A 144,179-nucleotide genomic window follows, 5' to 3' on the forward strand; every position below is an offset into this window, starting at 1 on the left:
AGTCTGGTATTGGAACCGGTCTGAGCCAGCTTGGCTCCTGCAGCCTGCACCCACGATTGGACATAGTGTCACCCCAGGATGGTGAGATTCATTTGGCCGGCAAATGGGCTGGAAATGAGTTTCCTTTTTGAACATTTATGTTTTAAATTGCAGTTTTATAAAATGGTGCACTTGCGTGGCGCTCAAATGAATTATTCTTACCCCTATTATTATTATCTTTAAACTAAGCCTGTGAAAATATAGTATCCACATGGAGTTTTAGTAAACCTTGGCTTTTATGTTGCCCATTCATAAAATTTCATATTTCACTCACCAAGGGTCCATCTTATGTTCAGGACTGTGAGGTAGAGACAAAAGCAAAGCATTACATAACATTCCAGATATCAATTATTAACCGAATAATTTATCCCCATGTCTTACATCAAAAACAGCAATGTACTGTGCTTGTAAAATGCCTGAGGCTCCTTTTTATGATATTAAGAACTGCAGCAGAAATCTGAGATACAAAGGTTAGCCCATTGAAATTTGACATTATAACCCAAATCCTTGGCACTGCACATGCATAGGAACACTGAGAGACAGAATAACACTGTAGGCTGTGACTCAGAAAAAAAAAAACTGATTCATCTTAACGCTTCGCTGAAACTAAAAATGAGTTTATGCCACAGCTCAGTGCTGGTGCCTGTGCAAATGAATATTTTATGGCTGGCTGGACAGCCATCGTTGAAAGCACCGCTAGATTATCTACATGGAAATGGTAATCTGGACAGTTTGTGTTTACACAGCCAGATATATGTGTGGAATATCTGTTGCTTTATAGAAATAACAGTTATGATATTGCATGTATTTGCTAATGATCATTTTATTTGCAACTCACTTTTGGATCACAGAGTAAGTGAGCTAGGTGGGATAATTGCAGGCTGGGATTGATGTTTGAAATTTGTCAAGTGTAACACTCCAACTCCATTGGAATCCTGAAATATTTTTTTATTTTAAGCTTGTGGCTGAAGACTGCATTAATAACGCAAATCAGTCCAGGAAATACAGAAGGGCACCTCAACGACGAAGCAAATCATCATTGCATTTGCAAAAGGAACTTCTGGATTGAAGCTGACATGCTTATGTCATTTAATGGCTCTTTAAAAACAACCCTATCATTTACAATTATTTGTGGGAAACAATATGGTGAGATTGTTCTCATTACTGTATTAATTTCATACCTTTGTCTGGTGCCTGAATCGCTCATTTTTGTGATGCTCATCTCATCTTCCCACTCATAGAATGAGTCACGGAAAAACAGCAGAATGGAAAGTAATTAAGGGCTTGGAAAGCTATAATTACTAAATTAAACTATTCTGAATATGGTACGGACCATGGTAAAGTGCTGGTGTTGGACACCGCTCTCCCTATACGTAACCTACTGGTAACACTTTACATGAAGTTCCGGCTATACCTGTGTAGTTAAGTAGTAACTAATTTGGTAAGAGAGGCTATTACTGAGTAACTCCAACATGGAACATCAGTTAATGGTGTTCTTAATTACGCACGCAAGACAAGGCCAGCCATTTTATAGCTCTATAAAATAAAATCATTCAATTTTATTCACATGTGTAATTAAGATTACCACTAACTGTCGCTCCATGGTACGTGGGAGTCACTCAATAATAACCTCTTGTTACCAAAATCAGTTACAATTTACCTACACAGGTATAGCTGCAATTTAATGTAAAGTGTTACCGACCTACCTATCTACTTTAGACTCAGCTCTTTTCTTTTTCCATTCTTATTCTCTCTTTTTCTCCCACCTGCTCTCCTCAGATGGGTGTAATCTGCACACATTCAGAATGTGTTCTCTGGGCCTAGGTTAGCGTAGTTCACTGGAACCAGTGCTTTAGCGCTGTTGCATCTGTACCCGCCTGGTCTGGGGATGTTCTTAGCCATGTCAGTCATTATGGCTCATATTAATCAGGTTAACGCGCTTAATGTTCACTTAAACTCTAAGTCTCTCCAGCTAAGGGCACCTGCTAAACAAATGCGTTGATGAAAAGTAATGAATGACGACAATCTAAAAGAAGTGGTTCTGTGTGAATTGGAGGAATGGGTTGCCCTGAAATGGGCACCATATTGTGGATCTGTCAAAGCAAAGGGACTAAGCAGACGCTACTGTGCGTAACATCACACTGAGGAAAAATTGTACAAAACATCTTTATCATCACTATTCGAGTTTCGTCGGGAGAAACGCATATGATCTAGTCACGCTAAGCACAGGCCTGTTCTTTTCACTCATTCCCTTCATGCCCAGCCAGATTCATAGCGGCTGTTGACGGCTGCCCCTGGATTGCAAGCTCCTGCGAGCTTCCTGCTCGGACTCTCTGCTTTCCTGCAGTGCGTTTGGAGGGGGCGCTAATGCCCGATTAGCATCTTCGGCAGGACGTTTCCAGTCTTCTAAATGAGCTCAGCTAGCCTCCAGGTTTGGCTCGCTCCCATGCTCAGTACCAAGGAGAAGCTCTGATCAAAAGGACAGCTGACTTGATCAATCAAAATGAGGGTGTTTGGTTCCCTGGTCTCTTCCCGGTTCTGTGGGCAATGCCGGTTCCTTAAATAGCACTCTCCCTCTCTCCCTGGCAGCTTTTTAAGACCTAATTTCTCACAGTGTTAACTCACTGATTGTAGGTAACAGATTGAGTTTCCTGAAGAAGAGCACAAGAAGAAAAATGTAGAAAAATTTCTCCCAGACAGACTCTGATGACAGTGAAATGTTTTCTTTAAAGTAATGGAATAAGCTTGACTGGTAACATAATTTATTCTGAACCACACGTATTATTAGTCAAGCTAGAAATTGGGGTTCTATTTAAATGTCAGCAGTTTTTAGTTTATAGGAATGCACTCCATTTTACAGTAAAACAGCACATTGGAGTAAGAATAAGGTTAAAATACATTTCTGGTTGCTCTTAATTTAAGTTTGTTATTAGAAAAACATTTTGTGTTCTAGGTATTAACGTTCATGTCGAATGCTATTGTATTCATTAGCTGTAGGAAGGAAGTGTCACTTCGGTAAAAGGAGAAAACATTTCTCCTTTTAAATTCACTGAGGAAGGAGGACTGTCCTTATTTGAGATTGTGTGTGAGAGAGAAATGTATTTCGTGTCACACTTTGAGCCATAAAGAAGGCATTTCCATGGGGTCAAGGAGAGTGTCGCTGTGAAAAAGTGCCTCTCTCGTGCTGGCAGAGGGGCCTCTGCAGTGGAGCTTATTATTGGGTGAGATTGTTCATCTCTGCTTCTGTGGAGTCAGCATGGGATGCGTGCGTCTCCCCGCTCAATTGAGATCTCACACATCTGTCCGTGCACCTGAAGGGGAACTGCGGCCCTGACCGGGGAGCAGTCTGGAGTCCTCCCGCTGTGATTTACTATTCACTGCGTACACACTGCAGGTGGCCCGTGTTCGCAATTACCCCACAACGCTGGTGTGTGAGTGTGTGTGTGAGAGAGAGAGAGAGAGGTGTGTGTGTGTGTGTGTGTGTGTGAGAGAGAGAGAGGGGGAGTGTGTATGTGTGTGTGTGAGAGAGAGAGAGAGAGTGTGTGTGTGGAGAGAGAGAGAGAGAGAGAGAGAGAGTGTGTGTGTGTGGAGAGAGAGAGAGTGTGTGTGTGTTGTGTGTGTGTGTGTAGAGAAAGTGTGTGGGTGGGAGAGAGAGAGAGAGAGTGTGTGTGTGTGTGTGTGAGAGAAAGTGTGTGTGTGTGTGCGACAGAGAGTAAGTGTGTGTGTGTGTCCGTGTGAGAGAGAGAGAGTGTGTGTGTGTGAAAGAGAGAGAGAGAGTGTGTGTGTGTATGTGTGTGTGTGTGAGAGAGAGAAAGTGTGTGTGTGTGTGTGCAAGAGAGAGTACGTGTGTGTGTCTGTGTGAGAGAGAGAGAGAGAGTGTGTGTGCGTGTGAGGGAGGGAGAGAGAGAGTTTGTGTGAGAGAGAGAGAGAGAGATAGAGAATGTGTGTGTGTGAGAGAGTACGTGTGTGTGTGAGAGCGAAAGACCGTTTCTAAAACAAAATGGAGAGAAGCAGGCCACGTTAAACATTATCGTTATTTATTTAGAAGAAATAATTTATTTTTCGTAGCAACATACAAGGCCATTTGGTTGTGATCATTTTTAAAAGCCTATTGCAAGGCCAACAAGCAGAAACATTGAAGTACAAGCTGAGAAACAGGGCAAAATGAAACATAGCAGTGATCATTCAATATACATGTAGTTAGTGTAAAACAATTATGCTTAGCAGTGATATATATCACTGCCTGCAAATACCGTCTAACTGAGATTTACTGGAACAGCATTCCCTTCTGTCACTGTGTTCATATCGTAATGATGGTAATCCGTTAGATATGATCCTGCATCACAATAACATGGTCATGTGACTAAAAACAATCTACAACTCCCACATTAAGCTATTGGACTTTATTCGAAGATCAAAGAATCATTAGGTAGGATTGCTTCGGAAGATCACTTGCTTAGTCAGTGTACTGTACTGTTTGCGTAAGGTACTGTAAATAACATTTGGGTACTGTCTGCATTTTGATAATTATTTTAATACAGTGGGGATGGAAGTCTGAGGAAATCCTGGTTGTTTTCTTTATTTTTGAATGAATAATGCAATTATGATACACCAATTACACTTCTTATTGAAGAATACATTATTGAGAGTTAGGGGAGCTGATTAGAATGGCATTCCCAGCACAGTCACCGGACCTGAACCCAATCGAACATCTGTGGGAGCAGCTGAAGAGGGAAAAGGCCAGACATCAAGTAGCATCAGCAGATGATCCATGGGAGGTGTTGAGAAAGTGCTGGGGTGAATTTGAAGATGAGGTGTGCAGTGTTGAGAAAGTTTTGGAGTGAAATGGAAGATGAGGTGCTGCATAAAATGGTGGAATCGATACCAAGCAGAGTTACAGCAGTAATCAAGGAGAAAGGTGGACACACCAAGTACTTTTTTTTTTACCTTCAATGAATACCTACAAACATACTACGAAATAATATTATGAAAAGAATGTATCCTTGAATAAGAAGTATAAACAGAGTACCATAATTGTATTGGCCCTGGATAAATAATGAAAACAATCAGCTTTTGGTAGTGTCCTCAGACTTTTGGTCTCCACTGTACTTACAGAGAATACATGTATATGATCTGTATACATGGATAACAGTTTAGTATTTTGAAATGTTTTGTGTGTTGCGCTAAAAATAAAATGGAATTATAGCCTGGAATGAGCTGAAACCTGGAACACAAAAGTCTTGCTGAAGCCTTTGGGCCACATCAGTCCACATACTTTAGGTTTTATTTACAATTGTTAACATTTTATTTATGCTGTTTATCAGGAAGCAAAGACCTGATGGACTTTGGGGTGCGTTAATGGAAGTTATTTCTGACATATGTGAGGTCTACACAAATGTTTTTGATGGTTTTGACTGGATTGTGCAGTTGAGTGGAGCTGTTCATTCAGTCCATTCAAAATGGCTTGAATTGTTATTCCGAAAGATACTATTTAATGTTTGTCAGGCTAGCAATGGCATACAGTGTTCCTTAAAACATCGAGTAGACTCAGCTAGAAATAATGAAGATTAAATCTATGATAGGTTCCTGCTGTGAGTGGCATTATATTATGTGATCGTTACCAGGCCATTAACATAAGAGCACTTTCTTCTTTTTTTAAATGCAGGCTCTCCAACAAATTGGACCTTGTAGTAAATTATGTGGAACTATTTTTAGCATAATTATTGCAAGAAATTATGCGAGAATTGTAATTTGATGCTTGGAAATGTGCTCCATTGTCACTGATTTTTTTTTGCCAGTCAACAGTGGTGATAACAATCAATCAATAAATAAATATTTCACAGAAGAGTAAATAAAAAGTGAGCTTGCCCACTACAAGTCCCATGACTAGAGACCTATCTGCATGCATGACTAAAGAGATCAATCAATCAATCAATTTAATTTTACTTATATAGTGCATTTCACAGCAATTGTCACAATATGCTTCACAGACAACCCTGGCCTAGACCCCGAACAGGAGCAAGCCTAAGGCAACAGCGGCAAGGAAAAGCTCCCTGTGGCAGATGGGAAGAAACCTCGGAAGGAACCAGGCTCAAGGGGGAAACCCATCCTCCTCTGGTCGGCTCAGGGAGATGCCCTCGCTGTTTCATTTTTCACTGGGAAATTCAATGACCCAGAATGAGAATGAGCAACAACAGGAAGCCCAGTCACCAGTAGGTCCACAGAGTGCCGGTACACCAGAAGCACCGGGTCCAACCATTCTAACCAGACAAATGACGAGATTCGGCCTCCCTCTCCGGCTGCAAATCCTCTATGTCCCTCCCGGGAATTCCGTGAAGTACATTTGTCGCACATCCTTCCTGTCCCGTTAGACGCAGACCGACGTGGGCGCGGGGAGGGAGGGGGATTATTTACGGTCCCGTCCTGCGGTTTTCTCCCCCGCCCCGTCCCTCAGACGTGCCGGAATGGGCCGAGGGGGAGTTTGGGCGGGAGATTTATCGCGGCTGCTGAAGTCCGGCTGCTGGATCATGAGCAGCAGCAGACAGAGGCGTCTCGTTTCACACGCAGACGGTCTGCGACGGGCCCGTGGCTCTGCTGGGCGAGGGCAGAGCCGAGGCTGTGAACACAGAAGTGTGCTCGGAGCGGAGACAGAGACAGAGCTGCACCTGTCCTGCACCGAGAGGGGAGCCCTTCCGAAAACCTGCAGCAGGGACATGGTGCTTAACACCTCTGTTCAGGTATGGGTATGTATTAAACAAACACACACTCACACACACACACACACACACATGCACACATGTGGACACACACACACACATACACATGCACACACATGCATACACACACACACACGTACACACTCATGCACACACACACACACACACACACATGCCCACACACACATACACAAGCACATGCACACTCACACACACACACACATACACACGCACACACATACCTACATACACACATACACAAGCACACACACACACACACACATGCTCACACACACAAGCACACGCACACATGTACACACTCACTCATACACACGTACACACAAACGCACACACCCACACAAACAGATTATTTTTAATTGCCTAAATAAAGGAAACACTTAAGGGAAAGCAGGTGTCTTCATACAGGTGTGGTTCCAGAGGTAATTAAGAAATGAACATCCCAGCATGCTCATGGTTGTGTATGAGCTGGGCATGCCCAGTTGGTTGTTATTTTCGGTGACCATAGAAGAAGACTTTGAAAGCGGGGTGGTTGAGGGGCACATTTAGCTGGAGGTTCAGTGATGCGGACAGCTGAACTGGCAGATTTTTTCATGATGAACAGTGGCAAAGGAGATGTTGGTGGGCAAATTTGGGGGAAATACATCATCAGCTAGGTGCCAATGTGGCTGAAAATGCTCCTTGACCATGATGCCTGTGCATTGGTTTCAGATGCAAGTGCTACGAACAGAAGAGCAACTATATTTGTCTGCAAATATCAATGTTGGACGTGAGTTGGTAGTTTCACCAAGAACAGTCCATCCAGAACTTCAAACAGGAGGACGCTAAGGTTACCTGTATGTATGCACATATGTGGCGGCAGTGTAGCACATATGGAACTGGGCTTGTAACCGAAAGGTCATAGGTTTGATTCCTGGATAGGACACTGCCGTTGTATCCTTGAGCAATGTACTTTAAATGAATTGCTTCAGTATATATCCAGCTGTATAAATGGATGCTATGTAAAAAGTTGTGTAAGTCGCTCTGGATAAGAGCGTCTGCTAAATGCTGTAATGTGTGTATGCATACACAGTGCAGATAATATATTCAGCAGGTGGCGAGCACTGTTTTCCAGAGTGAAATATAGTAAAGCCTATCAAAGAGAAATATCAAAAATACATATTTAATGCATATCACAGGAGCTTAGGACAGCAAACAGTGATCAAAAAGACCTAGCACCTAGCTGGAAAAATGGCTGGAAAACCACAGCCAATTGAGCCCTCGCTTTTGATGATAAATTTGTCCAAGGCCACGATGATGGAGACGATCGGCATAGAGCAACAGCTCCTCAGCCCAAGCCTAGAGGATGACGTCACACATGTTAAAGGAGTGTTAGGGGAGGAGCTGGGTACCGGCCTTTGTGATGTACACATCAAGACAGCTAATCATAACGCCCGCCCACTCAAGGGAAGATTCCAACACTCTCGCTCATTTTGAGTAACGGAGGGTTTGCAACTTGTTTCTCCTTTCTGGGTGCTCAGTACATTTACTAAACGCTGTGTATGTTCTGCGGACACAGGGGGATAGTTAAACAGCGGTGTGCGGTGCTGCCGGTGTAATCCATCAGCAGAATTCATTTTCTCTCTGAATAATGGGCGCTGCCAGCATTTCCGTGCCGGTATTTCTACATCTGTTATTATCAGGCCGACCGATACAGATCTCTCGTTCTCATTAATCTGGTGCATCTCCGAAAACCGGGCTTCTCCAAAGTCAGCGACTATCAGAAGCGAATGATGAAATTAGTGATGTCTTCGCTGTGTTTTCTAACAGAAAGCAGGAAATAAAAAAAGGCTTTTTGATTTTTTTAATTAGTTTCGAGATGAGGATTTTGGCTGCCAGGTGGCTCATTGTGAGGGAGGTCTTTGAGGACCGCGGGCCTTTGTTTGGACGGCGGAAAGGGGAGAGGCGACGAGCCAGCGAACGGGCGGGGTGACCGCGGAGGTGCGGAGCCTCGCTGCCCGCCCCCCCCTCCCCAACCCCCCACCGCCGCACTGCCGCACCTGTGCCCTGTGAAATGACAGCAGCCTGGAGCCTCGACAAAACTGGGTCCTGCTGGGAGTTCTTTCCCCAAAAACAGCCACAATTTCCGAGGGCAAGGGGGGGGGGTGAAGCGGCCTGCGAACAGTCAGGCTTCCGTCCAATCCCAACCCCTCCACCCCCTGCCCCCCGCCCCGTCAGCAGGGGAGCGCCAGAGGCCGTCGGAAGCTTTGGAAACGCGGCAGCCGTTTACAGCGGGGGCCAGAGCCGTGACCTTTCCCGCTCGTCGTTGGGGGGGGGGGGGGCGGTGCTCCGCTCACGCCAAAACAATGACCCCCCTCCCCCCCCCCCTTTTTCAGCTGGGATTTACAGTCCAGACAGCCAGCTGTCAGCATGTCAGCCTACGCACTCCAGCACCTCGTAAATACCATGACAGGCTCGAGATCATTAAAAAGTGTAGCTTTCATTTTTAGCAGTTTTTAAACATTTATCAGTCCGTGATTTTGATTTATAAATGATAGCATGCCCAAACTAAAAATCAGATGTATATCATTGAAGAGTGTCTGTGCGTGTGTGTGTGTGTGTGTGTGTGTGTGTGTGTGCGTGTGTACTGACGGGTGACAAATTAAAGGAAAAACCTGAATAAATGAGTGGAGAAACATAACGAATGCAGATGCTGCCATACCGGTGTACTGCATGATACAATTAAGCAATTAACATCCTATCATGCTCCCTGGGATGTATAAAAATCCTGAGTAGGCCCAGTTCACCTCGATTTTGGATCAAGATGGCAAGAGGAAAAAAAAAAGTGAATTTTATAGAGGGATCATTACTGGGGCACGGATGGCAGGAGCAGGACCTGGTTAGTGTTTCAATAGGAACAATGACTAGAGTGACATCTGCATTTAGATCTGTGGGAAACACATTTATAAATACGGTCGGAAATTGTAGTCGAAAACGCATGTACGATGACCGTGATGCTTGTGCATTAGTGCGATATGTAAGGAAAAAGCTCAGCTCTTTCTCAGGTGACAAAGAATGTCAATGCAGGATGTGATCAGACTTTGTCAGCAAGAACAGACCATTGACAACTAAACAGAGAGGGATATTATAGTAGGGTTTCAGTGCATAAACCCCTCATTACAAAGACAAATGCGCATTTACGAGTTTAGTGGTGCAAATACCATAACTGGACAAGTGCATGTGTGGCATACACCAAGAGAACGGTACAGGCCTGAATGTCCTATGATGAAACATTTCTGTCCTGAAGGGAGTGGTTTCTTCCGGGATAACAATGCCCCCATCCACAGGGCATGAATGGTTTGATGAGAATGAGAATGATGTGAATCATATGCTTTGGCCTTGAGACACTAGATCTCAACCTAATTGAACACCTATGGGAGATTTTGGACCGACGTGTTAAGGCCAATTCATGGTCCAGACGTAGCATACACGGACCGGACTCCGCTGGGGTCCGCACGGTCAAAATGACGAAATAGCGGACCTCAGCGTACAGCCGCCTGGGCAGGTCCGTGCGAAGCTCAATTTTTGTGACCGCGCGTACCTAGCGTACGCGTACCGGTGTCACAGAAATCATGGCTCGGTATGAAACTGTTTCACATTGACGTGCATTTCATGTGGCACCGGAAACACGCGGTGATGTCTCTGTGCGGAATACACAAAACAGACATGGAGTCGACATTTGAAGAGAGACTGGCTGAAGAGATGAGAAGGTACAGGCACCTATACGATTCGTCCAAACGGGATTATAAAGATTTTCAGAGGAACAACAATTCATGGAGAGAAATAAGCACAACGCTAGGCAAGGACAAGGCCATGTTGTTTACAGTCTAACCTCCGGGGGAAAAGGAAGACGACGCGCAAAGATTGTGGGAAATGTAGGGCTTTGGTATGCGGTGGTACGACTGGAGTATGAAAGGGCGAACGACTGCGGACTGTCCGTCCGCACAGCGTATGCGCCCTGCACTTATAGACTATGTAAAAGCTTTTAGACAGTGCTCTCCACCACCACCGTCAAAACACCAAACAACAAAATATCTTCTTGGAAGAATGATGTTCCAACTCCCCTGTAGAGTTCCAGAAACTTGTAGAATCTATGCCAAGGTTCATTGAAGTTGTGTTGGTGGCTTGTAGTGACCCAAAACCTTACTAAGACACTTTATGTTGGTTTTTCCTTTAATGTGTCACCCGTATATATATGAATAAATCACTGTCCAAATTTAGCATTGTATATGTAAAGCAGAATATAAAATTCAAATATAAAAAGTAGAACTGCAGAGAAATAAATTGGGTCCCAAGCCATTTATTATTTCTTTTATAGCTGACACAGAAGTGCAGCTACTATTATTATCCTTGCATCCCAAACTCTGCTGTACTGATGTCTAACTGTTCATTTTCATGGTATAATTTTCTTTATTGTGGAACATATCTCCACATTTGTTCTCATCAGTAGGTCCAGATGCAGTATTGCTTAATTATATCCTTGTTCTTTTACGGTCTCTCTTCCAGGACATTTGCAACGAAATGAAATATGTATGACTCTGTCAGTACCGGTTGTACTGTCACAGAAAGACATTTTACAAACATGATATTGCAAGCCTGAGAAATGCTCGGTACAAAATGCCCAAATCATTTGTTTGCTTTTGCATTTTCTTTGTTTTGTTTTCTTATTTATTGGTTTCTAATGCATGGAAAGTATTGCTATTCTCCCTGGGATCTTTCTCTGTTACTCTCTTCCTCCTGACTTCTAAACAGCATCTCCTTTGCATAAAAAGCCACATACTGTTAAGAGATTTGGTGCAGGAGGTAAGTGGTTCCCACACATGTAGTGGATTTTTTTTCCTGTCATGCATAAAATCCTCTTTTGCTTTCAACTTTTGTTTTAGAATGCTCTTCTTGATATTCTGATTGACTGAATTATTAATACTGTTAATACTGAACTGTTAACAGTATTAATAACTAATACTGCAAAACTATGTAGGCAAAGCACCGGTTTTTCCACAGGAAGGCTAACTCACCCCTCCCAGACCGCCCCCCCAAAAAATATATATATATTTTTGAACTTCATTTTTGACTGTTCTCTTGTCCCATTTCTGAATAGTAAATGCTTAAACACTTTCCATGTAGGCGTGGTCTAGACCTCATGAATAAGGAATGAGGTCACTTTTCATGCAGCAGTGTTCTTACCTGTAATTGGCCCCAGACTGACTGTTGACACTGAACATATATCATTTTAACCAGAGAAATATACATTTGTGCTAAAGCACTCCTGCACATATAATATGTACAGTTTTATCTGAAATGTGCTGATTCTTTTTATACGCGATTGTGAATGTCACGATTACTGCTTGGAGATTGCCAATAAAGACTGGCACTGGCATTTTAGTTCATTTGGATAAAATGCATTGCATGAATGTCTGGAATGTTTTAAATTTTGCACTATCCCTGATAAATAAGTAAATAAATAAATGGAAGCGCACACATAATGTATTATATAAGTTGTCACAGAGCAATTTGAGTTTAACGCACACTGGCAGAGAGAAAACAAGAACCAACAAGGAAAAAAAAAAGAAATTTGGAGAATGAAATCGAGAAAGTTGTGTCTTGGCTGGAACAATTTTCAATATAAATGTTCAATTTGACAGGAGGCAGACAGCTGCTTTTCAGACAGGGTTTTCTGACAGTGAATCTCGCGATCTATCCAAAGGTTTATCAAGTCTCCAGTTTTAGAGAAATGATGTCTGTAGTCTCAAAGTTTTAGGGGGAATATGTACCAGTTAGCAGTAATCATATGCCTGGCTTATTGCCCTGAGTGTAGGACTGTACTCTTTATGGTGATTCTTCCTGATCTTCTACGCTGCATTAAATACTTCCTGTCCGTGCAGGAGTATTTACCCGACAAGCAGTGAACAGGCTGTACAAAGGAACACATTTGCTCATTTCTGGTAGTCTGGCTGAACTCTAAACTCGCAGTGGATACCACAAGTCGATTTTCCCCAGAAATGCAATGTCAAAATTCAACTGGCGAAGGGTTGGTGGACAGTTATTATTACCAAAATGTTGTCTTTTTTTGATAATAGCGAACACCGAGATCGAAGCGAAGGAGATTAGACTAAGAATCGGGCGCAGCTGCTGTCCGTGGAACAGTCACTCTTGCTTCCTGTGATGCGGGTCTGAGTCGCAGAAACGCACAGGCTGGGCACGGTGATGGCCATTACCGCCGTGCGTCCTGACAACGCGAAAATGACAGCTAGCATCCGGGATGTTCTGTTCTGAAAGATGCAGCATTCACCATTTTAATGATAATTCTCCGCTGGTGAGTCTATTGTGTAACCAGGGATGAATTTGACAGGCTTTTTGTGTGAGTTGTTCCCAATTATTTCATAGCAAGTCCCACTTTTTACAAACAGTGTGAGCCCGGCAGCAGTTCTGGCTTCGTAAGGGTGTTAACATTAAACTGACTCCGATTCGACTGCGAGAGGCATTTCTATCCCCCGCTGTTTTAGCAAAGAGGGGTCCGCCAACAAACCAGAGACGTAAGGAGGAAATGGGTTCCTTACCTGCCACAGTAATTCATCCGAAAAAACTCTCGACAGACGATAAAGAAAATGAGCCAAATTTAATTTTGATTTAGATACGATTAAATCTGCCATTCTTGTCTGTTTCCAATTTTCCTTATAAGTGAGCGATTACTTATGCCGTGCGGATCAATTTCAAATTCTGAAACGGAACCTCCATTTTGTCGGGCGCGAATAGTGCAGTTAGAGCGCGCTATGATTAGCCATACTGAGTCAGAAAGATCGAGCTTTTTAAGGCCGTCACCGTGGCGACAAATCTGAAATTGTCCCCACGCAGAACCCTACAGAAAACTGGGATCGGATTTCCGAAGAGGCTCCAGGAAGGTGTGCAGGTTTCATAACAGAGGAATAAACATGAGGCGCTGAATTGTTATTTTCGGCCGTATGCCACTTTAAATGGGGTAGAAGACTGCAAGCGTGGTATTTGGTCCTCCAACATCAGGATGCTTTTTAAGGGAAATATGAGAGATTTTGTGGATTCTGGGGTGGCACTGAGGAGTACACACTGCATATATACATCATTAATATTTCATATTTATGTAACTTACATCATTGTTAATTGGCAACCATTATATTGATAAGAATCCAATATTAAGAACTAAACATACTTATATTGACTGTAAAGGTAACTCCGTGAATGGCTTCAGACTGCATTCTGTGGGGTTACTATGGTATGTATTAAGCATCAGCGACTGTACGAGAAATCAATTGCACTGCAATATCAAATTATATCAGTCTAATCATTTCCATCAGCCCGTATGTGTGGAATTAATTGTATTACTAGGCTCTGAGCTGTTGGGTCCAGGTTCTTCATGATGTCACGAAGGACCTGACGTAATGGCCAATAAATGCTTTAGTCTCATTGCATATCTCCTCCCATAGTTTGTGGCAAATAAATGTAGTCGCTCTCACGAAAACAGCACTCTTAATGTCTGAGTGAATCACGCCTTTGCCATAGAGAATCGTTGTCCGCATTATCAATTTAGATATTGGACAGAATATTCTGCTGTCCTCACAGGCTCATTTGTATGAATTAGCAGACAGCGAACAACCCCAATAAAGTTCCAGGCTTGTAAAATAAAGTTCAGGTACTTTACTGGCAAGATCCTCTCTTGTAAAACTGCACAGAAATACCTGAAATAAAGTTTGTTGCAAACTTGCATTGTTTGTTTGTTTGTTTCTCTTTTTTTATTTCTTTTGTATATCTATGCTTACAACAATATATCAGAATTGGCATATTATTACTAGCATTCAAAAAGACCAACCATGTTTGGGAGATTGTAAGAACAATACATTTTCTAATTTCTCTAGATTAATACGCATTACACAATAAATAATTGATTTGTTAAATCTAACAATCAGCTCATTAATAAATTGATTAATAAATCATACTACTTACAGCCATATATCCCTCAAAGCTAACGAAGAAAGAAAAGCTGAGATATTAACATCAATCTTCTCATCTTAAAAATGAAACTATTTAATGGTCTCATCACGAAGCATCTTGTAATAAACTTAGCATCAATGAAACTACATAATGTTCTTATCAAGTGTTTTTCATAACCTTAGGCGACTAAAACAAGCAATATACTAATGTTAACCATGAGAGGAAGCCAGCTGCCTATGAATAGGCAGAACATTCACCTTGAAGGTTTATTTGTGCCTAAGCATGCACTGGAAAATATTCTCTAATATTGAGAAGTTGGGTGTAGACTAGTGCTAATTGCTTTCCTTTATGAAGTAGGCTACAGTAGGCTATATGTACGGGCTCATATTTCCTGTTCTTCAGAAATCGCGGACGGAGTCACAGAACCTGAATTAAAAGGCGGAAGATCTTTGTGTAAATTTTACAAATTTCATTTGGTGCTGTTGCACCGGGGATACCGTTTCCGTACGTACTAAGTATGATGTGCGTTTGTTTAGCCACACGTGCTTGTTTACTTGTGGGAGGGACCGTTTGGGAGGAGTTCAGAGGGGAGGTGGGGTGGCGGGGGCACTCCCGACCACGCCCATACAATCCTGAGGCTTTTATAAATACAGATTTCATGCCTGATTGGAAACAATTGTTATTATAGTTATTGACATTACTTTTAATAGATATTCGGTGGATGTGTAATGGATAGTCTGTGATAATTCATGCTTATTGCAACTATTTTCAACCACTTTACAATCACTTTAACAACTTTTAAAAATATATATAAGTCTCATAGTATGGTTGTACATCGGAACAAACTGTAGTTTGTTGTATATGTATACACTGTGCGCCCGATCCCTTACGGTGCTCCCACGAGACCACCAGGACGGCGAGCATCGACACGGGGCCTGAAAGTCGTGAGTGGGTGCTACCAAACCACAGTCTAGACATTCAGGACCCTGGACAGCACCAGGCAGACCAACTGAGGTGACACCAGGCAGCACCATGGACAGGGCTGCAGCAGAGGGAAGGTAGGTGGAATTTTCCACTCTGCAGCACACCTGAAGCTGCTGGATGGATTGGCTGCCGCCGCCCACCTGAAGCTGCTTGCACTGACGAGCATGCAGGCTTTTTAGACCAGCACAAACCCAGGAATGGCAGAGTTGCTGGGGCTTCCTACGGAGCTACGCCGGGTGACTCTCCACACCTGGACCTGAGACTGTAAGCGGCCGTGGGCCAACTCTCGTAAAGTAGAGGAATAGTTGTGACAAACTGAAAAGAGTAAAGTGTAAAGAATAACAGTGATTCCAGTGGACCGTGTGACAGGGGGCAACAACAGGAACAGCTCAGAGCTTGAGCTGTGGAAAGATTGGAGTGCTACCTCACTTGGGAGGGAGGCCTTCTCCCCTACACCCCCTTGGAGACTGGAGGATCACCAGCCGGCGCCCGGAGCAAGGAGCCGGACCCGGATCTGACTGACCAGGACCTATTCTCCCCCCCCCCCCAACCTGTGTGCTTCTCGTTTCTCTCCAGAAGGACGTGTGAATACCTGGAGTGGAGCACCGATACCCCAACCGGGAAGACGCTTTAGTTGTTTTTGGCTCCCCCTACCCCTACCCCCACTCATTATGACGATTAAAAGTACTTTTTGTTAACCTCTACCTCAGACTCACTGATCTGGTTCTTCTGGACTTCCGTCACTCAACCCCCCGTTGGCTGAGAGAGGTCACAACACATACAAGTTATACTATTCTATTTATATAATAGATTTTATGAATATGATTCAAATTTCCTTATATTGTTTTCTTTATATATGTTCCACGGGGCTTTAGTCAGAGACATGACATGAAGACTTTCTGCCTGATTTTAATTTTTTTTTAAATACTGTGATACTGACTATGACTGTGTAAAGGAACAAACCCCATTTATGTCAAGAAACTGTACTGTGCAAGTGTGTAAGTACCTAATGATAAAATAACAAGTCATGTGATCACGTGGCTTTCACACTGGCAATATGAGAGAGGGGGACTGCCGGTGGCAAAATCCATCTGTGTTTTTCCATTACCTTAAACCGGAGTGTATAAAGTACCACCCCACAGAGCAATTACAGACCCCATTAAACCACACTGCTCAAACGGAGGAAATAAAAGTTGCAGCTCAAGCTCAAACATGTAGCTTGTCTTGACCTGTGACTCAGTGTGCTTCAGGCCCTGATCGCTGCTGTGACAAAACCGTAGAACCGTCATTACACCATTACAGAGATTAGTGCATCAGGGCATTGCATATTTACTCATCATTATACAGCACAACAGGCACAGCTGGGAACCACTTGTTTCTGTAAGTCTGAGAACGCAGTGAGAGATTGTCCATGCCCTAAATATGTCATGGACAACATCTGACATTCGCTAAGAATGTTTCTTGGCAAAATAAAACATTCAAGACAATGTGATATCGGTTCCCATATTTGAAGGGTTGGATGATGCAACAGTATTTAATAGACTATATCCTTACTGTATTCATTGATTTATTTGACAGGCATGTATCTGTCATTTGGTTCATCAGTATGTAAACGCAATGTCTATAATGTTCATTTAAAATAACGGTACGGTTTAAAACTGGCAAGTAGCAGACTGATTTTCAAATAAAAAGACTGTTGTGAAGTCACTGACATGCACAGAAGGGATGACCTTGGTGGTCCAATGGCACTTCTGAAGAACTCTGCTGAGAATAGCCCCCGGGGCTGATTAGATCAATAGGTCCCAACCCAACTGTGCCACTTTGCAATAAATTGCTTGGAAGAGGGGAAAAAAAGTGCAGAACACGCTATAGCTCAAGCTCTGTTTCCTTATGGAAAAAAAGGGGCTTATATGGGTTGCTTTCATAAGCAGACTGGATTTGTCCACTTTTAAGCAAAGGGCATTTTTGTAAAAACTACTGTGAAGGCTTCTTACAAGTAAGGTCAATAGGCTAAAATAAAATATCTTTTCACAAAGGAGATGAATTTTTCATGATTGAAACCAGGCAGTTCTTGATGTAAAAAGAGACAGGGCTGTACTCTGCACTGAGGCACACTTTCAGGATGATAAATAAAATATCGCTCCGACATGGGTATGATTAGGCAACAAAAAGAAAAGCCGTCTGGATTTCTCCAGTGATGCTGTGAAGAGAAAAATTGATTTCTTTGTGAATTAAATAAAGAGGCGACAGTTTCTTTGAACAAATTGCTCATTAGCTGGGGCGGCCAACCCTTTTTACTCTTCCAGAGAGTCAAAATTTTTCTGACACCCAAAAACATAACACAAAGGAACCTGCTCTAAAAAAACAAAATGAAGAAATAATCTATTTGTCCCTTGCGATTTTCTTCAGTCAGACACTAAGTGAATTAATTAAAATAATGAAATATTCTGAATGGATTGCTGTATTTTGGAAGATAGGCTTGCTGTGTAATTGATGTTGTTATGCTCAGATTGCTTGGGCATCATACAGTTCTTTCACTAATCCATCACTTTCATAGCACTGGCTATGCAAATGCTGAAAGCCTTCTGTCGGTCTTAGTTTGTGGAATAAAATAGTTATTTTTTTCAAGTTTCTCTCTGTTTACTCATTTATGTGCATAACTAATAAATAAATAAACATATCCCCCTGCCTTAAATGGGCATTCATATTCAGTGGCGATAGTGAAATGTGAAACTGGAGCTCAAATTTTTGTGTTGCTTCAACACATGCATTATAAATCCACTAGGTTATTAGAAACTTCTTTGAATATATAAAATACTCTTCTTCACACATTTAAACTGTCTGGGCCAATCAAAAAAAAAACTAAAACTGAAAGAGCAAAAAATGAATAAATAAACTAGTAAATTTGAATATCTACTAATATTCCAGTCAAAGTTGACAGGATAAAGCACCACTCCATTTTGTTGGAGAGCTTCCAATAAGCCTGGTTTTCTTAGTTGTATCTTACAAATATTTTTCATATTATGTTTCATCTCACAAACCATTAGTAATAGGCATACTTTTATGTAAAAAAATAATATTTTAATACATCTGTCTTCAGTACTGAGTACATTTATTTTATCATTTCAATATATTTTCATTGAGCCTTTTGATTAGATTTTACCTTTGAAATCCAACAATAACTAATATTTTATCGATTGCAGGATATAAATGAATAAGCTACAATCATGGACCTTTTATCGTGGAAATGGAATGTTTTGCTACTTCTGCATTTCATTAGCTTTAAAACGGCAGTTTTTTAACGTGTAAAAAAAATAAATAAAAATGAAGACACAGTAAAGGTGATTATTCTTCCCCCTGGGTTCCCTAAGGACGAGCGCGGGTCGGGAATCATTAAACGGCTTCGCCCGCCACAAACCAGACATTGATTGGTTGAATAAAACGTCGCCGTAAATCTAGGTTGAATAAAATGGCGCCATAAATCTAGTGTATAAAAGTTTAGATTTCTCAGCTTTCCGGCTTACGTTGGCGCTGCAGATACCAGATCTAGTGCTCTGGGGTTTAGTCTTCCCTGTGTTCACAAAACCCTCATTTGGACAGCTTAAGACTCACAGTCGCGCCCCAGCCAATCACAGTGAGAGAGGGGAGCTGGGGAAGAGCACAGAGGCTCAGCGGTGACAGAATAATGCGGAATTTAGGTTATTCTTAAATTGGAATCTGTGTGCACACTTGTACTCCGGGCTTCCAAAGTTTGTGACTTGAAACGTGACTCTTTCGCCGTCCATCAACGCACACTCTCCGTGATTGAACAGGCAGGCGTAAGTGGTTAGTTACACACAGAGGATTATAATGTGAGGCTTAGAAACATTTAGTAAATGACAAGCCGGGACAGTGTTACAAATTAGGCAATCAGGAAAACAAATGTACACAACTAAAGCCAATTACTCGGGTGACCTTTCCGGGCCCCGGGCTGGTCTGATCTCGCTGGTAGCGCTTGGCGCTCGACTAATCTCAATCCCTTTACGGCGAATCAGAATCAGCTGCGCAGCTACAATCCCAGCCCGCTGTTCAAAAAGCGCAGGAGATGCGTTACGCTTAACGGTAAGCAGCTGCCTTTCAGCATCGCCCTTCATCATTTCAGACGTTAAATAATGAGCTCGCTGCCATAACCGTTATTAATGAAGTACTGTTTTATGTGGACATATTTGTGTCCTAAACATGCTGAGGATGTTGTTTATCAGCTGGCTCTGAATATGGCAGACTTCAAATCCCATGATGCTGTGCTCTGAGTCAGCAGTGGTTAATGAGGTAAAAGCAGATGAAGCATGAGGTCGTACCATAGTGATACTTTGTGCTCTCATGCCTGTGGCCTGCGATGCCATTGGACGCGTGTCTCTGACATCACGACTGAGCAGCTGGAGAACGGCAGAATGAAGACGAGCAACAGCGCATGATTCGACAGAGCACTTGACCGACTAAGCTCCGCCCTCAAACCGGCGGAAGATGTTTCTACTTTGAGACGGTCCTACGAACAAATTTAAAGAAGAAGGGAAAGATGGTAAAATTTGGGTTCAAATAAATAAAATTTGTTTGTGACTGTGAATCCCTTACTGCCTGGTTTACATAGTTTCTGAGATTAAGATGTTGATCCATAGAGGGCGGTGGCCATACCTAAGACAGAATGACTATAATAATTTAATTTGGCTATGCTATGCTATACGGTTTTATAGAGCTTCGGTAGTGCACATTATAATCACTTTGACAGTAATATGGAAGGTTGAGTGGATGGGGTTATGTAGCTGAAGGAAACGACAGAAATATATCATTTATCATTTATTATTCAGACAAGCAAGACAGGCTTGGTTGGATCCCATCAGTCAACTGCAGATTTTGTTTACAAAATCTTATCATTGTTCCAACAGAATGTCATTTAAAAATTCTCCCGCTATAATACAGTTTAAATGAACTTTAGGACTACTGAGCGTTACGAATATGTCACATTTTTTCTTCTGATTTGAAACAGGGAACATTACCGCCAAAATATGTCACAAAAACAAACTCGCAGAGGGATACAAGGGAAAGGGGGGAAATTCATCTTTAAGGACTTTTTCTGTTAGCTTTAATGCTTGCAGACAGCTAAAGCAAACCTGATACAGATCAGGGAGCCTTGTTCCTAATGCAGGTTCACTAAGGAATGTCTCTTGCCACTTGTCGTGGGGTTGGCCAGACAGGTTCACATCGTTCATCTACAATTACCTCAAGTAATTAAGGTCTTGGGCATAGAGTTAGGCACGTAAAATAAGGGGGTGTGGCTTAGTGGTTAAGTGTTTAAGATCTTGTTACCACTATGTTACTGGTTTCATTTCATGGTAGCCAGCTGTAGATACTTGGACTAAAAAGTTTTATAGATATATTGTAGTGTGAATCGATTATGTAAAAGAAGGTTGGTACAATGGCAGCCGTATAAAGGTGTAAATATGCAGCGGTGTACTATAATGGTTAGGCAAGCGGCTGTAACTCAGGCTTGCAGTTTTGATTCCGTTGTGCCCTTGAGCGAGGCACTTCTTCACCCTGCTGCAGTAAAATACTCTGCTGTGTAAATGGGTTTTATGCAAAAATATGCTCTGTGTCAGTTGCTCTAGGTAACAACATCTGCTAAATACTGAAATGTAATGTAACGTAACTGAACAAACAAGACATGAAGCAATGTTTATATATACATTGATCAATGAAAATATGTTAAATGATCATTTCTTTTCTGATTGTTCATTATTAAGCTTTCCATCAATCAAATCAAATCAAATTTATGGTCCCCACACACCAAAAAATAAAAATAATAACTTTCTAGAATATGACTCGCAAAAAATTTTTTTCAGAATAAAAGGCATCTTTAAAAATGTCATTCAAAGTTAGTGTCACAAGACTTTTTCCTCAAATTTTCTTTTCAAAGTACTATTTAAAATGAAAGCTGTCTTTTCCTTGTAAATGTGAAAGTTCTTCCAGGAGTGATTCAATCAATATTACATATATTACATTCCTCAGGTTTCCTTAAAAAATAAATAAATGGTAAAAACATAAAAATTAATTAATGCTTTGTGCCCTTAAATGTCAGGAGGAGGCTGAATCGGATCGGTATTTCAGTACGAATGACTGGAGCCACCCAAGGCTACGCGGGACCAAGTCCAAAGTCAGATCAGGAAGTGCAGACCTGACCACTCAGAGTTCCTCTCGAGCCACGGCCTCAATAGCCTGTTTTCTGGCACGCTCCAGACATCTCTATTCTTCATCTCTACTCTATTATTCATCTCTGTTCTTCCTGAATGATGCGTTTTGACTTTGCATTCAGTTGGCCCATTGTGACCGGATCCAAATAGACTTGTACAACAGACCCGGGGTGGTGTAATTATTAAATGCAGCCAGAAGGATGTCATGGCTGCCCTTCTGATGAGTAGCGAGGTTCATCAAAAACTCTGCCCGTGCTTTGCATCTGGTAGCAGAGCGAAGGTTTTTATACCAGCTATCGACTGACAAAATGCCTCCGTCTCATTGGTCCGTGTTTAAATCCATACGTCTTTCTCGTTTCACTGACTGTAAGCTGTCCGTCCGAGTAATTATTCGCTTTTATTGACATTAAGGAGCATTACTGAACCCATTGCGGGAGAGTAATAATGGCTATCTAGTGTTGACCCTGGAACAGACATGTTTCCCAACACTGCCTTTCCTTCAAATGGCTCTCATTTCTGATAGATCAGAGAAAAGAAAGACCAGTAGAACCAGATGAGAGGAATTAAGTGGACTAGACAGAAACAAGGACAATTACCCATTGATTTCCCATTGGCTGCCAAGCATTAAGATCTGCTATGTTTAAAAGGCTTCCTTCTGCAGCATGTCTAAGTACTTGCCTGTTTTCTTTGGAAGCCCTGAGAGACAAGGTGAAATTTAATTTCAATTTTTTTTTTTTTCGGTCCTTCTTGGATAAGTTGGATAAATGGGAAATTTGACAATTACACAAAAGCAATAATGGTTTAAAACTTCAGACTGGGTAGGGTTTCCCTCTGCAGTTATAATGGATAATGTACAGTATTGATGCAAAAAGGGAGTAAGTTTTTGCCCTTTTACATTATGTGGGTACACAAGTTTGTTGGCAGGAGAGGCTTGTTTCAGAGCTGGGGTGTCAAACTGCTGTCCTGGAGGGCGTCAGTGTCTGCTGGTTTTTGGAACGAGTGATTATTGTAAGTCATTGATTGGCTAAAGAGTCCGCACACCTCGTTCTCAAGGCCTCAACTGGCTGCTGATTGAAAGGAACCCACAAAAACTGTACCTGCGGACGCTGCAGACCCTCCAGGGCCGGAGATTGATACCTCTGTTTTAGAATATTGCTTTTGACAAGTCTCAACCATTTGCAGTCTCTGGCATTAATCCAAGCACAAACACATTTAGGCTATGTTTAATAAAGATACAGAGAACGCTTACCACTGGAATGGCACAGAATATAAAAGAACTCATTAAATAAATGATGTGCATTCCATTTTGCATAGCTCCAAAACATTTACAAATAATTGTGGCACCACACGGTAGTACAACTGCTGTTGTTTGTGTCACCGTGAACGTGGTAGACAGTAGGTTTCAGTAAAACACACTCCTGCAAATTGGAGGGAAATATGTATCTTTCTGTTCATTCCCAACCGCAACGAACAGTGTCATGACAAATTTGCATTATGATTTGGTGAGCTGTAAGTGGGAACTTAACCCAGCCATACAGAATTTCAGCAGGACTCCACTGCTCGTTGACCCATCTTTCGGACGATACCTTGTGTAGAAAGACTTGTGTGTTGATGCACACAGTATGCTACTTACGTCTCGTGTTTATGATATATATCTACTTGCACAATGAAACATATTTTTGGTTAAAGATTTACTGCGCATATACTTACCATAAACATTATCGTTATTGCATAAGCCGCAAAACATTTTTGAAGTCGTAAATTCCTTTTTATGTTTTTAAGGATTACAATCGTGTATTATATTGCGCGTCACATTAAAACAGACAGTCATTTGCCCGGCTAGTTTCCCTGGACAATGAATTATGCGCTGCCACCACCGGAAACAGCACTGAGCGTTGGTTTCTCATTTCTGCGCTGTAGTAGCACAAATGAGCTTCAGAACAACTTCTCTACTCCCGTCACGATAAAATCATCTCGAATGATGAAGTGACAGAAAGCGACCTTCTTTCTCTCCAGAACAGGTTCAAAGCGCAGATAATATGGTTGGGAAATTAGCAACGTAGCAGCAATTTACTCATAAAAAGACTTCATATGACAAAGAAAGCAGGATTATAGAGCCTCAGGTGAGAGGAAACCAGTGGGCTGGTTACTGTGAGCGCAGAATATTAACCAAGCCACAGAGCCAGGAGCGGGAAATGCGAAAAAGATCAGCCTCTCAAATTAGTCCCCAGTTACAGATCCATAAAACACGCTTTATTATTATTATTTTTACTGTATGCACATTTCTACACAGGAAAATGAAAAAAAAAGATTGTCCAACATTGCAACAGTAACCATGGGAGGGGTGGCATCCCATTGATAGGTCAATTGTTTTTGAGCTGTACTCCTAAACAATAAATGCTGATCTGTCATATTTTAATTCTGTGGCATATACTGATATTCCAGCATATTAACACTTACCTGCAGTTTGCTGGACGAATTAAAAACAACCTGATTGAAAAGGTGCTTTTGATTTGGATTCTGCGACAGGATTTTATGCAACAGACTCTGGAGAAGTTAAAATTGAGCCTTATTATTCTCTTGACCAAGAACCTGCCCTTTTGTTCTCCAACGTGGGTTTAAAATAATGTGTTACAAAGAACGAAGCGAACGGAACAAGGTGTGATTTCACGCCTCGGTTTTACCCAGAAAACCTGGAGACAAGCGCAGGTTTTTAAATGTGAGTCAGACCTCGGGTCTGGCCTTGAATGATCACTTGTTATGCTGGTCTGGGCTCAAAATGTGCTCACCTTTTCCGTTTTTACTTTTACTGATTTAACTTTTTAATTGAGTACTGATCTGGACTTGACATCAGTTTAGAGTCATCTGCTATAAAAAAAAAAAAATTTTAAGTATAGTCGTGTTCATGTTCCTATTTTAGAATGATAAAAATAAACATTCCCCTCTTTAAAATATACATGTTTTTTTTTTCTCAGATTGTTTATACCGGGTTAGGAGGGGAATTAGGAGATATCAAATCCAAATTGGCAGTTAGGGAACTGCTCAATCCACCCTGATTAAATTAGCAGAGCTAAATGGCATTTCAGGCTTTTAGCAGATGCCCTTATCCAGAGCAGCTTACACAGCTTGCATTCTTTGTGTACACGATCCATTACTGCCGGTGGAGTCCATATACAGCTGGATGTTTACTGGAAAATTCAGTTCAGTGCAGCATTCAAGGGCACACAGGCAGTGTCTCGCCTGGGAGTCGAGGCCACAACCCTGCGGTCGCAAGCCAGCTGCTTTAGCCATTGTGCGACACAGCGCTCAGAACCAGCACCATCATACGCAATGATCCAGAGGGACTAGGTCTGAGAAAAACACTTTACGGGGCTTGATAAATGAATTATTCTGCGCCCACAAAGTTATGAAGTTAATCATTATCAGTGCATGCATGCAGGCACTAAAATTTACCATAGCCGTGTATAAAGATGTCAATTGATTCTATAGCTGTTTTACACACAGGCTGGAAGTGGCTCGTTACTGGCTGCTAAAACGTTAAAAGGCAAAGTCTGAGAGGACTGACCTTTGTGTTTTGTGTGTACCACAAAAGGCAAGCGAGGAAGGTAAAGTAAGCATTTTTGCTTTGTTTCTACTGAATGTATAACAAGTACACAGCAAAATGTCCCATGTAGAACAGACTCACACTAATTATTTTACTGTGTATGTGAGGAGTGATGACATTGCCCTCAACCCTAAATTCAGAACTCATTTCACCCCTCAAAATGGTCTGATACGAGTATCCTAAATCTAAGTCTACTTTATGTTCAAGTGGCTAGTGTGAATAGAGCAAAGGCTATTGATCGACTTTAAATGTCTCAAATATAAATTGTAAGTACTTCTGCGGTCTGGGCTAAGAAAATGCTTTCCGTTGCTCGAGACGCAGGCAAGGTAAAATATTGAATTTAGCAGGGAGCGTGGGCTGCCAAACCCTTTTCAGTGCTACACAAAAGAAAGGTTCACATCTTTAAAAAAAACAGTTCAGTGAAGTACAGTATATTTCACCCCCCGTGTCTGGGTTCTGTCTAAAGTCTGATTATTGAGGAGAATTTTTCTGAAGACTGTTAACCACAGACACATTTTTCTTGAGATGTGAAAGAATGGAGATTTATTTATATTGATATTATTCATGCTGAACTACTGAATACAGCTAGGTTTGAACTGCAGAGGACGTTCAGGGATTTTGAGTATTGGAGAGGACTTTCAGGGATTTCTAGAAGACCATATAGAAAGTTACTTCAAGGGCCACATGCTCCAGCGACTGCCGTGACACAAATGCTTTTTGAAAACGGATGTTCAGGTAGATAATTATTTTCAAACAAGTAAGTTCTGTACAATTTGTCGGTTGTCTGACAGCGGTAAATCAAGTGCACGTCAGCAGAGACAAAGTGCGTGTAAGGCCAAACAGAGGGTTTCTGAATAAAAGAGAGCTTGATAAAAAATGACACGTTTCAGATAAGAAGAAATAAAGGTGAAGCTCTCGGCTAACATCTATTACCCCTCACGCTGACCCACAAATAAACTGCTTATAGAGACGGATCGCTATTTACGGCGCCGTCTTCTTGTTTTTCAAGAGTGTACGAGGGTAATAAACCGAGCCCTGTACGCTTGTATTTGTTACAGTGAGCAGAGCAAGAGCGGCGGCTGCTAGAGGTTAACCGAGCTCGCTGTAATGGAGAAGAGAAAAGTTTGAAAAGTGACTATGCTGCCCCCTATGGGTACGTGTACACCCTGGTCTCTGCATTAGTCCACAACCATGCCTGCATCCACATATTCTAACAGAAATTATTTTCAATTCAATTCAGTCAGAGGTAATTATATATATATATATGTTTGACTGTGCTAATTACTGAAATCTTATGAGGTCCATGCCCTTGATTTGCAGCCAGATATTGAAAGTAATTTCTGTCCAGGTATAATTTTAGACTTAGAAATTTTGGCATTCAATGACTGTCAATTCTTACACCACCAAGGTGCATATTATGCAGAACAGGTTGTTAAGTTTGCGCTGCAACCTCAGTTTACACGATGACAACTACAACACACACAGATCCAGCAAAAATAAAAATGACACTTCTGGCAGTTTGTTTAGTGTAGCAATTTTGTGTTTGTAGCTATGCAGACTCAATTTATTTTTCAGTTTAAAACATCAAACTAAACAACCTGAAATAATGCTGCATATTTTTTTCTTTAAACATAGATTTGGATTTGTTTCCCCTTTGTGTTGAGTTAAATTCCTGATTTGAAATTAAACCAAACACATCAATGTAACATGTTTATTACTGTTGCGACTAAGATGCATCAGAAAATCTTATGACTCGCGTTGCATCCACCATTCTGTCAGTCAGAGTAGCTAAAGAGCTATGCAGCGTGCTGTATATACAGCATGTACAGAGCCAACTGTATATACAGCATGTACAGAGCTTACTGTATATACAGCATGTACAGAGCCAACTGTATATACAGCATGTACAGAGCCAACTGTATATACAGCATGTACAGAGCCAACTGTATATACAGCATGTACAGAGCCAACTGTATATACAGCATGTACAGAGCTTACTGTATATACAGCATGTACAGAGCCAACTGTATATACAGCATGTACAGAGCCAACTGTATATACAGCATGTACAGAGCTTACTGTATATACAGCATGTACAGAGCCAACTGTATATACAGCATGTACAGAGCTTACTGTATATACAGCATGTACAGAGCTTACTGTATATACAGTGTGTACAGAGCCAACTGTATATACAGCATGTACAGAGCCAACTGTATATACAGCATGTACAGAGCTTACTGTATATACAGCATGTACAGAGCTTACTGTATATACAGCATGTACAGAGCCAACTGTATATACAGCATGTACAGAGCTTACTGTATATACAGCATGTACAGAGCTTACTGTATATACAGCATGTACAGAGCCAACTGTATATACAGCATGTACAGAGCCAACTGTATATACAGCATGTACAGAGCTTACTGTATATACAGCATGTACACATTTAGTGCTGTTCTAATTTAAGACATGCATGATTTTTTAATGATGTGAATTTAGCCATTCATATTTTAACTATACCTAATGTAAGACTGTATTAATATTATTGTATTTATCTTGTACTATACAGCACTTTAAGTGAAATTGCTTAATGAGATTATTATTATCGCCATTTCACTCAAAATTATCAAGCCCCTTACTATCCCATTCCATTCTTACATTCTCATTGAACAAATTCAGTGGCAAGTAGGTAGGCTACAATTTTGTATCAACATGTTCTGTCTATAATTACCGCTTTTAAAGAACGTGCTCAGGGTTGTAGTGGAGGCTAAACGCATGTACACGCCGTTGATCCACCTTTTTAAAACGAGGCGGAGCGTTTACTTGATCTTTTTTCCGTTTAAGAGCGTCGATCAAAGGCATCAGTAGGCTAGTCTATAGCCTACGCAAAGCGAAATCTACCTTTTTGTTATAAACGACCCTAGTCGAACAAGAGGCGAACAAAAACACGCTGTCTTTCTAGTTCGAACGTTGCGGTGTGACCCAACTGTTCGAAAGCAGTTTGTAGGCTACGCAGGTATATTGCTAATCTTTAAAGAGTGTCAGCTTGTTTTTACACCGCGGCGTGAACTGGCCACTCAAAGGTGGATCCTGTCGATGCTCCAGCCGTGTCCGGCAGGGTGGAACATGTAGCCTACCAAGAGTTTACCCACCTTTTAAACCACTGCAGCACTTAGCATAATACAAGTATGAAACAGACACGGGGAATGGGAATACTGCAGGCCGACATCACAAAAAGAGTTTCACTGGTGTCCTCAGACTAATGATGTGCGGCAGCAGCCTTCCTGCAGCGGCCCAAACATCTGTACCGCGGAGGGATTTAAAGCGCGAGCTCAAAACAATGAAGCCGAGCATATGGCGCCGGCTGTAATCTTTTATTAATACGCCGCAGGCTCCCGATTGACAACCCGGGACAGGTGATGCCCTAAATCGCGGCTTGAAAGGGAGGAGCATAAAGTGGGCGAAAAGTCTTCTGAGGGTTCCAGCCTGGTCTTATTTTTGGGTGACCGCGCGGTCGGCATTGCGCGTGGCCGCGGCAGCTTCGCGCCCGCGGATGTTCCGCTGTTCCGCGATCCTGTTCTGCGGTTCAGTCCCTCTTCACTGCGCTGCATGCGAGAAGAAGAGCTTGTTGCAGATCGACGGGGCCACCGAACGCACCGAATGCGTTAAGGCGAGGGACTCTTTTTGACCACCAGCTGCGCCAGCCAGCAGTTGGACTCGAGCCTCATGAATAAGTCAACACCACGCTGTCATTTGTCTGAAATGTGTGCGTAGCTCCACATCAAGGGAATCGCACGCAGCGCTCTGCGCAGAATGCGGCTTCGCGTTTATGTTCCCCTTTCGGTTTGTTTTTGCAGCACGAGAGAGCGTCATCCCGTAAGATGGAGTGGGATCTGTGAAACGTCTTTGCGAAATATATCAAAGCCAACGCCAAGACATCAAAAATCAGGTTGTAGCTAATTTGGCGGTTTCTCCCTGGAATTGTTCCAGCCGAAATGCTTTCAAATGAGCACTCGTTAGAAGTTTTTGAAATATGTCAGACAAATCAATAATTATTATGAAAGGCAGTGATTCAGTGAGCACCCCGACTGATTCAACATTACTTTAAAACGGGCAATTTAATTATATTTTTTTTACTCATTTAAGATAATGTTTCGTGCAAAATAGCACACACGCACACCAAGAGGAACTTTTGAATAATATAATCCCACTGAGATTTACTGTTGAAGTCACAAGGGAAAGTATTCTAAAGCCATTATTGTGTGAACAGGTGTTATACCGATGATTTATTCTGCAGTGAATCAAGGAACAGACTCTGTTTATGAAAATGATCTCATAAGCATCTGAAAATAATTTTACTCATTACCTTTATACTGAATAATTTGTAGGAAGACTGGAATCTAAATTGTAGTTCAGTCATTATAAACTATCCCTATAATTAAAAATCTCCATAGCAGTGGGCCTAATGTAGTAACAGTTTGCTGGTAATTGTTTATCAGGTTTAACAGTACCATGCATTTGCAATGAGACAATAATTTAGTGCTTGTAATCATCCATACAAAGTCATAACAAAATAACCCACACATTGTTGCACAGTTATTGGTACAAAATAAATAAATATTATATATATTTATATATATATATCTGCGGCTTTGCAAAAACTGACATAATTTGCTGTTCGTATGTCTTTGACACAACGCAGATGTGTTTGTGCTTGTATTAACACCAGACTTAGAAAAAGGCTGAAATGTCAAAAGTGACACTCTAAAATAGGCTGGAAAAAAAGTTTTGTGCTAGAAAATTCCCTGAGTATCACTGCGTAGGTCGCTGTCCTCAGACGCCTGTGCTGCAGTGTGCGTTGTAGCTAACAGCAATGGCACTGTTGCCCTGTTTCTGTCAGGGTACTAACAGGAAACCATCTGTGGAGGTGCAGTATGTATGTTATAGGCCCAACACCACTTCAGATCTCTTATGAAATCCGTTGGATTCAATAGTCAAATGAGGATATAAGATATGTGTTATGATATCATAAATGATCATCCACTCCCATTGTTAATTACTGCATACTGAAGCTTGGATGACAAAACCATTTAGCAAAACCAAATAAGATAAGATATACTTTTTATTGAACCCCGTGGGGTAATTTGTCCTCTGCATTTGACCCATCCTAGTTACTTTGAAGCAGTGGTGGTTCCCCCTTGCAAAATACAGAGAAAGGGGTAATGTGTGATCTTGTTGTCTGAGAGGATCATGAGTGAGAGTCTGCAGGGTAAATCCCCCATACAAAATGCTTCTTTAATTCACAAACTCATCACCTAATATGATCCATATTCAGTGGCTATGAAGTTTCATATGAAGTTTCCCCCAGAATCAGTACACAATGACAGCCAAAACCCTTACAGAAGAGAGCGCTGGATTTACGGAGGCAAACTGAGTGTTGTATAATTATTATAAAAATCTATTTTAGGGGCGGTTCTTGGGTAGATCTTCTATTTACCCACATGCAATCATATACATGCTATGTGTTTGGAATTGCATATAATTAATATATATATATATATATATATATATATATACAGACATATTCTACATACCTATAAAATGTAAATATACAATTATAAACACAGTGTGCATTAGCTTACATTAAAAATACAGCATTTGCATCATAATTATTCTGTAATAGAAAAAAAAAAAAAAAAAAAAAAACAGCAGTTGAAAGAAAACCATAATCCACAACTAAGCTCTTATGGAAATGTAAAATAAGTGCAATTACTCTCTGATGAACTGTGAGAGACTAAATAAAAATGCTGAAAGTGTATTTGACATGCTCGCGCCGTCGGTGGAATTTAACAGCACGGAGTAGCGGATATGGCGCCTCGTAAATGCCACTTCCTCCACGGAAAATGCGCGTGAAACACGGGCTGTCAGAACTCTCGGTTAAATCCGTAACAGCGCGGTGACAAAATTACTCCGCCGACCCCAGCTCCCTAGTGCTCTCGCTGTTTAATAAGAGAGGACCTTAAACCGGGGTCCTTGCAAATCAGCCAGCCCTGTCCTATGCCAGAGGAGCGTAAACAAATTAGCAGCTGTGCTAACTACTGACACTGTACACTAATAAGTCAGTCATGAATGGATATTGCTCTATGCAAATGAGCTAATCATATTCATGCTTATGATAAAATTGATAATAATAATAACTGCAAAAGGATAGGATGTGCCCCTTCTGTAGAAAATCATTAGTACAGCACATAGTATGACTTTTGTATTTTAACATGCATCATTCTGCGTAAATGTCTATATACATTGGTTTACATTAATGTTGGTTAATATACATGTTATTGTCATTATTCACATGTACTAGCCTACTCTCTGGCCTCTTACTGGTTTAAAAGGCCACAAATAACACTGCAAGCTGACATTTATAACATATATCCAGTCTGGAGTTATTTTGGAATTACTTGGTGTTCCATAAACAGTATAGCAATTTAATCAAATCCTGTTTTCATAGAGAAATTTTGCATGCTGTTGCTATGGTAAGTTTAATTGATGATGATCAAATTGAGCAGAAGGGTGATATCAGCCACTCCTGCAGGTGTTGTTTAATCTCAAGATCCCCCACTTAACTAAACCTAGTGCAACATAACATAGCATAGAATAGCATAGTATAACATAGCATAGCATAGCATAATATAACATAACATTGCTTAACAAATAACATAATGTAACATAACAGAGCATAGAATAGTATAGCATAATACAACATAACATTGCTTCACATAGAATAGCATAGCATAACATAACATAGCATAGAGTAGCATAGCATAATAACAAATAACATTGCTTAACATAGAACACCATAGCATAACAAATAACATAATATAACATAACATAGCATAGAATAACATAACATAATATAACATAGCATAGCATAGCATAGCATAGCATAATATAACATAACATTGCTTAACATAGAATAGCATAGCATAACATAACATAGCATGGAATAGCATAGCATAATAACAAATAACATTGCTTAACATAGAATAGTATAACATAGCATGGTATAGCATAATAACGTAATGAAACACAAATGCAACGGAACATAATGAATCTCTTGTAGTTCACTTTGTTAATCTCTTTCATGAATTAAAAGTTCTCAATCAAATTCTTACCCTAAGTCTCCTTTACTTAGATTGAAGGGGCTAAGCATCCTAAGTCCTTCCTCATATCTTTCAAACCAGGAACAAATTTTCAGCACCGCTATATCTTTTGTAGAGCCTCTAAGTGTGCTCTGAAAATGGCATTATATAACATAACTTCTTTGGATTTATACTCAGTACTTTTGGCTACTGTATATATTCCAGCATTTTGTTGGCCTTTTTTACTGCTTCAGCACAATGCTTAGAACCTGAAAGGCTTTGATCAACTGTTACTCCCTAGTCTTTTTAAAATTGAGCACATTCCAATTTTGTTCCTCCCTTAAAGTAGAACTGCATTATATTTTTATCTCCCACATGTACAACTTTACAATTAGCTATATTAACTTAAAATTTCCAGGTTTCAGCCCACTTCTGGATTCTATTTAAATCTTCGTGGATTACTTTAGTAGATTCAAACTGTCAGCTAAACCTCCTAGTGTCATCTGTAAATTTAACTAATGTGCTTTCGTTGTCCCTGTCAAGGTCATTTATGTAAATGAGGAAGAGCAGTGGTCCCAGGACCAATCCTTGTGGGACTCCACTTCCCACAGTACCCTGCTCAGATAAGATACCTGTTCTGGTCCTACCCTGTAGCTCGTTCTGAAACCCACTTTGAAATATTGTAATTACTACTGTCTGAATTTTGAGAATGAGTCTCTCATGTCGTACTTTATCATACTTTTTTGGAAGTCTAAATATATAATATCATGAGCCCTGCTACAATCAAAACACTTTTCCTCAAAGAATGCCAAAAGGGCATTTGCTTGGTTTGTGAAATATTGTGTCCCGGTGGCCATACAAATTGAATTTTCATGTTGAATCACTAAAACACTTGAGAGAAGGGCACAACGATATCTGTGTGAATAATCTTAACCGCTATTTTCGTCATGCTGCCTAGTTCGCCAACTTTTACACGGGACAGTGAAGGATTCTGTATGATGCTCGACCAATGAAGCTCAAGATCTGTCACCACATGGCCCTCTCACTTCCAGCTAACTCTGAGCTTGTTATGAGATTTCTGAGTGCTTTCCCACCATGTATGCATTCATGCAACAAAACAAAAAAAAAACTGAATAATGCATTAAAATGGCAGGACAGGAGACTACAGGATGGGAGTGATGAAATTGAGCAGTTTCCATGGCAATGGCTCCAAGCAACATCGCTCATCACATGGCTCAGAACTCCTGTAAAGTCCAGGTCTGCGGTGGCAGCTCGATTGGCCCTTCTGTTATGAAACTGGCCAACCTGGAATTGAACTCAATTGAAATTGTTATCAATTTAAATTAATAACCAGATGGCATGGAATTGAATTAAAGACCAATCGCCACAAATAAAGTATTACTGCAAACGTAACGAAAAACCGAAGGGGTCGTTGAGTAGAATGTCCTACTAATGCGTCTCAGTTTGTTGAGGTGCCACTCAAACTGGTGCAGAATCCTGACCGCGTCAGCACTGGCTGCGTGTTTTCATTTCGTTATTTTTTTTAAGTGGGACCGTTCGCGTCTCCTCGTGCTGCCGCGGCTCCTCTGGCCGATCTGCGCCGCCGGAGTACTCCTCCCCCGCGATTACCGTGCGCTCCTCGGGCGACTTGAGGGGGGAAAGAAGTGGCGGTTTTGCGGCTCACACATCTGAGGATAGCGATCGCTCGTCGGCGCTCTCACGAATTGATAGCGCAAGCCGCAGCTGTGGGATGGCCGTCATTACTGCTATCTGCGGTTCAGAAGAGCGGTATCAGGACACTGCCGGCTGCTGAAAAGACCATGCAATCCACGGCGAGGGCGATGAGGAGGAGGCGCTCTCTGTTGCTTTCCACATAAAACAGCCTTTTGAAAAGATGATAGATAAACTCAGAGGCCGCACTAGGCTTTACGAGAGAAGAAGACCCTTAAGGTTTAAATCAAAGGATAGGCGAAAGCAATAAAAAACTTTTTTTTAATATTTCCCGCCGTGTTATGAATCGTAATGCTATGCCTGGACCTTTTCAAATGCCCGTATTTGATAGTGCATTACAGTTCGCCAAATAGGCTGTTTCAAAGACACCCCGATGAGCTTTGTGACCGAATCTCTTCATTTCTAATTAGCAGCTGAGTCAAGCCAGTATGTATAAGGTTGATTATTTGTGTATGAGTAGTGGCAGATTTATTCAGACTCACTACTTAATATAAAATATAAAAATATATTCCAACAGCTACAAAATTGTGTGCGTGTATGTGCGTGTGTGTGAGAGAGAAAAGGAGAGTGAGAGAGAGAGAGCATCACCCTAGCATGGTTTCAATGATCATCCTACCAAGTACAGTAATGTTAAGTCTAATGGTTGGAAAAGTGTACCTGAAAATCCTGACAGTGTCAAACTCTGATATAGAGCTGCAAAAATAAGCAACTTTAAGGCCAAGTTGTATTTATTTATAGAGTTGTAATTATTCCTGCCTCTCGCCCAGTGCATGCTGGGATAGGCTCCAGCACCCCCTGCGGCCCTACTCAGGTTAAGCGGATGTAGATAATGGATGGATGGATCTCTGTAATTACTATTGCATATCTGTACACTGTGGTTGATATTGAATATTTAAATGTACAGTGAGCAAGTACACTTCTAGCTTACACAAGCCTGGGATTGCGTGTCAGGTGTGGGTTATGATTCACGATGGCTGTGGCTAACTTTTGAGCTGTGATTTATTTAGAGAAATGCATTCCAAGTGACACATATGAAGGAGAGTTTTCCTTAGCTGAGTGTAAGCTGGGATATATCTGGGGACATGGTTAGAATGAGAAGCTGAGGCAGCTGCATTTCCTTCGGTGAATCCGTGACACAAATCTACCAGTGTCACAAGCAATCAGCGTATGCAAGATGTCTAAGCTCTCATAGTCCCAGATCGGTTTCAGACATGGAGATTACTTTCCTCCCATCCTGATAGCTTGAACCACAGCCGCCCCAGGACTTTTGGGGCCCTTCCGAAACTTCTGCTTGGAAACCAATGCTGCTGCTGGGGCCTTCGGCAAGAAAACGGGGCCCTGAGCGAGAGGGTGGGCCCCTGGGCGAAAAGGTGGGACTCTGGGCAAGAAGGTGGGGACCTGGGCAAGAAGGCAGTACTCTGGGCGAGAAGGTTGGGCCCTGGGGGAGAAGGTGGGGCCCTGTGTGAGAAGGCGGGACTCTGGGAGAGAAGGCGGGACCCTGGGTGAGAGGGCGGGACTCTGGGTGAGAAGGCGGGACACTGGGAGAGAAGGCGGGGGTCTTAGGTGAGAAGGCAGGGCCCTGGGTGAGAAGGCAGGACTCTGGGTGAGAGGGCGGGACTCTGTGTGAGAAGGCGGGACTCTGGGTGAGAAGGCGGGACTCTGGGAGAGAAGGTGGGGCTCTGGGAGAGAAGGTGGGGCCCTGGGTGAGAAGGCAGGGCCCTGGGTGAGAAGGCAGGACTCTGGGTGAGAAGGCGGGACCCTGGGTAAGAGGGCGGGACTCTGGGTGAGAGGGCGGGACTCTGGGTGAGAAGGCGGGGCCTAGGTGAGATGGCGGGGGGCCTAGGCGCATTGCCTGATCTGCCTGGTGGGAGGGACGGCTCTGCCCCGCATAAACTACTGGCCTGAAAGTTAAATTAGCAAGTGCAAATGGGGATGGAGACACTGCACAGATAAAATTGGCTGGTTTAACTGTACTTTACAGAAACTGTGAATGAATGGTTTAAATAGCCTGCTTATAACATACACGTACACATAGTACCACAGCATTACACATGATTTAGTTTTGGGGGGAAAAAAACATGCTTGCTGATGTTTCTATTCCGCAAACTGCTGAATCCAATAACTCTCCAGGGAAAGATGCAGCTAAATTCTTTCTTCAGGGAAATTGTCTTTAATTACTTAATCGAGAGCATCTTTACCGCATTGTTTTTTGGTTTCTTTAAACATGTCTGCCGCTTTCCATGGAATACCTACTCCTGATCCTTCTTGATGTTTTATTCTTATCTATGACATGTTCTCTGGTCTCCATAATGAATTAATAATTAGATAATTAAGATATTAGAATTCTGAAGCAGGACTGAGAATGGGAACTGAGGATTATGAGGGATCTAATATTTTTTAAGTAGTTGGGAAAAACTGAATATGTTAATATTTCCTAGACTGGTTATTGTCTAATTAAGAATTTCTCAATTCATCTTTGTGATTGGGGGGGAGGGGTTTAAATATCATACATCAGCTGTCTGAAATGGTTAAAACTAGCAACACTTATTTTTTTAATACTGTGACCAAATGCATTTAATTATGCACTCAATTATAAAATTATTTAGTGAGTACTCTGGTACCAGGAGCTATCCTTTGACCTAAGAGCCAATCTGAGTCCAGGGCCCCTGCTTTGTGAAATACCCCTACAGGACTTGAATACAGGTCGTGGATTTGTACACTTAAGATATTGCAAATGACATATTTTGTGATCTAGTATCCATCTTTGAAGACAACTCAAGATAGCATGGACCAACAAGACGGCACAACCGATTCAGTGTGCAATATGTCCTCCTCCCCCTCCTCATCTTCCTCCACCTCCTCCTCCTTCCACATTACAGAGTCAGCAGAAATGACAGTTGTGAGAGGATACAGGGGTGGCGATAACTCAAAATTTCTAGATGTTTCTTCAACCGCTTTGGCAACTTGCTGTTTAATGCCCCAAATTGTGGCAATCCTTTTTATGAATGATCCTCATAGTGCCTCCATAAGAACTTCATAGCCATTCATAAGCACTATATAATGCCCTCTTAAGCACCTCAACGGCCTTGATAGATGCTCATGTCAATAACTTAAAATAGGGGTATGGGTTTTATCACTTTTTATATTTGTATGTCATGGTAATCCATGGTGAAATGACACACCGTAGAGTATGCCTATTCTCATTTATTAAAATAAGCACTTACAATTGTTTATGTAGCACTTATGAAGCCGCTTTGTTGTGATTCTAAAGGAGTTATCTCTTTTTGAGTACTATTTATTAAAAGCGTTAAACAATTTCTTTTCTCACTAGAGCAGATTTAATGAACAAACACCTCCAGGCTGCTTCACATAATAAAGTCTTCTGAGAAATAGGTAAGGTATTGCTTAATAAATGTTCCCCTAACTTATCTGCACTGCAAATAAACTTTGCCAGTTTCAGGAAAGAAATACAGCTACTTTTTTTTCCCATGAAATCAACTTTAACTGGTCAAAGTTAAAGCATTTAGAGTTACCCAGAAAGATGTCTCATCAATATCCTCCTGAATTCCCTCTAATTCACATCATACTGAAGTGTAATTTCTTCTGTAGCACCTGTAATGTATTATAGGAGCTATGTAAATGAGTGGTGGAAGGTAATTAAAATTAAGGCTCTGGCAGAGAATCAGGTAATAAAAGGTTTAGTAACAGGATGCCTTCAGTATTTGATTAAAGAGAGCTCCATAACGTCTGGGACAAAGACATTTTAAAAAATCTATTTGGCTCTGTACTTCACAATTCTGGAATTGTATTAAAACAATTCACACGTGGTTAAAGTGCAGATTCTCAGCTTTTATTAAAGGGTATTTTTTTTACACATTTTGGTTTCTCAGTGTAGAAATTACAGAACCTTTTTTTAAACGTTTGAGGCCTTTTGGACCCCACACACCTCCTCTATTTTTATGTTTTATGCAACACTTACAAATAATCCAGATTATGCAAGACAAAAACAAGAGTTTTCCACACCTCAAGTCAGCACACCTTATGGTGAGCCTGCCTAGTGCAACTTTGGTAAAATACTTGTCCTTCAGAATGCTATTTTGAGTACAACCTTATGACACTTTCAATGCATTAGAGCTGCCTGCACTTTAATATTAAATGCAGGTTCACACGGCGCCATGGTGGTGCACACAGCCACAGCACATACAGCCATGACCCATCATAGCTCAGCCGAGCCACTCTCTATGCAGGAAGCAGAAATAAAGGACAGTACTCCCAAGAGAAATCAAACTACTCAATAAAACCTTATTTTATTTTATTTTGAAAAAAAGTTGATTTATTTATTTATTTTAGGCGTTACTTGGTAGAACAAATATGTGTCCGCTATACACGCAGAACATATGGGGGTCATTCCTATGTTCCCAGAGTCCTATGTTCCCCAGATTTATATGGCACATAATGGGAACATGACAAAGAGTCCTATGTTCCCCAGCTCTACATATGTGCTCCCCAGGGTCCTATGTTCCCCAGCTCTACATATGTGCTCTCCCAGGGTCCTATGTTCCCCAGCTCTACATATGTGCTCTCCCAGGGTCCTATGTCCCGCTCTACATATGTGCTCTCCCAGGGTCCTATGTTCCCCAGCTCTACATATGTGCTCTCCCAGGGTCCTGTGTTCCCCAGCTCTACATATGTGCTCTCCCAGGGTCCTATGTTCCCCAGCTCTATATAATCAAATAAAATGATAACCATTGGTTTTGTTGTGTTTATATAGCTGTTTTGAAGCCTTGTTCTAATAAAAAAGAACTGGATAATATTTATGAAATATTTTAACTTCAAACGGGTCAATTTTGACCCGAACACAATAGGAGGGTTAATGTGTGTTAACAGAATATTGAACCAGGGAACATAGGACCCTGGGAACATAGGACCCAGGGAACATAGGACCCTTGGAACATAGGATCCAGGGAACATAGGACCCTTGGAACATAGGATCTTGGGAACTTAGGACCCTTGGAACATAGGATCTTGGGAACTTAGGACCCTGGGAACATAGGACCCTGGGAACATAGGACCCAGGGAACATAGGACCCTGGGAACATAGGACCCTGGGAACATAGATACGCTCCCAACATGTTACTTGACATAGCTGAATTCGCTGTCTTGTGTTACATACTTGAAAGAGAAGATCTCTGAAACTGCATGACTTTTTTTAAGAAGCTGATGGAGTCCCAGAAGGCTTTGCGGAGGTCACATCTGTCATCGCTTCATAAAAGATTGGGAAACGTGTTTAGCTTCAAAAAGCACCACTTTCTCGCCAGCTATCAAAAAGGATCTTTCCTCATCATGCATTATGCATTCATATGGGCCAATAATGGCTTTTTTGATGTGTTGTCTGTGTACACGAATCCCAAGCCGAGCTCAGACAAAATGCAAAGCAAGTAGATTGGCAGAGACTTCTTCGGTTGATTTATTCCGTGATTTCTGTTCCAGGATAAAAGCTGAAAGATGCTACAGGTGATTTCTCCACTTTCAGAAGATCCGACTCCAACAGAAGGCAAGAAATACTGAAGAGGCCTGGAAGAGGAAGAACCGTTGGAACATCTGAGGATGGTGCAATCACGTGATCATCTCCTCACCACCTTTTTTTGTGCTTAAATTAAAATTGGCCCTGATTTTCAAGACTTATACAAGTATACAAGTTTTGTTTTTGTAATGGCATAGATACCCGTTGTAATTATACTTGTACTTGTATATATCTTTCCCCCCCAGTCAACTGAATGCACCTCAGAATCTTCAAGTATACGACACCACATCTATTTCCGGCTTAATTCACTACTTATAATATTTTCTAAGCAAATAAAAAGTTGCGTAAGCAGTGATTCCACAGACTTATGAAACTGCAGTGCCTAAAAGCAGGTCAGCTCATCTCATCTACTAAATCATTTAGGCATTTAAAAATATTGCACAATGTGTTATTTGCACGCTTATAAATATTTATGTAGTGTGCAATCATTCACATGAAACCCTATGGGACGTGTCCATGATATATCTTCAGAGCTGCTCGTGAGAATATACTATAATTGTTGCGCATTTGGCAATGGTAACGCTTCCTATTGCTGACTAATTTGATGTTGACTTATTTTGTTTTGGACTTGTTCCTTCTGAGAGCTGTGAAGTCCGTCAAAACATTTCTCTCATTTTATAGAACTGAACTGGCTTTTCTCCTCCTCACTAGATGGCAGTATCATCAAGCATTTCGCAAGAACTGGACCATTTTAGTTTATTTATTTTCTGAATACAGCTGCTAATCACTGTTAAATGTTCCCACCTCGGTTCTGTCAACCGATTGGCGTCTTAGGAGTGCTGAGTGATCGTGTCTGCTGTAACCATGTCAAAGAAAGAGTTTTGGGACCTTCGAACAGTTTATCTTTTGCAGTTAAAAATGTAGAATAAGCAAGAATTGGCCATGTGGTCAAATGAAAGAGGAGCAGACAGGACAGTTAAAGAGAATCAACGAGACCCTCAGACACTGGCTGCGATGTTCTTTCCTCGTCAAATCACAACTCAGTTTGTTCCCACATAACACTAATGCGCCGCACGATTAATGTGGGACGTCTGTTATTGTTGGGTTGCGATGCACTGCGTTGTCTCTTAACGATATGCTTAAAGACCCTGTTCAATCTTGAATTTAAAGCATTCATTGATCCACACCATAAAGGTGTACACTTTTTCATTATTATTATTTATAAACAGAAAAATAAGGACATTTCATTTTGGTGTAAAGCAAGCCAGGGAATGTATATACTCAGGCGCTGGAGTTCTGGAATGGCGTGTTCATTCTGTGTGCAGAACGAACTTTGGTCAGCTGACTGGAGTGAGATTTAGCTACCTTGTGTATGGATAGCCACTTCAAGTTCACTTCTGATTGGCAGCCTACCAAACGATTACACCACTGAAAAATGGTCTCCAAATGACAGCACCAAATCCACCTGGAGGGGGCAGTATAAGTACAGTTAATATCAGGATTAAAAGCCTCATTTAAAAAGTCGTCTTTAGTTACTTTAATAACTCATTTATTTGTTCCATAAATTAACCAAATAAACACGCTTAACAGTATGATAAATTATTCACTGAAAAACTCTTCAAAATAAAAAAATAAAATTGCCTTCATATCTTAGTATTTGTCTGGTTCATTATGTAGGATATAATAACTATTAACAATTGTATTCTGGCCATCCAGGGTCTTTAACCAAAGTTTGTTTCAGTACATTACAAGCTATACACACCCATATAAAATTGAAAAATGTTTCATGTTTCCATGAAGAAGGTCAAACTGTTTAATGACATTGTTATATCTGTGTAGGAGGTAAAGGACTGACACAGACATCCCATGTTCAATTCAGGGTATTCAGCTTTGTGCTTTTTTTCATGAAAGAAGAACTGTCATTAATTTCATAATGACATGAGGTTAAAAAAAAAACACCTGTCATTTTCTGTTTTATTTTATGTATGGTCCCCATACAGTTCCGTTAATAAAACAAAAACATGCATAGGTTTTAGTTATGGCAAGATAAACTCCATCTTATGGAGAAAAATAGTAATATTTGCATTGTCACAGTGACGACTGGCTTTATTTATTTCTTTATTTATTTATTTTGCACTTGAGAGCAAGGATACTACTGTGGTCTTTATTTGCAAAAAAAGCTTACATCACGTAGGGTTGGGGTTTACACTTCGATTTTATTAATGTTTTCTGCTTTATCTGTGTTGTGTTTCCCCGGTATTGTGAATACACAATATCCTACACTGCTTGATAATGCTCAAACTCACAGAACACTCAGCATGTCTTCCAAATGCCTTCATGAAGCTTCCTGACACTAGGATTCTGCATTACAGTCAGTTCCTCTACTTTGCCTTGTTCAAGACCTAGGCCTGCTTAGCTGATATATGCGCGCTCATTTTCAGCGCAGTCCGTAAGTATTAGGACAGTGACACAACTTATGCAGTTTTGGCTGTACTCCAGGACATTGGATCTGAAATGAAACAATGCATATGAGGTTGAAATGCAGACTGTCAGCTTTAATTTATGGGTATTTACATCCATACCGGATAAACCATGTAGATATGGCGGCCCGCGTTGATCTTCGCTGTATTTCTGCTGTTGGTGAACATCACAGTCCCTCGTATTTGAAACAGAAAGTTCCACAGAGACAGCCGCATAGTGTGGTTTGGGTACTAGTGATGAATTACACTATTACAGGTTAAAATCTTAAGTGGAGCTCATGTTGTCGTTTCCCTTTAACTGTGTCCTTAACCTGAATTCCTCCAGTAAAGATGGTACTTGTATAATAAAATTTCAGATTTTTTTTTTTTGGTGAAAACGTCCGTGAATAATGTCCTATTTTGTAGGGCAGTTGTATAAATGGGTGTATCTCCTTTGGTCTTAATGTCCCTTTCCTACTTCAAGGGCTGCAGATAAGTTGAGTTGATACATTTCAAGGGGAAACTGCTGCGGAGTTGCTGAAAATACACCTCACTGCACTAGTTTCTTTAGCAGTTGTGAACATAATTTATATTAAAACCCAGCAAGCAAGCAACACTTCTTAAGCTGTATTGTGACATGGCGACGAATTATTATTATTAGGCTGTATATACAATGGGTGAAGCATATGGTGACTTTAACCACAAAAGACCAATCTGATTTATAAGAAATCCATTCGGTTAAATTGCTATGAATACAATAAACAATGAACATAAAATTCAAACGGCAAATACTTTAATGGCATAATAATATAACAATTCCGGCCGTGATTTACGCAGTCTGGTACTGTGAGTCACAGACACCACACTGTCCGTAAGCTTCTAGGAGAAACTGCCAAATTGTGTTCTCCCCGTGTTCTCATTGAAACCAAGAAGAGGGAAGGCAGTAACTACTTCCTGCAAAATAGTGGCGTTAAAGCCATACACACAAGCAACAAGCCGAGCTGCGGGTGCATTAGGCTGGGACTGAATGAAAGCGCCTATTCCCCCTCAAATTTATCCACAACTTCAGGTGAAGAATTTCGGTAAGAATAACCATGAACATTAATTACTTGTGATTGTAGGCTTGTGTCTAGTTATCGATGTTTGCAAAGATCATGTTGCGTTGTTCGGTCCACACGAGCATGGACGCATTGCTATCTAAGCTAGCTGAATAGCCAAGCAACTAGAAATCTGGCTGGATAATCGTATGGATGATTTAGCTTGCTGGCTAGCTGGATAAACTGAAGTTGCGCAAACGAGAGCAGAATTGTATTTTATGAAATAAAGAAGTATAATTGTCTCGTTTTAGGTAGACCTCTTTAACTTTGCTGTTAATTTTCATGTGCACAAATCTGTAAGTCATTGGGTAGCTATGCAATAGCGTCTTCTAAATTAATATGGTTTGAAAAGCAAAAACTAACGTTAGATCTAGGCTATATCACATGCTAGCCTTTGCTAGATAAATTGGTCACAGTGAAGTATCTTAACTTGCTAGCCAGCGTGAACTTGTCAAGTGCAAGATGATGAACACCATTACAGACTCGTCAGCCAGCGCCAGGTAGCTAACGATACTTTTTACTTGGAAATTGACTTAAAATACTGATGGGGTTGATCAGTGTGGTGTCTACGGCCAGGTAGTCTCTTGGGTTTATCCATTTGATAGGCAGGTACTTTAGCTATCATTATCAACAAGCTAGTCGCATTATCTTGCGTTATACTCCTGGGAGTGTTCATTTAATAATGTTATCTTTTCAGATAACTAGACGGAAGCTGGCCATTAAAATTGTTATCCTGCACAGTAAATAATGCGGCTGCACATGGCTAACGTTAACTTGCTATGGTAGCTAGCTTGCGACCACAGTACACCCCTCCCATCCTTCATTACCTATTCATTTTGACACTAAGTTATAGCCATTCGGGTCTAATAGCCTCGTAAATATTTTAGTAATATCGATTGAAACCCTTTCACAGTGATGGTTAAGTCGGTGAATCATTAATGGAGTAATTGGCCGCCTGTCTCGTGCTTTCACCTGGGTTGAGTTCAGTTTTATTCCGCCTGCTGAGCCTCCGTACTGCAGTGACAGTGTTCGTTTGTGCAGAGTTTGTGCTGGGTAAAACGGGCCAGCTGCAGTCGCTTGTGTCTGTGTGCATGCACACGCACATGTTTTAATGGACCCTTCACTTCACATATCAAAGACGTTAAACATTTTGGCTGTAGCACATTTCCAGTTTGTCCCTCTGAAGAAAATCTCCACCAGATTTCCAGATTCTGCTTCGAGTCCTGGTAATAAAACTTGAACCAGCCGCATGTTCAATGTTAAAGACCGCTCTGTCGCTTAAGGTTGCAGATGTCAGAAATTAAACTGCAGAATGTATAAATCATTCAAACTCATCCCACTAATCCCATGGTTTAAATTTGGAAAATGACTCCCTTTCTAAGTGTCTTGAACACAATGGCATTTCCATTGTCTCTTCAGTTTTCCAGAACTGTATGTTATGTTGGGATATCTAGTCATGAAAATTCAACATGACATCCTTTGTAAAGGAAAAGCTGGCAGTCTCAAGTACTGCTGGATTGTAATTTTTTAAAATCAGTTTTGAAACAAGACTCTTTCGTTTTTGGTTGAAGGGGTGTGAGCTGTACTGACAAATGCAACTTTTAAAGTTTGAATGTGGGGAGCATGAACACAGTTTGTAGACCTGTCTGTGGCTGAAGGATGCTTTTGAATTTGGCTCTTTTTTAAATGAAAGCTGCTAATTTATTTAACCTTAGTTTATAAAGATGTCCCTTGGGGTAGTTTCTGGTGAAATTGCGGTATCATTCTTACTACTCAATTACACAGGCACTTCTTTAGCACTGTATATCACTGCATGTGATTATCATATTTTTAAAAGCTGGCTACTTTTGACTTAAATGGGCTCATTAGAATCTATTCATCTTCCACTGTTTCTCCTATCCTTATCTGATTTTCACATGGCATTTAGTGATTGGTGGTTACAATTTGTTGTCATAGCTCCAACTCCGTAACACAGACTAAACATTTTGAGTGCAGGTCAGCTGATCGAGGTCTTGTGACGCTCCATAATGGTGGCTAAAGTGAGTTATTCCATCATCACTGCCACCACCCACAGTCCTCCTCTGGACATTCGGGTTCCTTGGTGTTGGAGCAGTAAACCGTGATTTCTGGGCAGGAGAAATGTACAGTGTGTCTCTTGCGGGTGAAACACTGTCTCCTGGTTATGTAAATCACTCAGAGTTTTACCCTGGGATTTGCATATGCTCCCTCTTCCTTGGGGTACTGTATTTTCAGTTTCATTTGAATAAAAGTTATTGGTCTGTGTTATGTGTAGCTAATTGTGGCTGGGCTCTGTAGGGATTACTGGCATGTGACATAGTCAAGCTGATAAAGGCTTAGGAAATCTGACTGCACTTCTAATTCTAATGTAGTTAGCAAAAATTAAAAAAAATTAATCCCCTCTCCCCCATCAGACTTTAGCTAAAGACAGCATATGAAGTCCGCTAACAGTACCTTGTCTCCAACCAGGTATTTTAACATTTTTAAATGAGTGGTTAGTCAAATGCCGAACTGAACAGTGTGTAATGATTTGATGTCTAGTGTCTATGGAAGATGGGGAACGCGTTTTAGAAGATGAGCCGTCTCACTCAAATCTATCTAAGGAATGTGGAATAATAGGCTAACTGCTCTGCTGCCGGTCCGCTCCAGAAGTGATTAAGAGAGTCCCAGCAGCTGAGGGTTTGCATAGAGCCTTTTGTTTGCAGACTTTATGCAGTTAGAAAAGTGATTAGAAAAGAGGTGAGTTTGTCTGACATGCTGTCTTCAGGCATGTCTGGCTTTTTTTATCACATGCTTCCTGGTTTTTGGTCATTGATATTGGTTGTAAATTAAACAGCATTGTACTGAAGTTTATGTGGTCATTGTGCTTATATGCTCGTACTGCTGTGCTTCTTTGTTTCTTGGACTGTCCTACGTCAAGAATAGCCCATATTACCCATAATCAAGTGAGGGTGGCGGCTGCATGTCTGCTCAAGGTCTTTTGGTACAATAATTCAGGATTTCACAAGTAAAAAATAGATTTTTACTGATATGCCTCAGTATGTAGTGGCTTGCCCCCGCCATCGTGTTCCTGTAGCGGCTTGGCCAGTTACGTTTCAGAATGAAGAATCCTTGAGTTCGCCGGTGGTCGAGTGCTCACTGAAACCCTTTAGCTGTCTAAAAGGGCTGTGCAGTCACTGATCCCCAGTTTCGAGTGGTGAGTCTTTGTCGGGATGGATCTTCTCCCGTCCTTAAAGTAGCGCTCATCCCAAATCTCACAGTATGATATAGCCTACTGCACCTCATCTGTCCCAATAGATCTGCCCTACTGCACCTCATCTGTCCCAATAGATCTGCCCTACTGCACCTCATCTGTCCCAATAGATCTGCCCTACTGCACCTCATCTGTCCCAATAGATCTGCCCTACTGCACCTCATCTGTCCCAATAGATCTGCCCTACTGCACCTCATCTGTCCCAATAGATCTGCCCTACTGCACCTCATCTGTCCCAATAGATCTGCCCTACTGCACCTCATCTGTCCCAATAGATCTGCCCTACTGCACCTCATCTGTCCCAATAGATCTGCCCTACTGCACCTCATCTGTCCCAATAGATCTGCCCTACTGCACCTCATCTGTCCCAATAGATCTGCCCTACTGCACCTCATCTGTCCCAATAGATCTGCCCTACTGCACCTCATCTGTCCCAATAGATCTGCCCTACTGCACCTCATCTGTCCCAATAGATCTGCCCTACTGCACCTCATCTGTCCCAATAGATCTGCAGGCTTAAGCTCCCTGCAGGAGCCTATTGCTGAGGACAAGCTTGCTGGGGTTCTGGGGCTGGTGTACACCCACAGTTAGCTCATGTGGTTCTTTGTTATGGCAGCGTTTCAGTTTGTGTAGCGTCCCCAGGGAGCATGCTCACTGTCTGGATGAACAGTTTTCCATAAGCTGTGCTGCACCATTTTCCATATTTTTATTGTTTTTTTTTTTTTTTCTGCTGGCACGCATTCTGTTCATCTTCTTGTATTGGATAGGCCTAGACGCATTCCTGAATGTATGTCCGCTTCTCATTTTATCACTGTCTGGAAATGGTTCTGTTTGAACGTTAGGCATGTCCATTCACACCTGCGGGCTATTTAAACAAAACAGCGGCTCCAAATGCTCAATACGAGTATCCAAACACTGGAGTGGAAAAAGCAGGCTTCTGATTGGCAGATCATTCTTTGTGTACATTTCTTGTTTGTGTGTGTGCGCATTTGTGTGTTTTATGAATTGCATTTTTCCCTGGCTGAAAATCTTGCTGATGAAAATGAGGTGAATTATTGTATGTTTAGTTCAGGGCTGTCCATTACAGAGCTGGCCATAGCAGGTTTTAGCACTGTGCATAGTATGTTCAGTTCAGGGCTGTGCATTACAGAGAAGGCCATAGCAGGTTTTAGCACTGTGCATAGTATGTTTAGTTCAGGGCTGTGCATTACAGAGCTGGCCATAGCAGGTTTTAGCACTGTGCATTACAGAGAAGGCCATAGCAGGTTTTAGCACTGTGCATAGTATGTTCAGTTCAGGGCTGTCCAGTACAGAGCAGGCCATAGCAGGTTTTAGCACTGTGCATAGTATGTTCAGTTCAGGGCTGTGCATTACAGAGCAGGCCATAGCAGATTTTAGCACTATGCATAGTATGTTTAGTTCAGGGCTGTCCAGTACAGAGAAGGCCATAGCAGATTTTAGCCCCGTGCAGCACCTGATGTTCCAGCGCGCGCGTGTCTGCTGGGCGTGACCCCTGACTCTGAGCCGCAGCTGTGGGTGCGGGCGTGGCACCGTGCGGGCAGCGCATGGCGAGTGCCCCGAGGCGATCCGGAAACGCTGTTATTATCTCCTCCGTTGCACAACTTCCTGGGTGGAGGAATCCGAGAGGAACTCATCCACTCTGCCCGGCCGCTCGGAAAATGCCCCACACAGCACTTCCTGTTTATCGACAGATTTCACAGGTAGTTACTATGAAATCATAAATACAGAGTTTTACTACAGCACCTCTGTGATCAGGTGTGTGTGTGTGTGTGTGTGTGTGTATGTGTGTGTTTCTCTCTCACTGTCCCTCCCTCTCAGACACACACACACACACACACAAGCGAACACAGACACACACACACAAGTGCATACTTTCTTTGAGTAAAAAAGATAACATGATGACATTGGAGGCGTTTCACAAGCTGTGAGTTGTGTTGTGCAGCAGTACTGCACAGTAATATCCTGCATGTAGAAATGTGGCAGATTTTGAAAAAAAGAAACTCATTAATTGCAGCACTGTTGCTGAAAGACCTTCTGTTGTCTCTCAGAAAACGGGCGGCTGTAAGTTTCAGAAGAAGTACCGAACCCTCTGGTACACCAAAGATGATGGCAATTGGGCCACTGGCCTTTTCGGACTGTGATTTACAGTATGACTTTGGGAAACGTAAAGAGCAAGTTTAACTGGACTGTTGTACCGTGATCCCCACACAGGGTACGCGTTGGCGTTTGGCTACAGAAAACGTCCCTTTTTCGTCATAAACAGAAACGCGGTGTATTCATGCGTCTTATTGGAATGCGTTTGGTGCATTATTGTTTATTTTAAGATCATAAGAAAGTTTGTTGGGTAAAATCAGCCCATCTACGCACATCATTTAGCTTATGGCCACGTGCACTCTGTGATTTTATAATGACTGCTTCTGTCTTTCCGAGGATGCGGCTCTTTGACCGAGTGAAATGACAGTCGCTGCAAGCCTGCTAGTTTTTGCATGCTTGAGCTGAATCCGGCCATGTAGATGTCCCGGTCGGCCTAGAACATGACGAGTTGATCATTGCACAAAGGGCTGAATTAATGCCGTGTTGGCGGATGGCGTTTGCCATGTGGACACCAGGTCTGAGGTTTAGCGTAATTTGCTTGCATTGCTTTGCCGTGTTGTTTCATTATGAAAGCCTCATGGCGCATTTTGCATTGCTTTGAAAGCAGTAGCCGCATACTGTACTGTCAATGTTGTAGGTGACTGGAGGCATTTTGCTGTATTGTCAATACAAACCAGTTGAACTGCTTTTGGCAGACTTTGCAGTTCAGACATAATTAATAGTACATAATTCTGAGTACTATTAATGTTCTTTTTCTGTTCAGATTTAAGTACAGTTTAAAGATGTCCTTTATGAATACTTTCAATATATTTTTCACTATAGAACAGACACTGTTGAAGTCGTATTTATAATGCAATAGTTAAAATGCCTTCCCTGTGAACCATTTCAGAAAACAGATGATGATTGGATAGTTGCCCAATGTAGGCTAATTGAAGCCTTCAACAATTGAAGTGTTTTTTTGATTCCAGTGAGAATAGATTACTTGCAATTCCTTGCAACATGGTAACTTAGTTAGCTGTTATGCACACATGATGGTCATATTAAAGCTGTTTTTGTGTTTTACTGTAGTTATGAAGATTGAATGGTTTTTGAGGTTTGTTTTTCTTAAACTGTTCACTGTTTCTGGGGTACCAGCATACATTTTTAGAGTATATTTTGTTTAGACTTTGCTGAAAGATTTTTTTTTTTAAAAAATCAGAGCCTTATCTAAAGAAATTTGGTAAGACCAGCTATTGATCAAGATTTTAAGTTTTGCAAATTTTTTTTCACGGGTAAACAGCTACAGCTATTGACAAGATTAGGCAGGTAAGCTTGTTTAAAAAACGTGATTTTCCTGGTTCGCTGGAGAGTCACGAAGAGTGAAGATGTAGGCTAGTTTTCCAGATGGAAAGATTATAATGGTATCTCGCAGAGAGAAAATATGCATTGATTTAGATTTTAGATATGTCGCCATGGCAAACTGAATTTTGAAAGTGTTACGGCACCAAGATTACAACCTCTCACAGCCTCTCTCTGTTTGCACAGTTCCATTCTTCGCAGTAATTTGATTACACCTGTGAAAATGGCTGATACTTTTTCTTCTCCACTTCCTCCTTGTCCAGCCATCGCGTCGGGGCCAGTAAACCCGCGGCTATTATCACGCCTCGCCGGTGACTCAACGAAGTAGACTGCTGTGTCGAGACACGCTAAATGTGTCGAGTTCTTTGTCAGATACTGTGGCAAGGTGTAGCTGTGCTAACATTGGTTGCTGTTATCTGGACTAACTTGGGCTGCTCCCCGAATGTTAAATTCTTCCTCCTTGAGATTAAATAGCCTACCTGTTGGTGTATCTTGCTGTTGGTTCTCCATTGATATCAGTGCATGCCTCACGCTCAGGAATTGTCATGAAATGTTTTCTGCAGACTCTTAAGGTCTTTTGAAATTACTGCTAGCTAATAACTGAGGTTATGGAGCAATTTAGCCAAGCTAATAAAATATTGTCTTTAACAAGATTATCGTAAATTAGCCTATATTTTACGTGTGTTGGTCTAATGCCGAAAGCACTTTGAATGTAGTAATGTAGTCCTTGAGTTTCTCTATTGATATGACACAGAAATAAAATTTTTGAGCGTTTTATCAGTCTTACAGTTGAACCGCGGTGTCAGTTGGAAAGCGAGAATTTATCTTACCCAGTTGTGTTTTTGCTAATGTGTTTAGCTAACATTTCATAATCAATGTCCCAGATTTATTTAAATCCCTGCTCTGATGTCGCACTGAAAATCCCAGGTTACTGAAGGGAACTCTGAGCCGTTTGTAATCTGCATATTCCCTGCATATGACCTTTAAGGTCACCCTGATCATGGCTCGAGGGTAAAGCAAGTCGTTTAATAATTGGTGAGTCCAGGGACATTTATTCTTGATTATCTCAGAAATGTCATTTTAAAGACGGGATATAGGCCAAGGTTTAAGGTTTAAAGGACAGTCGCACCAACATCCACGAGGAAGAACAGTTCTGTGAGTCGAGCCAAAACGCTGAAATATTGCGCTGTTCCTCACATGCCGAAAATCTGGAGCGAAATAAAAAAAGAGCACGAAAATAAACGTGAAAAAAGCGACTAAAGAATTTGAGGACATTGAAAAGGAGCACGTTATCAGCAGCTGCTGCAGGTGTGCCTTAAATATCACTGACTGAACGTGTCAAAAAACCAAGACGTATTTTTGCACAATAATGTCTGTCCTGGCCGTTGCCCAGCCCCAGTGGCGTTGTGGTTTGTCTGCGTCACGAACGTCCCGCTGAACTGGAAATAGGGTCGTTGGGGCGCACCACGATCCCCACGCAGACCGAGGTCTCCTATCTCCTCCATCTGTGGCTCGTTTAATCGTCCTTAATAAATCAGGCTAGTTTTAGATATTATCTCGTGGAATCTGAGGCATGGAAACGAGCCACGCGTGTTTTCTTTCGGAATAATGAATAGCTGTTCGTTTTAATGTCGTAACAGCCCGGATCTAATGAGGACGTACCCTAAAAGTCCCTTGGAATGTGGACCGAAGTTTTCGCCCTCCGAGGGCAGTAAATTATTTTAAGATGTTGCAATAGCTCTTTGCAAATGAACTGTGTTCATCGGCATTCAAATGTAAAATGAACATTTGGGGCACAGTTTCTCCTCAGAAAACGTGTGTGTGTGTGAAAAGTCAAGTTCTGAAAAAACATGGTAGGCATTGGTGAATAATCATCACAAAGCTTTTAGAAGTAGTATGGCACTGAAAATTCAAAATCTGAAGACAGTCTGTCACAAAATTATGTAATTAGTTTGTATCCAAATTACAGTGTAAATTGAAATATTCCAAAAAGCTTTAGGGGTAGAACTATGCAGAGGTACTTGACAATTCTCACCTGCAAGTTCAGAGTTCCGTAACACAGTCAGGATACACGGGTTGCAGAGGTCGAAGGACAGAGTGCAAGGGTCAAGTTCCCAGACGTCCCTGACCCTGCTTTCCAGAAATAAGACTGGTTTGCTCAAAAGTGTGTCTGCACTAACGGCAGCCTCATCTACACGACATCACAGGGAGGATTGTGTGCGGACGCACTGTGTAATGACCTCAGTGTTTCAGAATGCAGAAAAGCACAGCTAGCCTTGAGAAATTAATCCGCAAAACAAGGAAAAGTGCTGTGGAAAATCTGCATAGAGCTGAAAATTCATACTTGGGTGTTGCTGTTTTGAACATCTGCAAGTCATTAATGATTCATGGTGATGAATTAAAATTTTCACCAGGACAGGGCTTTATTCAGACAGGTCGAAAGCAGAGGGTAAAGAATGTCGCAGACTATGGGCTGCTGGAGGGTTTTGAAGGCAGGAATAAGTAGAGAGATGGGGCTGAAATTTGACATGATTCAGGGATCTTGATTGGGTTTCCTGATTAATGATCATAACAATATGTTTCAGTTTTATAACTGAAAGGAAGCGTCCCGAAATGAAGAAACATAAATGTGCAGAGGTAAGAGGAGGTCATGGAAGAGTGCTGTAGACACGGACTCTTCTGGCAGCCAGCAAGGAACTCATCATATTCACAGAGGGGTTCACGGCCTACAGACAAGACAGTACAAGCGCAGGTCAGCGGAATATAATGTAGAAGCTGTCAGTTTGATTTAAAGGATTCAAAACATCATTGTCCTTACCAGTCATCGTCTCCAAGGGGGTGAGACGAGCTCGAGCGAGAAGGCTGGGGCTCTCAAAATGCCACGGCCTGAAAATTATTCATCTGGAAATAGCATCTCGACCCAACGAGAAGGAGCCCGGAGGAGAGGCCGTGAATCTGCCGGGGACGACAGGCCGCAGATACCAACGCGAGGCGTCTTAACTGCAAGCGGTACCGTGCCGACGGGGATTCTGGGTACTTGACATTTAAACAGGAGCAGGCAGACAATGGGAGAGATTGATGCGCATAATGAAGCTGATGAAGCCGGAGTTTGGATCGTCGGGAACGGGGAGAGAGGTCGTGAAGAGCCGAAATCAGGGACGGAAAGACTGGACTGAAAAGAGGAGCTTGAGGTTGTGGTGGGAGCTGGAAGATGAATCGCTCCTCTCAGATTGAGCAGATACTCCTGTCCAGAGCACCTTACTCAGATGACATTTTCACACACAGTCCATTCATACAGCTAGAAATGAGCTGAATTAGTTTAGCTGAAGTAGCTTGCTGAAATTTGCTTGAGTAGCTTCACCCCAGCAAAGAACCAAACCCACAACCTCTACAAGTTACAAACCCACTTACCTAACCAGTATACTGCTCTGAAGAATACATTTTGCCAATTTTATAAGAAATATAGCCTTCCATTTCTTTTGAGACTGTCAGTATACACAGAGCAGCCATTGAGTCACCAGGTTTTTTTTTACCCCTCCTTAATGAAATTCTACCATTATTTACAGACCACTATTATCTTCACTACAGGTAAAGAACTGTAGAAATCCTGCCAAGTTACAGTGCTCTCGTAGGTCTAATCTCTTCTGGTGAGTAGGATGCTGGAATATCATAATTATGCAGAATGTAGAGCAGCCTGTTTATTCTAATAAACATCCTGTCATTTATTGGAGGGTGAAAGAGGGTTAAGCATTTAAAAAGGGGATTAAAACGGCAGTGAGCACTGCTTCATGGGTGTGCCCGTGCACTGCTCGGCCCATGGTAATAAGTCACTGAAACGACCGAATAATTGATTTCCATTCCAGCTGCCTTTCATGAGCAATTTACGTCAATTAGTTGACCTGATCTTCACACGCCAGCAGCACTTTACAAACCATAATTACACAATTTCTTAAAATGCGTTTTTTTTTTTTTTTTTGTTTTTTTTAATGTTATTGAATTTGTGTTGGACTTTAGGAGAACCTTTTTTTTTGAATGTCAGTTACTTTCGTTAAGTAAGTTGGAAAGTAGTAGATGCATTTACTATAAATGTACAGACTACCATCAACGAAGTTGCTATGAGCTGTCGCTGTTAACAGGGAAGAGGCAGACGAGGATGTGTGTGAAAGTTATTTTTTGTTTTTTCTTGGCTCAGCAATAACTGCTATTAGCTGGCGAGCCTGACGACGCCCCCTGCCAGATATTTATATTTCCCCCATTTCCAAATCCTGTGTTCTGCTGAGTTTAGCAGATAGGAGGGTGGAGAAGCGCGGTCCGTGGGTGAATATCGCGGTGCGCGCGGTGTTAGCGTGCTAGCGTGTCGCTGCAGCGCTGGAGCTGACTCAGTGCTGCGTCGCTGGGGGAGGGAGGGAGGGAGGGGAGGCTTGGCCCGCCTCAGCTCAAACGCATGCTAATGCGCGGGTTTGTGCGAGCGCCGAGCGCCGCTTAATCCTGCCTGTGCTGCTCGTAGTCCGCCCGGTCGGGGGGGGGGGGGTTTTAAACCCCCGTACTGAGTTTGGTTAAAGCCCCCCAGAAGGGAGGGTTGGGGGGGTCGGGGGGGTCGGGAGAGGGGGGCAGTACTGGAGTTTTTGTGAGTGAAAGCGCTGGGGTTGGAGGCCCGGGCGGGGGAGGGGCGCTGTCCGTCAGGTGGAAGGCTGCCAGGCCTCTCCGTGCCCCGCCCCCTCCTGCTGTCGCTAAGCTAAAAGCGGCTAACAAAATGCGTGACTCGCCGAATACACCACATTCAGGTTTGAGGCGAGACCTCCACCCCTATAGCCCCGTTATACACATTATACACTGCGACCCTGCCCCCCTCCCGCCCCCCCTTTCCAGTCCTCCCCGCGCCTCACAGAACGAGCCGTAAAAAGTTCAGAGGCAAAAAAAAAAGAAGAGAAGAAGAAGAACAAAAGGCACTGAGCCAGAAAAAGAGGGGAAAAGTTGTGGCTCTTACGGCTGTCCCTGCGTGCGCCCGCTGAATGCTAATAGGCACGTCCGCGCTCCGCCCCCTTCTGAAAAGACCCCGGCCTCAGCACCCGCTCTCTCCCCACTCCCCCCGTCCCGTCCCGGGATCCCGCTCCATCCGACAGAGACACACCCGCGGCTCGCTGCCGTTCCCCCTGCCCTTGGGCTGCCCGTAGCAGTTGCTTAGCGCTATGTAAGCCAGGGAGCTACCTGGACTGGTGATTTTTATTTTTATTTTTATTTTTCCTCACACAGGGCAGGTGAGAAGAATATCTTGGTTCCTGGTTGCTGAGAGGAATATCTTTTCCAGGTCAGTTCTGTCATACGTTCAGCGGTGAGAATGTATCTCAACGCTTTTTGTTATTTTGGATACTGTTCAGTTACTCGTACACTGCTTTGCTTGCTTTGAGTTTCTGTTTGCAGGTTTTTTTATTTGAGTTGATTTGTTGCTCAGCCTCTGTAGAATCTGGCCCATGTCACTCCCTGGCGTGCTCATTGCATTTCATACATTTTTTGTTGTCTGCTTCTGAACTGAGACAATTTTCATACTGAAAGCAGTGAAATAATATTCTGGCCAGAATCATTCCGGGGTCCTATAATTAAAAAAAAAAAAAAAAAAAAAAAAGTGAGCAAAAGATATTGATCCATGGTCCCGATTTTGGTGCTTCAGCTGTTTTGTCCCGGCAGAAAAGTTTGTCTTTTGCTTCATTTTGTGTGGTGCCTTAATTGGTCATGATGGATTGTGCATGGATCAAAGATTTTCAGACGTCAGAAGTAAAGAAGTCAGTCAGTGTCGCTGACCTATAGCAGCTCCACCTTACCGCCAACATCACTCTCACCAAGACAGAGAGAGGGAGAGTGAGAGAGAGAGCAACAGAGAGGAGGAATGAGAGAGGGAGAGCAAGCAAGAGGGAAGTTGGGAGAGAGAGAGGGCGAGAGAGAGGAGTGAAATAGGGAGCGCAAGTAAGAGGGAGGGAAGGAGATAGAGGGGGAGTAGGGGATAGAGGGAGAAGGGGGGGGGAGAGAGGGAGTCTTTTTCAGACCTACTCTTACCTCAGAGCCATGCAGGTCACACCCCTCTGTGCCTCTGCACAGAGCCAAGTTTATAGAGAAGCTGCACATTTTTCAGTTTATTGTGTTGGCTGTTGTGAAACTGCATTGTCAGAGGTCTTTCCAAACAGGGTGCTTGCATTTCCTGTTGTTTTCCAAGTGCTGAAGATGACACTGGAGACGGACATTGTGACATTTTTTGTTTGTTTTTTGTTTTGTTTTTTTGGTTTAAGATCTGTGATTTTAATTTTTATTTATTTACTTAGAGACTCCTTGTCCCAGGTAGCAATGTGCAGAAGCCCCTCCCTTTGCATATTCCTTGCCATGCTGCAGGGCCAGATACCTGCGGATGAAACTGCAGCAGGTGGGGGAGGCGTGGTAAATTACACAGCCCTGCAGTGACTCTGTGTGCACGTTTTTAAACGCCATTTCTGCCTGAGCAGGAAGTGGATTGTTTAAATAGAGCTTTTGGGCCCTTGGTGTAACGGCTTCTTATGTTCCTTCTGCGGTTTAATGCGTTGTAGCTATGCGGTATGGACACACCCGTTTGTGCTTGCACTTTAAGGCTTAGCGGTAGCTCTCGGCTCGCTGCGATGTGCCTTTGTCTCTTTTTGCGCTCGATAATTTGCGTAATAACACCGCTGGAAGGTGCTTTTAAAGTGCGTCTGACAGTGTGATGTCACCACTCTGGCAGGTCAGGTGACTTCAGCCATTGTGCTGACTGAAATGAAGATAAATCTTCGGACAAAACTTTTCCTCACTGGGTAGCAGGTACTTGGCCACTGATTGCACATTCAGTCCATATTTCATTTACTTATTGCGCTCACATTTAAAATGAAATTTACCTTTTGTGTCACAAGTGAAATGATTACTAGTGGTTGGACAATCATAGTGAATTGTGGAATTGCATTGATATCAGTTAAAGGATAACACTACTAATTTTCGTTTTTTCAGTAACGTCAAAATATCCTATAAAAATACCAAAATAGAAACATTTTCTATCCAACTTTCAGCACTTTTTAACATTTTTCCACCCCATGACCAGTGTAATCTTTACCTATTTTTTTAGTTGATGGGTTACAATTTTTTTGCAGTCATTTATATTGTAAAAATTACTTAACAAAAGAAAAATATAGATCCATATGTTTAAGGCTATAGCTTTACTCTACATCCCACTAGTAAAAACAATTTAACATCCAAAAACAGACTAACCCTTGTCCTAACCCTTTCCCAACCTTCTAATCACGAATCAAATCTCTCCTCAACCCCAATACCATTTTCCTTGCCCTAACCCTAATTTGAACCCTAAAACCTAATTCTAGCCCTAGCAGTCATCTGAAATGTATATATTTTAAATTTTTAAATGGATGAAAAACAGTATTATTCATACAGAGGGGAGGAATCAATTGGCTATATTAGATTACATTAGTTTGTCTTCAGGTGGTTTTTCAGCTTTTCAGAGTGAATTGTTGATGACTTGTGCGTTCCTGACGCAAGGTTACTCTGGCATGCAGCGCGTAGCTGAAACCGAAGCTCCAGTTTGGCGTGTTGCGCGTCCTATAAAAGCTTGAGCTGTGTGCTTTCTCTCCGCATCTCCAGGCGAAGCGTAAATCACTCGGACATCCTGTTTCCAGAGCGCACACAGACCGGGGGAACGGCTGCTTCACCCCGCTCTCTGAGCCCAAACCCAGGGCATCACTCAAACGTGTACGGGCTCTACCCTGAGAACCATCAAACCGCCTCCTGTGTGATCCTCACAGTTTTATGAGGCTTGCCCTGTTGGGGAAGTTCGGAGGGGGGCGGGGGGGGGGCTTGTCAGTTTGGTTAAAGGTTTCAATGCTTCGTGAAATCCACAAAATGACAGAAAGACTAGAGAAAGAATAATACCAGTATGTTAAGAAAAATTAGGTCACTTTTCGAAAATTTTGGGCTGTTGGGGGAGATGGGGGAGGGTACATTAATTTGCAGTCTAATTCTAGTATGTTTTGTTTTGTAATTGGCAGAGCTCTGTCCAAAAACTCAAAATATGAATATTTCATTGGTCTATTTTCAGTCTGTTAAAGTGCAGTGCACTTTATCGCTTGTGCTGAAAAACTCGAAAGAAGTAGAGAGGACATTCAGTCAGATTGCTGCTACAGTCCTCTTTAGCTTTGAGTATAAAATGCAATAAATATGTTTAGATGTGATTTATGGAAGTGCATATCTTTCCCCGTGTACGAAGGAGATTAATTGTCAGTTAGATTTAACACTCCCTCGAGGTGTATCCTGGTTACGTAATGACCAATGTTGTTAATCACCCGGACGGAACGGTAATGGAAGAGGGCGACGTTTATGAATTGTTTTGAAATTTTAGCCTCCGTACCTCTGTGTGATCGAGCTGTACCGAGTGCAGTCCTGACATCGGGGAAAGGAAATCGGCTCCAGTGTGTTATTAAATGTTTCAAGATGTCTGTTGCACTCTCAAAATGAAATATTTTCTGGCTGTGGAATGTGGTTTTCTTTTCAGCATTGAAGAAATTTTACCACAGGAAATGGTGGCCGGTATGCCTTTAAATAAGATAATAATGTCTTAATACTGCATCTGTGCATAGTGATTCTGGCCTCTCATAGTGCTTCATAGTGACTCTGGCCTCTCATAGTGCTTCATAGTGACTCTGGCCTCTCATAGTGCTTCATAGTGACTCTGGCATCTCATAGTGCTTCGTAGTGACTCTGGTCTCTCATAGTGACTCTGGGCTCTCATAGTGCATCATAGTGACTCTGGCCTCTCATAGTGCTTCATAGTGACTGGCCTCTCATAGTGCTTCATAGTGACTCTGGCCTCTCATAGTGCTTCATAGTGACTCTGGCCTCTCATAGTGCTTCATAGTGACGCTGGTCTCTCATAGTGACTCTGGGCTCTCATAGTGCATCATAGTGACTCTGGCCTCTCAGTGCTTCATAGTGACTCTGGCCTCTCATAGTGCTTCATAGTGACTCTGGCCTCTCATAGTGTTTCATAGTGACTCTGGCATCTCATAGTGCTTCATAGTGACTCTGGTCTCTCATAGTGACTCTGGGCTCTCATAGTGCATCATAGTGACTGTGGGCTCTCGTAGTGCATCATAGTGACTCTGGCCTCTCATAGTGCTTCATAGTGACTGGCCTCTCATAGTGCTTCATAGTGACTCTGGCCTCTCATAGTGCTTCATAGTGACTCTGGCCTCTCATAGTGCTTCATAGTGACGCTGGTCTCTCATAGTGACTCTGGGCTCTCATAGTGCATCATAGTGACTCTGGCCTCTCAGTGCTTCATAGTGACTCTGGCCTCTCATAGTGCTTCATAGTGACTCTGGCCTCTCATAGTGCTTCATAGTGACTCTGGCATCTCATAGTGCTTCATAGTGACTCTGGTCTCTCATAGTGACTCTGGGCTCTCATAGTGCATCATAGTGACTCTGGCATCTCATAGTGCTTCATAGTGACACTGGTCTCTCATAGTGACTCTGGGCTCGTAGTGCATCATAGTGACTCTGGCCTCTCATAGTGCTTCATAGTGACTCTGGCCTCTCATAGTGCTTCATAGTGACTCTGGCCTCTCATAGTGCTTCATAGTGACGCTGGTCTCTCATAGTGACTCTGGGCTCTCATAGTGCATCATAGTGACTCTGGCCTCTCAGTGCTTCATAGTGACTCTGGCCTCTCATAGTGCTTCATAGTGACTCTGGCCTCTCATAGTGCTTCATAGTGACTCTGGCATCTCATAGTGCTTCATAGTGACTCTGGTCTCTCATAGTGACTCTGGGCTCTCATAGTGCATCATAGTGACTCTGGGCTCTCGTAGTGCATCATAAGCCGCGTTTCCACCAAAATTACCCGGAACTTTCAGTCCCAGGAACTACGTTACCAGGAACTAAAAGGTTCCTTCAGCCAATGGTTGTCTGCGTTTCCACCGGGGTCTAAAGTACCGCGAAGATTAGGCAAATTAGCCCACTGACGTTGTCGTCGGTCCATCTGTCATATGATTTCTTCTGTAATCCCATATTACCACCGAAGTAGCCTACATTATTTTCTAATAACCGGGACAGCCCGGAGGGGTTTATTCCACTTATATACAACGGGTTACCAACAATGACTATATATGGTTGCTTTTGTATTTATTGATTTTCATATATCCTCTCAAACACATTCATTAACAGCAGAAAACATGCACACGTTGTAAACAATTTGCTGTTTTATTACTTTCTCGTCGTCAATTCCATATAGGCTAATCGCAAAATGACAAGAATAGAACGAAAACTCGGACTTGCGTGAAAATGTAAATTAGTAGTGGTACAGCCACCGTTTGCTTTCCTTCGAAGTTACTGCTAGCCGAGCAGCGAAGTGTGCCCTCCAGATGCGAACCATGCACCATAAATGAGTCCATAGTCTTCCTGGTCTTTTCGTGGAATTGAAAAATGGCAGTAAAATTGAGTAAAATTACGGCAGTCTGAAAAGCTAAAGGGAAGATTACTAGAATTAACCTGTTATTTTACCCGGATAAAAAGTGCGGAAGGTGATTTCCAGTTTGCTTGTACTGTATCACCAATGTTAATTATGCAGAACTACCGCATACCTCACATAACTGTATCAAACGTTTTGAGTCAATTACAACGGGCTAACAAAGAAAATCCGGAAGAAAATATTCAGCAACCGAATTAATCCGTTTGAATGTTTTGGTAGCCTACGTAATATGCTGCCCCAGCACGAATGCTTAGCATTTTATAAAACGAATACTAAAGCAAGAAAAGAACAGAAGAGCACACGTTATAATTCCAAGACGTTGACAGGCTATAACCAAAAGTAGGCTACTGCGCCGCATAACATACAAGTTTGATTTGTTATTATGAAAATAAATTGGTTTGCCGCTGCATATTTTCAAACATGGCGGGTAATGGCGGAAAATAAATACAACACAAATGCTACGAGTACTCGACCAATCAGAAATGTTCAGCGCTGCAAGCTCCACCCAAAAGGTTCCTGTACTTTCGGAAAGTACTACCCCCCGAGCAGGAACGTTTTGGGGGGTAAAACAAAGCCCCCAGAACTAAATTTAGACCCTAGTTCCTGCGGTGGAAACGCACTGAGTTCCTCAAAAGGTTCCTAGTTCCGGGGTATAGTTCCTGCGGTGGAAACGCTTCTATAGTGACTCTGGCCTCTCATAGTGCTTCATAGTGACTGGCCTCTCATAGTGCTTCATAGTGACTCTGGCCTCTCATAGTGCTTCATAGTGACTCTGGGCTCTCATAGTGCATCATAGTGACTCTGGCCTCTCAGTGCTTCATAGTGACTCTGGCCTCTCATAGTGCTTCATAGTGACTCTGGCCTCTCATAGTGCTTCATAGTGACTCTGGCATCTCATAGTGCTTCATAGTGACTCTGGTCTCTCATAGTGACTCTGGGCTCTCATAGTGCATCATAGTGACTCTGGCCTCTCATAGTGCTTCATAGTGACTCTGGCCTCTCATAGTGCTTCATAGTGACTCTGGTCTCTCACAGTGACTCTGGGCTCTCATAGTGACTCTGGGCTCTCATAGTGCTTCATAGTGACTCTGGCATCTCATAGTGCTTCATAGTGACTGGCCTCTCATAGTGCTTCATAGTGACTCTGGCCTCTCATAGTGCTTCATAGTGACTCTGGCCTCTCATAGTGCTTCATAGTGACACTGGTCTCTCATAGTGACTCTGGCCTCTCATAGTGCATCATAGTGACTCTGGCCTCTCGTAGTGCTTCATAGTGACTCTGGCCTCTCATAGTGCTCCATAGTGACTCTGGTCTCTCATAGTGCTTCATAGTGACTCTGGCCTCTCATAGTGCTTCGTAGTGACTCTGGTCTCTCATAGTGACTCTGGGCTCTCATAGTGCATCATAGTGACTCTGGCCTCTCATAGTGCTTCATAGTGACTCTGGCCTCTCATAGTGCTTCATAGTGACTCTGGTCTCTCATAGTGACTCTGGTCTCTCACAGTGACTCTGGGCTCTCATAGTGACTCTGGCATCTCATAGTGCTTCATAGTGACTCTGGTCTCTCATAGTGACTCTGGGCTCTCATAGTGCATCATAGTGACTCTGGCATCTCATAGTGCTTCATAGTGACTCTGGTCTCTCATAGTGACTCTGGGCTCTCGTAGTGCATCATAGTGACTCTGGCCTCTCATAGTGCTTCATAGTGACTCTGGCCTCTCATAGTGCTTCATAGTGACTCTGGCCTCTCATAGTGCTTCATAGTGACGCTGGTCTCTCATAGTGACTCTGGGCTCTCATAGTGCATCATAGTGACTCTGGCCTCTCAGTGCTTCATAGTGACTCTGGCCTCTCATAGTGCTTCATAGTGACTCTGGCCTCTCATAGTGCTTCATAGTGACTCTGGCATCTCATAGTGCTTCATAGTGACTCTGGTCTCTCATAGTGACTCTGGGCTCTCATAGTGCATCATAGTGACTCTGGGCTCTCGTAGTGCATCATAAGCCGCGTTTCCACCAAAATTACCCGGAACTTTCAGTCCCAGGAACTACGTTACCAGGAACTAAAAGGTTCCTTCAGCCAATGGTTGTCTGCGTTTCCACCGGGGTCTAAAGTACCGCGAAGATTAGGCAAATTAGCCCACTGACGTTGTCGTCGGTCCATCTCTCATAGTGCTTCATAGTGACTCTGGTCTCTCACAGTGACTCTGGGCTCTCATAGTGACTCTGGGCTCTCATAGTGACTCTGGTCTCCCATAGTGACTCTGGTCTCTCATAGTGACTCTGGGCTCTCATATTGCATCATAGTGACTCTGGCCTCTCATAGTGCTTCATAGTGACTCTGGCCTCTCATAGTGACTCTGGTCTCTCACAGTGACTCTGGTCTCCCATAGTGACTCTGGTCTCTCATAGTGACTCTGGTCTCTCATAGTGCTTCATAGTGACTCTGGTCTCTCATAGTGCTTCATAGTGACTCTGATCTCTCATAGTGCTTCACAATGACTCTGGTCTCTCATAGTGCTTCATAGTGACTCTGATCTCTCATAGTGCTTCATAGTGACTCTGGTCTCTCATAGTGCTTCATAGTGACTCTGGTCTCTCATAGTGCTTCATAGTGACTCTGGTCTCTCATAGTGCTTCATAGTGACTGTGGTCTCTCATAGTGCTTCATAGTGAGCCTGGTCTCTCATAGTGCATCATAGTGACTCTGGTCTCTCATAGTGACTCTGGGCTCTCATAGTGCATCATAGTGACTCTGGTCTCTCATAGTGACTCTGGTCTCCCAAAGTGACTCTGGTCTCTCATAGTGCTTCATAGTGACTGTGGTCTCTCATAGTGCTTCATAGTGACTTTGATCTCTCATAGTGCTTCATAGTGAGTCTGGTCTCTCATAATGCATCATAGTGACTCTGGTCTCTCATAGTGACTCTGGTCTCCCAAAGTAACTCTGGTCTCTCATAGTGCATCATAGTGACTCTGGGCTCTCATAGTGACTCTGGTCTCCCAAAGTGACTCTGGTCTCTCATAGTGCTTCATAGTGACTCTGGTTTCTGATAGCGACTCTGGTCTCTCATAGTGGTTCATAGTGACTCTGGTCTCTCATAGTGCTTCATAGTGACTCTGGTCTCTCATAGTGCTTCATAGTGACTCTGGTCTCTCGTATTGCATTCTAACGACTCTGGGCACTCATGTTAAAACTCTAATTCCCAGGCACATGTACAGAATATGTGATGATATACAGCTGTTGATCCAAGTATGTGACACTGCCTCTCATTTTGATATCTTTATTTCTCAGATATTGCTATCTTAACTTGTGGGCTAAACTAAATTATATCATGCTGTACATGTTTTTTTCATCAAGTTGTTGGTATTCTTGACTCGGTGTCATGGTTGTGATGAAATACATTGTGCACAATCAGCATTGTTTTATTCATTTTTATTTTACCCGGTGTAGCTGGTTTGCTAGCGATCCATCCCAGCTCCTAATCTGGCTGTGTCCAGCGGGCATTGAAATCCACACGAGACAAAGAGGGGTGCTGGGCCCGGAGTTCGGGCTCATTTACACAACAATGCTCTCATGGTTTTTATTTTTTTAACCCTCTTTAATTGTTTGGCCAGGTTCTGGCCACGATGATGTCACCAAACGGCATCATTTCCAGCTGCTGAAGTCACCAGCAGCTGCATTCACTTAATTTCCCTCTCTGGAAGAACAACAGCATTCGCAGTTTGAGTTTTTGACCGCGGGTGTTGAAATGTGTCCGTGATCCGAACCATTTCATTTTTACCCTGCGAGAATCAATCGCCTGGCCACTACGCAGTGGATTAATAAGAGACTTCGGACGGACGTAACCCTCTGTGTAGGATAAGTTGGAAAACACTCCATTTTACATGATATATCAGCTTAGTGAAGTGACTGGATAATGCTCTTTTAAAGGAAGCCAAATGGGTTGTGGCAAGGCTTTAAAAACAACTTAAGACTGGAATGAAACGAAAACAGTCCATTTCTGTAGAGTGATGCAGGCCTTTTATGTAAAGCTTTGAAAAGATCCACATTTGACACATAACCTAAGACCTGACTCAAAGCTAAACCAAGACATTTTCTAAGTAGTTTGCCTTTCATCTGTAATGCTTAATCAGCTGCGTGTGTGTGCCTGTTTGTGTTAGTAGGTATGTTTTGTGTGCGTGTGTGCGTGTGTGTGTGTGTCGATCTGCATTTATACATTAATGACAAAAAAGCTTAAGTGATTTAGTAGGTCAGTGGGATTTTGCAGTCTTTATGTTATTGGGACTGAGTAATTAAGTTGTGTTGGTGGAGAAGTTCTGATTGTGTAACATCAACAGCAGATGAGGTGATGATGACTGGGTCTTTCTATAACACTCTTACCCGGATGGATGGGATAGAGGTCAACTTGGTCTGACTTGTTCTCCACCCTCCAGGGCCAAAACACCGGCAGAGAAGTTTAAAAATCTTATTAATCACCTCCAGCCTATTAATCATTAGCCAGAGACCACACCCCTCAGTCTTGATCCATGTCAGTGACTACACGCCTCAGTCTGCAACCTTTCCAAAGACGACGCCCATCCATTCTGCCAATCAAGCCAGAGACCGCACCTTTCTGTCCATTCCAGCACACATACCACCCTGTACCCTTCTCATGGCTAACTGCTGAAGCTAAGCAGCCATACCACCCTGTACCCTTCTCATGGGGAACTGCTGAAGCTAAGCAGCCATACCACCCTGTACCCTTCTCATGGGAACTAGCCCTGACAGCACTGTAAGCAGCCCATACCACCCTGTACCCTTCTCATAGCTAACTGCTAAAACTAAGCAGCCATACCACCCTGTACCCTTCTCATGGGGAACTGCTGAAGCTAAGCAGCCATACCACCCTCTACCCTTCTCATGGCTAACTGCTGAAGCTAAGCAGCCATACCACCCTGTACCCTTCTCATGGCTAACTGCTGAAGCTAAGCAGCCACTCCACCCTGTACCCTTCTCATACTGAAGCTAAGCAGCCGCTAACTGCTGAAGCTAAGCAGCCGCACCACCCTGTACCTTTCTCATGGCTAACTGCTGAAGCTAAGCAGCCATACCACCCTGTACCCTTCTCATGGCTAACTGCTTAAGCTAAGCAGCCATACCACCCTGTACCCTTCTCATAGCTAACTGCTGAAGCTAAGCAGCCACACTACCCTGTACCCTTCTCATGGCTAACTGCTGAAGCTAAGCAACCATACCACCCTGTACCTTTCTCATGGCTAACTGCTGAAGCTATGCTGGGTGGGGCTTTGTCAGTACCTGTACAAAGCATCCTATAGACTACATCTTCCTGTTGAAGGGGCACTGATGTGGCATAGGCTACTGATTAGGTACTAGTACATCCAGAAGACATTATATTAGCCTAATTTAAATTGCCTATTAAATTGGCTATACAATCTGAAAGATGGTTTCATTTTTTCATTTTCAGTATGAACTCGCTATTCAGCCCTACCATTATTTCACTGTAAGTTGTAAGCTCGCTTGCACTCAAAAACCCAAAAGCCCAGCCCTTATTGTACCATATTGTGGGGAAAACATACAGACAGTGTTGAATGAAGGACATTTTCTTTTCCTCAAATATATTTTTTCAGAAAGTACATGTTCTTGGCACAGGACGTATAGGGAAGCAGTGTTTAGGGTCTGCTCCGTTTGCTTTGATGTCAGTCCTGTTTGCTCGGAGCTCGTGATGGTCGTGTCATTTGCACTTCCTGTCAGAGATGTGTGACATTTGAGATGTGTGCTATCCAGCGACAGGTCTGCGAAGCTGCAGCTTGAGTGGAACACAAGGAAAAGGACACAGGAAGTAGGATAGCGCTCGAGTTGTCCAGGCCTTGTCACTTCCTGGATAACAATAGATATTCCATTTCCTCCTCCATGACTCTTTACCCACGACCCAAGTGCACTCTGGGTGATGACATCACTGTGAAACAACAGGATTTGGAGCAAACAGAGTTTGTTTGTGCCCGTTTGGGTCTTTCATTCACTCAGTACACTGAATGTGATTAATGATAATAATAATAATAATAATAATTAATTAATGTATTGAATTTGTATAACTTCCCTTGGCTTTCCTGTTGTTAATATAGCTGCGTAACGATAGGTTAGCTTTGTGGTGGTGTACTTTTGTATACAGTAAGAGTACTGTATAATTGCTGATTGGTTGGATTGACAGGACACTTATGGATTATAAATATGACTTTTGTGCCTTCTTGGTGATATCAAACCTTTGTATTCTGGAGACTTTTTTGTTTTCCTTTTCTTAGAGAGTAAGAGTGTGATCCTTAGTGTTTTTGTATGTAGAAACATTTCGTTACAATGTGTCCGTTGAGGAGGATTGAAGTCATTGGGATACACTGTGTGTGAATCAAGGGTAAATGGTCAATCTTCATGGTCCTGGAGTGGCTTATTCTGAAGAATTTATCCATCCTGTCCATCCCTACATTATAGTACCCGATGGTGTTAATATATAGTGTAAATGTTGTACTGTAGGTGGTCAGTACCACATGTTTAAATTTTGTTTTGATGCTTCCCAGGTACACTTTTATCAGACCTAAGGAACACCTGAACGAAAATACCACAAATTTATTTTATGAACACTCATATACATGAGACTTTTAAATGACTAAAATGTGTTATAACTGCACATAAGGAATTGTGGATATGGAGAGATATAAGCTGAGTACACAGAACACCGTGGAACCCCAGGCGTGCAGTTGCAGGAGAATATCTGCACGGGTCCATTTTGGGGAAACCAGGTGAGCAACGGAAAGAACTGTGCTGAACTGCGAATTTCTGTTTACATGGCAGAAGAGCAGCACTCACGCGGAGCCTGATTGACCACAGCCTGGACTAGCCTATCACATTTAAAACCATGTCACATGATGCTTAATAAACGACACTTTTCCGATAAAGAGTAAACAAACTAAATGATTTTAAGGGCGAGCGTGAAACCGAGCGAGAATAAAGAAGTGAAAAGCGCGGTTAACCCAGCCCTGCTCTGTATGGACGAGAGACCGCCAGTCATTTCCGCTGCCTCTCCGCCGGTGAGCTCTTTCTGCACCGCGTTACGCGGCATTGATCCGGCAGACGCCCCGACCCAGAGCGACGCACAGGACTGCATTAGGCACCGGTGCACGGAGCGTGGAGAGGGCTAAATGCTAAATCGGGGGGGGGCGGCGGCTCGAACTCCGCCGGGTGCTAATGTTAGCGTGGCGTTGCGTTTTCCAGATGACTGCTCCCAACCACCTGCGGGACCACGCCCGCTGATCGGCTCCGGGGGTGGGGGGGCGGGGGGGATATTGGTTTCAGAGCCACACTGGCTGTTGTTTTTCCAGCGTTGTCATTTCCTCTGCAGATGTTCCCAGCTAAGGGAAAGCATAACAAATCGCGGCATAAGCAGAATGAGTTTTCAGACCCGACCGGTCATCCGGCGTGTTCGGCTCTATCAAAATGGCACCGACAATATTATCGCGCCCTCGGGATTCCTCCAGTTTTCTGTTGTTTTTGAAAACAGGAGTAGGCTACGTGTTACCGGCCCCGAGCATAACTGTGGCTTTTGATAAGCGCAGTTTGTTTCGTCTGAGCGAGGGGACGACACAGCCTCTGAGTTGCCTAAGTGCTGCAAAGCTGTCAAATACTTGGACAGGATCCCACTTAAAACTTGGCCTCAGTCTCCGGTTTCGTTCAGAATCTTTAAACTTCGTCGTCTTCAAGCTAAGACGTACGAGTTGGAACGCCGCACGGTGCTGTACAGCGTGTGCTTTTAGAAGCCTGCGGACGAACACCGTCTTCATAACGGTTGAGCACGACCCCCAGCGGGAGTTTTATTTCACGGTCTGTTTGACGCGTCTCTCCGTTTTAGGTACACGTTCTTTCATGTCTGAAAAATGCACCCGATGATCCCGGACTAGCGTTCGCAGTTTGCCGAGTCGGGAGTGGCAGGTACCACAGTGATAATCGTTTCCACTCCGGGCACCTGGCCGAATCGCTGCCTGTTCTTTCTCCAAATGCATCATTCCGCATTACGGCCCGGGAGTCATTCTGCGGCATTCACCTGCGTTTAAACGCAAGACAATGTCGGCCTCGAAATAAAGAATTTTGAACCAAGGTTAGCCAGACAGCATAGAGAGATGCAGCACATCCAGCAAAATAAAGGAATGAAAAATGTTTTTAAAGCATTTAAATCACTGTAGAATATTGAGAACGCCTTTGCTCTGTTTTGAGCGAAAAGGAGAAAGGCTTGTGTTGAAATTCCTGCTGAAGAGATCCGTTGCTCCGTTTCATTTGCACGGTCGCGTTGGGTCGTCTCTAGCGGCTCTGCAGATAAGCAGCTTTCCACGCGCAGTTTAAAAGCGCCGCGCGAGGGGAAATGAAGGAAGGAATAAAAGGCGCTTTGCGCAACCCGTGCTCCCCGGCGCCATGTTTTGTTAATCATGAACTCGCAAATTTAATGACCGTGCCTCGGGGCATCGTTTACGGGCTGGAGCCCTTATATGACTGCTTTTCTGTCTGTCTGCTTGTCTGTGTCTGTCTGTCTGTTTGTCTGTCTGTCTGTCTCACTGTCTGTCTGTAGGGCTGTGCAGTTGTAATCTAGCTCGGTCATAGATGATTTGATGAGCCACACCTCCGCCCTTGCTGATCGGTCTGTGTGTCATTGGCCTTCATACGCTGTTAAAGGAGAGGTGGCTGCTGTGGCTTCCAGAGCCTTCACTGTACCTGGTACAGTAACTGTGCTTCTCATTAAGGCTCTTCACTGTACCTGGTACAGTAACTGTGCTTCTCATTAAGGCTCTTCTCTGTACCTGGTACAGTAACTGTGCTTCTCATTAAGGCTCTTCTCTGTACCTGGTACAGTGACTGTGCTTCTCATTAAGGCTCTTCACTGTACCTGGTACAGTGACTGTGCTTCTCATTAAGGCTCTTCTCTGTACCTGGTACAGTGACTGTGCTTCTCATTAAGGCTCTTCTCTGTACCTGGTACAGTGACTGTGCTTCTCATTAAGGCTCTTCACTGTGCCTGGTACAGTAACTGTGCTTATCATTAAGGCTCTTCACTGTGCCTGGTACAGTAACTGTGCTTATCATTAAGGCTCTTCACTGTTCCTGGTACAGTAACTGCAGAGGAACAGCCAGCCTCTGTGCTTCTCATTATGGCTCTTCAGCTCTATGTCTCCATAGCTGGAGGTCAGTAATTGTTTAGTGAATCATACGGGCATGGATAGGACTTAATGCAGCATGTTGTCCTGTTTGCTATGAGCTTAGAAAGCAAGTTGTTCTGGTGGTCAGGAAATTCCTTGAAATTTCTAGTTAGAGTGCCGCGATGAGGTTGGTTGAAACTTAGACCCCCCCCCCCCCCCCCCCAGCATGCTAAATGCACCCCTGCCATAGCAGCAGAAAATTGGGGTCACTCTGAACAGAGGACCAGATAATAAGATGCGATGGGGGGTAGAGATTAGCAAAGGCCACCGGCCAAGAGGCCCAGACACAGCCTGAGGGAGAAACCCGCTTTGAAAAGAATACCACCACATGGGCATTACTCTATCACTGCACCTTTCTCAATAAGACTGATAAAAACCCGCTTTCCAAAGGAATACCACCACATGGGCATTACTCTATCACTGCACCTTTCTCAAGAGAAATATTGCGAAAATGACATCCTGGCACATTTTGTCAGAGCATTAGAATGAGCAGTTTTGAGTAGATTTAGTGCAGTGTGTTAATTTTATTAATAAACGTCTGCTGAATTTGTGTAAATGCTATGATCGACACTGCTTTGGATCATCTGAAGTGTCCCTGGCTGGATGGTGCTGTGATCCTTAGGAAAGCCGTGTATTGGAGCAGGAACCGACTGGTTTCTGATTTTTGCCCGACAGGAAGTCTGGTTTGTTTAATAGCCTCCCACGGTGCGTGTCTCTTTCATGGACGGTAAATTCTGTGCCGGTTCTCGCTGTGTGGAAATATCAGACTCATCCCACCCGCGGCCCACTCTCTGGTGAGAATGATCTCAAAAGCAGAAAGTGCGAAGGGGGAGGAGTTACTTCAGTCTCGCACACCGAGAACCAGCATGAGCTGGTCTCTGTCCATTTAACACTGAGTCACTCAGCACTGCATCCTTAAATAATCCCAGTATTCAGGCGTGGTGGTATTCCAGTAGTCTGTAGTGGCCTTGTAGCTCCCACAGAATCCACTTAGGCTGGATGTTAAGATTATAGACAGAGCTATGGAATGTAAATGGATGTCCAAGGCTCTTTTGTCACATGACTGAAGGAGCCTATCCTGTCCTTAGCATTACATAGATCTAGCATTGCAGGTGTACATAGATGTAGCATTGCAGGTGTAAATAGATCTAGCATTGCAGGTTTACTTAGATCTAGCATTGCAGGTGTAAATAGATCTAGCATTGCAGGTGTAAATAGATCTAGCATTGCAGGTGTAAATAGACCTAGCATTGCAGGTGTAAATAGATCTAGCATTGCAGGTGTAAATAGATCTAGCATTGCAGGTTTACATAGATGTAGCATTGCAGGTGTAAATAGATCTAGCATTGCAGGTGTAAATAGATCTAGCATTGCAGGTGTAAATAGATCTAGCATTGCAGGTTTACATAGATGTAGCATTGCAGGTGTAAATAGATCTAGCATTGCAGGTGTAAATAGATCTAGCATTGCAGGTTTACATAGATGTAGCATTGCAGGTGTAAATAGATCTAGCATTGCAGGTGTAAATAGATCTAGCATTGCAGGTTTACATAGATGTAGCATTGCAGGTGTAAATAGATCTAGCATTGCAGGTGTAAATAGATCTAGCATTGCAGGTTTACATACATCTAGCATTGCAGGTGTACAAGCATTTCTAATGGAGAAGCGGCTAAATGCTGCAGGACTGTAGACTGCCAAAGAAGAGAGCTGCCTTTGGGGGGAGGGTGGGTCTCAGTCGGCATGGCAACCCTGCCTGAGCACACACTAGTAGCGACTGGTCAGTTTCCAGTCAGCTAGAAAAGCTACTGTACGCCTGTCGTTTATTAGTTTGAGTTAGATGGCTCTCCACAAAGTGCTCAGGAAGACAGGAGAGGGGAAATCAGAATGTGTCTATCAGTCAAGCCTGAATTTCTCCCGCCGTCGGTTGTGCGCCAACTTGGAAAGCCGTTGGCTGACCTTCGGACGTGATGGAAGGTGAGCCAAGAGGAGAGCATATATCCTCTTTAAAAGCTGCGGGCATCATCCTCAGTTTCAGTTTAAGATGTTTCTCTTTTTTTATTCTTATTTTTGTGATGAATAGAAAGGGCAGTTTTGCCATTGTGTCAGACAGCATTGTTGTCAGTAGCAGTTGAGGGCAGCTCTTCTGCGAGTCCCAGGTTTAGGTCTGTAATCCTCCTTTAACACTCTCCCACGCATGGAAACGGCCACCTTTCCAAAGGCGGCCGAGCTCCCCCCTTCCCCATTGGCCCACGAGGAAACGGACGGGCGGGGCCAAGACGTCGGGGGCGCCCGGGGGCCGAGTGAACTTTGACCCCGTGTACTAACGGCAGAGATAACTCGTGCGAGGCTGGCGGGTGGCGGCGAGTAGGGCGGGACAGGTTCTCTTGCGGGGGGGGGGGGGGGGTGGAGGCTGCGCGGGAGATGAGCTGGAGCTGGAGCCGCGGGACCAAACGGCAGTCAGGTGTTTTTTGCGGGAGTCTGATCCCAGCGACGGAGGCTCTGGAAACTCCGCCCGCGAGGTGGGCGTGACGGCATCGCTTCAACGAGCGCAGCGGTTCATCTCTCCTTCGCGTGTCTGTGAGCTGTGAATCACTACCGCTTCTGAAGGCCTGGATTTACATGGGCTGAGCTGTGGTGCAGATCTCTATCTGCTCTCCCTGCCAGGAGAGGTGAGTGTTTGATTTTTTCATTGCGACTCTGAGGTAGGGACGGCCAGCGGTTGGGAGTGGCTCATTTCACAGTGAGGAAGGGACGATCATGTTCTGTTCATAACTTACCTGCTTAGAAAAATAGGTCTTGCAGTTTTCCCTTTCAATATAGTGAGACTTTTTTTATTTTTAGTGTTCATTTTCTGATTTTTGTATGACATGCCATGTGTTACCATGGATTGTGGTCAAATTTGTTTTACTGTTGTGGAAAGAACAAGAGGTATTTTGTATGTTTTCTTTTTCTCCTGTCATGTAATGCAATTATAGTTCATAAATCTGTCATGCATAGTGGCCCTTACTGTCACAAACAGTGATTTCTGATTGAACTGCTGATTGAATTGGGTGCCAGCTGGTATGAATATGACGTTTATCTGGAGGTCTTGGAGTATTAGGACAGTGTGTGTGTGCATGCATACATACATACATCAATCATATTACATCAGGATTACCACCATCCCCACTCCCTGTTTGGATCATACTCTGCTACACCTTTAATCACCCTGAAATGGTTAGGTCTCTCTCTCTTTCTCTCTCTCTCTCTCTTTCTCTCTCTCTCTCTCTCTCTCCCTCTTCTTTCTCTCTCTCTCCTTCTCTCCATCTCCCTCTCTCTCCCTCTTTCCCTCTGTCTCTCTCCCTCTTCCTGTCTCCCTTTCTCACCCTCTCTTCATCTCCCTCTGTCTCTCTCCCTTTCCCTCTGTCTCCCTCCCTCCCTCTCACTCTCTCCCTTTCCCTCCATCTCTCCCTCTCCCTGTCTCCCTCCCTCTCCCTCCCTGAAGAGGGGAGAGTGAGCGTCTTGGCTCAGCGCCAGGGCCCAGCGGAGGGACAGGACTTCCTGTCAGGAAGTGCACTTTCTCCATTTATCATCTGGCGGAGAGCAGCGCTGGCGAGCACTTCCTGTGTGAGCGGCCGGTGTCTGGGCCGTGGCCATCGTGTGAAAGCCTCCTGCCTCTGCTCTCCTGTGCCCCTCTCCCAGCCGGCCGGCCCGCCTGTCCGGATCAAATGAGCCGGTGTTTGCCTCTGAGCTCGTAACGAGGCAGTTTGTAGCCAGTGTTACATCTGGCCCCGGGACACTCGCGGGGGAAGGAACTTGGAAGAGGAACGGTCCGTGAATTTGTTCTCAACGTATAACCCTCTAGTCTTGAACCAGTTTAATTTGAAAAACGACTAGAATCCTTTTTTCGTGTTCTTTTTTGACAGCAGTTAATCACAGGAGTAATGCTTCAGGCTTAAGTCCAGGCTATTTTACTCAATAGATCACGCAAATTTGTGCACACGTACAGTTTCTACCTCTGCGCAATTAGTTTTAGACGGCAGTGTATAATTAGATTTGAAAATGTGTTCGTTGTGAATCAGACGCATCCCTTGTCGGGCTTCCAGTGTCCTCTAAGGGGTACCTGGTACCTCACGTTTCTGGGCCGTATCGAGGCCCATTGTATGCCATTTGGCAGCCGTCTGACTTGTGCAAATGTTTACACACGCGCAGTTTAAAAACGCCGTTCTACCACTGAGCTGTGAAAGGGGGAAAAAAAAAAAACGACTGGCAAACATACAGGTAGAAAAGAAGAAATAAATGTGTTTGAACAAGGGATTCTGTGTGACGGGTAAACGGCTTAACTTTGACAGGTAAATGGCTTAACCGATGAAAAGATGCAACGTTTCTCAACGCATCCCTTGTTTATGTGGGCTCCTTGTTGCGAAGGAAGTGTTGCTTCACGTTATGTGTCACGTTCTGAATTAAAATCTGTGAGTTTGCGGGTGAATTGGTGAGAATTACTTTTGCTCTGATGGACTGCTCTGTCTGCTGGAAAAACAACATGTGTGTTTGTTGAAAAAAAGTAAAAAATCCAGTATACCCACATTTTAGGAAGATACAGTAGACCCTCAGTAGATTTGCAAATTATGTCTCTGGTCAATTAAACAGGGCATGAACCAGGGATAATATTTTCTATAATATATTATCATTCCTGGTATGAACCTGGAAGTAACATAAGCAATCATGCCTTTACAGTCTCCTTATTATAGCCACAATACATATGCTCTTTTTTATCATCAGTGATTGATTAATCATTAACCAGAGTCATTGATTAATTACGCATTAAAGAGGAACAAGTCACTCATTCCATTGATTGAAAAAAAAAAAAAAAATTAATAAACTTTTTATTATAATCTTTAATTTAAGTTGTGCACAATCATTTTTTACACTGGGAAGTGTTTATCGCCCTAAAACCTTCGTTGTATTGCCACACCCACTTATTGCCATTGTAGGCCCTTGGCTTTTTAACAGGTTGTATAACACAGTAGAACTAGACTATAAGCTGCACAAGCCTGTTACATGCATTACTTTCCAAAATTATGCTCTCAAATATGGCTAACTCAAAGCTTATCAATCAGCCTGCATGTTTATTCAATTAAGCACAATCAGTAATTGTGTTTTAAAACAGAACTGAACGACTTTTCTTATGAATTTTCTTTCTCCATCCTGTAATTTTTGTATCTTAGTGTTCCCATCCCAATTTAGAATACGTTTCCAAATATTGAATTGGAATTCATGGGGAAAAGTTGTGATTTGACCCTAGTCTCTCCGAGATTGCTGTTGGTTGTGTAGTTTGCAGAGAGAGCAGTCTGTATATTGAAGTCTATATACAGCAGTACCACAGCGCATTATCACAATGGGACAGCGAGCCAAGTCATCTGTTATTGCTGTGTGCGGTGCCTGAAAGGGGAATTATGCCAGAGAAAGATGTTATTTATTATTTAGGACCTCAGCATCATTATGTAACGGCGCTGAAAGGAGCGGTCTCTTTAGATCTCCTCACCTAATTAATCAAAGATATAAAATTTTCAGTGTGATCATTTCTACAGAACACATAATTGCTATGTGGATGTATTAAGCTGTTGAGCTAATAAGTGAAAGGTGCGTGTGTGTGAATAATGACACAATGTGTGTGTGTGTGTGTGTGTGTGTGAATAATGACACAATGTGTGTGTGTGTGTGTGTGAATAATGACACAATGTGTGTGTGTGTGTGTGTGTGTGTGTGGTGGTGAATAATGACACAATGTGTGTGTGTGTGTGTGTGTGTGTGTGGTGTGTGTGCGTGGTGTGATGACACTGTGTGTGTGTGTGTGTGTGTGTGTGTGTGTGTGTGCGTGTGTGCGTGTGTGTGAATAATGACACTGTGTGTGTGTGTGTGCGTGTGTGTGTGTGTGTGTGTGTGTGTGTGTGTGCGCGTGTGTGTGTGTGCGCGCGTAGTAATTGGGTGTTTCAGTAATAAGTGTGTTATATTACCATAATAGATCATAGTTTTTATTCCGTGACACAGGCTAGCACTCTAGGGATGCGGGGAGAAGAACTGCAACGTAGCCGTGGCAAGGCTAGGCTATCCAGTACTGATCCGTAAGTTTCACAGCTCAGACCATAATCATCTTTTCACACTGCGGTATGTCAGGTTAATATGGGTCAACCTGTTCTGTCTCAGTGGTAACATTAATTCTAATAAGGGTAAGACCACCGTGCACCATGCAATAAATGCACATTGGTCTGTATGCTGCAAACTGCATGCTTGTTTTTTTGCAGTTTTCAACTTGGCCCAATATTTCTGACATGTTTTATGTTTGTGCAGACTGGGGTGTGGAGGATTTTAGGTGGGAAGTTGACGGTGCCATCCAGTCCCACGCAGTACGGTTAGGAAATCAGTAGGACCTGTTTCCAAAGACTGCTGTCCACTCAGAGTCTGCTTTGTACAGGCATCTGCAGCCTGTTTAGGAGACCAGCTAAGAGTGTGCCAGTGATGACATCAGTCTGTTTTTCATTCACATTAATACGGGCTTGAGTCTGTGCCTCTGATATCGATACATTGTGTTTTTCAATTTGAATGAGCTGAACCACCAGAAAAGCAAGCAAATACTTTCTGCGGATATTCTAGAGCAGGCATGTCAAACTCAGTTTGGCTCTGGGGCCGGATCCAGACTTTCTGTTCTCGGGTGGGCCGGATCAGTAAAAGAATGTCAACTCCAAATATTTAGCTTTGTTTTTCAGTACTATGCTTTATCATTCAGCCTACATTTGTAGCCTACCCTACATATTATAATCACGGATGACAAGGGATCTTTTCTAAGCACAACACATTTATTCACCAACAATGGAAAAAAAAAATGATTTCATGTTAGGCGGTGAATGTGTTAACAACTGGTTTATTTTAACAGTTAAGTGAATTCAGTTTTACACCTGAACCAACTCACCACACTAAACAAACTCAAGTGGGAGCTATGAAAAAAATATTTTCGCCTTAATTGTCATACTGCTTTGAAATAAATAAAAAAAGAAATACAAAATAAAAGTTATAGCCGTGCATGGGCAATAAGATTAGACTACATCAGATCAAACTACTAGGCTGGGCCTACTGAAGCTGAGAATATACTGCACAATATTAATTGTCTTTAATATGAAACCAGATTAATCTTATTTTTAATGATCTGTATTCATGAGTGCAAACAAATTTCGTGTCATCACACTTTTTTTCTCTCTTACTGCACTCCTGCAGTCTACTTGCTGCTGCTGGCTCCTGAAACTTGGGATCTTTTTGCCTTCACAAGTGTATCGATATTAGGTGTCAAATCCTGAGTAGCAGCACATTTAACAATGTCATTCAAGTGTTTATTTGTTAACCTTGAGCGCTGCTTTGTTTTATTATTGTTCATTACGGAGAACACCTGTTCACAAAGATAAGTAGTCCCAAACATGGATAGGACCTTTGCAGCCATGGCTGTTATTTTGGGGTAACCTGGCACGAGATATTGATAAAACGTATCCAATCCCACGGACCCAAATTTATCCTTCATAGCGGAATCGCACTGCAAGTCAATAAGCTCGAGTTGAATGTCAGCTGGCATATCAGAAGGCTTCACTGTAAATGGCGAGCGAAAAAAGCCAAATTTGTTCTCAAGTTCACTGAATACCTGAAACCTCTGCTCAAACTCTCGCAGCAAATCTGTTATGTTGTCTTTATATTTTTCCAAATCATTATCGGGACGGTCTGGTGCCTCCGGACGCACAGCTGTGAGACAAGAGAAATGCGCGGTGTCACCGTTGGATAGCTGCGTCTCCCACAGTGACAGTTTCATCTTGAACGCACTTATGCTGTCGTAATATTGAGTGACAACTCTGTTACGGCCCTGCAATGTAGTGTTAAGTGTATTCAAGTGTTGTGTAATATCAACCATAAACGCAAGATCCTGCACCCATTCCTTGCATTTAAGTTCCTTTACTGGGCGTCCCTTCTTCTCCATGAACTGTCTAATTTCCCCTCGTAGCTCAAAGAAGCACTCCGTGTCCACTTTTCTTTTTTTTGACAGTGCCATTTTGGGAAGGGTGTGTTGACCGATAACTTGTTTAGTAGTGGTGAATTGTGAAGCAAGATTGCCGGTTTATTTTTAGTACTAACTCGTGTCAATGCCGCATGCTGGACGTGAGCTCTTTTACACATTTACTGCCCTCCCGCGGCCGGAGGGAGCATTTGGTTTGTATTTATTTTAAAAAATCATAACTTTTGATAGAAATAAGCTAGAGACTCGCTTCTTTTTTTGACATACTCAGAAATTTATGCCGGGCCGGATTAAATCATCCAACGGGCCGGGTCCGGCCCGCGGGCCGTATGTTTGACATGCCTGTTCTAGAGATATCCTAGAGAATTCCTTTAGTCCCATGACCAAAAACATGTGTGCGTGCGTTCTTGCATGTATCGATGGATGTCCTTTTTGAACACGGCACCCCTTCATAACTTGGAACATCTGCCTGATTTCCTCCTGCGATCGTTCGCACGAACAGCCCGCGTAGACTCTGGGCTCTGTCCGCGTGCACGAGTCAAGTTTCCAAGGGAACCTAGGATGGCTGACTCCGGGAGAGACGGGTAGCGCTGAAGGGCCAGCCGGTTTGCAGTGACATCAGTCTTATGCAGTTCCCTGGTCACAGCTCCAGGGATCTGTTCTTGTCATTCTCTGGGTGGGCACTGCAGGCTCAAGTCTTAACCTATTACAGACCCGAGGGAGAGAGAGGAACCAGACGTATTTCTGCACGAGGACAAACGAACGCTTACCCTCTGTTGCGGAGATGCGGTCTGATTCATAACGTTGGTTGCGTCAGAACACGTCGTGCCTTGAAGGTGCCTGAAATGCATTAGCGGGCTAACTCTGCTTCGCGCCACATCTTTGTCATTAATATGATGTGATCTAAATACGGTCGAATGCAAACCCAGCTTGGCAGCTGGCTAACTCCGCTTCATGTCACATCAGCGTTTCCATAGGACTATGAGAAGCTGATCACTGGCTGGTGAAAAGGGAAGGGAGGTGTTTCTGGGCCAGCATGACGGCAGAATCTGATAGCGGTACTGGAGAACTCATGCGCATTGGATTGGAAATGCAGGCAAAACAGCAGTGTTTTCTTGGCACAGAAGTACAATATATAAATGGGGGGGGGGGGGGAGTGTGTATACTGTATGACGAATAAAAATGTATGCGTGGACGGTTAAGTTTAGGAATATAAATATAATAAACGCGCCACCATTCTGTGCATGAAGGGGTAATTTAGCAATTCGGGTATTTTCAGGCGCTCCTCCAACTGAGAAGAAAATAAGTACGCTCCGGGGTTTTCCGACGGCTGTGGGTACTGATAGTGTTATCATTACGGAAAGCCGCCCGTCTTGAGAAAATATGGGCGACATTGCAGACGTCCTAGAGACTCCTAGCTAATTGTTACGTCACCTGTTGATCTGTTGTGTTGTATATGCACAGCGTAAAGTCATGGGGTATGAAAGCACCAATGTAGACTAATCTTTTATGACCACAATCCATGAACACAACTGAGAATGTTACGAATATGTTAAACTTCCCAAAACCACCGGCGATGGAGAGTACGGGACTCTCAGCAGGAATGTTACCGAGTTTACACGATGGGTGAGATGCATTGCATTTTTACAGGCACTGTACGAATGTATTCTAAATCATACATTTTTGAATGTGTGGACGTGATTTAGTCAAGCCTGCTAATAGCGAGAGACGCTCGGAGTTTTCCGCTGAAATCAGGAAACGTTTCCCACGCGGAGTTCTCTTTTTCCCACCTCCGCGTGGGTCTGTTCACGCTACGTACAACCCTTGAAGAAATGTCCCAAGTGCTGCAAAGCTGTCTTAAGTGAACAGTGTTTCCCCCGTCCCCTTCCTTTGGCTGTTTGTAACCAGACCTCTGGCTGAACTCAATCAATGACTGAAATTAAGCATAGGAACGCATCAAAAACAACAGCAACCGCGAGCCTCCAGGATTTGAGTTTGAGATCGCTGCTCTGTCTGAACTTTGGCACGCTCGTTTTATTTGTATATGCTAGCGTACATACGTGTCTCAAATTGGACTTCAGGCTCGTAACATTGTAGCGGTTGTGGGCTTTAATGCAGTGACCATGACAGCGGAGGCCCGGGAATGCTAAACGGGTATTCTCTCCTTTCCCAGAATACATTTATGGCTTCCGCGTGCGCCTCATTCACCTCGAAACACACAGTTCTCCGAAACGCAGGTCTTTGAAAATGCATTTTCCCTGTGCGCTTATAATAGAGACCGTTACTATCGATAAGTCTGCGTGCGCTCCACTTTCTCCCAGAAACAGGCAGCTAACTGTCTTTGACCCTATGGGACTTTTACATGGTTGCCTACAATTCAGAACGATGATGATAATACCCACCCAATATGACATCATAGCACGTGCTGTATTTACACAGTAGCTGTGCAGTTGAGCAAGTGGGAGCATGTGTGTCTGATGTGTGGTATGTGATATGGTTTTGAAGTGGTCTAATGCTTGGATTGAAATGTGGGTAAAATAAGAGCTACAGGCTAAATAAATCCTTCTGGTTAAAAGGAATTCGGAGCCAGGTATAAACTCGCGTGTGTCACTGTGAGTATGTGAAATGTCTCACATGAAATGACTTCACCAACGCAGCACTGGTTACAGCACTGCCGTGCAATCACGGGTACATGATACCGCCCTGGAACAACGCCAGGCAGTGATGTCAGCGTGCCTTTATAGCTGTAGGTAAACGTCCTGCCGTCCCTGTGATTTCCTGAAACTCAGGAGCTGTGGGCGGCAGGGCGGGCCCAAGGAACCTTTCATTTGCAAATGAAGCTCCGAGGTCGTTCAGGCGAGAGTCAAGGGCTGGAGTTTTACTGCGGCTCGGCTGGCGCGGGACACAATAGGCGGGGGTTTTTTTTATTTTTTTTACAGTTTCGTGTTTCACGCGGCTCCCGCGGTCAGTGGAGCGTTGGTATAATGCCAGCATTCAGCTGCGGCAGTGCTATTTGTTAGCCTGTCTAAGTGACATTTTGGAAGAGAAACCCCTTTTCGCCCCTCTCTTAAGACCTCTCCTCATCCAGCCGACGGCCATTCAAGCTGTTTTCTGCTACTTGCAGTCTTAGATGAGCACGGGGGAGGTAGAAGTAGGGGGTACATACTTGTGAGGAGGGGAGGGGAATGAAACGCGTTTTTTTTAACGTAACAACCACAAAGATGTCTGATAGCAAAAAGCATTTGCTCTCGTTTTCGTATCTGGAATGTGTGACAGCCCCTCCCCCGTTAACTTCGACTGAAGATCAGACTAAACTCGCAATATCTCTAGGTAACTGAGGCCGGTGTTTGTAAGGAAGTAGCGCTGGACGGTGCTGCGTCTGCAGGGAGAGTTTCTCTATAGCGCTCGCATCTATTCTCCAAACTTTACTTTGCCTATGAGAAAGGGGGAGGCTTTCTTTAAGGATTAGTCGGAAAGCGGTTCCCTGTGCGGTAGAAACCGAAAGTGTTCAAAGCGAAATACAGTGCATTTGTATTAGGCTAATCTGAGTTCAAACTGAGGCTGTGTAATACTAAACTGGGTGTGTTTTCTTAATTCACTCTCTTAATGAGGCCTACTGGAAAAACGCTCTGGATTTGACTTGTCTTCGACATCTAAATTTAGTGGAAAACTGCTAAACTCTTTAAAATCGAAAAAAGTATTTTATTCCATATTTAAACTCCACTTTATCCTGCAGGGATGATCTACTGAAGTGTGGTGTGGAGTGGTTTCTGATTACTTTGATAATTTCAGCATTTTAATGATATAACCCGAAATGGGTTTCTGATTAAAACTCTTAACCGCGCAAATGTTTGCAGGGAGTGTTGATTGTCCCATCTTCGACCGGTTGCAGCTTGAAACCTTTTTCATATTCATTTACGGGTTTGAGAAACAAGCTTGCAGACCACTGTTAATTTCTGAACATTAATTCCGCATGTCGTGTTGACAGAAGTCTTAAATTATGAAATGAAAAGTTTGAAAAGTGCTTGTAGATGCGTGCCTGGGGTTTAACTTTAGCATATTTTGAGGCTCGTGGCTGCTTTGTAGAATTTATATTTTATGTCGCAATTATAAGGGAAAGCAGATTTTTTTTAAAAGGGTGTTCCTTTTATTGATTCAGGGTATCCATTCATTAAAGTGGATCCATATTTAAGAGAAAGAGTGATTCTGTCCGGTTAATTACTGTATGCAAAAATGTGTAGGCTGCACCTTACTGTGCAGACAGTGTTTTGTGTCCGTCAGCTGTGTGTGTGTTTATGTTTCTTGGAATCCCTTACTTCCACTGACGTTGATATTGTAATTGTGGAAATAACACCACATGTTCCTCCTTTGAAGTGTTGTTGATTTGGTTATATCTAGACCCAGATCTTTCGAGCCTCATGAGAGTTAGGTTTTACATGAGCATAATAAACAGGGTGAGAATTATGTTCTTAAAGTTTGTGTTTTAGTTGCATGCAGGCTGTGCGCAGTGCACACGCCGTTACCAGTCAGCTCTGTTTGGGCCGGGGAAAGAAATGCAGCTCGCGCCCTGTGCTTGCTGTGTGGTCGCTAATGGATGGGTCCCTGTGGGAAAAGTGCGCGTGAGATTAACTGCCGGTCAGTCTGTTCGCCTCGGTGTGTAGAAACGGCTCTGATGCCCATTCTGCTGCCGTGCGGTCGTCCGATCCCTGATCATCGCTGGTCGCCCTGCGGCCAAACGCCGCGGTTCTGGCGTAAAACTCTGCAGTATTGCAACAGCTTCCGCCGCCTTTGTGTTTATGCGTGTCTCTGTGAGGCTGACCTCTCTGGTCGCGAGAGCGCATCTTCACAGTTATCCTGAGTGCTTTATGTCACGTGCACATGCTAAGTGTTGTTTACCGTTCCTCTCTATCTCTATTGCTAAGTTCGGCACAGTTCACAGACATCAAAGGAGAGGGAGAATAAGGACATTATGTACGGCACGTTGTTTTCTTGGACTGCTCGCCCCTCATTTACCATCGGAGATTAAATGCCATTTGAGTTTACCCAAAAGGGATTTTTTAGATGTATTGCTGTGAAGTGTTGTTGTGCCAGATAGCTCTTTAGTCAGTGCAGAAAATCTTTAATGTCTTGGCAGTTTGTAGCTAAATGTGTGGTAGTTTATGCTCTGATATTCATACAAGCTGACCTCAGGACAGCATTAAAACATGAAAAAGCCCATACTGCAAACCAAATGTGTTGTTATTTAGCTGGACCTCAGTTTCATGTAGACAAGATTTTGAGAGAGTTTTTGTTTTTGTTGAGTTCAAGTGCAGTTAATCATTCCACGTTTATGATGTTGTACTGTATTCAGACCCTCTGGACTTTTTAGTTAATTATTTTTTAATAGAGACATATCAATATCTCTGTGATACTATTGTTAAAATCTTGCAGAACAAATTAGCATAAATGGCAAAGAACACAATAGAGGTTATGACGGCGAACCGAAGGAGTTACGTCATGCGCACGCTGACCATTGGCTCCTGAGTCACGTTTTCTGATCACGTGACCTGTTGGCGCTTTGAGATCGCGCACGCAGATTCTCTGATGTGCCGTACGGTCTCTTCGCCCCGCTCCTCAGTGAAGACTTGCCTGGAGCTGGGATCCGCCGGGCTCCCGTTGCGTGGAGGAAGTTCTCAGCTCCGCTCTGGCAGTCTGAACGTAGCCTTTAGCTCACCCCGCTTTGTCGCTCGACACACAACCTGCTCTCTCTCTCTCTCTCTCCCCCCCTCTCTCTCTCCCTCTCCCTCTCCCCATCTCCCTCTCCATCTCTCTCTCTCTCTCTTTATCTCTCTCTCCCTCTCCCTCTCCCTCTCCCTCTCCCTCTCCATCTCTCTCTCTCTCTCTCTCTCTCCCTCTCCCTCCCCCTCCCTCCCTCCCCCTCTCTCCCTGTGCAAACATGGGCTTGGACAGGTTTGGGCTCTTTCCCAACCCCTCTGCGAGTCTGCTGGCTGGAGTTTGCAGCGCTGCGTGGGTAACCGCGATAATGGCGGCCCGCAGTTTATTGTGGTTGGAGTCAAACAGATCTGTGGGACCGGCTGGGCGGTCACTGCATTGATCAGAATTACCCGAAAGAAAAACAAACAGGCCTACATCTGTTAGCGGGCTGGCGGTTCAGTTTTATGGCCTGAGGAATCAAGGCGTGGAAATTCGTTTTATGATGTATTTTTTTTTGTCTTGTGTTCAGTGTGTGCGTTTTTTAAAACAGCTGCAGTTTGGTTCTGGGCTTGTGTTCTGAAACCAAATAATAATGCAGTGTGTATGACAGCACATAGCCTAATTCCATACATTTTGCACGTAGGGACAGGACAGAAAATTTCAATTTGAATCCATTTTGAATGCAATATTTATAGCAATAACAATAATACTTGGATTGACTATTAAGCATATTAACAGCTAATACGGGGCAGCACACAAAAGTTATCTGTCTTGGCTGCAGCCCATGTTATCTGTGTTAGCTGTAGTCTATGCAATCTGTTATCTGTTTTCTGCAGCCCATGTTATCTATGTTAGCTGCTGCCCAGTTTATGTGTGTAAGATGCAGCCTATTTTATCTGTGTTAGCTGCAGCCTATGTTATTTATGGTAGCTGCAGCCTGTGTTATCTATGTTAACTGTAGCCTGTGTTCACTGCAGCCCATTGCGTTTTTGTTAGCTGCAGCCCATGCTATCTATTGTAGTTGCAGCCCATGTTGTCTGTGTTAGCTGTTGCCAATGTTACCTGTATCCCATGTTATCCGTGTTGGCTGTAGCCCATGTTATCCATGTTAGGTGTAGCCTATGTTATCTGTGACAGCATTGCTAATTGTTAGAGAAGGAAGTGGCACAGTGCCCTGTTGGCTGCACTCAGCCCAGGTTGGAGGCCTCAGGGGCCGCCGCTCGACTGCACCGGTGTCCAGAAACAAACATCAAAAGAGCCAGTTAAAAAAATACCCCCTCTGGTGCTGAGAAGAACAATTTTATCCCCAGCAAATCAGTTTCAATAAGTCACATAACTTTATTGCGAAAGGCAAGAACAAATCTTAGCGAACCCCTAGAGACATTTTTGTTATTTCTGAGAAATTAGACCTCCGAGGGGTAGAACATTTGCATTCCAGAACATTTGCCTCATCTAACGTAGCCCTCTTCTGGTCATTTTAGATTGTTCTGGAAGTTCTTCCATGGGAAGCAGAGCTGATAGCTGTGTAAATAAATCCTGGCAGGTAGTCTTTTTTTGGCGTAATGATAGATGTGCTGGCTATAGGAGCTATCTGAAAGCTGACTCACAGAAGGACCGATGGCACTAATGTCGTATATTTTTGGTTTAAGAGGTAAAGAGTCTGGCCATCTATGTAACAATGGATCTGAGGCAGCGGCATTGCTTTACTCACTCACATATAATGTGAGACCCGCATTAAAAACCATGAAACCAAAACAACGGCTTTTAAACCAGTTAGTGGTTTTACGGAGGATTTTAGAAGCATGCTATTGATGGCACAGTTTATTAGCTCTGTGTGTGTGTGTGTGTGTGTGTGTGCGCATGGTATTTTAGCCTATGTCTGGCAGTTATGAAGTAAGGAGCAGTTAGGCTGTCACTGAGGAGTTAGCAGAGTAGCTGTTACTGAGGAGGGAGCAGGTTAGCGGTTAGCGTGTAGTACGTGCGCACTCTTCAGTGTTTAGGAGCACTTTCTGTTCCGCTGTGGACACTGCAACCCAGCTCCTCTGTCACAAATACAAACAAGATCTGAAGTCATGTAAGTTTACCAAGCTTTGGCTAGCGTGTCCTTTGATGTGTTAACATGTGAAATCCTCTCAGCCTCGGTCATGCTAAATAGTTGATGTGGATGACATTGGCTGTATGTAGTAGCAGTGTGACTTCATGCACTAAAGCAGTTACCATGTTTTGTATTGCAGCACAGATCCAGCGCTTGCCTCTTTTAAGTCAGATATGCAGTTAATTTAACCACCATGGCGTTCAGTTTACGCTGTCTGCTGTGCAGAAGATGACCGCTCTATATTTAGCTCGCGAGGCTACTGTGGGTGAGCATGATTGAAGGTGTGTACGCGTGCCGGTCACACTGTTGCACTTCTAGAACATTCTCTTCTGTGTACATAGTGGTGTCACTCAGACCCCATACTTTTTTAAGGGTCACCGCATGCCGAGGTAAAATGGTTGAGTGATTTTATGTGTATTTATATGAAATATAATATTCGATAATATATTTATCTGACGCGCGTCCCGTGCACCGTTGGAGGTTTCTGTGGGGGAGTTTGCTGGGGTTGTGAGTGGCGGTTATATTTCTTCGTAATGGCCTCTGTTGACAGGGGAAATGGGGCAATGGAGTGTGTGCACTGCGGGCTGAGTTTAAGGAACTGACCCATAAAAGCACGGAGGTCAGTTACGGTCAGCTTTGACCCTTGGCAGGGTAATAAATTAAGTTCATGCCGCCTTAAATATTTATTATTCCGACCTGGCTGCCGAGCCGAGACTCTTACCTTTTGTACCGGAGTGGAAACAGCAGTAACCGAAGCCCTTTGATTATTATAATCTTTCCACTTCACGGGCAGTCCCCAGAGGGTGTCTCCGTCGATGTTAGCCTGTAGTTAGCTTAGCCGGGGAAGGCCGTTGAAATGGCATTGTTTGCTCTGGCTTCACTACAGCAGAGGGCGGATTAAGGAAGTCTTCCCACTCACACACACGCATACATACACACACACACGGCCTCTCACTACACACACACACACACACACACACACACACACACACACACACCCTTTCACTATACTCACATGCACACTCACACACCTTCTCTCTATATGCACGTGCACACACGCATGCATACACACTCGCCCTTTCACCATATGCATGCACACACATACGCGCACGCACACACAAGCCCACTCACTATATGCATGCACACATTCACACACACACACACGCTTACACAGCTGTTGAAACCTGTGGTTGTTGGAGCAGCGCAGCAGCTGATTTTGGTGCTGGTGCTCGGGCCGGTGGAATAGGGGTTTTCCAGCGCACCGCGTGGAGTGGGATCAACGCCTCGGTGTCCCTCACTCCTTTCAGTTGGGCTGCTCTTCTCAAACCCTTCTGAGAAAAGAAGAGACTATTCCCTGTGACCAGGGGCTCGTCAGTCACTTCCTGGAGACGTTCTGAGGGAAAGGAAGAAAAAAAATAAAGGTTGGAGGTTTGATTCGCTCGTGCCGAAGTTTGGCACCGACAGCCTGCTGATGTTTAGAAATGAACCTCACGGTATGGATGGGGTTTTTTATGTGCTCAGCTCTTGCATAAACACCGCCATCGCGCATTTTGTGTTCGTTCCGGTTTCTGCTGCTGCCTCTGGCTGCTCGCGGTGCCTGCCAGGAGCGCTCTCTTTCAGGAGTGGAAGAACCTGCTCCAAAAATGCGGTCCCTGCAGAGTCGGCTCTGCGGTTCGACCGCGGAGAGGAAGGGCCTCGCCCGGACTTGAACGTGACAATTCAATTCAAGCGAAAGTGAAATCACCTTCGGGCCACTTTAGATGAAGCGCATGATCTGACTTGCATCACTCTGCGCTGTTTATTCTCCTGACTGCCGGTGGGGAAACGGTGGTGAGCGTGGCTCTCCGGCTTCAAAGGAGAGACGCCGATCGGTTCAGGTTCAAAACCTCCCTGGCCTTGAGGCGGCCCTGTCTGGCCTGGTCGGTAATGACGTTAGACGACCAGCCTTTAAACGTGGAATCCCAGGACCTCCGCTCGAGGAGAGAAGCTGGGCACGCCGGCGATTATAGGCGTCGTGCGACTGCAGGAGCGTACCGACGTCCTCTGTTTCGCGGTTTTGTCCCATCGCGGGGAATCTGGCGCGTTAGGAAACGCGATAGCATAATGACCCGGTTGTGAGTACTGTTGGAGAGCGAGCAGCGATTCGGACAGAGAGCGCAGCTGTGCTTTTCTTCCCACAGACCGTGTTATTCACACTGCTTCGAGACTCTCTGTCTGTTTTATTATCTGCTGTCCAACTGCACACACAAACGACACCTTTATTTTCCTCACTTAAATGTCCCACAGTGGTTAAAACACAAGTCTCTCTGGGCTCACTGTTTTAGGTACAACAGGGATATTGTTTCCCTCAAACTGCTTTTTTAAACAGTCAGACCTACAGCAGTCTTCCTTACATATTTAAGTTGGTCGGTCGATGTCTTCTTTTATTTTAACAATATCGAAATGCTTTTTTTAAATGAATGGCAAAATAAACTTACAAGTGTTATTGAGTGTTTCTGTTCTCTGAAGGTCAATATTTGATAATTCAGCTAGATTTTGTGACATTTCTTCTCAAAATCTGAATGATTGTCGAATACATACGTGAAGTATATATACATATATATACATTAAGTGCCTACAAATGTTTCTGCATCTGTATTGTACGAGGTGTAAAGCACTCAAGTTGAGGTGCAAAAAGGTTGTCCAGAGTTGTGCAAGGAAAGGTTGAAGCTGAAAGCTCCTTCCTGAGTGATGTCGATCGGATGGTTGTTGTGCATTCCATCACTGATAAGCATGTGTGAAGGTGCTGTTTCTGTGCCAACAGTGCTAATTGCTCTTCCTCCCTCCTCCCTCTCCTCCCTCCCTCCCTCCTCCCTCCCTCTCCTCCCTCCCTCCCTCCTCCCTTCCTTTCCTCCCCCCTCCCTCCTCCCGTCCCAGGTGAAGGTCGGAGCCATAGAGAGGAGCGTAGGCCATGAGTGCAGATGCCAATCTGGGGGCGGTGACGACCCCTCCCCAGCCCTCCGCGGCCCACAAGGAGAGGTACTTCGACCGGATTGATGAGACCGACCCGGCGTACCTCCGCGCCCGGAACATGTCCCCGGACCTGAGGCAGGACTTCAACATGATGGAGCAGAAGAAACGGGTCACCCTGATCCTGCAGAGTCCGGTGAGCACATCTATCCCCCTGACCCCCAGTCCAGTTTAAATAACCTCATCCTGCAGAGTTCAGTGAGCACATCTATCAACTTGACCCCCAGTCCAGTTTAACCACCCTAATGCTGCAGAGTCCGGTGAGCACATCTATCCCCCTGACCCCCAGTCCAGTTTAACCACAGAGTCCGGTGAGCACATCTATCCCCCTGACCCCTAGTCCAGTTTAACCACCCTGATCCTGCAGAGTCCAGTGAGCACATCTATCCCCCTGACCCCCAGTTCAGATTAACTACAGAGTCTGGTGAGCCCATCTATTCCCCTGACCCCCAGTCCAGTTTAACCTCCCACATCCTGCAGAGTCTGGTGAGCACATCTATCCCCCTGACCCCCAATCCAGTTTAACCACAGAGTCCGGTGACCACATCTATCTCCCTGACCCCCAGTCTAGTTTAACCACCCTGATCCTGCAGAGTCCAGTGAGCACATTTGTGCCCCTGACCACCAGTCCAGTTTAACCACAGAGTCCGGTGAGCACATCTATCCCCCTGACCCCCAGTCCAGTTTATCCACCCTGATCCTGCAGAGTCCGGTGAGCTTATCTATCCCCCTTTCCTCCAGTCTAGTTTAACCACCCAGATACTGCAGAGTCTGGTGAGCACAAATTTAGAGCATACAGCTGCCTCTAAATTTGGGACCAATACATAAAGCTTCCTGTTAAGATGTGATTCCTGTTAAGATCTTTTACATAACATTCGCAAAAGGTACTGGGATCATAGTGTTGGTGCAGATGCACCTGTAATCCTGTGCTTTTGTATTTCCTCTAGGTAGTACTGTTATGAGATTCTGTGCAGTCATAAAGGCTTGCCAGTCAGGATTATGATCTCTGACATTTTTATATTAAGATGGCAAACAAAGGACTGCATTATTCACGATGACGCTGTTCTTTGGACAGAGAAATACTCTGGAGGGAGCAGCGCGCCGTGCCGAACCGCATTCTGGTCCTGCTCATTTCGAGCACATTTATCATCACAAAGAAAATAACAAGCCTGCCTCCACTTTGGGGAATACAATACCTAAGATTTGTCATGCATTTTCAATCTTAACAGTGGGTTATTAAGTAATTTAATAAGTATTGGGTAAATGTGTTTGAGTGTTTGTATTTAAAAGCCCATACCTGTGGTCTGTTTTTAAAGTAGTTTATTTCTTATTATCTGTCCATGCTGAGACCCTGATAAAGCAGACACAGGTGATCCGTTGCATTGCGTGAGAAGGAGCTTGCGCTGCCACAATCACTGATCATTAGTTATCCACTGACCTGCAACTGTGACCAGGAAGTATGCTTCAGACTAATTCATCCTTAAACAGATAACGTCAGTTAGAGGGCGAAATTTAAATTTAAACTTCCTTTTGTTTATGATTCAGATTTTCAATTCATTATGGTAATTGTTTCGCGAGTTGCCATGGATACAGTCATCTTTTCAGTGGAGTGGGCGACGTGACGATTACCACCATATTCATCAGGACCATCGTATCAGAACTCTCAGTTGTGCTGTGTACTTATATTACGATGCATAAAGGGAATTTTACCGGCTTATTATTAAAACAGATTTGTTAACATGAATTAAGATGCAGAATAAAGGCCAGTGGTGCGACTCGATGGAGCGTTTATCCTGTAACATATGGTCTGATGTCTACTTTAGCACGCTGGATCTGCTGCCAGCTCACGCTCAGCTTTTATTTCATCTGCTGAACGACTGATGTCACTTATAGATTCTCCATTTTCCTTTGTTAAGCGTTCGCTTGCCTTGTCACTCTGAAACCCCAGCCCACAGACATTTTGACGTGGCCCACTGGAATGTGGACAGAAAACACGTTCTTTTGTGTATGACTCAAATTCAGTTCCTTGAATGACAGTGAGTCGCCCCCCCCACCCCCACCCCTTTGAAGCAGAACATCAAGGCTTGGTTTGTGTGAGACAGATGCACATATCAGGACAAAGTCTTTTGCTTGTTTCTCCATAACACGCCAAGCAGTCAAACAGTCCCAATTAAGCACTTCAATGACCAACCAATAATCTACATACTTATGGAGGTGTTTTTGTAGTACAGTCACAAATCTGTAGAATGGATTCACAAATCTGTAAAATGTGAGAATACACGTAAGAACAGCTGCCAACTTTTACAACTAGAATCAACATCAAATCTCAAATCAACCTCTTACAACTTCTTGACTTTTTGCACCAAATTTTGAAGTGGACCTTTAGCAAAAGATGTGCAAACTTGGGAGATGGTATTCGTAACTGGGCCAAGCTAATGCTTTGGTGGGGAGGGCCAATGCCTGTTCTTCCAACCAATCAGATGAGCGTATTCGGGATGACGCTGCATTTCATTTACTTTTAAGAAGTGAACCTGTGTCATCAATGGCCAAATTCTAAAAGAGACAAGGAACTCACCTGCGGAGAACCACCATATTCTGTCATATTTCTACAGGGAACAATATAACTATATTAACAATATAACAGATAGCTACATCAGAGTGCGAAATTCATACAACGGCCAATATAGAACAATGTATGCTGCATTCAAATAGTTTAACATGACATGGTAGAATTAGTTATACCAATAATTTGGTATCTATGACCGGGTATTCCATCTAAGTCAGCTTTGATTTAGGAATTGAGCTTGCTGACTTTCATGACAGAATTAGCAATAAGAATTGACGTTCTCTAGCTGTGCTTAGATGCACATTAGCTAGCCTACTGTAGGAGCAGTTTACCAGCTACCCAACTTGTTGGCTGGCCATTGGGCCTTACATTGGGTATAGGCTACTATATATTTCAGTGAAAAGCTTGTGAAATCTTTTCATTGAAGTTTGAATGAGATAAAACGAAAAAATTTTTTAAAAATTAAAAATTTGTTTTTTGGAACTCATTGGCTCGCTAACATTCCATTTAGACTGATATAACATTAGTTAGTTAGCTGGCTAGCCTGACAAATTTGAGCAAACATTAACCAAATCCAATATCAATAACATGACAGAAGCAAGGCGGACGATGGAAAAAAAACATTAGGAGCTAACTCGGCTCTGATTGCAACGATTTGAAGACACAAGTTCACAAATCACTTTTGCACCAAATGATACACAGGATAGCATTTGAGAGGTTGCAGGGGCAGATTTGAGAGTTTTCTTTGCTGTAGTTGTACACGTTTGCAACTGTTCTTGCATGTTCTCACATTAATTCACAGGTTGTGAATCTATTCTACAGATTTGTGAGGCTGTTTACAGATTTGTGAGTCTATTCTACCGGCTTGACTTTTTCTACAAAAACACCTTCATACATATTGCCTAAATACCTTGGTGTCATTATTTTGACTTATTTATTCTGGGTCACTTGCAGTTTAAATGGGATTAGTCTAAATAACTACTTCAGGGTGCCGGAAATATCGGTTTGCAGTAAGGGAGTAACGTTGCAACGCGATAATCTCCTTGAATAGAAAAACCCGCCTCATGCAGCGTTCTTATCTTCCCACCAAATTTAGTCTGTCCATTAATGAAGAGACGAGTTCTGCGGTTTGATTGCTTTACACTTCCCTTTGTGTCGGTATAAAGAGCGCCCGTTTTAGCGGAGAAACCCCAGCCGTGTGCGGCTCTGTCGGAACAAGCACACCGAGGCGTGTCCTCTTACGAGGAAACAAATTCGCGTTTGTTCCCGCGAGTTCGCAAACCCGTGCCAGCAGGCACATCGCGGCAGCCGGTCGCCATGGGGACCTCGCCAGGAGATGCGAGGGAATGTTGTGGATTGTCACCAGAGCCGCTTAGAAGCGAACGTTTTTTTTTCTTCTTTCCTTTTTATTCGGGGAAGCGGGATTCGCGATGGTGCTCTGTGCGGATTTATCGATGGGCCAGTTAGAGGGGAAAGTCGAAGTCGAAGCAGCTCGCTGTTTAGGTTATTAGGGTTTTCGGGTTTGATGCGTTTTTGTGTAAATTAAAGGTAAAACGGTCTGTGTGTTAACGTGGTGTCATGTAGCATAATCCCCGGGGAACTGGTATCCCTACCTGGGGCACTGCCCTTCTGCCCTGACCAAGGTACTGAGCCTGAATTGCATAACCATCCGGCTCTATAAGCTGGATTGTATTTAAAGATTGTAGGCCTAAGAAGTGTAAATCACCCCGAATGAGAACATCCGCCAATGCCGTAAATGTCGTGGATTGGCTCATGGATGTCTGTTTTAAAAGCTCATGCGCTTCCTACTTTTCTCTGTATGTCAGTAGTTTTTTTTTTTTTTTTTTGGTGTTCAGCTGGTCATTAATACAATTTGTATCACATATAGAATGAGGATGTGTATTTTTTATTTTTCTTTGCCGTCCGAGCGGTTTTAATTGTCGCTGCCTTAGATGTACTTCAGGAAAAGTTACATAATCTATTTCTTGACTTGTTTATAGTGACCTTTACTGTGCTCCTAATTAAAATTTTAACAAAATTTTTTAGATACAAAAAAGAATATCTGAGATTTGTCTTGTTTGCCTGTGTAAGTATGTACATCCTGTACGAAAGCACTGCCAATAAGCATCTTGCATTACATCTTGCACCTTAAATCTTACTTATTATTATTATTCAGCCTACCTAATGAAGACCCGAAAAATTCATGTTGATGTGAAAAGGTACAGATAACCTCATTCAAAAACTGTAGGCCCCTCTGTGACCCCTCTGTACGCCCCAAATCCTGTTTCCCCGTGATGTCATCACCCAGAGGTTGAGAAAACAGGATGCTTGGGGGCGGGCGGGTGGTCGTGTTTTCGTTACAAACGAGCGAATGACCCGAGCGCGCCCGTTTTGATTGGCAGGCCTTCAGGGAGGAGCTGGAGGGCCTGATCCAGGAGCAGCGGAGGAAGGGGAACGACCCGGCGGGCCTGCTGGCCCTGCGGCAGATCGCAGACCTCTTCACCGCCAGCAGCGTCCCCGGCTCCTCCGCCCCGTCCGTCGGTGAGTGTCTCCGCGTCTGCCCGTCACCATGGCGACGCCAACGTAGTCCTCATCCCCCTGCCAAGGCAGCTGTGGGAACCAGCCAGAGAAAATGTTAGCATAATTTTTGCCGGACCCTTAGGGTCGTTTTTATATTATAGCTCAATGACTAGTTACAAGTAGCTAACATTTAATGGTGTGCTGAAAGCTGACCAGTAGCTAACTAGCTACTTCGCTAACGTCCATTAAATAGTGATGCTAGGGTAGTTGGCTATCGATAGCCAGAGACCTCGTTTAGGTATGGCAAGGTGTAAGGCTCACTATACCTTAAATTCATACATTTATACAATGACAGTAACCACCTGCAATTTAAAGCTTGTAATTACAAACCCAGTTACCTTACTGGTGCTCACTAGTTCTTTGCCTGTCGATTTCATTATGTGCTGTAACCTCATCTTTAAAGTCAATGTCTGTTAATTGTTTTTGGTTATTTATGATTCCTTTCCCTGTTCTACGAATGCCGAGTCTGTATTTTACTCTAATTTCTTCAAGCACTGTTAACTTCTTTGTGAAAATGTCAGTGCTGATAATAATGGGGTATCTTCATGCATGAAAAATGTGTTTTTAAGAGCTGCACATTATTCAAGAAAAGTGTGCAGTTTCATATTCAGATAATCTTGTGTGTGCTTTGGTAAATTCAGTCATTGTGCGTGTGTTAATGAACCACTGATTGATGATTGTTGTGCAATCTGTTGTGTAATTGGATTCTGGGAATGCATAATGAAGCGATTCTTTAAAACACAGGGCCCAAAATGTTTTGACTCCCTTATCGACTGACTAACCTGCATCCTCTGTGAAATTCTGCTAATTTCACACGTCCATGTTTAAATCAGCAGCCCTGTGATGTCCGTATGTTCTCTCCCTCTTCCCTAAATCCACAAAGCCAGCCCCTAAATGCAAAAATAGCCACGTGCGCTAGTATGTGGACTGAGCAGGCCCTGACTCCTCTCCCGCTCTGTGCTTCTCCAGGCCTGGGGATAGCCTGTCCCATCAATGACATGTTTGGGTTGGAGCTCTCCTCCCTGGTGAAAGGGGAGAGGCAGACTCGCTGCAAGCTGGCCTGCCTGTACCGGCTGGTGGACCTGTTCGGCTGGGCTCACTTCTCCAGCTCCTACATCACCGTGAGTAGACCCCTCAGCCAGCTCTGGAGACCGACTCTATCACTAAGAAATCTATAAATAACGAAAACTAAACATTTCCCACACACACACGCACGTTTAGTTGTTTTTTTGCACTCACTGGAGCACTAAGCATATTTTAGTAACATTCACACAACAGTCTTCACCTCAGATTATCTGAAATTGAACTCCACTCACCCAACAGGTTATTCTTATCTATTGCCAACCTTATCATTTTTAAAAAACATTTCCATATTAGGTGTGTGCTTGTGAAATCAATCTGGAGTGGTATTTGCGTTGCAAGCACTGTTTTTGGTAAAAGCACCGCACACCCTCCTCCCCCTCCCCCCCCGGTACTGACACCGAGCGGTCTGACGGCTCGCACCTGCGCTGGAATCTCAGGTTCGCGACTGGAATGCGCGACACGTGCGCCGCGTGTCGGAAAGAGCCTTCCTCCTCTTTTCAACACGTACCTGATGATGGCGACGATGATAGTGATCGAGTAACGCAGAGTACCGGTGTGTTATGTGGAATCCTCTGTCTTTTAAGTTTTACTTTGGCGAGGGTAGAATTTTAGTGTCATTATTTTATTACATTTTTGGGGGCCAGCCCTACAAACGTGAACGTCTGTGACTGAGTGATGAAGTTACACCATTGGTCGGCCGAGTTTTGAAGTTACACGATTGGTCGGCCGGAGAGGTCCAGCCATATACTAGGTTTTGACCTGGTCTTGTTAATCGATGAATATAACACTGGCTAAAACACAGTCAAAGTAAGAAACGTGTCAGCATTAATATGCGTATTGGTTGATTCTCCCTCTTCCTCTAGGTACGAGTCACTAAAGAGCAAGACCATATCCTCATCATTCCCAGGGGCTTGTCATTTTCTGAAGCCACAGCAGCAAATCTGGTAAGGAAAATATAAGGAGACTGGAGAAGCCAAACCCACCGAGTTTCCATTGTAGTGAACACCTGAAAATCATTGCTCTTGTTCATGTTACTTCATATTCGATGGAAGAACAAAGCATGGAGTAAGAAGCAGAGCATAGTCCGTTTAGCGAACACTACCAGATTCACAAGTGAAGAGAAAAGACTTAAATGTGCAGTGTGTTGTACTGAAATTGTGGTGTTAAATTCATTAATTTTTTTAAATTCAGAGATTGTAATGGACCCGATACTCGCTTGAGAAATGAGAATGAGAAACGCTTTAGCAAACCATACCAAAATTAAATGGCTGGCTCCTCACGGGAGCAGTTTGAAGCCATAACAGGAAGAATGGCTTTTCATTATCGTTTTTTCTTTTGCCACTATGGTGTTAAAAATTAAAACCTTTTTTTCAGCGCTCTGAGAATGCTTCGCCTCTCGGCGCTGCAGATAAAATTTCCACAGTAAAGCCGGCTGTTTCGGGCGCGCCCTCTCAAACGGAAGGATAAGCCTTGCAAGGCATTGTGGGACGGCGCGGAGGGCTGGGCGAAGTTCTGGCGCGGCCGCTGGGTAAAGGAGAGGCCTGCGGTGGTGATTTGGCCCCAAACACACGGAGAGAGAACGCGCCTCTTTGCGAACCAAACGTCCTCAGCGATAACTGTGACCAGGCCACGGCTCGCTGCTCCACAGACCAATCGTATTAATTTGTTTACTCTTTTTAAAATGGACGCCGTGCACATCGAACCTGCAGTCCTGACAAATTCCTACAGGTGGGAAGTACTGAAGAAAGGCCCAAAGGCTCCCTGAATGAAGATTTAAAACACAAAGGTTTTCATACGTCAGACAAATTAGGGGTTTGGCGTTCTCCTCTTCCGGAACACGCCAAAAGGCTTCTAAGGTTTCCCTCAAATTTCTCTGTGTGTTTGCTCCTGTCGGCTGGCTTTGCTGTGACCTGCCCTGGCGAAGGGAAAAAAAAAACACTGTGCCAGGAAATGACCTCATGAGAGGTTTGAATTATGCTCGCGTCCATCGATACCTGCTGTGTTCACCCGCTAATGCCCTGTGGGCGGGGCTCCGAGCAGAGCTTTACGCCATGCGAGCACGGTGGGCGGGGCCAAGCCCTCCTGCTGCTGTCAGTAGAGCTGCGAAGATCATGCTAATCTGCAATATTCCCGGTTTAGCCAGGCCTTTCTCAGCTTTAGGCCAGCCTAATGCCCAGGCCTTTCTCAGCTTTAGGCCAGCCTAATGCCCAGGCCTTTCTCAGCTTTAGGCCTGCCTAATGCCCAGGCCTGTCTCAGCTTTAGGCCTGCCTAATGCCCAGGCCTGTCTCAGCTTTAGGCCAGCCTAATGCCCAGGCCTGTCTCCCCTTAAGCTCGGCGTAATTCCCAGTCCTTCCTCATCTGCTATAAAAGGCCAACTTGCTCCACTTTTGTCCGGAGGTCTGAAAGCAGGACTGAAGGGGTTAATCGGAGTCGAAAGCGGTGTGTTTTGTGTGGATATTTGCTGCCGGCTCTTTCGGGTAGGGAAATACACGTTTGCTCAGTTGCCTGGACCATGGAGCAGGTGCTTTTTAAAGGTGTACACACCTCCTGCATCAGCGACAGCTGACTCCTGAGTGGTGAAGCAGACACAGCCGGGTCAGGAAGAATGAAGCCCCAAACCCACGTTCAGCCAGCATGCCTCACCCAGTGGATATCGAGCTTAAATGTGGAAGGACCTTAAAGAAATCCCCTCATTCAGTGAACCAAAGAAAATGAAAAAATCCTTTAAATGACTTTATAATGAAACTGGTGGTCCATTATTATGGAAACCCTTTTAAGTGGGCTAAACATTAGCTGATTATGAGCGTAGATTATCTAGTAAAAATGTAATTTACTCTGCAGTAAGTGGCAGGGTTGAGGCATGTGTTTAAAAAGCAGTGCTATTTTTGGCTTTAATTGGAGTGATACCTTTCAGGATCTACAGGAGAAGACCAGGTTACAGTATTGGCGTGTGATGCGATCGCTTACTGTCGGAGTCGAACGTTCTGAGCACTTTTGACGGAGACAGATTGTGCGTGACCTCGAAGGTCAAACGTGATTGCGCGTTGCTTAAAGAAATGAAAGGGTTTTGCTGCCTCACGATTCGCCGACAGACTGACGGAGGAATGTGCACGCATTCCAATCCGCAGGCACTCAGTAACCGTATCTGTCAATCATAACTAATTTGATTGACATAAGAGTCCAGGAGTATTTCAAAATAAAAGTCTAACTCAGCCCCCTACTGTGTACATCCACTGCTCGTTAAAAAAAAATCGCTCCTTTATCTGTTTATTCAGAACGCCGTTATCCCCTAAGTTAAAATGATAAACAAAAACCAGGCCTAATAGTAAAAATGAAAGGGAAAGAAATTGTAAGAATGCAATGGCAAAATAGCATCTGTTAAAGGCATCTGTAGCATCTGTGACATGGTGAAGTAATTATAGCAATATCGAGATGCACCTTGGTGTGCTTAACTCCAAGGCTGATACGGTCAGATGTTTGGCTGTTGATGTTGTTAATGTAAAGGCGGTAAAACTGGTCCTGCTGCTTTTGGGTAGTATGTGAACTTTTTTTTTCTTTAAGTGTCTTTTTAAAAGTGTCTGTGTGCAAACGGTCTCTCTTGCGGCTACACAAAAGGTCCTTGTAGTTTACCTCATTACATTACCTGTCTGTACGTGGCTTGACATAGTTGTTTGTAATGTCCCCTTAACCCTTTAACCCTTACCCTGTGAGGTCACAAATATGTGAGTAGAATGTTCTTAACTGAACATTCCATTACTGATGTCACAATCACTACAGGTTATTGAAAGCAATGGAGTTCTAGAATTCTAGATTCACAGAATTCTGAATACACATTCTAAAAACCTGCTCTTCAAGGAGTTTATTAACCATAACCATAACTGCATCAGGACAGGTGAACTTTTTTCAAATGGGTTCCATAGCTCAAGCATTTGTTTTAATCAGATTGTTTTAGCAGAAATGGCTTAGCGTTCCATTTAAGAAGGAGAGCATCAGCGAAGGGAAACTGTGATGAGGAATTAATTGATGTTGGTGGTGTCACTGTAGGTAGTCGTACACATATGTGTAGTTACTTATACAGTAATTGTTTTACAGTTCTGTCTGACGTTATTTCGTAAGTCTCTTATTTGTATGCTTGGTTTATGCCGCCCTGGAATTGATAGATTACACAATAAAATGGCCAGTTTAGCTGTCTGTATCGCATTAGCATTTTTTCAGTGTTTACTGGTGTAAATGATAACACATTCTGTGGTGTCCCTGTGGCTCAGGCTTAAATGCTGTTAAAACTGGTGCGTTTCGCGTTTAGTGGCCTGACAGAGACCCCTCCCTCTCCCTCCCTCTCTCCCCCCCAGGTGAAGGTGAACATCCTGGGAGACGTGGTGGAACAGGGCTCCACCAACCTGAGCATCGACCGCTTCGGGTTCAGCCCCCACTCCGCCGTCTACTCCACCCGGCCCGACGTGCGCTGCGTGGTCCACGTGCACACCCCCGCCACGGCCGCCGTGAGTAGCCCACCCCCCACCCCCCCGCTGTTGCCCCTATCCTTCTGATGCCCCACACCCTGCTGATGCCCCCTGGCTTCAGGGGCTTTTCAGCTTCTAAAGCCAGTGACCTTCTAAAGCCAGTCAGAGGCTTCATTCCTGTACAGCAGCACTCTGGGGGCTTTGCAGAACAGTCTTGATATGGTGCTGGGTATTGTCTACCTTGTAGGTAAACAGCGAGCACTTGGTACACTTTAGTGGTAGGAAAATGGCGAGCATTGTTGGGCTGAATGGCCTGTTCTCGTCATTACTGTATGTTGTGTTCTGTTGTTGTGTTTTGTTGTGTTACACTATTGTTGTTTATTGTTGTTATTGTACGCTGTGCTATGTTATGCCATGCTATGCTATGCTGTTATGTTACAGTATGTTATGTTATGCTATGTTATGTTGTGTTCTGCTGTGCTATGCTATGCTAAATCGGGTCTCAGTTGTAACTGTCTCTGCCCCTGAACCCCCAGGTGTCCTCTATGAAGTGTGGCCTGCTGCCCATCTCTCAGGAGGCCCTGATCCTGGGGGAGGTGGCCTACTACAGCTACCAGGGCTCCCTGGATGAGCCGGAGCAACGGGTGGAGCTGCAGAAGGCCCTGGGCCGCACCGCCAAGGTGGGCCTCCTTCAGGAACCGGGAGGGGGGGTGTGGGGGGGGGACAAGGGGGGCGGGGACTGGTTGGCTGATGCTGAATTTGGTTTGTGCCACTGCTAAGTTTCCCTGCCCTTCAGGAGTTTTTAGGAGGGACAGGGTTGGGTGGGGGGGTACCTGTGAGTTTTGATTCCTGCCTGTGCTGATTTTTCCTGGGTGGTGTGAGTGGGGGACGGGATGGGACGGGTGGTTCTGTGGGTCTTGGTTCCTGCCGATGCTGATTATTCCCGCCCCTCAGGTGCTGGTGCTGAGGAACCACGGTGTGCTGGCCCTGGGGGAGACGGTGGAGGAAGCCTTTCACTACATCTACAACGCCCAGCTGGCCTGCGAGATACAGGTACTGTGGACTGTGAATTTCAGCGTCTGAAACAGCTTCTACATAGTGACATCATTCATATGTTTTAAATATTTTAAAATTTTTACTCTTTGTGTGTTTTTTACGTTGGTTTCGGTTTCCTAGAAACCAGTAATTGTAAACTGGGCATATGCTGTATTTTATGTGTAGGTAATGCTGCAGATGCCTGTCTTTTAATGCTGAAGGGGAAGTGATGATATAATAACTAGAAAGGTTACAATTCCTGAAGGAATTGTGTGGGCTTGCTTAAAATTCCTACTGGCACTGTCCTCAAGCCTCAATGCATTTCAATGAGGGTGCATAGCTCAGAAGAAGCACGAAACCATCCAGACCCACAGCGCACCGTAGCGTTACATATAGCCGGGGATCAGCAAGTAGTGATTATGTTCCAGGGATCAGTCATATCCTAAAAGTGTCATGAGTAAAACTTGGCTAACGATATAGCTAACTAGCTATGGCATGTCCTCACCTCTGTAACGTTATTGGTTGTCCTCCGTGTGTCCATACATCTGTATCGGTGGTTGTAGCATCCGTGTGTCCATACATCTGTATCAGTGGTTGTAGCTGTGTGTCCTTAGCTCCTACTCATATGTGCAGGATAGTATCCGTACGCGCAAACTAGGTTAACTAAAGTAGGCAAAATGCTAACATGTTAGGGTTAGCTAAAGTAATGTTAGGCGATAAAGCTGTCCTTAAAAATCTTGTGCTGTTGGAAGTGCGTCCTACTAAACGTCCATGAGTGAGTGAGTGACCACCTGCGCATGTGTCCTACTAAACGTCCTACTAAACGTCCATGAGTGACCCTCTATGGAATGACCACAAAAATTGCTCACAAAAACTTGAATATTTCAAAAAGTTTTGAATATTTCAAAAATCTGAATACAAGCAACAATGTCTGGAACTAGCCAGTCATTTTGCTGTATAAAGTGTGAATGTAGTGCAAAAACTGTAGGACTAGTTAGAGCTAGAAAAATTGGCCGGAAAGTGCAGATAATAAATATGAAAGATATCAAGAGTGCTGAAGCAAGCCCACTAACAACAACAACAGTTTAATATTTATAGTTCATATTCGTGCTGGTAATAAATCTTTTTTTCATTCACCCTGGTAAAATATGCTTTATTTTATCTCTTGAAACTGTTTGGAAGGCCTTTTCTGTACAGTGTTTTTGAAAGCTAGTGGTTCTGACAGAGCACTGTCTGGCTCCATCAGGCTGGGTTCAAAGCCCCTGGGCCAGGTTCTATGCCCCAGGGTTGGGTTCTAATCCCCCGGGCCAGGTTTCTAAGCCCCTTTGGCTAGGTTCTAAGCTCCTAGGCCGGGTTCTAAGGCCCTGGGCTGGGTTCTAAGCCCCTGGGCCGGGTTCTAAACTCCTGGACCATGAGCATGCTGCAGTCTGGAAAATGTGTCTCTCTCGCAGTCCTGAGTACGAGTTCATATATGAGCTCCGAGGTACTACTCAGTCCTTCCCTGGTTTTGAAAGTCATGAGAATTCTCCACGTGCTTTTTAGTGTTTCTGCCGTGCGTCAGAGCTCACAACATGATTTCAGCTTTCATGACTACAGCTTGTGGGCTGAGTGCTGATCCCTCCTGCTGCTAAGGAAGTTAAAGCTGTTTTTTTTTGTATGCTTGCTTGCTTGATTCAGTCTGGATTCAGGATCAACTGGCTTTTGCGTCACATTCAGTAAGCCATTCCCAAGTTACCGTTAAAACAATGAAAACATTCAATTCAAAAAGTTAAACACCCTTCACGCTCAAAGGAGCACATCCAAGCAAATTTACGCTCTATTTTTATTTATTTATTTATTTTTATTTTTTTCTCTCTCTCTGTTGAAATGAATGCAGTTTGAATGTGAAAAAGCTGTCATGTGACAGCCTTCATTTCCTCCTTCATGGCTGCTCATTGGATCTGCAGATTTGTACAGTCAGACATATTGAGCTTTTCAGTGTGAAGGCATTCGTGTGCGTGTTTGGAGAAGGGAACGGGCCGCGCTCTCTGTAGAAATGGAGGAATCTGATGCCCGATCCTGTTTTTACCATTGATATTGTGCAGCTGAAGAGTGCTCTTGTTTCCCTGTTATGAATGGCGGCGGGTCGCTGGCTTCCTTTCATTCTGCCTTCGATACGCTGAGCTGTGCGGCTCCTGGGTCTGCAAGAAATTAGGGAGAAGAGGGTCCTGACCTTCCGGCTGTAAGGAAGAGTCCTTGTCCGATATGAAAGAGAGAGGGTGAGAGAGAGAGAGGGAGCAGAGAGGAGCAAGGGAGAGAGGGGGAGAGAGGAATGAGAGAGAGAGGAGAGAAAAAGAGAGAGGAGCAAGAGAGAGAGAGGGTGAGAGAGGAATGAGAGAGAGAGGAGAGAAAAAGAGAGAGAGAGGGTAAGAGAAGAACAAGAGAGAGAGGAGAGATATAAAGAGAGAGAGCAAGAGATAATCTTACAAAGTCTGTTTTACAATTTCGTTTCTGAAATTAAGCTAGCAACTTCAAGTTACACTTTATTTTGCCCTTCAAAATAAAGAACCATCTCTGGCAGTGTAGATGTCCATAATACCCATAAACAATGCGTAATAGTAGTAAAGATGGCTGTGCTGCCGTGTGTTTGGACGTGCTTTCAGGTGAACGCTTTGTCCTGCGCTGGCGGGGTGGATAACCTGATCGTGCTGGACGCGCTGCAGTACCAGCCTGTGACCCAGGGCGTGGCCGTGGGCGGAGTCAGCATGGGCGGCCAGCACAAGTGGAAGGTGGGCGAGCTGGAGTTCGAGTCCCTCATGAGAATGCTGGACAACCTGGTGAGTCACCGCCCCGCCCGAGGCTTGCGCGAACGCCGCGCTCTGATTGGTCCAGCCGTTCAGAGGACATAGCCTATTGGTTAACGGACTGTTCAGGCCTGTTACCTCACTCTTTCTCTCTCTCAGTTGGCAAGTAGGTTTTAGAATCGAGGACAAAGAACAAAAAGGCATTTAAGAGCAAACCGCCCACCATAGCAGATGATGCCATTATAATTCAGCTCCTATTACAGTGTGCCCGCTGGTGTGATATGAACCTTAATGATGATGTCATTTGAAATTGTACGTGTGATTTACGGCGATTTTGGAACGGACGTACGCAGCAGTGGGTGGCCGTTGGGGGGTGGGCAGTGGGGGGGCGGGTGGTGGAACTCGAGCTCTCGGGTGGAGGAGTTCCGTGTGAGTCATGCGGCGTTGGCATGGAGACCAGGCAGGAGGGCGTGGCGGTTTTCCAAAGGGCCGAACTCCAGGAGGAGAGGACAGCATAGGACGTTTTGGGAAATGAGGAATTATTTTTGTATGTTTAAAAAATGTTCCCAGGCTTCCATGTTATTTTCTCTCATCTCCTGTCGGGTTATATGGGAGAAGCAGTTCACATGCATTACATAGATGACATTTATTTGGCAGATGATTTAATCCAAAGCAATGTACAATAAGCGCATACCAAAGGTCATTGGAACAACTACAATACACAGGTCCGATAAGGTACAATACCTATTCTGTAGCAGTTGTCCATAGCCATGAGCACATTAAGTCCAGTTCACACAGGAAACATTACTCTCTGACCGTACCTATGCTAAGTCAAACTAGGAGGCACGTGTGCGGTGGTTTGAGTCGTACATAAAGCCACCGGCCAGTGCCCTGCCATGATCGATAAGCTTATCTCCCGGGCAACAGCAGACATCCTTATTTCAGAGATTGCGGTGCGTTCGGTTACTGGATAAGTTTTGTGCTTCCCGTCGTAAAGGACGCTCACGAAACTTTTTTTACACTGTGCGGTGGGTCCTGTGCGGACGCTTAGCATCAATCAAGTTCCGGCACTTTCTTTAGGGAGCGCCGGAAGAGTCCGCCTCTCTCCAGACGAGCGGGTTCAAGTCAGCCGAGCCGTTGGTGCGGTAAACGCTAAAGAGGGAGAGCGGGCTCCAGCGAGGCGGACGCGACGTTAAACGAAGGGGCTCGCTGTGTTCTCGGTCGCCAGGGCTACCGGACGGGGTACGCCTACAGGCACCCCATCGTGCGGGAGAAGCCGCGGCACCGGAGCGAGGTGGAGATCCCGGCCACGGTGACGGCGTACACGCTGGAGGAGCACGAGCCCGCCCCCCGCTCCCCGTTCGGCTTCCTGCCCCACAAGCAGCAGCAGCGCGAGAAGACCCTCTGGCTCAACTCGCCCAACAGCTACACCAAGGTCAACGTGCCCGAGCCGTCCCACAACGGAGAGGCTAGCCCCCGCACCAAAACCACGGTGAGACCCCCCCCACCCCCATCCCCCCCTCCTGAAACTCAACCGTCCCCCCTCCCCACTGCGGCCTGCCCCGTCGCCGTAGAAACAGAGTCAGCTCTGACCTGCCGTAATCACTGTGTGCGTTGCCGTGCAACCTGAGGCCTCATGATGCCTTGCTGCTGGTTGAAAAGCTTTAGTTGCCGTTTGTGCCCGAGCCAACGACACCGCCTGCACCCGGAAAACTGATAAAATATTCATTTAGCAACAATGCTGTCGGCGCTAGTATCTTACACCTTGTGAACACAGTTTGGTGGAACTCTGCCACGGTGTGTGGGAGGAGCTTCAGGGATAAGGGGTGGGATAGGGGTGAGGGGTTGAGTGAAGGGTGGGGTATGGGGGAGGGGCTTCAAGGATAAGGGTGGGATAGGGGTGAGGGGTTGAGTGAAGGTGGGGTATGGGGGAGGGGCTTCAGGGATAAGGGGTGGGATAGGGGTGAGGGGTTGAGTGAAGGGTGGGATATGGGGAGGGGCTTCAGGGATAAGGGGTGGGATAGGGGTGAGGGGTTGAGTGAAGGGTGGGGTATGGGGGAGGGGCTTCAGGGATAAGGGGTGGGATAGGGGTTGAGTTAAGGGTGGGGTATGTGGGAGGAGCTTCAGGGATAAGGGTGGATAGGGGTGAGGGGTTGAGTGAAGGGTGGGGTATGGGGAGGGCTTCAGGGATAAGGGGTGGGATAGGGGTGAGGGGTTGAGTGAAGGATGGGTATGGGAGGGCTTCAGGGATAAGGGGTGGGATAGGGGTTGAGTAAGGTGGGTATGTGGAGGACTCAGGGATAAGGGGGATATGGGGGAGGGGCTGTAGTAAATGTAATGGATAGGGTGGGTTGAGTGAAGGTGGTATGGGGAGGGCTGAGTGCAAGGTTGCTATGGGGGATTGGCTTCAGGGATAAAGGGGGATATTAAAATCCCCATCATACTGCTCATTAACTCCTCGCTTTCCTCAGTTTTTTCTATCCTTGGTCGTAAAACAGTAACCCACACTCACGGGTAGTTGTTTGATAACTTTTTTTTTTTACTCTACTGCCCTCTTGTGGTCGTTCTGAGCTTTGGCAGTGATCACACATGAAATCACGGGCACACTGCATGAACCAGTGGTATCAATTCTTGGGGTTGAAAACTACTGCTATAACACCACTACTGCACCTGCTGCCGCATGTAACTTGGTGTAAAATGATTGGCTGCTATAGGTTGTGATGAATGCAGTGTCAACACCATTACAGCCCAAACTTGTGTGTGCTCACGCTGTTATGTTCTGAATAAGAGCATCTGCTAAACGCCTGACTGAAATGTCAATTTAAAAGCGCTTTTTTTTTTCCTTTTCCAGTGGATGAAGGCGGAGGACTTGGGCAACAGCAGCGGCACTCCAATCAAAATCGAGGACCCCAATCAGTTTGTGCCTCTCAACACCAACCCCAGCGAGGTGCTGGCGAAGAGGAACAAGGTGGGGAGGGGGGGGGTCCGCCACTCGTCTACCGAACGCACGGGGGGGGACCGGCGGGGTTTAGGGGGGGTTGGATTGAATTCCGCGTCGCGGCGTAGCCTGTTGAGCTCTGACCACGTGACCGTTACGAGCTGTGACGTCAGCGGTCGGAATCCGGCCGCACGACCTCTGTCACACGTCTCTCTCCCTCTCTGTCGCTCCCCGTTCTTCCTGTCGCTGCACTGTCCTGCCCTAAATTTAAGCAATTCCACCCCCAGATGAATAAGTATGGATGACAGTGACGATAGAAGGTCCTGCCGCTCTCCATTAGCACAGATGTCAACGCCCCCTCAGCTAAACTCAGCTCAAACGTCAGCCTTTCTGCTGAACGTACATCTGGCTGCACTTGTGGTCTGAAATTAGATTATGCGGGAAGCCTCATGTGCTCATAAATACAAGCACATGAAAGCACATCGCTGGACATTGTGTAGCCTGTGTGAAGCTGACTGTCTCATGACTGGCACATACAGCCTGTAGACCGTAGAAAGGTCCAACTAGACGCCTACTTCCGGATCTTATCTCCTCAGAGGCTCCATGGTGCCCTCTTGTGGTGGATTAGACGTATTGCTTGTTTTAAACGCCTTGCTCGGTTTGCCTGCAGTAGCTGTGTTTGCCCATTTGCCGGTGAGACACAGACCTGTTGGTAAAGGCCCCTCTGTGGTTCTTGCAGATCCGAGAGCAGAACCGCTTCGACCTGATGACGGCCGGACCCTGCGCCCAGGTCCTCGCCGGCATTGTGGTGGACAAGCCGGCAGCGGTGAGCGTTCTGTTTCTTATTCTACCGCTTTTTTTATTCCCCACTGCAAATCACGGCAGCATTAGGTGGTTATAGTTCACTTTCACGGCAGATTTATTTATTTTATTATTTTGCTGTACATTATATTATTTTTAAACTCACAGAATATGAATTAAACTTCCCAAAGCTTATCGTACAAAACCTTTGACATTGTGCACTTCTGAATTAAGTTATTGTAATTCAGTGTTGCGCTGAATGATAAGCTGAAGTGAACAGGAGTGATGTGCTACTGATTCTCACCACTAGGTGGTACACTGCATAGCTTTATAGGAGGCGTTCTCAGTCTTATCTCAAGAAGGTCAGTGTGGGTGCAGATTTTTGTTCCAGCCAAGCAGGAACACACCAGTTTCTATTAATCAAGGTGCTTAGCAAAGACTGTAGTGGTTTATTAGTAGAGTCAGGTGTGTCGTTCTTTGGTTGGGGGAAAAAACCTGCGCCCACACCCGGCCCTTTCTGGATCAGAGTGGGGAACCCTGCTTCATAGACTTCAACTGCACTCAGCCGCCCTGATGTTCAGTTTTAAAGGGGGTTACCAGGGTTACCAGAGGAGTTTCTTTATTAGAAGGGGTTGAGTGCCGATTAACAGCTTTCTCATTCTGGTTGTTTGATCTTATTTTGTTTTCCTGAAGGCTGAGGTCCTGGCTGAGGTAGTGTTAATGGTGTGATTCTGAATCCCGTGTTCTGTGCTGTTTTTTCTTCTTTGTAGATTTTGGTCTTTGTTTTTAGTTATCTTAACTCTTTTTACCTCATATTCCGCAGTTATCGGCTGTGTTTTTCTTTGTGCTGGGAGTGAAATCAGGGAGGGGTCATGTTTTCATGGAACTGATTTGCAAGTAAAGCCGCGTTTCCACCGCAGGAACTTTACCCCGGAACTAGGAACCTTTTGGGGAACTCAGTGCGTTTCCACAGCAGGAACTAATTAGGCAAATTAGGAAATACCATTTTAAAGCTGAGGCTAAATGAAAAATGTGAAATCCCCAAATGTCACAGTCTAGTTTTTGCTATTGAGGAATGTTTGTGTTCCCAGACAGCATGTACAATTTCATAATTTCCTGATTCACCTCCAGCACCATTGTATTTGTCCAGTGTTACACCTGCGTGAATGTGTATATGTGTAGCATGCATGTGTGACAGTGCGTGATGTGGAGGCTAGTACGTTAGCTGAGTGTGTTAGCACAGCAGTGTAGCTGCTAACGTGTTAGCTGCGTGTGTGCTACCAATGCAGTGTGTCTGTTAGCACGTTAGCTGAGCACGTTAGCACCGCACACCGTGCCAACACTGTGGCCCTCCCCGCAGCCCTACGTGATGCCGGATGAGGACCAGATGGAGCCGCTCCCTCCCAACCCCTTCAGCCAGCTGACGGAGCGGGAGCTGGAGCAGTACAAGCAGCGGGTGGAGCGCCAGGAGCTCGGGATCGAGGGTAGGCCCCCGGGACGCCGCAGGGCTAACGGTGCGAGGCGGAGCGGTCGGCATTAGCCCCTCCCTGCCGGGGCTGGAGCGCCTTCCTGCTGAACACCCAGCGGGCCGCGGAGAACTCGACCCACAACCTCACACTCGGCTCCGAGGCGCTAGCACGCGCAGCGTTAGCCCACCCAGCGCGCCTCACAGAAACGCGACTCCGCGCGCACGCTAGCCGTCAGACGCTAACCGCATGTCTCCTGCTTCCTCCCTCCCAGATTCCTAACCTGATTATTCACTTGGTTTCTCCACCTTATGCATGCGTCACTCACACATTACCATAATGGCTGAATACACCTCCACATTAGCACCTTCAGATGATATTTTAGGCACTGAATGTTATGTACTGCTCTTAGTTCATATGACATAGCCTGTTCTGAATTCGGAATTGATAATGCTCAGTCATGGGTCAGTTACATATCTGAAGCAGGAAAAGGAGAGAAAAGAAGGAAATCTAGGTTTTCTTATAAAAACATGGTGGAAAAAGTTAGAGGTGCTCTTGGAACAGGGGAACAAAACCAGTGGTGAAACAAAACTGAAAACATGGCATTCCATAAGTATCAAAGGAAAGAAAAATATGAAATTAAAAAGCCTCTATTATGAAGACTGTAATATTAAAGGCACCAGGACATAAGAAAAGCCAACACGTTTTGCCCACAAGCTGGTTTTCATCACAGCTTGAAAGGATTTCCTTCATATTTGAAGTACTTTAACTCTTTGCAGGCTGGTAAATAATTTTGAACCAGTTATGCAGATTCCTTCTAACTTATTACTAACCAACATGGACAGTCGGATGGAAGAAGAATCTTGCTCTGAATACTGGTTATGGTAATGGCTTAATCTGGATTCACCAGTATTCTCCAGTTTTCACCGGTCTGCTCGAGTTTGCCTGGAGTGGAAAGAGTTAAAGTATTTCTGGAGGAAGGTTTGGCCCGGGCACCATAATGTTGCAGAGAGGTGTGATTCTTTGCTGTGCTGAGAAGCTTCTGCACTCAGAGGCTGTACCCCTGTCCTGCCACACGTCCCGATGTCCGTCCGCAGAGACCAGAGCTTGATCGATTGGTTGTTGATGGACGCAGTCAAAAATAGCATTAGCGCAAACTTAGATGTCCAGTCCACCTGTCTTTCCTGGAATAGAGTGAGCGTTCATAACCTTAGATTTCTGCAGTTACGTAAGATTAAATGGATATAGTACTCCCCAATCTGTAATGTAATTGGGTAATTTCATCTGAGAGTTCAGTATGATATGCAAGGATCAGATGGTAACTGTAGCATTAGTGAGAACACACACCTGTTTTAATGAACTTTAACACCGATGCTCACCCTGTGTTGCACAAATGCGTTAAGTGCATGCGTATGGATGCTATAGCACAGCCACACCTGACTGTCTGACCGTGTGTACGTATCAGCTGTGCACGGCTAACGCTAACTCTCAGTGCTAACCTTTCCCCCCGCTCTGCAGATGAGGATCAGGAGCTAACATCTGAGGATGTCTCCACCCTCTCACAGTCTGTGTCTCAACCGCAGTCTCCACAAATAACCCCGGCTGCTGAAGGTACCGGTCGTAAAACCACACCGCTATAATGCTTCACTGAGCAGAGAGAGTGTGCATGTGTGTGTGTGCATGTGGGCCAGTTTGATGTTATCTAAAGACGTTTGTTAAGGAGGCTGTAATGTGCATGAGACACAGTGGTTTGCTGTTCTTCAGAGATCTTACGCCATTTAGCAGAATTAGCATAAATTCTCTGAGAACCTGTTGAGTGTGCTCTCAAGGATTTGGCTGAATGCTCAGTCATTCGGTTTAGAGTTGCCAGAAGTGAGAGCTGCCTTGGGCTGCAGAGTGGCGTAGCCTGTTAAGGCCCCGTTCTAAGGCACAAATGAACCCCACTCTGTTCCAGTGTGTGGATGGGCCCCATGGTCTGTTATCTGTTAAGGCTCTGTTCCAGTGTGTGATGATCTGTTAAGGCTCTGTTCCAGTGTGTGGAATTCCATATGCATTTTTGGTAGTTTTTCTGTTAAATGCATGGGACATTTTGGACTTCTGATGAAGTGTAGGCCTACTCTTGAAGGGAAACTCAAGGTCAGGCAATGCATGTTGTTTGTGTGTGGCAGGTACGTGCTCAAACAAAACTTTGTTGATCTTTACGTAACTGCAAGCTTCACACTTTAGTTCTCTGAAAATTTCATTTAGCATTCAGTTTGTAATGCCCTGCCCCACCCGTTTTAAGGCTTTTCCATTAATAGAGTGGTTCATTTCAACACAGGGTTTGAAACGATGGATTGTGTTCTAATGAATGAATGGAAGCATTATTACGCAAGCCAGCGCTAATGTAGAGCAGAAACGTGCTCAGTCTGCGAGTGACCCAGTTTCTGTAGGTGTGAGCTGTCTGCTGTGAACCCTGTCAGTTACAACAGCGCAAGCTAACTCCACCTCTCATGTGCTCTGTGTGTGTGTGTGTGTGTGTGCCTGTGTGTGTGCGTGTGTGTATGCGTGTGTGTGTGTGTGTGCGTGTGTGTGTGTGTGTGCGCCTGTGTGTGTATGCGTGTGTGTGTGTGTGTGTGTGCCTGTGTGTGTGCGCCTGTGTGCCTGTGTGTGTGCGTGTGCGTGTGTGTGTGTGTGTGTATGCGTGTGTGTGTGTGTGTGCGTGTGTGTGTGCCTGTGTGCCTGTGTGTGCGTGTGTGTGTGTGTGCGTGGTCTGTGTAATGGTGCGTGTGCGTGTGTGTCTGTTGTGTGTGTCGTGCGTGTGTCTTTTATGTCGTTGTGGCGTGTGTCTGTTATACGTGGTGTGTCTGTGTATATGTGTGCGTTTGTGCATGTGTGTGCGTGTGTGTCTGTGTGTGTGTACGTGCATGTGTGTGTCTGTTTGCGTACGTGCGTGTGCGTGCGTGACAGAAAACCACGGCGACGGGCTCCTGAACGGCCGGGACTTCCTGCAGGACGTGGGGGAGGACCTGAGCAAGCGCCTGAGTCAGCTGACCACCAGCACGGCCGAGAGCCTGGAGGTGGCGAACGCGCCCGCCGACAAGACGGAGGAGCCGCTCACCCCCGAGGGCTCCCCCGCCAAGTCCCCCAGCAAGAAGAAGAAGCTCTTCCGCACCCCCTCCTTCCTCAAGAAAAGCAAAAAGAAGGAGAAGGTCGAGGCCTGAAAGGTGCCCTTAAAAAAAACAACAACAACAACAACAAAAACACGATTAAGTCAAGGACTCACATCTCAAAATGAGGGGTTTGGGTGTAACGGAGAAATTAGAAGTCTTGAGCCAAATGTAAAGTTGAAGTAAGTCCTGGAGAACTGGCTCTTTCTGCAGAAGGGGGGTTATTTCTGCCTAGGCCTGATCATGAATTATGAAATCACCCTTTTTGTTTTTCTTCGTTTTGTTTTGTATATTTTCTCGACGTGGGCGGGTAAAGCACGTCGATTGTTCGTATCTTAACTGCACAAAAGAGGGTGTGGCTAAACGTTCCCTTGTACAATTCCCCTTTTTAATAGTGAGAGTGACGCCCTTTCTTAAGTCGGGGTTTTGGGTCACTCGAGATATTTTTGATGAGATCCTTTCTGAATCCCGTCCGAATGCTTTGTGAGCGGCGGTGGCGACTGCTGCATCGGACGCTTGCCGTGAAAGAGACGGAACTTTCTGGAAGAGGCCTCGGGTGACCGGGCGGCCTTCACGGCTGGTCCAGCTCCTTCACAGACCCTCCTGTGAAAAATGGCTGCGCTGTTATTTTTAGAAGAGCCGCTCCTTCCCCTCTCATTTCCGACTTCTGAGCCTTTCTTCTAAGAACGCGCCGCGTCCATTTTACAGCACGAGAGAAAAGGAGCACGGCATGACGGGTAACGAGTTCCCGAAATGGCCGTCTGTTTTAACCCTTAAAGTACGAATCCGGTCATCTCATGAAACTTTGTTTTTATTGTCATTGATTCAGTTTTAAAATTTTTAGTCCACTTGGTTTTTTTTCAGTCCTTTTTTTACACGTTTGAAGAGAAGGCAAATGTAAAATGTGTTTTGCGTCACGTCGCGATCGATTAGCGAAGCCGCGTGTCTAAAGTGATATAACTACACGCATTGCATCTCAGATTGTTAGAACCTGTTTTAATAACACTTGTACAAACTGGAGTAAGTGTCTAACACTTTATTTGACGTTGCTGCACTTTTATTGGCATGTAATGAAAAGCATGTTAGGAAGTTTCACCAGATGAAGGCTTGTGTATCGGAAAAGAACTGGGGTACTGAAGCAGAGCAGGATGTTCTTTGATTTGCAGAGATGAGTTTAGCAGTTTTCACTGGAAACATATCTATCTACAGTAGGTAGAATAAGAGGAGAAGAGGAGGTTTAAAAGTTTGTTTTATAGTTTATGTAGAAGGGTCATTCGGAGTTAGACATTTGGCACAAGTCATTTCTGAATTTGAGACATACTGGACACCTTTTTCATTTTGACCGTGAAGTTTTCTCCGCTCATATTACAACTGAAAAATTTTGGGCATTAATGACCAGGTTCCCTTTGTGAAAGCCATTGTTTTGCAACTTCCTCTAAATATATTCCCTTTTTTTTTTTCTTTTTTCTTCAAAGGCACTCTTGACCAGTTCTACAAAAAAAAACGCTGGATCTAATTTTTGAATGAGAAATGTCTGGCATGATCTTTTGTTGCCCTGCAATGAAGCATTTTCATATGTAAGGGATTTGTATGATAACAGGAAAATCTCTCAGTGAGAAAATGAGTCAGATAAATAGTGCTAACGTGCTTTTAGCAGTTCTTTGAGCCACTGGAGAATAATTTCTCTGTGAAAGGGGTGTGTACCTCCCACTTAATGAATTAGTGAATATGGTTATAATCGAGGGAGAAATGTTATGCAGACATTTTTTTTAATATAAGAACATTTTTTTGCCGTCTGCAAGATTGATTCCACTCACAAATGAGTTGAACTTCATAAATATGTGGGCGTCCCATTTAAAAAAAAAAAAAAAACATTCCTTCATTATTTTGTCCTCCATTCTTTGCTCGAATAGCACGTTAGCTGGAACATTAACTCTCAAAGGCTGTCAAACTGGTGTTCATTTATCCATGTACTGCTCTTCTATCCATCTCCAAACTCTTGATTTGCGGGTCTGTTCTCTAATGTAACTTGTAAATGTTTAACATTCATCTTGTTTTGCTTAGTTTTTTAGCCGTACTGTGCCATTTCCATTTTAATAGCGTTTTATTTTTTTATAAAAAAGTATGTCTGAAGATGTCGACCATGAACAAAAAATGAGTTCTTGCGCATTCCAAACGGTTAGAAGAGGATTCTAATATCCCGGCTAGCAATGTGAATTAGTATTGCTGTGACGCAAAGAGGAGAGGCACATTAAAACGTTGTAAATAGTATGTGAGGGTGTCGGGCCAGTCGCTGGAGAAGAGTGAGCTTCAAAAAGGAAAGAACCTGACGCTGACTCGTACTGGAAAGGTTTCCCTCCCGTTTTGTGTTTTTAATCCTGTACGCATCTTTTGCTTTTGAAATATAATTAACTTTTTTTTTTCTTCCTGTGTTTCAACATACATTTTGAAAGAGGATTTTACTGAGCACTAAGCTTTCTCCTCGTTCTTAGGAGCGTAACTCGATGGGAAATGTCACGCCTTGCTGTGTTTTCTCTGCACCTTCGTTCACTAACGCCGCCATTTTGTGTAGACGTTTTGAGCTGCTTCGGCTTCTGAGTTACAGCCAGACTAATCTGAGACCTGTGGAAACTATGAATGCTCATCTACTGGATTTTCTCTTAGATGTATCTCTAATCTGTGTAAATTCACAAATAAAAACAATATTTTGATGAATCACTGCTATTTTTTAAGTCTGATTTAGGACTGTGTCGAATTAAACCAGAGTAAAAAATAAAAAGAATTGTACTTTTGATTTGTTTTTCACGCTCTCGTTTGTTCACTGGTCCCATTATTTTCCTGCCAGTGGATTATCACTAACATGTTTTGTTTCCTTGTTTTAGTTTTCCATGATCTTGAAGGTATTGGGGGTTTTTTTGATTCACCATGAGCCTGTTTTCTTCCAGTTTCAATACATATCACCCACCTATGATTTACACCTTTCAAAATGATTATGAATATCACCCCCAAAATCCTGTTGCTTTCTTCAGTTTTGAATGCATTTGAAAGAAAACATGCTTAAATGCGAATATATTGCCCTCTTTCAAATGCATGGTGTGGGATCACGTGGTGTGAGTTTTCAAAAGTACACTTATCACAATGAAAATACCCTTGTGCTGAGAATGAATTGAAAATCCCACTTATTATAACTCTTCCTACTCTCTTTAAATAGCGCTTCCAGAAGGAGGACAGAGTCAGTTAATGACTCATAAATATTGCTTTATTCTTATTGATATGCCACTCTAGATATCTAGGGCTTGTTGGTGCAATGCTGTGTGTACTTGCTTATTATTTGCGGTTAATTGAGCACATTCATTTACATTTAAAAATTGCACTTTAAAAATAAACCAGGCACAAGTTTTCTCAGACCTTGACACTCCCCAAGGATGAAATTTGCATTTCTTTAATTTCTCTCCACTAGAGTCTGGCTGCAGACGAGTCTGACAGTCTTGACATTATGTTTAACTTGTAAAGACCCCTTTTAAACAAGAATCCTCTCCTGTCATTTCTCTCAGTTTAGTCCTGCTGACTCCCTGACCAATTGCTCTGAGGGCATCTTTGAGACATTTAAGATTTAAAAACCCGGACGGACAGAGTAAAGGCCAGTGTTTACTTTGTATGGAACGTCAGTTTTAATGTATCAGCTTCGATATCTCTGATACAAATCAATCATGGCCTCAAGTCTGTAGTGACCGACTAGATTTGTACCCAACCCTCCCAAGCAATATTAATTTAATTCATTTTCATTACTTTGTTTTACACTTGTTTGAAACCTGTGATGCATATTACTACAGCAAATCGTAATGGGATTGCGTGTACGATGAGTTGGTTGCCAGATAAAAAAATGCAGTTGAGTGTTATGTCTGTGCCTACCTCAGTGAGTGAGGAACTCCAAAAATGGCTCCCAGTATCTTTATGAAAGAGCAGGTAAATTTTACTGAGAGAGTTTTCCTGCTGACGTATGATTCAATAACCCATGGTTTTTAACGTGTTGAAAATTAAACAGTGTTTTGTTGAGTTAGTCATGGGAAACTCAAAGTTGTGTGGAGAGAAAAAAGAATAAAAAAAAATAAACCCTCACACTGATATTGATGGTGCTCTTCCATGTTGCCAAAGACATTGATTCCGCTTCTATGGCATTGTGAACAGGAAGCGAATGCAGTGTGTTGTGTGTGTGTGAAGTAAGTGGTTGTGTGCAGAAATCTCTGGCCCCTGTAATAGGGTGGGGCTTCATTTCATAGCACTGCTTCCTGTATTAGTCTTTGGATGAAGAAACAATGTCGTCGTGCCTTGCCACAGGTTCTGCTGATGCAGTACGTGAAATATGCAAGTGGTGCATCAGTACTAAAGCATGCCTCTAGTTTTTACAGACGGGTTTGCTATCAGTGTTGTGTTCCTTTCCCTCCTGTTTTAATATTGTGTTAAAACTCGCCCTTTGCTGTGCTAATGGCACTGTTCCCTTCAAACCCGGTTTCATTTCTATGAAAAGTTCTCTTTTCAGCTTGAACACAAATCAGCTGTTTCTGTCTAGATTATTTACCACAAAATTTATTCTATGGCAGCGCAATTGAATGTGACATGGTTGTGGCACTATGTATAGCAGTTGCCTTGCTTAAAACATTAAATGTGTATGAAGACTGTGGTTTCTGGTCCTTTTGTGCGAACGTTCGCAGTTCATCCTGTTCATTTCAGTACTGATCAGGAATTGTCTTGAAAGTATAGTTTGGGTGCATTATGTTTTTTTTTTCCAGTTATATAAATGAGGTAAGTGTGCATCTGTACCTCGGGACATACACACTGGTGAGGAGAGTGGTGGATCATTTTTATTATTATTTTTTCATAATTTATAATGAGTACCAGCTATTTTACATGTTAAAAATGATTATTTTTTTAAGTTACTGCTTATTTGAGCCTGGTTGAATATGGAATTAGTTTTGCTATACATTTGGTTGTGCATTTTTGCCGGACTGCAACATTACTGTGCAACAGCAACAAGAAAATAAGTGAAATTGGCAACAATAGCAAAATAGCACAAAATCGCCAACATTTCTGTAGGTTTTTAAAATTCATTTTAATTGTATTAAGTTCTATTTGAACTACTGATACACGTCTGCTTTATTTTATCTATGCAGGTCTGATTGTTGTGATTTGATTGCGATGGGAATCTCTTCTGCGGTGCTCCTGATGTTTGTGTCCAGGTGCTGGAGCTGTTTGCACTGAGCAGTACCCTGACATTTGCCTGTGTGATTTACATGGTAGTCATGCCCCAAGCCAACCTGCAGCATTACCAATGAACCATTCTTAAATGGTCCCTAGGTTTTTTTTTTTTGCCAGTGCCACTCAATTAATGGACAGTTTGTAACTGAAACTACTGGAAGGTTTAAAAAAAAGCTGAATGTGAAGTGGGTTTGTATTGAATATATAAAGTCCTTGTTTAAGTAAAGAACAATAGCAAGCTGCTTTCCAAAATGGGTGTCTTCCATTTATATGAAAATGTGTTGCTTTTATCTGATGCTGAAACAAGTTTAGGGCTCAGATTAAATTAGATTCAGAATGGGCTGTGCTTTGATGGCAAAGCTTGTATGAAGTGCACTTTAAGCTAATAGTGTAGCATCGTGTCGTGTTAAACATTATTTTCACGTGGGACTGAACTGCCTGTGCTTGCTGGATATTTCTCTGCTATCCTGCTGTGGTGGGAATGCAGAATTATCCTGAGAAATACCCCCCCCCCCCCGGAGCGGGAATTCCCCCCCAGGGTCAGCATGCTGGAGGGAGTGCTGTTATTATCTGACAAACGTGAGTTTAGCTTGATGGCAGAATTAAGGAGGAGTTGCAGGGGCAGGGTGGGGGGGGGTGGGTGGAAGGGGTGGTGGGGTGGGTGGAAGGGGTGGTGGGAGGGGTATTCGTGGGGGGGAGTCGCGGATGGGGGAGGTGCACTGCCTCGTCTTCTCCAGACGGATCTATTGCAGCGAACGTCAGAATAATGACCCAGTTCAAATCCAGATGGATGCACAGCAAGGGGAACAGACAGGGCAAGTCTGGAGTCTTTCCCCTCATAGAAAGATCCCACCACACTCCAGGTAGTCTCGCTTAACAACACATTTTTTTATACGCACATAAGCCACAAGCACATTCTTCTGGGGGAAAAGAATGTTTTTTTTTTTTTACAAAACAAAGCATCGTCTGTTGGTTTTTCCGTGTGGAGAACAGGACTGTGTTCTCATGAAGTATTCTCACAGTAATTGTGTGGGTTTCCATGGCGGTTTCTAACAAAAGAGGTCAACAGAAAAAAGGGGGAATCGCTGACTACAAACAGGTGTTTAAGCCAGAGCAACTCCTGTGGGTCTACTGTGTCTCCACTGCTCATGTTAGGCAGAGTTCAACAGTAAGCTGCAGAAAAGACCTTTCTTGGACATTTGTCCAAAATCCTTGAGCAGAAGCTGACAACATTTTATGCCACAGCCACCTTCAAAGCATAATAACCTATCGATTTTTTAAGAGCCCTGACTGAATTTTGGAGGCCCTGAAAGAAAAATAAAGTTCTTTATGCTACAAAGGCAAAAAAAATTCATTTTCATAGCTTTTATTTTAGTAAGATTAATACATTTTTTAGGTATTGCACGCCATAAAGTCATTGGCTGTTTGAATATTAAGCATATGAAAGCTAAAAAATAACTTCCTAAAAAATGCCTTAAAAACTTTTTTAAACAAATTCTTTGAAATAGTCCTATTTCATTGTGCGAGTCTGCTGAGTCCTGGGTTCTTTAAGAATCAGCGCAGCGTGTTTCTGAAACCCTAATTGGATTATTGTGAGTTCTGAGAACGTTCCCAGCCTTGCCGAGGTTAAAGGGCTGGCAGGCTGGGTCTCTGGCTCCCAGCCTCGCGGTGTTGTGAGCGTTGGAAAGCCAGCGGGACCTGCTCCAGGAGCAGACGAGGCGGGGGAAACGCCGCGATCGAGCCGGCTAGCGTTTCCACGTCGCGCTGACCCGGGAGGAAAGTGCGCAGCAGTTATGACTGTGCGAGGGAGTGTGTGCGAAAGAGGGAGAGGGGGAGGGGAGGGGCCTGCTGGGCCTGGAAAAAAAAAAGAATTTATTGAGACCTAATGATGACGGACAGGTGGAGGAACGTGACCCCCCCCACCCCCAGTCTAGCGGAGACGGGAGGGACAGCCAGTGCGGCCCACAGGATTACGTCGTCTATGGAAACGATCAGCGCAGTCAAACATACCTCCCAGGCTCCTCTCCGTGCCCTCTTTAGAGCAATGTTAGTATAGGGTTGGACTACGCCCATTAACGCAAACTGAAACTGAATTCTGCATTCTGCTGTGTGTATTTTACACATTGACTCTGTTAAGTCAAGCTAAAAGGTATATGTGCGTGTATGGAGATAGCACATACGCAGTATTTCTCTGGACACTTTCAGTAAATGTATTTATTATTAAAGACCTGAAATGTAGATACGCCCAAACTTAACATGTACTATATCCGTTAAGTGTATAAAGGCATATTTCAGTACTTTGTATGCATTTTGTATACAATGAATGAAGACAAAGTTGATGGCTCTATTCCTGTAATGACCAGGACATAAAAAAATATAACCAGTTTGGAAAATCACTTTCTGTCCCATGCATTTCCCCCTGATGGAGCCTTTTCTGATAAGCGGATTTCAAAACAACAAGTCTCTTTCTTGTCCTAAGTTTTCCACAGACAAAATGTAAAATGATAACTTTGATAATTTGTTTTCATAAAAAGTCTTTGTAGAAATACGACAGAATGTCGTCTGTGTGGCGGGTCCCGTCCTCCAGCCGATGGGGTTCGCGCTCACCTTTCAGAGGCGTGGTCGGGCGGCCGTCATCATGGAAACACTGGGCCCACTCGCTAAGGTCAGCGAAAGACACCCCCTGCCGTGGACTCCGGGTTCACTGTGACGCGATATGCCAGGCTCACGGCGTGGGAAGTGTCTGTCTCTCACACCGCACACTCCTCCCCACGCAGCGAAGAGAGCACGCAGCATCGTGTGTGCATTAAGGTCAGATGTGTGGCACGCTTACTGCGCGCTCTACTGTTAAAATGACAGGGAAGAGGACAGAATGGAACGAATCCTCACGTCCCTTTAGTGGAAACTTTGATGTTGATCTTGTACATCAACTGCTGAAAGATGAACGCTAATAATAATATGAAAAATAACACCCTCAGGTTAGGTGAATGTATATTTTGTCATCTAATAATAATAATTATTATTATTATAATAACAATATCCTTTATAAATGACTAATTACTAATTATTGCGCAAAGTAATTGCAAATAATTGTAAATTTTAAAATGTGGTGGATCAGTTCAATACTGATATTCAAGTGTTCTGCTGCAAAGTCAGTAACTACAGAGTTATCAAATGAGGAACCGCTTTTCCATGGATGAGCTTCAGTCTGTACGTTTATTAACAGGGATACTAGGCCCGGCTGTCTCAGCCTTCTAATTCCTCCCGAATTCCTATCGAGCCATGGTCCCGTTCCGAGACGTGTCATCGGAGGGTCCCTGCGGGGGGGGGGGCACGGGGGCACGGGGGCGGGGGGGCATGGGGGGGATGGGGGGGGTCTCTAAGTGGGGTCTGTTTCCCCTCTGTCTGCATCTGCACAGAGGCAGCCCGGCTGAATCCTTTGTCCCAGAGTCTGAGCCAGCCTAGGGCACGCATGGCCGCTCCTGTAGGGTCTCAGTCGGTCTGCGGCCCCCTTCCCCGGCAGGAAGAAAGGACCTAAAAGCAAAACGAAGGCCCTGCTCAGGCAGGCAGCGAGCCTGATCAACTCTGTCCCGGTCTGTCCTGCATCTTCTCCTACGGAATCACAGACGCAGCAAAAAATATTAACTTCTGCTTAAATTCAGTGACCCCACCACTTACACCACCCCCACTGGCTTGGGACAATGAGTCTGCCTGTGTCAGACGCTCATAGACTGAGGTTATGTCTTTTTCCAAATATTGGGACTTTTCTTTTAGGGGAAAAAAACTGGGTGTTTTCAAGCTCAGTAAAGCACAACCTCGCCTTCAAACTTATTCTGCATTGTGCTATATGTCACACAGCCTACTGAGTGGAATATGGGAAAATGCTATTTAAAATCTCGTATTTAATACCAAATAAGCAGTCAATATAATACAATAATTAAACCATGGATTTGCCTAGTCTTATTAAGATGATGACGATGATGATGATAATGATGATGATGGTGATGATTATTATTATTGTTGTTGTTATTATTATCAAACTGTAAATGCTATCTACACAGTAAAATGTCCAGTGTTAATTCAACTCTAACAGTGCCAATTCGACTCTTGACAGATCACATTTGGTCCCACATTTGACCAACTCTTGACCAAATGTTATCTGTCAAGAGTTGAATTCACACTGGACATTTTACTGCGTAGTCATAGATCTTATCTGCTCAGATCCAACCACATGTCTCCAAACTCATTGGACAGCGCTTCACTTTGCAGCAGGACAATGATAAACCAGCCAAGGAGTTTTTCAGGGCCAGAAAGTGGAATGTTCTTGACTGGCTGAGTTAATCAATTCATCGAATGCAAGGGATTTGCAACCAAGTACTAAACAGTACAAAACTTTATATAAGATTATGTTCATTTGTTCAATTACTTTTGCTCCCTTAAAATGGAGGGACTATGTAGAAAAAGGGCTGTAATTCTTAAACAGAACACTCGAAATGGATGTAAATGTAAAGACAATCAAAAAACAACAAAAATTGTGTCACTGTCCCAAGGCCATTGCATCTATTGTCATGATTGTGACTCACATAGGAAAAGAAAACATTAAAAACTGTCAATGTTCATGCTTACATTTAAAAAAAGATACATACATACATACATACTAATATAATAATATCCTTACATTTATATAGCACTTTTCCGATTGCTCAGAGTGCTTTACAGTGAAGGGGAACTCACCTCACCCACCACCAAAGTGTAGCACCCACCTGGGTGATGCACGGCAGCCATTTTGCGCCAGAAAACACATACATATGAATACAAAGAGATTAACAGCAGACCTCCCCTTCAGCTGTCATGTCGCACAGAGGTCATTAACAGGCACTCCATTGTCACGGCGGGGTTTAGAACCGAATGGGGCGGCGCATAAGACTAAACGGCACAGATGTTTGATGGGATACCACCGTGACACAATCACGGGGCGGGGACACCGTCCAATGAGGCGTGTCCGAGCCCGGCCCCGCGGAGGCGCTCGTTATCTGGGGAGACGGCCGTCCGAGCCCAATGCGCCGAAGACGCGCCTCCCCGTCAGGCAAAGAGGCCTCCGGTGGTGCAGCCCGTGGAGCGCTATCCACATGCTCAATACGAGCCGCGACGTCAGAGGTTCGAATCCAACCGCCGACCTTTGTCCCATGTCTCCCTCCCTCTCTCTCCCCCTAGTATTTCCTGTCTCTCTCTACACTGTTCTATCCAAATGAAAGCCCAACAAAAATATATATTTTGCTTAAACAAGGCGACGGTGCTCTGGGGTAATGCTCCTGTTCGGACAGAGGGGGAATGGTCATATTTTTACGGTCACGCAAGAGTCATGTTCGGCAAAAGGAAAGATTAGGTTATAGAAGTTTAAAATGACCTACTGACTTTACAATGGCTGGTTTAAAGGTGTTTGCAGGTTTGTGGTTAAAGGCAAAACTATAGTATATAGCAATTGCTGTAAATATTGTTTATGGTTTTGCCTCATTAAGTAAGAGTGCACTAAAAGTAAAAAATGCACTAAAAGTATATGTCTGTACAAATGCATTGTTCCATTCATATGTCCCACTTCCCCTGGGAGAATAAGAAGCTCTTATAACTCTGCTGTTTGTGTCTGGCCCTGTTTTTTAATGTTGCACTGGAAACCGTTTCTCCAAATAAGCCTGAGAGGATCATGGCTTTGAGAGAGAGAGAGAGACAGGCCTCTTTCCATCAGGAAAGGCCCTTCTGTCCAATGAGCTTCAGGTGCTGAGCAGATGTCTATTAAAGCAGCGTCAACAACAACAGTCTGAGGGCCCCTTCGCTAAACAGGGACGTTAAACTGTCAGACCGATGACCCAGGGTGGGCACCGAAGCCTATTAGCTGATGTCACAGGGTAATGGACGTCTCGGAGAACACTCCCCCAAAATTATTTCACTTTGGGGGGGGATGATTTATTACCACTGTGGCATCCCCCCCGCCACGTCCCACCCCGCCCCCCACCCCAAAGCGCAAACACTCCCCTCTCCACAGAAGGACGGAGATAGAGACGGAGCTGCGTTTACAACGGCAATTACTTTGAGAAATATTGACCTTGCGGACCGAAAATGACCATCATGCATCAGCAAATGTGTCACATGAGAATTGCCTCGAGTGACATACGGTGTTCCATAACCTGCTTTATGTATGTAAATACATGACAGCCATGATGTAAGCCTTTCTTATTTTAGCTGGATTGGGTGTCAGCAGAATTCAAAGAATGGCATTATAACAGCATAGCAAATCAAGCAACAGCCAGCAAAGGCATAGCAATTTAAACAACAGCCAGCAACAGCAGAGCTACTTGAACACCAGCTAGCAACAGCAGAGCTAATTTAACAACAGCTAGCAAGTGCATAGCTAATTATTATAACACCAGTCTGGAACAGGAGGGATACCCCAAACCCAGTGCTGCTTGTGTAAAGCGTGTGCAGTGGTGTGCTAGCAGCAGACCAGACCGAGGCCAGGACTGACTGAGAGACAGGCTCGAGAAAAGAAGTGTGATCGTAAATCGTGCTGGGAAAATGACAGGAGGACGATTCTCACCCTCCCTCCCCCTTCCTCTCCATCCCTCCCCACCCAACCCCCCGTTATCTCCACCATCTTACAGGACGACACACAAATGTGTTTGTGTCTACGCCCATGGCTCCTGACCTCAATCACAGAAATAGTCTCGGGGGAGTGGGTGTGTCATTCAGACCTGTTTGTTCTTTCCCGTTCCCCTCCGCCCTCTCTGATCAACAGGACCAGCCATACCTAAATCTCTTCTGAGATAACGCAGCAGCCAGAGCTAAATGACGTTGCATTACATCCACATTACATAAGATTTTATTTGGCAGACACTTTTATCCAAAGCGACGCACAACAAGTGCATACCGAAGGTCACTGGAACAACTACAGAACTCGGGTCCGATAAGGTACAGTTCTCATCCAGTCTCAGTTATCCATAGCCATGAACATCAGGTCTAGTTCACACAGTGCGCATAGGCTGAGTCAGTAAAGTTATGGCTAGTCAAACTAGAAGTGAGGCACGGTTACAAGAGATATGATGAAGAGCTAAAACACCAAGATGATAGTACACGTGCAACACGAAAGTGTTGGATGAAGATACAAGTGTAACATGAAAGTGCTATAAGATTAAAGACACAAGGATATGAGTGACGTAAGACGGTGAGCCGAGATTAGGACTAATGACAAAAGCAATGACAAAGCACAGCCAATTAGCAGGACACACAGTGCCGCCGTCAGCCATGGTGAGTGAACTGGGATTCTGGGAGGCCTGGCCTGCCTCGTCCGCCCTAATTAAAAGCAGGTGCCCCCCCCCCCTGTTCAGGCAAGGCCCTTCTCACCAGATGGCCGTCCTGAGAAAGGGAGCGAGACAATGGCCACTGGTCACCGAGGGCTAAGAGGCCAACTGTCCCCGGGCCACAGTGTCCCTGGCCTGCGGAACAGGTCTAACAGACCTGCGCAGGGTGGCGTGCAGGCGAAGAGTGGCGGCTTCCGCTTTCCGCTCGCCGCCAAGCCCGACTTCAAATCCAAAATTCGAATCAAAACCGGGAAGGACGCACCAAACAGGGCAGAGCATTCATATGGTGAATGAAACAATAAAATAATACAATTTCCTTTTTTTTACATGGCAAGTTAAAATGACAGTTTAAAAACAGAACAGTTATGGCAAAGCCTTCTTCGGGGACTGAAATAGAGATGCAAAAACCCACCAAGATACACAGATTCAGAGTCAGTGGTGGTTATTAATTAATTTAGATATGGCAATCTGAGAGGATTATGCAGTGTTTTTTTAATGTGATGTACTGATATGAGTCATGAAATGACCACATGGAATGTTTTGTGAGGAAGGAGCAGAAACGGCTAATATTAGACCAGCAGGCAAGGGACGTTTTCTACAGGAAAACATACCACAGTTAAGCTGTGCCCTATTGTCGAAAGTTAGGCGCTGGTGGGGACAGGATCTGCAGAAAGACTGGTTTTAATCTTTTTTTCTTTTCTTTTCAATGAGTCCGAATGTAATACATGAATCTATATATAAAATGTATAAATGATATCTCTTATTACTGCTATGGATGACAGTGCATAAGCATTCTTGCTTCCAAGCATTATTCATTCAATAAATATTACATATATCCAAGTATTAAGAAGAATACGATGGTGAGCAAGGATCTACATATGCTTTTTTTCTTACAAATGTGAATTTTGCAACTATAAAGTTATAAAAATATTAAAGCATAGAAGCTTGAGCTTAGTATCTAGCCTAAACCAATTTCTATGGTGGACTATCTGCTGTATAAAGAAACCTGCATATTGTAAACAGAATATTTATAGTCATGCTTGTTATTAAAATAAATCATTATTAATGATTTAATTTCACACTGGTTTGTCATACACAGCTTGTGTTTTTACATGAGAATTTCACTTGCATCAATGGGCATGAGTTATTTCAAAAAAACCAATCACATGTACTGAAGTGACAGCTGGTTATAGTATAAAGGGTCATAAAAATTAGATTTAATATAGCACATGTAGTATGTATATCAGTATATTGTTTAATATTATTGCAGGGGACCTCTGCAAAAACTTTCTATGCAGTAAAAGGCTCAAAGTATTTTTTTATTTTTCCAAATGGTGCGCGGGCAGGACGGCCACCGTGGGCTATGCGTGGCAAATTGTGGTCACTCACTCACTCGTGTACGTTTAGTAGGACGCATGCGCAGGTGGCGCCAGCCAAAATGTGTCTGCGGAAGTGAGTCGCGCCGTGCGTCTGGACGGTTCCGCGCTTGTTATTGAATACGCACGCGTAGTGCCATTGCTGAACAAAGGACAATTTCTCAGCATGTTCTCTATGAAAAATGCTTGAACCTCAAAGCTCCCGATGCAGAAGTGTAGGTTCTGAGGGATGGCCATTCGTACTGAACGTACCGTTTCATCGCCGAAGCTCTCGGACTGTTTTTTCCGCCCTCCTCTACGATCAACGATCCTCTAATGCCTTGAACTTCCAAGTTTTCTGTGAACTATACATCAAAAGCATGCCTTTGAAGTGACTGAGGCTGGAAGGGAGTGCACTATTCTGAGTGCACCTGAGTGGCTAGTATGATGTCACGCAGAGAAGGTAAACAGACCTTTAGACACCGCACGTCGGGACTGCTCTCGCACCACTCTGTTCTCAGCTGGTGGGTGTAAATGTGTCGTGTAGCGCTTTCTGAACGCTAGTTTACCTTCACTGACCAGGTTTCATAGCCATCTCAAACAGCCAATGTAGTCAGCAACCTCAAGGCCCGCATTTTAACACACACACACACACACACACACACACAGTATAAACATCTGCTCGGATCCTGAATATACAGTAAGCACATTTTCAACAAGACTAAATCATTTATCAAACTCAAAATGTTGCATTTTCCTTCTTTATTAAACCTCTGGCAGATAGTGCTATGCTCATTCTATAAATAAATGGAGCATATTTGCATATTTCATATCTTCAGGGAGGGTGTAAAGTATGCTGAGGAGAATGAAAATCCAGGAGGTAGCCTAAAATAATGTAGCCTGTCATATTGTACAGGGAAGTCTTGACGAGGTCATGGTGACCCTGATGAATGAAACCCTTCCTCCCTACCCCATGGATGACTCACTATCATCCTATAGGACTCCACCCGGCAATGAGGATTTTATCCAGATCAGTGGGGTAGGCCTATCCCACATGAAAGATTTACTCAAAGAACAAGACTTTTCAGCAGCTCTGCGTAACTTAAGGAAAAGTATCAAGTTGCACCTTGTTCGGACAACACCCATGACAGCTTTCAGATGGGTTTTTGTTTTAGACTGCAAATGTCACGACATGAAGAGTGTAATTCAATATCATTTGTGATGTTGCCTATTTTTAATTTTGCATCAGTATCTGACTGAACATAATGACGCTGAATGACATTACGTAAAAAAAAAAAAAACCAGTACGGTGAACTTGGGCTCTATTTTAACGATTTAAGCGCATGGTTTAAAGCGCATGGCGCAAGTACATTTAGGGCGTGTCCAAATCCACTTTTGCAGAATCCCAGCTTTCTAGTCAAAAATTTTTTTTTTGGATATGCAAAATTACATTATAGATATCTGGAATGTTTTTTTGTTTAATTTTGGATATCTGAAATTGAAATTATGACTAGTAACAATTGTATTGTAGATATCTGAAATGGGAGTTTTTCCTAGTAAGAATTCTATTGCAGATATCCAGAATGTTCATTCTGGACAGGAAGAATGACGTTGTGGATATCTGAAATTGAAAGCCCAACACACATGAATGACAAACGTGACGTCATTTGTCCTAGGAAGAATGACGTTGTGGATATCTGAAATGACAATTGTGGATAGGAAGAATGTCATTGTGGATATCTGAAATGTTCATTTTGACTAGGAAGAATTGAATTACGGATATCTGCAATACATATCCAGTCTAGCTATTAAAACGGCCACTTATATTTTTTAAGCATTTAAAGATATGTTAAATTGAATTTTGACTAGGAGAAATAAAGTTTTAGACATCTTGAAATACAATTTCTACGAGTGAGAATGTCATTGCACATATCTCTAATTACCATTTTGACTAGTGAGAATACAATTTTGACTAGGACAAATGCTATTGCAGATATCTCAAAAAACACTGTTAAAAAAACACTTGCGTTGCGCTTGGCGCCGCGTGTAAAACAGAGGCCCTTAAGTGTGTGGTGTAATTGCTTGTAGCGCAAATAGGACAACTATAATTAAGAACTTACTTTTTCTTATGTTCTGTAGCTGTTTTGAAAGATGTTAAATAATAAGGAGTCGTTGATGTTCACCCCTTCGATTATTATGAAATAACCTGAATTGCTAAGGCTATTTTGCGTTTAAGGTAACACAGCCAGCACTAGGACCCCGCAGCATCCCAGACCAGTTCATTCATTTATTTATCCCGAACTCACGAATTGCCTCCACCAGAAGCAGCACATAGAATAGTTGACCGAAGATCTCTGCTCAGACGCGTACCGTAAAACCCAGAAGCAATCGAAAAATGGTCAGAAGTGAGAGGCAACAAAAAAGCATGAAATCCGAAGAGGTATTTTTTGAGTCCGAGACATCTATGGATCAGCAAGATTTTTGCCAGATGTCCTGCTCTCCTTTCAGTGACGTCTTCAACTCGGATGACTCGATAGACAAGATTGACACCTTTCTGAAAAATGTACAAGTTTTGCTAGAAGCAGCGAGTTACATTGAAAATAATGAAAAGAAAAATGGAAGTAAGTCCTCTTATTCAGGCCTATGTCGAAGCTATCTTATTGTTATATAGGCTCCAGTATATACAGTTGCATGCCAAACGTCTCAGACAACAAAGGACGGAGTTCAGCATAAAACTACTTGCTGTAGCGTGTAACGAGAGCCATGCAGGACTGTCAAATACCTGACTGTTTTACAATGGAAATATTATGATTTTCTGGTATTTGTATGTAGCCTATATTTATAGCGCTACTGTTCTTTTAATAAGTTGTCCATATACATGCCTGTACGATTTTTAAAACCGCAAAGTTCCTATTCACATTTAGACTATTCTGGACCTATTGTAGCACATACGAGTCATTTTAAGTGTAGGATCAAATCAGATTTATTTACGCACTTACTTTTTTCAATGAAATGCCAAGGAACCCTATTTCCTTTGGGTTCCATAGCATTTCATTAGCCAGAGTATTTGACTCAAACAAATCATTGGCTAATTACAATTTGCAAGCCATAAATGTTCGTGTTGTGTCTTTTAGCAGATTCTAGCGCTGCACTGATACTGTGCAGTGTATCTAGGCCTACACGTAGTGTATTCACGTTTCCGTGGAACTGATATTGCCTAGACCAGCTATCCAACAGGGGAAACACAAAATGAAAAACAAATTCTATCCTACACATTGCACTTTACTCATGTGATTTGTTTTCAAGTGTGTGGACAGTGAGAACCCGTATATTAAACCTACCCTTAGTCTAGGAAAATATGCATAGACGCAAACGATGGGCTTGTTTTATGAGGCAGTGATTATCGCTGGCCGAGGATTCGTGCTGAATTTAACACGCTTAATGTACTGCATCCACCTTTTTATTTCCTGTAAAACGTATTATACCTTTGTTAAGTTCTCCAAAATGTGTATAATTGCTAATTCGGGTAAAACCGCTAGGTTGGCCTATACGTTTGCGCGGGGTGTCGTATTTCAAAGCAGGGTATTTTTCCCCCTTCCATATAGTTCATACGGCGCAAGATTCTGACACCCTATTTTTTGACGAGATAGATTTCTAATTGAATCATAGTAATATCCAGCTGCAGCTGCTAGCAAGTTGGACATATAATGTTTATTTTGTAGTAAATGCAAGATTTATTGCATTTATCCTGCAAATCGGTGTCAATCAAACTAATAATGCACGTCTTATCTTTCATTGTCTTTTCCACGGATTTGCGTAGGTCGCAGCTAGGATTTTAGGCTAAGGAATGGCACTGTTTCCACAAGACTAAATTTAATCTAATGCACCTAAAACGGAATGGCAAACTGTTGTTAGGATAAACGCCGAACATAACGATTGAAATGCTTGGATTAAGCAGTTTACCTCTGTGTTTATAAATTTCACAACAATCGTAACAAAATTCGTATAACAATAACAGCCGTTGAAGTTGGATTAATGCAGCAGGCAATTTGCCGCTTCCTGGTGCCCACAGGAGTTTTCACATGGTTTCCACATGGAACAAATTCTCTTACCGTGATTGGTTTGATCTGATGTTGCGTTTGCTGTTTCGCACAGTGTATCCAATCATTCACTGCTGATGCTGTGACGCCACGTGTTGCTGGGCCGGGCTTAGTTAGCTGCGGTTCACGGGAAATGTATGCGTTCAGAAAAAAGCAAACGTAGCCCTAGCAAACGTAGATTGAAGCTGATTTTATATAGGATCCAATGAGTATAATGACTACATCAACAGCAATAATAATGATAATAATTAGAATAATAATCACAACGATGCTTCCGCCGGGGTTAGGTTTAAATAAATAGTATGTCCGAGCTCAAGCTCCATAAAATAAATAAATAAATAAATAAATAAATATTAGTACTTGGATCATTAATGATAATAGTGCACCAACCTGAATATGATAATAATAATCATATGCAGATGGAGGTATCACTCTGTATGTGGTGTGGCAAAAGATTTCGTTTCGATTCATGAATCGTGCATCTGAGGAGCTTTATAATAATTGAGTCTGCACGTTTAAGGTTAAACTACACTCTCTTGTGTGCTCTTGGAGTGGATACTGAAGTCTGTGTGGGTAATCATTTTAAAGAACTCAGTATCCCAGAGAGCATTGCGATGGACTTGCAGATTCTCCTCCCCCCAGCTGTGGATCCAGGTAAACAAACTGGGGTAGGAGTAGAAGGAAACAGCTGAGACTTCCAAAGCTTGGTGCTTTTGTACAGTTTAGTCTGTTTTATATAATCTCAGTAATCTTAGATATTTTAATTATAATTTTAGCGTGTGTATAACTAATTTACAAAACCTGATTGTCACTTCAAAGCAATAGCCTATCTCGTTCGGGTAGCAGTCAAGCCACGGCTAAGATTAGCTAGGGTTGCCAATTTACTGCGGGACAGCAAGCTAATACATAGAAATCAAAGTGTTTACCTCGTTCGTTCTAACCAATTTTCTATACGCAATTATCACATTTAATAAGTACCCTATCCTGCGACGTCTGTCCCTGAAATACCTGTTACCCCATAGAGAGAGCCAAAAAATGACGGCAGTGCAGATTATCAACATCCAGAGGTTACTGGAAGCTGCAGAATATCTCGAAAGGAGGGAGAGAGGTACGGAGCTAACCAGGGCAATATGCTGCGTCGCTTCTCAAATCAAATGTGATTTGTGTCATGGCTGCTAATTAGTTTGCCTGGTCTATGGATCATTTAACAAAAACATGCATATGTTTTTTTATATATATATATTTTAAATAGAACATTAATGTTTGCATTTGATATTGGCCACGTATCCATTTCTGGTTGATGTGTTTTTCGACTGATTTGGTGGAAAATGAGTTTAACGCACAGCGCACGAGGGATGAGACATGCTCTCTTTGAATTGCTGGACTGCAGCTCATCGGTGCATTTTTCCCCCACCAGAATGTGAACACGGGTATGCTTCGACATTTCCTTCCGTTCAGAGCGAAAACCACAACAGACAAAGGAAATTAAAGAACAAGAAATGCCACAATGGTCACAACAGGTAAGCAAAGACATGTTTTATTTAATTTGTATAACAACACGCAAGATATGTTGAAACACAGCCCTTGTTTTAGGTGCACTTTTGTGTAAATTATTTAATATTTTCAGTAGCTTAGGCTGCACATGTTACATTTTACATGTGTAGGCTACACATAGTGCATGCTGTTTTTGAAAAGCAACGTATCACATTAAATACAAGAAGTGTGTTGATTCTGGGGGGGGGGGGGGGCTAATTAACATGTGGATATTTCAAAAAGTGAGCGTGACCCTTTTAAAATACAGCAGGAAGCGGACACCCCTTATAAACAGAAACACACGTGAAAGATATATGGATTTTGTGTTTGTTCCTATGGAATGGCCAGGGAGCGTTTCCTTGTTTGCTTTGGGGGATGGGAGGCCGTAGTAACAGCTCGAGCTTTCATCAGCTGATTGTCAAACCCACTGCAGCGCACCGAATAGGTTAGGGACCATGTGCAATTTTTTTTTTTACAACGAAATGCGTCGGGAACGCTGTATTTAATTGCTAATGCAGCCAATGTATTTAATGCAGTCATTTCAGATTTATGTATGCTCATAAAATGTAATTTGAAATTGGACTGGTTCATCAAACATTAGAATAATTTATTCCCGTCTATTTCAACCCTAGCCCTTATGAACAGGCCGCTTCCGCTTGTGTTGTCAACGAATGCGTGCGCGTTTTCTGACGCTTTTTAATGGTAATTCTGTCACTGATATTGTTAGGTTTATTAAAAAATATAATTGTTTCCTGTTTCATTTCAGTGTTCATTTTAAGTACATCTCCAGGGTTGCGCGCTGAAATGAAATGTTCTGACAGAGAGATACACTGCTGCTAGTGTGAAATACTACATTGCATTCACATTTTAGCTGATAATCTAGAGCAATTTGCATAGATTGTTTTACCAGGTACAGTCCATTTATGCGACTGGATATTTTACCAACGCGATAAAGGTAAAGTACCTTGGGAATCGAGCCCACGACCTTTGAGGTGTGAGCCCAGCTTCCTGACCATTGTGCTACACTGCTACAGCTGCGGTCCCTTAGAAATGCCTCCCACAATCAAACAGAACAATATTTATGCAGTCATAATGCAGTTTTCCTGGTGAGCACTATGCCTGTTTCTGTCGGTCTGTGCCTGGTACAAATGCAGTACTTGGTTCATTTGTTTGGCGTCCTATCCTTGCTACCTCTAAAGTTGAGCAGCTGATGATTTTCATGTTGTTTGTGTTTGAGTGCAGAAGTGAGAATTCGCATGGAAATTGTGGTGCGCTGTAAAGATAGCCACCACAGTTGTTAGCCTCTGGGCAGAGTGATGGTCTCTCAGAGCAGAATCCGTTTAAACCCGAAAAGAAGCGTTTGCTGGTTGTAGCAACTGGATTTAGCTTCTTTTTTCACAACAGAGATAATTACATTAATGAAATTATCTCTGAGGGAGCTGTTTCGCTGTGTGTAATCTGAGGGAGCTGTTCCCCTGTGTGTAATCTAAGGGTCCCAGTGCACTTTTGGGGATTTTTAACAGTTGTGGCTATTGCAGAGCTTGCAGTCAGGACAATAAAATGGTCTAATGTAGTACTGATTTCACCTTCCTGGTAGCAAACATAGACAGGTCAGACCAATTGTGGATTGTCTTGGTAACATTTGGTGGATACATTCTGGCTACTTCCTGGTAATTCCCACAGGCATCCCTAAATATAGCCGGAAAATATCCACCAATCGGCACCTGTGTACTCCGTGATTGGTGAAGCTCCTCTGGTGACATCATGGCTGCCTTATCTGTCCTTGCAGCTACATGAGTATCCAAGATCCATTTTACACAAACATTTTAGCAGATTCCACAAATAAATTCCAATTTTACCTCACATTCTTTTCTTTAATGTATTGCTTGTCTGCTATGCAGCAGTTGCTATTGCAGTATTGAGCGTGGTTTCAGTGTCAGAAATGTTTGTAAAAATGTTTAAATTGTTCATCCTAATCTAATGCTGAGGTGTTTTCAGTCAAGTTAATGCACCTTCTTTACTTTTGCTCTCTTGTTTTGTAGGTCCACGCACAACGAGTTGGAGAAGAACAGGTGAGTTGATTTATTGTATTATTCTATCATTTTGGCCATTCTCACTATCTGTGAATAGAGCAATGATCACAGCTGTAATTTATAACTAGCCTAGCCTACCATGGCTAAGGCTGGGACTCACTGGTGGAGATGAACGATGTGTCCTCTTCACCTGTTTGTTTGGGTGTTCGGGCTGCATGAGCACAATGCAGTTTGATCTGAAAGGAAAGGGGGACTTTGTTGAGCTTCCAAAGACTCACCAGACAGGGGGTTGGACTGGGTCACACTTACGGTGGTTCTGTTGCTAGGGTTACAGTTCACGGGGGTATTTGGGGCCAGACAGAAGTGAAAGCGTGGACTGTATGTAAACAGAGACAGGCTCATTCTGCCGTCTGTGTACACAAGTCATATGACCGGGAGTGATGGCTGTGAAATCGCAGTGAGATGTAAAGTGAAACGTCCAAGTTCACGTGAAGGCTGGGCGGCCAGGGGTGTGCTGGTCCAACCAGGATCCAGAGAAACTGGGTCAGCTGACAGAGCGTAGAAAGAACACATTATCTTCAGTGTCTGGGATTGATTATGTAGCCTAAATTTGAAGGCGTCCATGTTTATATTCCCCTACTGAAGTGTATTGCATTTTGGAGACAATCGTTTATTTATTTAATTTTTTTAAAAGAAGCGATACATTGCTTTCTTTGTAGGTATGCCGTTAAGTGCAAAAGTATTGGGACAGTGACAAAATTTATGTTGTTTTGGCTCTGTTCTTTAGCACATTGGATTTCTAATGAAATAATGAATAAAATGAGATGAAAGTCTGGACTGTCAGCTTTAATTTGAGGGTACAGACATGCATATTGGGTAATCCATGTAGGAATTACAGCCCTTTATATACATAGCCCCCATTTTAGGGGACCAATAATATCATAACGTCATCATATTTGGTACTTGATTGAAAATCTCTGACATGGATGGAAATTCCCTCAGATTCAAAAGTGACAGTCTGCGCTTTGGCCTCATATTCATTGTTTTATTTCAAATCCAGTGTGATGGAGTACAGAGCCAAAACAACAGAAATAGTGTCACTGTCCAAACACTCAGTGACTCTGCTTGTAAGGACTCTGTTTTGCGGTGTGCCTCTCTCCCTCTAGTCTTGCACTGAACTTGATTGGTGCTCCCCCCCCCCCCCCCCCGTCATGTCCGCCTGTCCTGGATCCGAGAGCTCAGGCTTTGTGACAATCGTAACGAGTTCTCTCTGGAGGCTGTCCAGCGGACGCGCCAGTTTAGCGCTGCCTCCTCCTGGAGGAAATTGAGGCGATTACGTGACCCTCGTTCGTTAAGCTGGAACCGTTTGTTCCTTTCGACGCGACTCCTCGTAAAAGCCTCTCAAGTTGATCTTTGATTCGGCGAAAAACGTGTCAGGGGTATGCTTTTTTTTTTTTTCTTCTTTTCTTTTCTTTTCTTTGGTCACCGGAGCTGGTCTAGACAGGGCTGCTCGCGAGAGGGCACAGGAGGACAGGGGAAGCAGACAGAACCTGCTCGACAGCTGAGCGGATGTATCATTCGGTTTAGCTTTAACTCTGAGGGGGCCAAAGGGCCCCAATCTGAGCTCCTGCTTTCTGTCTGATGCACGTCTCTGCGTGCTTAGGCAAATGCGCCAGTCAAAATGGAGGCTCTGATTGCACTGTCACGATCAGTCTGAGGCTATGTGTGTAGAGTAGAACACACAGTCACTCGCGGTCTAAAACTGGCCTGAGTGGTAGGGCTCGGTATTGTAAGGTGTCTCGCGGTATAACGCATATCCCGATAGAGGGGTCGCGATGCAGTGAATATCCCGATACGAGTCACGATATGCAAATTTGGAAATGGTTTTAAAACCGTATTAGATGCCACCGAGGAAAACGTCACCGGGGGCAACAGTGGTCGGGGTATCCATTGTGTGTTGAGGCACTGGACAGTACCCAGGCCTAACACGTTATTACTCATGTTACTGAAGCCATAGGTAATAGCAGGGCTGTCTTAAGATTAGAGAAATACCTCATCTGGACCTGATACTTCCCTAGTGTTCAAAAAACATCCAGGTAAAACGAATCACCAGCGCAAAATTCCAACATTTATTTATCTGTTTATTGATTTTATTTATCGTTTATTTATCCAGGAAGGTCCTAATGAGATAGTCTTTTCTTCCAGGGATTCCTGGTCAAAAAGTCTAAAAGTTTCACAATAATGAAAAACAGTTTCACATGGTCATATAAAATACATATAAACATGCTATACATAAAAATTAAACACAGAAAGAAGTATTTGAAAAAATAAGTATTTGGACAAAAAAAAGAGGTGTTTGAAAAGGGAATGCATAAATATTAAAAATAGAGAGAGAGGTATTTGAAAAGAGAAGCATGTAGTTGATACCAGTGATACCTATAATACAGTCGATAAAATAAGGATTAATAAAAGCTGTGTGCTTGTTGAATAGACACATCAGGCACACAGAATGCTAAGTAGAATAGCTAAGTGCTATTTATGCTAGTGCACAGGTTCCCACGTGTGTTTGAATGAGCTAAATGTGAGCAAAAAAACTTCAGTTATCACATCTAAAAAGTCTAAATAATAGTACCCAATAAACATTAAAGCAAAGCTTTTTTGTGTTTTAAAGGCAAAATTCTTTTTTTATCACTCAATCTATTTTTAAGTTTTTACGAAGGCAATAAAAAGTTATTTTGTATAGCCCATGGTGCAGCCACCACGGTCAGCTGATCTGCAGCCACAGTTATGGTGGAAATGGGCAATTTACAACTGAACGACCCCGTGTCACGTTGTAGAAACAGTACAGATCCATCCAGAATTAGTATCTCTTTTCTTTTCTTTTCTTTTCTTTTTAAAAAGGTTTTGATGAGGTGTGTGGTGCAGTCTGTAGGGTGTCTGGCTGCATATAAAAGTCCCCTGTGTGTAAGTGGGTTTGAATCTGTTGAGGGCACCTTCTGAGCAGTAATCCCTGTTGTCAGTCTGTCCTGTTTTCTCACTGTAAGAATATGAAAAATGCTTTCTGCTCTCCGTCTTATTAAACAAGCTTTAGAGTTAAACGCGTATGAAAATAGGCTGCCTAAGCACTTTCAATCACGTGTAAATCCAGGTTTTTACCGCTGAAATGTTCTCTTTACTTCCTCTTGTATTCCAGGGCCACTCGTGTTTTCACGTAGAAAATGGGGGAAAAACTGGCAATGGACCTGTTGCCTGTTGTGTCTGGCGCACTGTAATCTAGCCATGTGACATCCAAACTGCACTACTTTGTCACGCGAGGTAGGGACCATGGACAGTTTAGAATAACAACACCGTCCATTGTTTCTGGTCCTGCTGGCAAATGCTGGCCTTTGAATAATGCACAAAGAAAATTAGCGCGCTGCGTAACCCGTAAACTAGCAATTATTTCTGTATAAATCTCATTGAAGGTTTCATAACACTTCAGATAAGTGCGAAGACCGCCACAATAGAAAAAGAAAATAGTGTAAAAAAAAAAAAAAAATGAGTCACCAACCTAGGCGCTTGTCGCCACAGCTTGTGTATTTGCCATTTTCTGGTACTTTGGAACTCATTACTTTTAACGTAATAGTAGACTCGTTATCTGCAGCGAGTGCTGCTTTTTCGCGTCTTTTCCCGGCGATTAAACTTGCGCGATGATTGAAACGGAAGATTGAATCTTTTGAGGAGCGCGAATGGCTTTTAGTGCAGTCTGGGTCGGGTTGTTCCGGCAGAGTGGAGCCGGTCCTGGAGCGCGACCCGAGTAGCGCTATCGGGTAAAAGCACAGGGAAAAGACGCGGTACCAGCGCCTGTACAGCAGCAGGGAGCGCGTTCTGAAGAAGAGTACGGAAAGGGCAAAACGGCCTTTTGTCAGGAAGGGCAGGATCTCTACATGACAATACATGACATGACATAACATTACATGACAGCAGTGAGAACAGACCATTCAGCCTAAGAGTGCTCGCCATTTTCCTACCTCTAAAAGGTACCTAGTGCTCATTGTTTACCTACAGACTAGATGGTATCTAGGACCGTATCAAGCCTGGTCTTGAAAACTTCCAGAGTTTCTGCCTGTACTACATGACCTGGCAGGCTATTCCACACGAATATTCTCCGTGTGAAGAATTACTTCCTAGCATCTGTGCAGAATTTACCTACTGCTAATTTCCATGTACGCCATTTAAAATGGCCAGTAGTAGGGTGTGTGAAAGAGGCAGTGCCTGTACAAACGGGCATGCCACAGCGAGTCCTTCTACAGGATGGGCTTCTGTCTCCATGAAATGGATGGCATTTCTGGAAGTTAGCAGATTGTGGGGTGGTGGAGTGAAGGATTCTGGGTAGCCTTGCGGCTGACAGTGTAGATAGGGTGACCATAGGCCATGCCCCAAGCTCTGCTGGGATATCATGTCCACTGGGCAGGGTCCGATTGGCCAGGTGACTGTAAAACTGGCCAATCACTGTAGCAGTGTGTCTCGCCTAGAAAGCTCCATGGGAACACAGTGTGTTTCAATAGGCTACACTGATAGGGGCACAGGAGGGTGGAAAACACTTTTCTGTTTCCTCAGGTTTTGTTACTCTGGTCTTGTGGTTCTGTATGGTGTGTCCGTCAGGTGGTTTTGATCTTGAATGAGAGCTAATAAAAGGTCAGACCTGGACTGTTCTGAACTGAGCAGTTGTCGTTATTGCTGCTCAATTAAATTCAGTTTTATTTGTATAGCGCTTTTTACCGAGAACTGTCACAAAGACGCTTTACAGAGTAGTGAGGCAAGAAACAGAGCAAAAAGAGCAAACACCAGGCCTGAACCCCCAAATAGCAAGTACATGAGGTATAAACTCCCAGTGGGGGGAGAATGGTAAATGGTAAATGGACTGCATTTATATAGCGCTTTATCAGGCTTATGATGCTCTCATTGCAAGCAGTTAGGGTTAGGTGCCTTGCTCAAGGACCTTCGACAGGCAAAGGCGGGTTGAACGGCAACCCGACTGAGACAATCGGTCTTACCTCCTGAGCTATGTCGCCCCTACAAACGGCGGTGAGAAAAAACTCCCCAATGGGAAGAAATCTGGAGAAAGAACCCAGCTATCGAAGGGGAGCCACTCCTCCACTGGCCAGCCTGGTGTAAAGTAGCAGACAGCAAATAAAATGGGTTAAGCAGGTCACAGCTGAGGTGAAAGCCAACAGGAATAGGCTAATAGAAGACTAAATGGTATAGTTCAGAATAGTGCAGTTTAGAGGAGCCGGATGATGCATCTGGAACTCCAGACAGCGTCAAGGCACGGGCGGGGCAGGAGCAGGGCTGAAGCAGTCCATGACTGCTGCTGTTGTTGCCATCGCTGTTGCTGCTGCTGCTGTTGATACGTAAAAAAAGGGAATGAGTTGTGTGAAGGGTCATTAAGCCCACGCAGGTCTTTGTGCCTTTGGGAATGGATGACGGTTTGTCCTCTGAATGGTTGCATAACGCGCCGAGGAGCACAGGTCTCGCTCACGCGGGTGGGCGGAGCGGAACACCGTCCGTTCGGACGGAAAAAGTATCTTGTTCCTGGAACACCGCAGCTGGCTGCAGGCAAATCGCCTTTCCTGCGGGGGAAGAAATCCAACCTGACGCACCAGCGCATTTGAATGCAGGTCCCAGTGCGGTGTCGCATGTTTTATTTTGTTAAAACTCTGTCAGGTTGTTGTGCAGTTGTATGTTAAGGTGAGAGTTTGTAATAGTAGCTGTTGTATTGTAGCTGAAAATGAGCAGGGATACTTAGCACTTGTCTCGTGTTAAACGATGTGCATGGAAGGTCATTTAAAAAACAAAATTTGGGAACAGCCATTAAGGACATTTGTTTGCATTGCATGCAAATCCCTTTTTCCCCCTCAACCTTACAGTCCCATTCACACAGGTAGGATCACACAAGCAGCTTAAGCTTTTACTCTACAGATCATGACAGAAATGTATGGAAGGCACACACACACATACACACACACATACACTCACGTGCGCACATAAGCACACATGCACATACACACACACGCACACGTGCGCGCATGCACACACACGCACACACATACACACACTCGCGTGCACACATAAGCACACATGCACATACATACACACACACACACACACACACACACGTGCGTGTACGCACGCACACACACACACGTGCGCGCACGCACACGCACACACACATACACAGAATGTTTATATTACTAGAACCCATGTCAGGGTAGGCTGATTGTGCTGCATTCAGGACGCATGTGATCCTGTAATCCTGTCCAGGTTGTCATGCAGGATGTCAGAGACTCCCACATTCGCCTGTCGTGCTGGAGTCACAGTTGGTTGATTGTCGAGTGTGGCCTGTTTTCAAGGCCTGAATCATAAGCTCTCAGAAGCAGTTGGAGCCCTCCCACGTCTCCAAACGTGTGTGTGTGTGTGTGTCTGTGTCTGTGTGCGTGTATATGTGTCTGCGTGTGTGTCTGTGTGCATGTGTGTGTCTGTGCGTGTGTGTGTGCACGCGTGTATGTCTCTGTGCGTCTGTGCACACGCGCGTGTGTCTGCGTGTGTCTGCGTTTGTGTTTAGCGTGTGTGTCTGTGTGTGTACCTGTGGAAGTGTCCTAGTGCTTCGCTCTCCAGTGTGTCCAAGGGTCGCGTAATCGCCTGAATTTCATCCAGGAGGAGGGAGCGCTAAACTGGACGGGCGGACATGACGGGGAGGGGGGGGGGAGAAGGGAGAAGGGGGGGGGAGAAGGGAGAAGGGGGGCCTCCCGACATAACTGCACCAGTCAGAGACGCATTCAGTGCAAGACCAGAAGGAGAGAGCTGTTGTGCTATTTGATGCAACTTCTGCCATTACTATTGGTAAAACTGTTCTGGACAGAATGTGATGTCATATCCTCAGTGTTTCTAATATGGAATCATGGCCAAATAAATGCACTGTCCAACATAAGACTGATTCATATGTACTGTGGTTGTACAATGATTCAGCTGGTGTGTCGGTATTATTTTGAAATTAGTCTGGATAAATTATTTTCAAGCTGTAAACAACATCTGAGCTAATTTTTACACCTTTGTCACGCTAGTAAAAGCAGTCAGTCTGACAGACCTCAGTTAAACACGAGAAGCTGTATGGAAATACTGTTAGTTCATTAAGGACCCCACTGACCACCAAATTTAAAAAAGGGTTTTGGATACAACTGAAGAAACTAATAAAATATATACAGTGAGCTCTTTAATGTTGGGGACAAAGGCCTTTTTTTTTTTTTTAATTGGCACTGTGTTCCACTATTTTTTGTTTTTTTTGTAGTCAAACAATTCACATGTGGTTAAAGGCTTTAATTAAAGGAAAACTTTGTGTACAATACCCTTTAATAAAAATTGAATTTGTACTTTAACCACAAGCGAATTGTTTATTACAAATCTACAATTCTGAAGTACAGAGCCAAATCAAGAAAAAAAAGTCTTTGTCGCAAACATTATGGAGCTTGCTTTATGTATTTTATTAGTTTTGGCAAAATGTATCTTTCTTCAGTTGTGTCAAAAACCTGTGTAGGATTGTTGAGTGCTTGGAAGTTTATATGTATTTTACTTTATTCCAATTTTATTACATATGTAACAGGAAAACACTGAAATCTTGTTCATGTCAAGCATTCTCTCGTTGCTAACTATCTTTTCTCTGATTAGCTGAGAAAGGCAGCACTAATGTAACACTAGCAAGGTAACCTGTTAAAGGCTACATAAGTGTTGTGATTAAATAGCTAGCGGGTACATTGCTTCATCATTTAATTAATTCTGTGATTGCGCGGTAAACAAATTACAAATGATTTGTCCTCCTTTTCAGCAAAGATGGACGAGCGTTGAACAGATGATCCGCAAACCTGCCTCGCAAAGATCACCATGAGTCACTGCATTAAAAACACAGTTAATATTCACACCAGAAGGCCTTTGTTTTTGCGTTCTCAAATTGCCTTTCGAAATGACAGAGGAAACCAGAAACACCAGGGAGAAATAAGGTTGAACGAGCTAGATAACCATCCATTATCTATACCCGCTTATCCTGGGCAGGGTCACTGGGGTGCTGGAGCCTATCCCAGCATGCATTGGGTGGGAGGCAGGAATACACACTGAACTGTACGTAGTTCATTGGGAATACACCCTGGACAGGCCGCCAATATATCGTAGGGAAAGCCAGGAAGCAAAACTACTGAAAAATGTGGAGCGGGCTTGTACATAAGTTTGTAATGTTACTATAACATTATGGCCACTTGTGTAATAAGAAAATGGCAAAAATGTGACTTGACAATACATGTGGTTGGGGCTTTATCAGTTTACTTGCAAAATTTGGGATTATTTAACTTCTGATCAGAAAGGAAGCGGTTACAGTGGTTTTCAGAGTGGTTGCATTGGTCAGTTTTAGTATTCTGTTTTGAGTCAAAATGCTGCTAACTCACTATCAGTATTAGATTCATTAGTCACTTCTGCAGAGAGGGGAAGAGCAAACAGTATTACATTAACAATGCTAACACGACCAATTCTGTCCTGTCACGTCTCCACACAGTAGACATTTCCTTTCCTGTATCCTCCTGTTATTATTATTGCGTTATATTCTCTGTGAGGATCTTTGGTGATGGGTGTTTTAGATGTTATTATGAGACAGGTTTTTCCCCAGTCTGCGTATGAACCATTGGCCTGCCTGAAACGTGTGAACATGTTGCCTGGGAAACATCAAAGCAGGATGGGTCCCCTTGTAGGTGTATGAAAGAATGAGAGGTGTGGGAATACTGGAACTCAAGTTTGTGCAAGTACATTTTATGATGCATTTTATTGAAAAGTTTTGGGTTTTTTTTTTAAAACAATGACTGTGGAAAAAGTTTCTTTTTTCAGTCGTAAAAGGCATATTTGGGAATGTTCCAGCATGAGATTAATATGAGTATAAATATAACTGGGGGAGTGTCAGAAAGTATTCAAATGCAAATGTACTTTACAGGGTACTGTGTGTCTACTGCTTTTTCATAAGTGTGAAACACAGAGCCTTGCTATGATAAAAATAGTTTTATGGTTCTTAATGCTGAAAGGTTATTTGAGTTGATGTGTGTTGCAGGGTTGGGGGAAGGGTTTAAAAACTGAGAGGTGTTCTTTTCTGCCTCTTCCAGGCGAGCTCATCTCCGGCTGTGTTTGGAGAGACTGAAGGCTCTGATACCCCTGGGACCCAACTGCAGCCGCCACACCACCCTGGGCCTGCTCAATAAAGCCAAAGCACACATTAAGGTCATTTTCAGCACCCCCCACCGAACGCTCCGCTCTTTTAAAAATACCCCTGCCTATCCTGGGGCTTTGCATGTGCAGTTCACACTCTGATTTCTAAGGTTTGTTCCACTGTCTGCAACCATAGCCGCGTTTCGTGGTCGCTGATGTCCGACGGGGTGGGTGAAGACGTCCGAAACGCGTGGCGTCACCAGCGTGCTTCTGTTCAAACCGCAGCCAACGGCCGAGCTCGCGTGGAGCGGAGTCTGAGGGAGACCTGAGGGAGCGGCTTTGGCGTGCGGTCCGCGGTGGAGAGCGATTAAAAGATGGATGTTCGAATCCTCCCACACCCTGGGCCGCGCAATCCGCTTGTTAAGCCGTGACGTATGGACCTGCCGATAATACTGTTTCCGGGTCCAAGCCTCTGCTGCGCTGGCTGAGGCTCTCGTCTTTCCAGCGTGCCGCAGTGCCGTGTCCCTTGCTGTTTGAATAGATCCGAGTCCAAAAAAACTATTCAATTGTCATTCTACCGCTTTCCTTGCGATGAGAAAGAGAAGAGGAATTGGCTGCAGTTGATAATTAAGTTACAATTCTTAAACGAATGAAGAAAAACAAAGTTTGGGCCAGAGGGTGCTAACGTTAGGTAGCTGCTTACATCCTGTTCTTACCTGTCCTTATCAGTTCTCATTATGCATGTACATTAGTGCACATAAACCTGTCTACATTACAGTTTATCATTACTGTACACCTGCTACCATATATTCTTACCACTGTATTAGGCCCAAATATGAGGAATAAACCACGACGGGCTGTCCCGTTATTGGAAAATAACGGTAGTTCTACTATTTGCACCGTTGTTAAGCAAAAACCTCTGGTCGTTAATTCTATGAAACCAATGATTCTATCAAGAAAAAAATAGTTCCTTCTTGTTTTATACCATACAACTAGCACAAATTTTGGTCATTTTTGCCATTACATTATTTAAGAAAACTACATGAAACCATAACTCAATCAAATGAATCTCCCTAGCTCTGTCTTGCTTTTTTAAAATGTTGCGGTCTAGCAGTGTAGACATTGCGTTTTTCCAAGACCCTCTGAAACCGGGTTTGAATGCCAGTTAGCTTTATTATAGGTTCACCGTCACTTGTCACCTAGCCAATATTAAAATTCTGGGTTTTAGGTCAGAATGATGTCACAGCATGCTTGTTATGCCAGCTAGCTAGCTAGCTAACCCCCCCGCTCAGACGCAGCCCACAGATTTGTTTCGGGCCACCAATATCCTAGGGCCGGCCCTGGGTGACATTGTGTGGGATAGCGAAGGCGGTTTCTGAGAATTTTAGAAAGGTACAAGACGGATTTAGGCATGTATTCTTAAGTAGTTGGACTGTGTTGGTGAGTGTTAAATTATTATGTGGTACTATTTGCTTGCTGCATCCTGTATGAATTAGATCATGGCTGCCTGTTTCAGCAGTCTCATAACATAGAGTCTGTGATTTAATTCTCAGCTTGTGTGGCTACGTTCCTGCATCTGGAAATGGTTGCAAGTCTGGAGAAAGTCACAG

The 144,179-nt window shown here is 43.7% G+C and overlaps 2 protein-coding genes and 1 long non-coding RNA gene across 12 annotated transcripts in view; all 3 read left to right on the forward strand.

Annotated features, from left to right (window-relative positions):
• The first annotated feature begins 43,371 nt into the window (after positions 1-43,371).
• Positions 43,372-114,516, forward strand: LOC135245166 (gamma-adducin-like). Of its 8 annotated transcripts, none has more exons than XM_064318070.1 (16): positions 43,372-43,527; positions 55,520-55,598; positions 88,771-88,999; positions 93,832-93,970; positions 94,979-95,130; positions 95,956-96,036; positions 99,442-99,591; positions 100,089-100,232; positions 100,507-100,605; positions 103,230-103,403; positions 104,599-104,862; positions 106,222-106,338; positions 107,048-107,134; positions 108,470-108,593; positions 110,094-110,186; positions 111,525-114,516. In XM_064318070.1, the coding sequence occupies exons 3-16, from the start codon at positions 88,805-88,807 to the stop codon at positions 111,776-111,778; spliced, it is 2,073 nt and encodes a 690-aa protein (XP_064174140.1). In that variant the 5' UTR covers positions 43,372-43,527; positions 55,520-55,598; positions 88,771-88,804; the 3' UTR covers positions 111,779-114,516. The 8 variants fall into 8 exon arrangements, with proteins under 8 accessions (XP_064174140.1, XP_064174138.1, XP_064174146.1 ...); XM_064318068.1 differs by having other exon boundaries at positions 55,520-55,574; XM_064318069.1 differs by lacking the exon at positions 43,372-43,527 and adding an exon at positions 43,735-44,042 and having other exon boundaries at positions 55,520-55,574.
• A 13,465-nt stretch (positions 114,517-127,981) lies between these two features.
• LOC135244580 (max-interacting protein 1-like) overlaps positions 127,982-144,179 on the forward strand; it is a 23,406-nt gene continuing 7,208 nt past the window's right edge. The window contains exons 1-5 of one of the 3 annotated variants that reach the window (XM_064317004.1): positions 130,227-130,441; positions 130,810-130,895; positions 131,205-131,307; positions 133,363-133,392; positions 142,527-142,641. In XM_064317004.1, coding sequence (XP_064173074.1) covers positions 130,823-130,895; positions 131,205-131,307; positions 133,363-133,392; positions 142,527-142,641 — 321 coding nt within the window. In that variant the 5' untranslated portion in view covers positions 130,227-130,441; positions 130,810-130,822. The other 2 variants (XM_064317002.1, XM_064317003.1) reach the window with 2 other exon arrangements.
• LOC135244581 (uncharacterized) lies at positions 133,399-136,241 on the forward strand. Its single transcript, XR_010327003.1, has 2 exons — positions 133,399-133,971; positions 134,073-136,241. It is a non-coding gene; the product is annotated as an uncharacterized LOC135244581 (long non-coding RNA).

Source organism: Anguilla rostrata, chromosome 18 (assembly GCF_018555375.3).
Source record: "Anguilla rostrata isolate EN2019 chromosome 18, ASM1855537v3, whole genome shotgun sequence".
NCBI lineage: Eukaryota > Metazoa > Chordata > Actinopteri > Anguilliformes > Anguillidae > Anguilla > Anguilla rostrata.

Excerpts from the sequence above, each read along its gene's own strand:
- LOC135245166 (XM_064318070.1), top strand. The coding sequence starts at position 88,805 with ATGAGTGCAGATGCCAATCTGGGGGCGGTGACGACCCCTCCCCAGCCC. Across the intron at positions 100,233-100,506 it reads CCCTGGGCCGCACCGCCAAG|GTGCTGGTGCTGAGGAACCA; the intron begins GTGGGCCTCCTT and ends CCCGCCCCTCAG. Across the intron at positions 108,594-110,093 it reads CCAGGAGCTCGGGATCGAGG|ATGAGGATCAGGAGCTAACA; the intron begins GTAGGCCCCCGG and ends CCCGCTCTGCAG.